This window comes from Juglans regia, chromosome 1 (assembly GCF_001411555.2).
Source record: "Juglans regia cultivar Chandler chromosome 1, Walnut 2.0, whole genome shotgun sequence".
Classification (NCBI taxonomy): Eukaryota; Viridiplantae; Streptophyta; class Magnoliopsida; order Fagales; family Juglandaceae; genus Juglans; species Juglans regia.
Window position 1 is genome coordinate 8,495,711 of NC_049901.1, and position 140,413 is coordinate 8,636,123.

General features: G+C 35.4%; 16 protein-coding genes, 1 long non-coding RNA gene and 1 pseudogene across 24 annotated transcripts in view; 14 read left to right on the forward strand and 4 right to left on the reverse strand.

The window, feature by feature from the left end:
• The first annotated feature begins 2,996 nt into the window (after positions 1-2,996).
• LOC108995937 (protein FAR1-RELATED SEQUENCE 5-like) lies at positions 2,997-6,500 on the forward strand. The gene is made up of 8 exons (XM_035689522.1): positions 2,997-3,061; positions 3,326-3,389; positions 3,730-4,036; positions 4,178-5,100; positions 5,251-6,048; positions 6,138-6,224; positions 6,306-6,386; positions 6,465-6,500. The coding sequence occupies exons 1-8, from the start codon at positions 2,997-2,999 to the stop codon at positions 6,498-6,500; spliced, it is 2,361 nt and encodes a 786-aa protein (XP_035545415.1).
• Positions 6,501-10,697: 4,197 nt separating this feature from the next.
• On the forward strand, positions 10,698-16,679 carry LOC108998603 (65-kDa microtubule-associated protein 3-like). Of its 4 annotated transcripts, none has more exons than XR_001997360.2 (15): positions 10,758-10,916; positions 11,056-11,124; positions 12,148-12,235; positions 12,369-12,575; positions 12,739-12,990; positions 13,101-13,310; positions 13,403-13,558; positions 13,677-13,836; positions 13,921-14,072; positions 14,166-14,253; positions 14,611-14,684; positions 14,828-14,902; positions 14,983-15,271; positions 15,584-15,726; positions 15,844-16,679. XR_001997360.2 is itself a non-coding variant. In XM_018975194.2 (15 exons), the coding sequence occupies exons 4-15, from the start codon at positions 12,164-12,166 to the stop codon at positions 16,314-16,316; spliced, it is 2,208 nt and encodes a 735-aa protein (XP_018830739.1). In that variant the 5' UTR covers positions 10,760-10,916; positions 11,056-11,124; positions 12,034-12,079; positions 12,148-12,163; the 3' UTR covers positions 16,317-16,679. The 4 variants fall into 4 exon arrangements, 3 of the variants coding, with proteins under 3 accessions (XP_018830737.1, XP_018830739.1, XP_018830738.1); XM_018975194.2 differs by lacking the exon at positions 15,584-15,726 and adding an exon at positions 12,034-12,079 and having other exon boundaries at positions 10,760-10,916; XM_018975192.2 differs by lacking the exon at positions 15,584-15,726 and having other exon boundaries at positions 10,698-10,916.
• A 997-nt stretch (positions 16,680-17,676) lies between these two features.
• LOC108998605 (AT-hook motif nuclear-localized protein 6-like) lies at positions 17,677-22,797 on the forward strand. The gene is made up of 5 exons (XM_018975198.2): positions 17,677-18,495; positions 20,128-20,195; positions 20,482-20,613; positions 21,675-21,836; positions 22,220-22,797. Exons 1-5 carry the CDS (start codon positions 18,144-18,146, stop codon positions 22,517-22,519), a joined length of 1,014 nt encoding a protein of 337 aa, XP_018830743.1. The 5' UTR covers positions 17,677-18,143; the 3' UTR covers positions 22,520-22,797.
• A 1,088-nt stretch (positions 22,798-23,885) lies between these two features.
• LOC108998640 lies at positions 23,886-25,493 on the forward strand. Its single transcript, XM_018975260.2, has 2 exons — positions 23,886-24,957; positions 25,191-25,493. The coding sequence occupies exons 1-2, from the start codon at positions 24,118-24,120 to the stop codon at positions 25,299-25,301; spliced, it is 951 nt and encodes a 316-aa protein (XP_018830805.1). The 5' UTR covers positions 23,886-24,117; the 3' UTR covers positions 25,302-25,493.
• Positions 25,484-28,615, reverse strand: LOC108998639 (probable aminotransferase ACS12). The gene is made up of 4 exons (XM_018975259.2): positions 28,061-28,615; positions 27,807-27,941; positions 26,528-26,688; positions 25,484-26,393 (listed from the first exon to the last, which is right to left on the reverse strand). The coding sequence occupies exons 1-4, from the start codon at positions 28,505-28,507 to the stop codon at positions 25,538-25,540; spliced, it is 1,599 nt and encodes a 532-aa protein (XP_018830804.1). The 5' UTR covers positions 28,508-28,615; the 3' UTR covers positions 25,484-25,537.
• A 4,878-nt stretch (positions 28,616-33,493) lies between these two features.
• On the forward strand, positions 33,494-35,878 carry LOC108998544. Of its 3 annotated transcripts, XR_001997343.2 has the most exons (5): positions 33,494-34,178; positions 34,426-34,521; positions 35,151-35,310; positions 35,397-35,526; positions 35,625-35,878. XR_001997343.2 is itself a non-coding variant. In XM_018975110.2 (4 exons), the coding sequence occupies exons 1-4, from the start codon at positions 34,007-34,009 to the stop codon at positions 35,440-35,442; spliced, it is 474 nt and encodes a 157-aa protein (XP_018830655.1). In that variant the 5' UTR covers positions 33,494-34,006; the 3' UTR covers positions 35,443-35,878. The 3 variants fall into 3 exon arrangements, 2 of the variants coding, with proteins under 2 accessions (XP_018830655.1, XP_018830656.1); XM_018975110.2 differs by having other exon boundaries at positions 35,397-35,878; XM_018975111.2 differs by having other exon boundaries at positions 35,400-35,878.
• Positions 35,879-37,822: 1,944 nt separating this feature from the next.
• Positions 37,823-45,456, reverse strand: LOC108998664 (LRR receptor-like serine/threonine-protein kinase ERL1). The gene is made up of 27 exons (XM_018975309.2): positions 45,124-45,456; positions 44,306-44,444; positions 44,098-44,169; positions 43,920-43,991; positions 43,745-43,816; positions 43,575-43,646; positions 43,333-43,404; positions 43,020-43,091; positions 42,847-42,918; positions 42,671-42,739; positions 42,435-42,506; positions 42,274-42,345; positions 42,126-42,197; positions 41,940-42,011; positions 41,793-41,864; positions 41,598-41,669; positions 41,424-41,495; positions 41,275-41,346; positions 41,090-41,161; positions 40,919-40,990; positions 40,751-40,822; positions 40,594-40,665; positions 40,451-40,524; positions 40,011-40,142; positions 39,588-39,926; positions 38,977-39,347; positions 37,823-38,594 (listed from the first exon to the last, which is right to left on the reverse strand). Exons 1-27 carry the CDS (start codon positions 45,230-45,232, stop codon positions 38,232-38,234), a joined length of 2,964 nt encoding a protein of 987 aa, XP_018830854.1. The 5' UTR covers positions 45,233-45,456; the 3' UTR covers positions 37,823-38,231.
• Positions 45,457-56,758: 11,302 nt separating this feature from the next.
• On the reverse strand, positions 56,759-60,936 carry LOC108998661 (cysteine and histidine-rich domain-containing protein RAR1). The gene is made up of 6 exons (XM_018975307.2): positions 60,753-60,936; positions 60,582-60,584; positions 60,361-60,443; positions 58,134-58,294; positions 57,168-57,403; positions 56,759-57,070 (listed from the first exon to the last, which is right to left on the reverse strand). Exons 1-6 carry the CDS (start codon positions 60,861-60,863, stop codon positions 56,975-56,977), a joined length of 690 nt encoding a protein of 229 aa, XP_018830852.1. The 5' UTR covers positions 60,864-60,936; the 3' UTR covers positions 56,759-56,974.
• A 1,006-nt stretch (positions 60,937-61,942) lies between these two features.
• Positions 61,943-73,735, reverse strand: LOC108998638 (K(+) efflux antiporter 5). Of its 2 annotated transcripts, none has more exons than XM_018975253.2 (20): positions 73,298-73,735; positions 72,020-72,063; positions 71,291-71,358; positions 71,053-71,110; positions 70,910-70,971; positions 70,357-70,432; positions 70,151-70,225; positions 69,357-69,428; positions 69,138-69,221; positions 68,970-69,038; positions 68,786-68,863; positions 68,567-68,655; positions 68,261-68,357; positions 68,126-68,179; positions 65,902-65,997; positions 65,539-65,727; positions 65,369-65,446; positions 63,486-63,530; positions 63,312-63,407; positions 61,943-62,412 (listed from the first exon to the last, which is right to left on the reverse strand). In XM_018975253.2, the coding sequence occupies exons 1-20, from the start codon at positions 73,527-73,529 to the stop codon at positions 62,371-62,373; spliced, it is 1,704 nt and encodes a 567-aa protein (XP_018830798.1). In that variant the 5' UTR covers positions 73,530-73,735; the 3' UTR covers positions 61,943-62,370. The 2 variants fall into 2 exon arrangements, with proteins under 2 accessions (XP_018830798.1, XP_018830801.1); XM_018975256.2 differs by having other exon boundaries at positions 71,053-71,144; positions 73,298-73,364.
• Positions 73,736-78,537: 4,802 nt separating this feature from the next.
• LOC108998583 (CDGSH iron-sulfur domain-containing protein NEET) lies at positions 78,538-82,760 on the forward strand. Its single transcript, XM_018975161.2, has 2 exons — positions 78,538-79,000; positions 82,409-82,760. The coding sequence occupies exons 1-2, from the start codon at positions 78,732-78,734 to the stop codon at positions 82,509-82,511; spliced, it is 372 nt and encodes a 123-aa protein (XP_018830706.1). The 5' UTR covers positions 78,538-78,731; the 3' UTR covers positions 82,512-82,760.
• Positions 82,761-96,787: 14,027 nt separating this feature from the next.
• Positions 96,788-99,126, forward strand: LOC108998582 (xyloglucan galactosyltransferase XLT2). Its single transcript, XM_018975159.2, has one exon. It carries the CDS (start codon positions 96,903-96,905, stop codon positions 98,607-98,609), a length of 1,707 nt encoding a protein of 568 aa, XP_018830704.1. The 5' UTR covers positions 96,788-96,902; the 3' UTR covers positions 98,610-99,126.
• A 6,795-nt stretch (positions 99,127-105,921) lies between these two features.
• LOC118348263 lies at positions 105,922-107,334 on the forward strand. The gene has a single exon (XM_035689529.1). The coding sequence runs from the start codon at positions 105,922-105,924 to the stop codon at positions 107,332-107,334; it is 1,413 nt and encodes a 470-aa protein (XP_035545422.1).
• Positions 107,335-110,997: 3,663 nt separating this feature from the next.
• On the forward strand, positions 110,998-112,546 carry LOC108998669 (embryo-specific protein ATS3B). The gene is made up of 3 exons (XM_018975319.2): positions 110,998-111,250; positions 111,392-111,499; positions 112,065-112,546. The coding sequence occupies exons 1-3, from the start codon at positions 111,131-111,133 to the stop codon at positions 112,386-112,388; spliced, it is 552 nt and encodes a 183-aa protein (XP_018830864.1). The 5' UTR covers positions 110,998-111,130; the 3' UTR covers positions 112,389-112,546.
• Positions 112,547-115,171: 2,625 nt separating this feature from the next.
• Positions 115,172-122,120, forward strand: LOC108998595 (DEAD-box ATP-dependent RNA helicase 7-like). Its single transcript, XM_018975179.2, has 14 exons — positions 115,172-115,798; positions 116,456-116,590; positions 116,673-116,813; positions 116,935-117,046; positions 117,296-117,366; positions 117,459-117,613; positions 117,725-117,836; positions 118,706-118,807; positions 118,909-118,969; positions 119,054-119,222; positions 119,306-119,402; positions 119,538-119,632; positions 120,552-120,685; positions 121,536-122,120. Exons 1-14 carry the CDS (start codon positions 115,310-115,312, stop codon positions 121,778-121,780), a joined length of 2,118 nt encoding a protein of 705 aa, XP_018830724.1. The 5' UTR covers positions 115,172-115,309; the 3' UTR covers positions 121,781-122,120.
• LOC118344334 lies at positions 120,986-121,104 on the forward strand (annotated as a pseudogene).
• A 7,172-nt stretch (positions 122,121-129,292) lies between the features above and the next one.
• Positions 129,293-130,580, forward strand: LOC108998538. Its single transcript, XR_004798065.1, has 3 exons — positions 129,293-129,307; positions 129,911-129,959; positions 130,564-130,580. It is a non-coding gene; the product is annotated as an uncharacterized LOC108998538 (long non-coding RNA).
• A 3,421-nt stretch (positions 130,581-134,001) lies between these two features.
• LOC108998648 lies at positions 134,002-137,914 on the forward strand. Its single transcript, XM_018975274.2, has 3 exons — positions 134,002-135,088; positions 135,210-135,358; positions 137,387-137,914. Exons 1-3 carry the CDS (start codon positions 134,144-134,146, stop codon positions 137,634-137,636), a joined length of 1,344 nt encoding a protein of 447 aa, XP_018830819.1. The 5' UTR covers positions 134,002-134,143; the 3' UTR covers positions 137,637-137,914.
• A 493-nt stretch (positions 137,915-138,407) lies between these two features.
• Positions 138,408-140,413, forward strand: part of LOC108998509 (pentatricopeptide repeat-containing protein At5g66520-like) — a 2,485-nt gene continuing 479 nt past the window's right edge. For both annotated transcript variants that reach the window (XM_035688344.1, XM_035688346.1), the window contains exon 1: positions 138,408-140,393. In XM_035688344.1, coding sequence (XP_035544237.1) covers positions 138,486-140,165 — 1,680 coding nt within the window. In that variant the 5' untranslated portion in view covers positions 138,408-138,485 and the 3' untranslated portion in view covers positions 140,166-140,393. The remainder of the gene's footprint in view (positions 140,394-140,413) is intronic.

Below are 140,413 nucleotides of genomic sequence, written 5' to 3' on the forward strand. Positions count from 1 at the left end.
CATTTTGCACGGCTTTTTTTTTTTTCTTCCCTTGAGCAAAGGCCATTTACTAATGTCCCCCGATTTCACATCAATGTTTTGAATACCGTTTCGATCGAGGCATTAAAACGAGATATTTCGATACCAATACTGTTTTGGAATAGTTTATATACGAATAAATTATATATATATATAAATTATAAACAGTCTGATTTGAATTGGAGGTCCAAAAATGAATCTACAGTTTGAAAAAATAAAAAATAAATAAAAACGAAAGAAAATAAAGGCCGAAATCTGTATATTGGCCTATACAGGCCAAAATTATGACCATTACGAAATAATATACTTCTCTATACCAGCTATTCAGCCGATACTACATATTTCGACCGTACCGACTAGTATGAAACTAAATTCAAAACATTGTTTCACATATCACAAAAGAAAATTAGTGCACTCATTTTCCTTTAAAACGGATGCAAACTTCTGGGCTGTGAACTGTAGCCCAGACCCATGATCACTGGACTTGGATGGAAAGGACTTGGGTCCGAGGACCCAGATCTCTGCTTTCCAAACGTTGTCTTTATTTTTAAAAACATGGCAGCTGTTGATCATAAAGCTCGAGACAAAATAAAGATCGGTTTAAATTTACTCAAATTTCTGGCAATAAATTCATCATTAGTTATAACTTTGGAAATGTCTCCAATAATTAATCAAATAGCACATTAGAAATATTTGTAGGGCTGCTTGGAGACTACAATTAAAATAATTTCTCAGCAGAAAAAGTAATTTATAAAATTTCTTTTTGGGTTTGGAATAAGTTAATTCAAAGTGACTCAAATTCTGACTCGAGAAAAAAAAAAAAAAAAAAAAAAAAAAGGTGATGCTACTTAATATTATGAATTTGTCATTTTCAATTCACCAGTTGATATAGTGTTAGAACTGTAATCGAGCACAGTAAGCCGGTCTTTGGCTTGCCGAGCTCGGCTCGACTCAAAATATTCAAGCTCGAGATTTTTTTTTATTGTTTGTTTGGATTCAATTCAATAAACTAAACTCTCAATTCGATCTTGTCTCACAAACGAATTCGAATCGAACTCGAATTGTTTATTTTTTCTTTTTTAAATAAGATTTAATAATTAATAAATTAAATAGATAGATAAATAAAAGATATAATATTGAATTTATACAACTGACAAATAGAACCCCTATTGAATTATAAAATCTTAAAATTTTTATAAATAATTAAAATATATAACTAGTTGATATTTATCCAAAATAACAATATATTATATGTCTACATATATTATTAATACATACACTTAATATGATAATATATATCTATTTCATATATGATTCTCACATTCTAATATATGAAATTATTAAGTTTTATCAATTAATTCTTATACAAATTATAAAATACACTTATAATAAGTATATTCACTATACAGGCATAAGTAATTAAATTACATATTATATATTTAATTATAAAAGTGATATGCTTATATTATTAGCTACAATCCTGCTACATACCACCGGGTGGTATCCCCGCCGCGGCTTCGCGAGTTGCCACGTCAGTTAATTTAAAAAAAAAAAAAAAAGAAAAAAAGAAGCACGAAACATACTCACGCGGGAGGAGGGAATTCATTTCCTTTTGGTTTGAAGAAAGCAGAGCCCCCCAAACCCAGATCTGAGCTGCGCGCGGTCTTCGACGGGATCCACGGTCTTCTCTTGCAGTGACCTCTTCTGGGTAAGACGTAAGAATTTGCTGCTCATTTGTTAGATTTTAGTTCCCATTTTCTGGGTTGGTGGGTTTTAGAGGTCTTCCATCTGCCGTTTATAAAATCAAACTAAAACTCCAAGCTTTATAAAATCAAGATCTCCGACCATAATGTCTGTCACATTGTTTAGCTGCTGCTTGGTTGGTATATATTAGGGTGAATGCATTTACTATTTGTCCCGAAAAATAGTTTGCATATTTCTATTTGTCCCGAAAAAGAAAAAGAAAATATTTGCATATTTCTATTTGTCCCGAAAAAGAAAAAGAAAATATTTGTTTTGAGTTAATGAGTACTACTAGAAATGTTTTTCTATCTTGGATTTTACCATCTTGTATGTAGTAGATGAATGTTTGTTTTGATTGTAATAAATTCAAGACACTCTGCAAAGGATCCTCTCTAGCTTAGTTAATAAATTTTGGTAGAAACTCAGGACAACATCCATTAAAATCAAGTTCATATCTGACCGATACAATTTGAATTAGCTAAATTCGTATGTCTTGTTTTTCTATCTTGTATTTAATCAAAATACACTCAACAACCGATATGATTAAAGTATCAGTTCTGCTACATACCATTTTGAGTTAGAGTTAATGGTAAAATTCTATTGGATTTAATCATATCGGTGGTATGTACTTCGTACTGATACTTTAGCTGCTGCTTGGTTGGTATATATTAGGGTGAATGCATTTACTGTGGCAGCTGTTTGATTGGGTCTTGTGGAGCCGATGCTGCACTGTCAAGTGATTAATGTTTGTTTTTTGGTGGAGTTGTCACCAAGTTATTTAATTAATGTGCTTGTTTTTTGCCATGTATTTTGTGGTTCCTCTTGTTTATCAGTATTGGTTGCAAATTAACATAGCTTGATCATGTAAATTATTAGATCTACTTCACGATTAAAAAGTTTTATAATCTGATGTTTATACAGACCAAGCATTTCTACTTCATACTTGCGAAATGAAAAGAACTGACCATCTTCTTACCTTTTTTATCTATTTTTTATTGAGAGAGATCACACAATCAAGCTGGCAGTGCTGAGTTTGATTTGGATTTTTCACCTTCTCTAGGTTTTACTCCAATGACACGGGATGTCCCACACTCGATCATAAAGTATAATTCGTTGGATTTTGTATTGGAAGATAATCAATGAGATCCGTCGTTACTTCACTACTCATTATGAGATGTGATTATATGTGCATTTTCGATCCCTTCCACGGTTTTATAAGATGGACTTATTGCTTAATGGTGGGTACTGGGTTATATGTGATGTACAACTTTGTTTTAGCTGTACCTACTGATGAACAAAAGTATTTGCATAGTTTTCACTGGGAAAATATCTTTGTTTTCCTCTTATGAGGGGAAGCAACATATGCACACCATATAGATACAATAAAAAAAAAAAAGTGTGGTGTTTGAGATGCTTGAAACATACAGATGGCAGTTGTTTAATTAGCATTGAAAGCATATTAATTGTTTGGCCGCCTTTGCATGATAGTTTATTTTTTCCCAGCTATAAAAACCCACCTGCTGAATGTCAATTGGCTGTCTTGATAGCTTATACTAATTTTCAGAATGGGAAACGAAAAAGAACAGCCAAGTATGCAAACATTATCTAGCTCAAATCCCCCATCCGAGGTATGTATGTTATACGATTTAATATATCAATGACATTGGTATTGTTGAGTCGATATTTATTTCAAAAATACATCAATAACTTTATCTAATAACATGTTAGGCCATACCAATAACTAGTCCAAATATCCCAAATTACATGCCGGGTTACTTTGGACCAGTGCCTACGTGGTCACCGACTTTTCTACCATATCCGGTTGGCAACCAATATCCAATCAACATACAGGTGGTGATAACTGATTAGGATTTATTCTTAATAAGTTGGTTTCTTTGCACCTATTAAAAAAAAATAAGTTGGCTTCTTTGTAGGAATTTAATTGCAAACTTTTTGTGTTTATTGCAGAATGCTGGTTATCCATTTGAACATATCATGGAACCGCCGGCTCCTATCAGCAATACAAGCTCCGCCACAAGCAGAATAATTGGTTCAGAGGATAATAGACCTGATGGTGGGGAAACTGAAGCGCCATGTGGATCCCCTAGAGCTGAAGAATGTACTGAGGATAGACCAAGTCCTACAGAACCTGAAGATGGCAGTGCTGAGAAATCTCAGAATGTCCAAGTGGATGATGATGATACAATTGAAGAGCCAAAATCGGGAATGGAGTTTAATTCATTTGAAGATTTATTAAGTTATTATAAGGAATATGGTAAGAAATGCGGGTTTGGGGTGATGACAAAACGGACCGAGAGGGGAGAAGATGAGTCTGTTAGATACGTCACCCTTGCTTGTGCTCGCGGTGGGAAGGCCCGGAATAGGACGTTAAATGTTGCCAACCCACGTCCGACAGGGAAAACTGAATGTAAGGCAAAGATTAATGCCTTAAGGCAAGATGGTGTGCTTCGGTTGACGACAGTACATAATATCCATAACCACGGCCTCAGTCCAAAGAAATCCCGTTTCTTTCGATGCAATAGAGAAGTTAGTGATGCCGTAAAAAGGGTCCTTGATACAAATGATTTGGCTGGCATCCGAACGAATAAGAGTTACGGCTCTCTTGTTGTTGGCACGGGTGGATTTGAGAACCTCCCATTTTTGGAAAAGGATTGTCGTAATTATATTGACAAGGCCAGACATTTACGACTTGGAGCAGGTGGTGCTGGAGCGCTCCGGGATTACTTTTTACGGATGCAGTACAAAAATCCTGGGTTCTTTTATATGATGGATATAGATGATGAGGGGAGGTTAAAAAATGTCTTCTGGGCAGACCCTCGTAGTAGAACAGCGTACCAAGATTTTGGTGACGTGGTCACATTCGACACCACGTACCTAACGAATCGATATGGGATGCCCTTTGCACCATTTGTTGGTGTAAACCACCATGGACAGTCAATTTTGTTGGGGGCAGGTCTGATTTCCAGTGAGGATACCGAGACCTTTGTGTGGTTATTCGAGACATGGTTGCAATGCATGGATGGTATCGCTCCGAAGGCTATTATCACTGATCAGGATAGAGCGATGAAAAATGCGATTGCAATTGTTTTCCCAAAAACCCGGCATAGATTTTGTCTTTGGCATATACTAAAGAAAGTCCCCGAGAAGCTTGGCTCATATAGTTCGTACAAAACTGGGATGAAAAATGCATTGATGAAATGTGTCTACGACACTCAACTTGTTGATGAGTTTGAGAAATGTTGGGATCAGTTGATTAACACTTACAACTTACATGAGAATGCGTGGTTGCAAAGCCTATATGTTGAGCGTGAACATTGGGTACCGGCATTTCTGAAGGAGTGTTTTTGGGCTGGAATGAGTACAACGCAGCGAAGCGAGAGCATGAATGCATTTTTTGATGGTTATGTTCATGCTAGAACAAACTTGAAGGAGTTTGTAGACCAATTTGATAATGCGTTGAAAAAAAAGATTGAGAATGAAAATCTTGCGGACTTCCAGTCATTTAATGCCACAATCCCCTGTATATCTAGATCTCCGATTGAAAAGAGGTTTCAAGAGTTGTACACGAATGCTAAATTTAAGGAAGTTCAGCAGCAAGTCAACGGCATCATTGACTTGAATCCAAAGTTACATAAAAGTGATGGTGCAGTAAAAATATACATGGTAGAGGATGAAGTTTGTTTTGAAGAGTTCACTAAGCCGGTTACCCATTTTGTGAACTTTAGTGGCGAAGATGCAGTTGCAAAGTGCTCTTGTGGATTATTTGAGATGAGGGGGATATTGTGTCGGCATATTTTGGCCGTATTCAGGTGTAACGATATTAAAGTTTTGCCAGAAATGTACATTTTAGATCGATGGAGGAAAGATATTAAAAGGCGATACACATTAATTCACAGCAGCTACGATGGAGGGGAACAACGGGCAGATTGTAATAGATATTCACGTCTTTTAAATATCTGTTATAAGATGATTACTCTCGCATCAGGTTCGAGAGAGCATACTGAGGATGCGAGTTCTAAGTTAACGGCAATGATTGATTTGTATCGTGCCAATCAAGAACCCCCGTCGATGACTCAAATTGGTTCCAATGTTGATAGTACGGCAAAGGATACTACGGTTGGTGGTTCGAGGGAAGTACGTAGTCCGCGTGTTGTGCGAGGTAAAGGCAGACCTCCATCTTTAAGGAGAGCATCCAGGATGGAGATAGACATGCGAAAAGCTAAAGCAAAGACCAAGAAAGCACCAACAAAGGGGAAGCGTAAAGAGGTGATGATATTTTAATATCTGCTTTTTATTTATATTTTGTTCACGAAGAATGCCTAGTTAATGTAATTTGTTTTTTAAATAATTATTAGCGGGATGGAGGAGATACCCAAGTCGTGGATAGAGGAGATACACCAACCGTAGAAGTATGCAGGAATCTATTTGGCCCTTCTGAGATGGTATATTAAAAAACTTATATACAAACTAATTACAAATTTCCATTGTTTCGCTATATACTCAACAATATTGATTTCTAGCAGGCTGTTCCAGAAAGAGAAAGCGTGGCTATAGATGTTACTGGAACCCAACCCCGAGAAATAGTGATGCAGAGTCAAGAAAGTGTAAGTGGTTGATAGCTTTTTTTTCAACTTTATAGAAGTTACCTGAAACAACTATTTTTTGTTGTTTATTCTTTACAGATTCAATTTGGATTAGATGGATCACAACCGTTGTAATGATGGGTTCCACACTCAACTTTTTGTGTATTGAATGTATTGCAAGGGTACTTTTTTATTTTGAATGTATTTGAGGGAGGGACTTTGTTGTAACCATGGTGTAACGATATATTTTGTGTATTTGATGGAACATGGTGGTGAGAATGGTTATATTTCACTTGGCATCCTATTAGAAAGATTAATACTCAGTTGCAAAATATTTTCATTGAAGTAAACTTGTTTCTTTATGATAATGATGTGGTTGATAATGTTCATGACCATGACATGGAGTGTTGGTAATTGGTGACTGGATGTTATTGTTGTATTAAAATTATTTGGGTCTTTAGGTGTTATTGGTGTACTGTTTATTTGGGTCTTTAGGTGTTATTGTTGAAGTTTTTAACAATCAGCCTTTCCAAAAACAAGTATAGCATATTAATTTTTATGTATGTATGTATAGCAAACCAAAGTCCAATATTTATCCTACTTTTTTTTATGGAAGTGTATGGAATGACCAATTAGATTTTAATGCAGATTTTAATGGTCTGGATTCCAGCGTGGCTATAATGTTGAACATTTTATTTATCCTTCACACAGTTCTGAAACTAATACTTTCCCATACCAAGTTGACAGTAACTGTAAACTTTCCAAACGAATCACCTTGATGTCCAATAATACTTAGAACATTGAATTGAATATTATCTCTTGTGAAAGAAAATCCTACAATCAATTAACCACCACCATCCATTCCCAAAATGGTTAAATGGTCAAGCAAGTTGAAACATAAAGAGATTATAGACTTCTAGTTTGGACTTTGAACCATCTGAATCTAAACAAACCCATATAAAGAATCTAGATCAATCAATCCTAGATCCAGTAAATTTTTATTGCACAGTTGGCATCCATAGTTAGGGACAAAATGGATAGACAATATTTTCTGCATCTGTTTCAAGTCCAATTCAAATGTAAGTTACTCATTCATTCCTGGTCTAGCATCTGTTTCACAAGCATTCATACATTCTCATAATCTCCACAGGTTACCATTTGAGAGACATGCTTTAAGTCCAATACAAACTTAAAACATGTATAAGTCCATTACAAACTTACAAGTTCAGTACAAGTCCAATACAAAGTTAAAACAATCCTACAAGTCCAATACCTAAACATAGAACTAACAACAATCCCAAATTAAAATTACTTATATAACACTAGGTAAAATACATGTACAAATGCAAAACAGCAATAAATCCTCAACAGCGTGCCTACACGGCAGATTTTAGCTTCTTGTGCATTAAGCACCAACTCCTTTTGCATAACTTTGTCGCTTTTATTGGATAGTACCAATTGCACCCTCTCGAGGCGATCCACTATCTTACGCAGCTCAATCTCCCTCTTTTCAAGAACCTCGAGTATCTTCCCGACCTCTTTCTCTTTCTTTAACAGTTCATTCATTCTTTCTTCAACTTGTAGCTCAATCACTTCATTAGCATCCAACCACTTGAAGAACTTACAGTATGGTAAGCCCTGCTCATTTCATGCATATATTGTATTGTATTAGAGATGAATGAACTGTACATCATATTAAATTAATATATATAAAAAAATATTTTAGGGAACAAAAAATGTAGTTACCTGGGTATTGTACTTTGAACACCCTAAGAAGGGTCGTCTAGGATTTTTTGCAGTAGTTGACCATTTCAATATGGCTTCGAGCTCGCAAAAGCACAATGATTTTCCCAAAGTACGTTTGGGAAAACATGAAGAAGATATTGATGAAGATGATGATGATGACATTCAAATTGCAAAATATATCCTTAAACAGAATCAGAATCAAATGAATACATAATAATTGACTTGAAGACATGTCCTCTTAATACTAATAACCATGGGCAGTCAATTAATTACTCTCCAATCAAGTCGGGATGTTTCCCTCAATCACTTCAATCCAAACATAGTTAACTGCCCCATTTAATTCTAATGTGAAGATAAATAAGAAAAAAATACTGCCCCTAATTCAAATGTAAGGTACAAAGTTAATGAAAAAGCAAAAAATTCAAATTGCAAACTATTTCCATAAACAGAATCAGAATCAAACATTAAAATCATCATTTACACCAAATGAATATATAATAATTGGCTTGAAGACATGTCCTCTTAATACTAATAACCATGGGCAGTCAATTAATTACTCTCCAATCAAGTCGGGATGTTTCCCTCAATCACTTCAATCCAAACATAGTTAACTGCCCCATTTAATTCTAATGTGAAGATAAATAAAAAAAAAATACTGCCCCTAATTCAAATGTAAGGTACAAAGTTAATGAAAAAGCAAAAAATTCAAATTGCAAACTATTTCCTTAAACAGAATCAGAATCAAACATTCAAATCATCATTTACACCAAATGAATATATAATAATTGGCTTGAAGATATGTCCTCTTAATACTAATAACCATGGGCAGTCAATTAATTACTCTCCAATCAAGTCGGGATGTTTCCCTCAATCACTTCAATCCAAACATAGTTAACTGCCCCATTTAATTCTAATGTGAAGATAAATAAATAAAAAATACTGCCCCTAATTCAAATGTAAGGTACAAAGTTAATGAAAAAGCAAAAAATTCAAATTGCAAACTATTTCCTTAAACAGAATCAAAATCAAACATTCAAATCAAGTAATGAATACTAAAATCACAAGCACAAATTTGATTCATAAAAGTAAAAGCAACATACAGCGAAAACATGGGGGGTTAATCAAGCAGAGGAGGACCGTGTCCCGTCGCCGCCTCAGGGGTGAAGCACGGGGATGGAGCTTTGCGGGGTCGTGGAGAAGAGAGGACGGTTGGCGGGTTCGTGTGGGTTCGCGGCTTGAAGGCTGAAGAGGACGGGTAGATTAGGGTTAGGGTTCGTGCGAAAGAGAGGGATGCGGGGTCGTGGAGAAGAACGATCTCTTGCGGGTTCGTGTGTGTTCGCGGCTTGAAGGCTGAAGAGGACGGGTAGATTAGGGTTAGGGTTCTTGCGAAAGAGAGGGATGCAGGGTCGTGGAGAATAACGATCTCTTGCGGGTTCGTGTGGGTTCGCGGCTTGAAGGCTGAAGAGGACGGTAGATTAGGGTTAGGGTTCGTGCGAAAGAGAGGGATGCGGGCTGAAGAGGACGGTAGATTAGGGTTAGGGTTCGTGCGCAAGAGAGGAATGCGGGGGATGTGGAGCTTTGCGGGTACGCGGGTTCGTGGGTTAGGGCTCGTGCGTGGGGGAAAGGAAGAGAGGGATGGAATGCCAGAGGAAGTCCCGAATGCGAACTGAATTCGGGGAAGGGAAGAGAGGGATGGGATTACGGGGAAGAGAAGAGAGGGAAGAGAGTGATGCCAGATGCCAGAGGAAGCTGAAGAATGCGAACCCGAATTGATTATTACACCCGAAACGACAAACGGCGTCGTTTAGCATTAATGCCACGTAGGCACCGAGGCCGCAACGGGGACCAGGCACGGTTGTATTCAGCATTTTCGTATTAGCTAATACATAAATATATGTATATATTCATAGATGTATGTATATATTTATCAATATATAAATGAGTTTTAATCGAGTCGGGTTAACGAAATGACTCGAGCATAAACGTGCGGGCCTTAATCGAGTCGAGTCGAGTTTTGTTGGGTATGTATCATTTACAAATTGAGCAGATATCTACTTTTACGAACGAATTTATTTTTTACGAATCAAGTTCAATTCAAGTTTAACCGACCGAATACCGAACGGACTATCAAACAAACTAGTTCATTTACCGTCCTATATAATGCACTTTTAGGCCTCTTTTGTTTTCACAACTTCTCTCAATTTATTTCATTTTATCTCATCTAATAATTACAACTTTTTTAAATTTATATATAAAATAAAATAAATAATTCTAACATTTTTAAAATCAAAATAAAAATAATATTAAAAAATATATTTAATAATATTATTTAAATTCTAATTTTAATCTCAACTCATCTTATCTCATTTCATTTGTAAAAATAAACGAGATTTTCTTGCGTTAATAATTATTATTTAACTAAAAGAGGCTAGCAGCACCATTCCTCTATTCGTTGACGACGTGTCTCGACTCTATTTGCCTAACTAAAGTCAGCAATTATGCATCCACGACAGGCGATCCAAATCCTCTCCTCTCGGACTCGGAGTCTTTAAGAATTTGAAATTCAAATCAATCTCCAAATCACCAACCCACGACCACATCATTAAAGACAAAAACATATAAAAAAAATCCCCGTGGACCGCTCGCTCCTCAACGGTCCCTTTACCTCAAACGGCTACTTCTCTCTCTAAAATAACAACTTTCTAATTTCAAACCCTTCCGATCTCAACACACTCCTAAAGGAAACCCATTCTCCTCTCAGGAAGACAACAGCCTTATCGTTGCCGACGCAATTCGCTCGCTAAGGTTTGTTCCCCCATCCTCTCTTCTGTGCCCTTTCTATTTTTGCGCTGCTCATGCTCCGTTTGGCTGCCGAGAAAACGTAGGAAAAATGGATGACAAGAGTTAAATGAAAAGTTTCTAAATTTATACGTTTCCTTTTTAGAACCCGAAATTCAAGAGGCGCACACCAAGCTGGACCTGATTATTTTTAGGGGAGGGCGGCGTAATTAAGGTGAGTTTTTACTATTAGGTTTTTGAAAGATTTCTTTCTTTCTTCTTTTCCTTCCCTTCAAGTTTTCTCATTTACACAAACTGAATGTTCTATGGTTAGTTTCTCTCTTTTGATTTTGGTTCATATTTGGGGTTTCAATTTTATCCAGCTGAGCTTTATTTTGAAGTTTCTGGATATCATCAATGCTAGAGAAATAAATGTCATTATTTAACGTGTAATTTCCGATGATTGAGAATATCCTCAAAACAATCGGCGAAGAATATGATGTTTGGAATCATTATATTGTTAGCACTGTGTTAGGCGCGAAATGAATGCCTGATTTAGAAATTCAGGGGAAATTATAAAACATACTTAGCTGAGAATTATACACCAGTAATTTTAAGGCAATCGTTTGTTCCTCAGCAATTTGATTTGTTTCAACATTCAAGTGTAATTATTATTATTAAGGCCAACCGAAATATTTATTCCCATGTTCTCATCGGAAAAATATAAATCTAAGCTTCGAATATGTGTTTTGGGACTTTTTGGCATGTTATTCCTAAGGGTTTGAGAAAAAGGAATAAATTGGCAATGAATTTTCATTGAATGGCTTGATTACTTGTACCCTATGTGCATGCAGAATGTGAGGGGGGGAAAAAAAAGGAAGCTTCAAATAAGTGTTTTCTGACTTTTTGTCATGTTCTTTTTAAGGGTTTGGGAAAAAAGGAATAAATTGGCTATGAGTTTTCATTGAATGGCTTGATTACTTATATCCTATGTTCATGCAGAGTGTGAAATAAATCCATTCATTGCTTAGAGACAAATGGTTTCTAGACAGCCACTTCATACAATTATTGAGTGGCTAATGTAGTAAAGAGCCTAGTGTTTGCTTTCAGTTTGTCATTTAGTTTTACGTTCCTTATTTTCCAGGATTTGTTGCAAATAGTTTTTGCCTTTCTGCTTCCAGATTGACCTTGTAAGTAATCTGGAAACTGTGCTTTCCAAATACTTTGGGCTATGTTTATGGACAACTTTTATTGTCAGGTACAGTTGCTATAATATGTCTAATCCTCAAACTGATACACTTCTGCAAGTGGAGACGACTTGTGGATCCCTTCTATATGAACTTCAGGTTTTTTGTGAATCTTTTTTAATATGTGATAATTCCTATTTTTTTGTCCTCATGTTTCCAAAACATTTTGAAATTGTCCTGGATGTATTGTTTGCCAAAAACTATTTCTCTTTCCTGTTTGTTTTACAATCAGATTATTTGGGATGAAGTTGGTGAGTCAGACACTGATAGGGATAAATTGCTGCTTGAGATTGAACAAGAATGTCTAGAAGTTTACAGGAGAAAGGTAGATCTTGCAAACCGGTCTAGAGCTCAGCTACGCCAGGCAATAGCTGATTCCGAAGCAGAATTAGCAGCCATCTGTTCTACTATGGGCGAGCGACCTGTACATATTAGGCAGGTCAGCAAATGACGATGACAGAAGATAACTTCTACACGATATATTTTTTTTTTCTAGTTTTGATACAAACCAATATTACCTAGGAAATTTCTTTCTCTATCTTTTGAAGTTGGGGTTATAGCTCATAAATTTCCTTCTGCCCTCTCCTGGCTTCCTTTTCCAGTCTGATAAAAATGCTGGAAGCTTGAAGGAAGAGCTCAGAAGAACTCTTCCACAATTGGAGGAGATGCGGAAAAGGAAATCTGACAGAAGAAATCAATTCCTAGAAGTTCAAGAGCAGATACAGGACATCTCAAGGGAGATCTATGGAACCACGGAGTATATTTCATCCAAGAAGGTAGCGGATGAAAGTGATTTGTCTTTGAGAAAACTTGAAGAATTACACAGAGAGTTGCATGAACTTCAGAAGGAGAAGGTTGATTTTTTTTTCATTGTTTCCTCGTTCCCATTTCATTTATTGTACTGCTATCTTTGCAATGGTGTATGCTCTTTAGTTACTGCTCATAGATATTTCCTTTTGTGTAGAGTGATCGCCTGAGGCAGGTTCAGGAACATGTATCTACTGTGAACTCGCTATGCTCAGTGCTTGGTGTGGATTCCAAGAAAATAGTAACTGAAGTTCATCCAAGTTTAGGTGATTCTGTGGGGTCCAAGAATATAAGTAATAATACAATCGACCAGTTGGCTGCTGCAATACGAAAGTTGCGAGAGGTTAAACTACAGAGAATGCAGAGGGTAAATAATGGTTCAAATTACTTGTCATTGTCTCGTATTTAAAATGTTTCTTTTTCCTTGATTGATTGTAGTAATCCTCTATGCATTGGCAGCTCCAAGATCTTGCAAGTACCATGTTGGAGCTCTGGAATTTGATGGATACACCAATCGAAGAACAACAGATGTTTCAGACTGTTACCTGTAATATAGCTGCTTCAGAACATGAAATAACTGAACCAAACACTCTCTCTGTGGACTTCATAAATTATGTGAGTTATATACATCTACATTGCCACATTGTGATTATATGATTTTCATTTTCCGATTTGTTTGTTTGAAAGAAGTGGATGGATTGTTTCAGAATTTATAAACAAGTAAATCATGTAGGTTGAGGCAGAAGTATCTCGGTTGGAAGAGTTAAAGTCAAGCAAAATGAAAGAGCTTGTTCTGAAGAAGAGGTCTGAACTAGAGGAGTTCTGTAGAAAGACACATATGGTTCCAGAAGTAGATAGCACAATGGATGATGCCATTGAAGCAATAGAGTCAGGTATCTGTCTTGATAACTGTTATGGTCATACTGATACTAATACTTCAAGAGTATTGAATGTTTACAACATCTTTCTTCATGCAGGAGTTGTAGACCCTGCTTGTGTCCTTGAGCAAATTGAGCTTCAGATTGCTAAGGTGAAAGAGGAAGCTTTTAGCAGGAAAGAAATACTTGAAAAGATTGAGAAATGGTTGGCTGCATGTGATGAGGAGAGTTGGCTTGAAGAGTACAATAGGGTGAAGTCTTTTTTTACCATCTCTTCAGATTATTTATTTATTTATTTCCGTCCCTAAATCCCTCTGATTAATGTTGCCTTTTTGTTGGTTCAGGATGAGAATCGATACAATGCTGGAAGAGGTGCTCATCTTACTCTTAAGCGTGCCGAGAAAGCTCGCTCTTTGGTTAATAAGCTTCCAGGTAAACACTGCATCATGTAGCCTGGCAAACATGACAAATTTGAACTGAATCCTGAGTCCACATGTACAAAGGTCCATTGAAAACTGGGATCAGTTAATTTGAATTGTTTTCTTAAAGTGATGATTTTTTAATAATTTTAGTTTCCAAAGAAGAAGAAAAAAAAAAATATATATATATATAGCTTATCTAACACTAATTATCTGTCTACTCTTATAATCTATTATCTGTTTTGATTGTTCTGTTCAGCTTCATTTTTGCGCCTACCTGCTGCCGATGTTTCCTTTACTTCTCTGTTTCGCATCCCCCCAACATACTTTGGTGGTATCTAAAATTTCCATCGGTCTTTGTTTGATACAGCAATGGTTGATGCATTGGCTTCGAAAACCATCGCATGGGAGAAGGAGAGAGGCTTTGAGTTTACATATGATGGTGTAAGTACACTTCCCTAAATTTCTGAAGTTGTGGAATGTTTAACTAGTTGGTCCTACTTGAAGTTTGTTCTGTGATTTCATGTGATTGGTTCTGTAACAATTTATTAAATTGAAAGGGTTCCCTGTTATCTGCTGCTGTCTAGATCCGTCTCTTATCTATGCTTGAAGAGTATACTTTACTACGGCAAGAGAAAGAGCAAGAACGCCGCAGGCAACGGGTATGGATCTGTTACATTGCCCTGTCATATGCCTCTCTGAATTCTTTTGTTTGAATGTTCAAATTATATTTCTATTTCAGGACCAGAAGAAACTCCAAGAACAGCTGATTGCAGAACAAGAGGTACTTTATGGGTCAAAACCCAGCCCTTTGAAGACTCAGAGTGTAAAAAAAGCTCCTAGAATGTCAACTGGAGGTGCAAGCAACAGAAGAGTTTCAGTTGGAGGAACAATGATCCACACTCCCAAACCTGATCTGCTTCAATCTGTGAAAGCAAGTCCTCACTCACGTCCCATCAGGAAGAGTGATCGGGTGCACCTAAATGATCAACTGAATCCTCAAGATGATGGCTCTTCCGTTTTATCAGCTGGTAGGTTTTTATACATCAATTTACGAGGAATAGATGGAATTTTTTACACCTTAAAGAACTTGGTACTTATGCTCTCTCTCTCTCTCTGTTTTTTTTAACCTTTGGATTAATGGTGTTAAATACCCACAGTTTTTAATTTTCTGAGGAAGGCATTGAATGTTGTTGATTGGAATTTTGCTTTTAGGGTCTTAATTTAAGGAGGCAAGTTTTCTTAGTTAAACAACAAGAAGCTACATTTCATTGTTCAACATGTCACCAAAAGAACCTAAAAATATCGTTGGATTCTCTATTTATGTTTTTCTTGTACAATAGGCTCGGACATCGCTGAGTTGTAGAAGAACTCTTGATGGCTATCGGGGGTAAGGGCGAAAATGAATTAAGTGGATGATTTAGGCTTATCCTTTGTTTGGTCTTGAGGGAAGAAGTCAGGGCCACATTAGTGGTAGATTGTTCTGGTAATTCTTGCTGGTGTTCCTAGCACTGCTCTTTAGTGTGTTTTGTGGTACATAGAAAATCATTTAGAATGTTTGTTGAATAAAGTTTGCCTTATTTATATTTTCCTGGCTATATAGGTAGGAGAGGCTTGGATATTGCTGGTCTCCCTGTAAAAAAACACTCATTTGGTAATGGAAACGTCCGTGAAGGAGAGTCACCCGTGATGCGAATACCATTCTCACCCATCTCTTCCACAGCATCATCAAAGGCCAACATGACAAACTTTTCGGATGAGCTGAATGCAAGACATAGTGAGACATTGAAGAATACGCTGCCAACTAACAACATGCAATTTACTAGTCCCTCCAAGACAGCTTCTATGGCAACCGAAGAGAATAAAACGCCAAAGGCACTGCCAATTTTTGTCCCTACAACACCTTCAACAGTGTCAGTTCCAATGCAGACAGCTACAACTCCAGCTCCTCAACCAGTCCCTTTTGGCATTCACGCAGTTGAAGAGATTCTTCAAGAGATTGAATATTCATTCGAGGAAATGAGAGCTGGTTTTGTGCTTTCCAAAACACATATAAAGCCCATGATACAAGTATGATAAGCTTTAGGTGGACCTGAATTGATTTGTTTTAGCTTGCTTTTAATCCGATCAACAGTGTCAGACCATGAATTTTTGTTTTATGGTGTTTGTGATGGCAAAGTCAATTGTAATTGGCTTTACTGACTTGTGTACATTGCCTACGAATACTGAATGTGAACTAGGATGTTGAGCTTGTCCTTCCTGGTGTGATCTCTCAATGTTAAATGTGCCTAAAGTTTCCATGTTTTTTTCTGGGGACCGGCTTGTCTGTTCAGGTGGAGTGTGATCTTGTGTGAGAACACTTTTGAAGGATTACATCATTTGGGGACTTGTTCCTGTTGTGGTTTGTCCAGAATTGACTTCCTGATTTTTTATTGTGTCTTTCAGAGGGAAGGATTTAAACATATTCTCTTCTTATCTGGAGAATGAGTAACTTGGAGAACTCATCTTTGCTCAAGTGGTATGAGAAGAAAACCTTTACATTCTCTTTCTTTTTCTTACACTTTGCAAATTATAGACATATGTAAATATATTAAGCAAATTCTGTTACTTCTTTTGAAATGGATTGTTCTACTATAATCATTTTCTACTCCTGAGTAAATCTATTCATCGTCATCTCATAATGTGGTATTAGATGATAGGTTTACAAGTGAAATATAATAAATAATTTTCAATCATTTAATACTACATCATGGGATGATGAGATGATGATGATAAAAATTGAGATAATAGATAACATTACTCGATCACAAGGTCCATAAATCCCTTCTATCAAGTAGTACCAGGAATTTTGGGACCCTAATATCTTATTTATTTATATATTTAAAATATGAGTGGTGGGTTAAGGTAGGTGATAATCCTCTTGCATAGACAATATACAGGCCATCAATCTGTGACTATAGAGAAAGGAACAGTATAAATTTAAAAATCTTAAGTTCAAAAAATAATAAAAGGAAGAGATGCAATTATTGTGGCTTTAGCAGTAGATTTGTTCAAAAGCGAGGGTATTTGGTTGAAGTTAAATTGGGTCAAACTTTAATTTAACGAAAAGACAAAGAGTTGTCAGTAGGTGGAGAAATGCAAATGGCTCCAACGTTAGCTTTACAGCTTTAAATATTTATTTTTTCAGCTTTAAATAAATAAATGTCAATTTAAAATTTTAAAAAAACATTTTCTTTTCCCAAATTAAATTATTTTTTTATTCGAATTTACTATCTGTATATATTTATTAAATAACCGGCTTTATTAAATTTCCAAGACGGACGTGAACCATTTTCTTAACCAAAATTAATACTTTGAATTTTGCAACTAAAATATTAATTATTAACTCAATTCTCAATATTAAATTACCTATATGATTTTTTTTATTTTATTTTTATTTTTTCATTTTCCACTTTATTTATTTCTCCTCCTTTTCCTTCAAACAAATTCTACTATCACTTTTCAATAATTTTTGTTCCTAAAATTTATGATTTTTTCCCTGTAATTCTTGCAATTTTTGGTGAAATTCGGTGTCACCATTGAATTCCTCTGCATTCTCTGCAATGGCGGAGAATTAAGCCACAGAGCTTTGTCTGTGACTCGGAGCAAACCCATTTGCAGGAATTGTAGTTTTGGGCTTTTGATATTAAGCACTCCAATTAGGGTTTTAGGTTTTTGGGGAGGTTTTCGGAAAAGATTAACAAAATTCAACGTTTTTGCAATCGTTTTCACATTTCCGGGTGTTTTATTTAGGGAAGCTTGTATTTGTAGCGGGTTGGCTTCAGTTTGTTTAGGGTTCTGAGGGCTGTGAAGTTTTGGAAAAGTTTTGGGTTTTTTGTTTCTGCCATTTACTTCTGTATATCTATGGAGGAGAAAGAGAGCTCTGGTTCTGGGGTTACCGTGAGAGTTGATGAGGCTCCAGAGAGCTACCGTGTAGATCCAAAGACTGAAATCCCGACCCAATTAGGCGGGGGTCCCACAATGGCGGCTACTGCTACGGGTACGGCTGTCTCGCCTGGTACAGGAATGAAGAAGAAGAGGGGCAGGCCTAGGAAGTATGGTGCTGATGGGACCGGTACTCTGGCACTGTCTCCGATGCCGATTTCGTCCTCGATACCACTTACCGGTGAGTTCTCAGCTTGGAAAAGAGGTACTTGTAGGGGGCGGCCCGCGGAATCAGTCAAGAAGTCACATAAGTACGAGTATGGAAGCTCAGGTAATTAATGGTCCATGTTTTCTCTCTATTTGAATTCTTTTGTTGTGTTAAAATTTTGAACTTTGGTAAATTTTGACTTCTTTATTTTTTTTTTTTACTGTTACATTTAAGATCATGATCTGTTCATAAGGTTGCTTCGTAGTTGGTCGGGATGAGGCATAGCTGTATGAAATTCTGTAACAAAGTTGTTAATAACAGTGTTGATCATGTGAAAATTCAGAGCCAGTCGCTAGTGGTTTGGTTTTGTGGGGTACGATTGACTACTTTGGATCGGATTGGAGTTCTGAAGTAGAATTTAAGAGGATCTGTTTGGGTTTGGAGTGTGGAGGGGACCCCTCGTCTTGGATTCCCCTTCAGATCTGGAATTTAATGGTAGTTGTAAGAAAAAGGGTTCCGTTGGGGATACCGTAAAACAAGGGAATGTTTCTCGTCTGGCTCGAATATTACAGTTCTTGCCTTTCTGAGGGAAGATAACATAGGTGAGAATGATTGAAGCTGCCAGGTTGTGCAATAGGTGAATTCCGGAAAATTTGCTGAATGGAAGAGACTGGGTCATTCAGATATTTTCAGACTCTTTCACTGCTATTTAAAAATAGTTTACTATTATTCATAAATTATTTCATTACTATTCAGTAATTATTTCACTACTATTTACATGTGTATCTTAGCATCCAAACCAAGCCCTATTCTTGGATAATTGTGATACATAAGGGCAACGTTTAACTTTTTATGAAGTTTACCACCATTCTTCAAAGATTGGGTTGTAATTCAAATTGTAAACGATTAGTATAAATTTCTGGTCTAGTACTTACCGAATTGAATGTCAGTGCATTCTGTAATTAATTTTCTAAAAAGATTTAATTTAAAATACTAACATAAATTTAAACGTAAATTGATTTGAAAGTCATAACCTATTGAAATAGAGACTGCTTTGTGTATAATGACCAGTTTACCCCAAAAAATCAATCAAACAATTTTATACTTCTTCTAAGATCAGGATATAACTAATGCACATTTTATCTAGATCAGACTCTTTATACAAGCTATCATAAAGGTCGCTCGTATGGGGTTAAAAAATCATTGACAAATGATGGTCAAAGTCAAAATCTTGTTCATTCATAACATATAGAAGTACCAACCATAGCCATCTGGATGATTAGGAAAGAAAGTACAAAGTATACTTCACATTGGATCTTGACCAATTCAAGTTGAGCACTCACACAAAAGTTCCTGGCCGGCTTTGTATTAAATCTGTTTTTTTACCCATTTTTTTCTTTTTCTTTTTTTTTTTTGTTCTAAGCTTATTTTTAGTTGGTCTTCTCATTTGTTACTGCAGCATTTTCTTCTTGCTTACCTTATATCTTCATACACTGTTCCATTCATTAGACCTCTTATATTGTGACCCTATCATTTTGCCGGCTTCATCGATAAAATAACTTAACGAGAAATACATTTGTTTGTTAATCAAGTTGGAAATGAACATTGAAAAGCAATTTTGTCGGCATGCTATTTTGTAATTTTTGTTTATGTTTGAATAACAACCCCGTTTTTAGGAGCTACTAACCATGTTCTATGAGTAAAGTGAGAGTTCCATTTTGGTTTTATCTATTTTTTCATAAATTTGTATTGTAGGTGAGAGAATTGCATACTCCATTGGTGCAAATTTTACTCCCCATGTGCTCACAGTTAATGCTGGCGAGGTATGTCCAGACAAATATGTGTGAAATGAAACCTGGTCAGCAAATTTCTAATATTCAATTATACATTTCAGTATCAGAGTTTCTTTGGACTGTGTTTCTAGTCATTGTTTTGGGCTTGGGAAGTTTTTTTTCTTTTTCAACACATGAACCCAAGCAGAAAGCTGATTGCAAATCACTTTTTTGAAATACTTTTTACACGGTGACTTCATCAGTTCCTTTCCAAATATTTAGTATTTAGTTTATCTTGTACTTCTTTTCACTATGGTATTCCTTCTGGTTGTTACAGGATGTTACAATGAAGGTTATGTCCTTCTCTCAACAAGGATCCCGTGCCATATGCATTCTTTCTGCAAATGGTACAATTTCAAATGTTACACTTCGTCAACCTGCTTCTTCAGGGGGTACTTTAACATATGAGGTGTGTCCTATGCATAAAAGGTTGTCTTTTTTTTTTTTATTAATGTACATGAGCATCAAATTATTGAACATATAAGCCGACTGGGTATGACTGTCATACTGTTTGACACTCGAATCCAAACTGGATGTATCATTTGTGCGCCATGTGTAATTTATGTGCCACCAGATGCGTGTTCTTTGTACTGAAAAATACAAGAATATGGTGGCTCGTTTTCAGAGATGTATTTTTAGCATGCACTTATTTTCTCCCTAGAATTCCTAGAAGTTGGATACAAATTACACATTGTTGGGGGGCAATGCTGCGTAGCAAGTTAATTAAAATTCTAGAGCTGACTGTTACAACCTTATCCCTTCCCTTATTTTCCAAAACCAAAAACATCTCTCTCTCAAACATTTTCTTGAGCTGCAGCTCAAAAAACTAATCTCCACCTTCACCATTCTTTAATATTGCTTTCTGCTGCTGCTCATCAATGTTGAGTTTGAATAATATCTTTCAGAAAATGAACTTGTTGAGTGCCTTGAAGCTTTTCTTTTCATCAGTTAGGATACAACTTTTTTTTAATGCATAATTTTCTATATAAGCATATGTTGACCTGACTAAACATGGAAGGTATTTATGTAATTATGTTCTATCTATATGATAATTGACAGCGATAACAAGGACAAGCATCACTTTGAGTAATTCTTTATTAGAAAGGCTTGTGTACTTCCCTTACGCCTATGCTGCTGCTATCTCAACTATGCAATCTGAGTTCTTTGTCAATCTAAAGGTTGATGTACTCCTCTATGGAGCAATTGTCGCTGATCCTTGTTTCCCCTTTACTGATCCTTGTTTTACTCTTCAATATGGCTAACTTATTAGTAGCCTTATGTCCTAGTGGTTACGCTATTTTTTCTTTTGAAGTTGGGGTTCAAATGTTCACATGTGATGGGGACAGGATTAGTGGGTTAAGAAGTTACAGAACAAAATGGTCAACAATAGCTGGCTTGGTGGTCGTAGTATCATTATCCTTTTCACACATCATCGCATTAACCATTAAGCTTTCTTGGTTGTTTTTACAGGGTCGTTTTGAGATACTTTCCTTGTCTGGATCATTTATGCCTACCGAGAATGGAGGAACAAAAAGCCGATCTGGTGGGATGAGTGTCTCTTTGGCTGGACCAGATGGTCGAGTGATGGGTGGAGGACTTGCTGGTCTCTTAGTGGCTGCTGGTCCTGTGCAGGTACAATCATTTGTTTTAGAAGAGAAATGAAGAAGAAAGGGACAGAAGTTAAAGGTCATTAAGCAATTGTTGAAATTTTAACCTTCAAATGCTAATCATCAGTACTCTGATATGTTTAAAATGAGAATGTATTATAAGTTTTTCAAATATGAAATAAGTCACGTAGATGGGTAATAACGAGCTACCACTGTAGATAACACTGCGATCTTGCATAGTAATGCTCAGCGGATATGCCAATATGACACTAAAACTACATAAATTCTTCATTCATGTGTGTGCATGCCTATACATACTAGTGGGCGTGTATAATATGTTTTCTTTTGTCATCCCCATTAACCATTTGAATAGTTGTATAATTATTCTTTACCAATTGAATGTATCAGGTTGTCGTGGGCAGTTTCCTACCAGGACACCAGCAAGAACAGAAGCCCAAGAAGCAGAGAATTGAACCTACATCAACTGTGATCTCTACCCCTCCCAATCCTCTCCGTGTTGAAGAAACAAAAGGAGTCTATGGGGGAGAAAAAGCCATTTTGAAATCTTTCACACCCTTGCATGGCGACAGTTCAGCTTGTCTTAACCCGATTCAGGGCTTTAGGAGCTTGGCTGCCGACATTAAGACCTCTATGCCTGAAGAAGAATCTAAAGGTGCCAGCCAAATGAAGTGTGAGGTTTCTTGTTGATCATGTTCACTCCTTGTGTGCGGGCTGTCTTGCCTGTTATCTGTAGACTCTACGAGTATTAGGCTCACCCAAATTTGTTTGACAGATATATAAACTTTATGGGCTATCTACAAAGGACAAACTAGGATTCAGTATGATGTTGGTTTTAACCCCCATAATTCTACCTTCTAATTAGACGTTAGGTAGGACTTCTAATATAATCAGGCTTGTATTGTGGAGCTCTTGTCATCATGTATTTTTCTAGTGTTTTGTTAATGATTGGTGCAGCATTTCAGATGTATCAAAACCTACCATGTCATTCTATTCTTCTGATTTAGTTCTCTGTATCTGAACGATTAAATTCAAGTAGATTATTTACCCTTCGGCGATAGAAGGTTCTCTTGCACATCCCTTAGAAGATAATTACATGCAAAACTAACTAATATATGAGATTTTTACTTTTCACTTTAGAAAGTACCTAAAAAAACAACAATCACATCAATGCCATCCCAATTCAGAGCAAAATATATGAATATATAGACCTCCACATACATTAATATGGAATGAAATTGGGTTGGAAAGGATTACCATGTATCTGTGGAATGACATTATGACAGCACCGCACGCCACATAAATTTAAAACTGCAGACAAACCCAACTCCCCAAAAGATAAATAAATAAACAAAAAGAAATTCTAACAAACGTGGAAAAACAAAAGAATAAAAAATGAGTTGTGCAACATATAGTCACTTTTGTATATTCTTTACATATTTCGTTGATGTGATTGGTCAAAATAATTATTTTATATTAAAAAAATAATGCAACCAATCACGTTAGTGAAGTGCACAAAAGAGTACGTAAAAATAACTGCACATACAGTTTCTAATAAAAAAATAATAATAATAAGTGGCTAGAATAAAAGAGATGTCACGTAATAGAAATCCGTAGTAGACGATGTTGTAAGTTGGTTTATTTCTTACCTTGTATAAATTTTATATGGTGTCCATTTGCTGTTGCTGAATTCGATTGTATTGTTTTTTTTATTTTTTTGTCTTTTGCCTGCTTGCAATGACATGGTTTGAAACTGTCCAAATCTCATCCAAATTAATATTAATGAAACACCTTAACAAATTTGCATGCATTTGGAAACATGAAGCTATTATTATAATAATGCCTTGGTTGTTTTAGGAGAGTGTTCACCGAACTAACCCACGAGAGGATATAACCAAATATGGGATCAGTGGAGGATACATAGGCGCTTTAATATCTAGAAAAATAAAAATAAATAAATAAATAAAACGTAACTATAATATCACTGGACAGAAAACAGCAAACTCCAATCCCAAAGATCAAGTTGATGATATCCAGGGGGTTTTATTGTATTGGACCAGGTCTCTCGCGTTGTAACTACTGACTCAGAGAGAAAAATGCAGGTGACCTAACCTCTTCAGGCACAAAGATAGAGCAGTAGTTAGCATGAACTAATTCTCTTCTAGCACTAAAATGGTGCAGTTAGCATTTGTAGTTAGTAGCTGACACTCCCATTATATATATATATAGAGTGAGAGAGAGAGAGAAAACAGGTGGAGAATATCTTCAGCTACAGAGTCCATTCCAAAATGGCAGAGAAACAATTCACTGTAAACTCAAACAGGAAGCAGGCTAGGCAACCACCTTCAGTCCCATTTCTTTGGGAAGAAAGGCCAGGAATACCTAAAAAGGACTGGAAGCCAGGTACTTCTTTGGTTATTCGGCCTGCTCCAAACCCTCCCGTCAAACTTGTTGTCTCGGTTCCCTTCTTGTGGGAGGAAAAGCCAGGAACGCCGCTGCCCTCCTTTTCACAGTCACCACCGCAAGAATCGGTGCCACCAGCAAGGCTCAGCAGCCCTCCATTGCTGTTAGCTTATGCTTGCCACTACAATGACAATGATAGCAATTATTACAATAAAAGTGGGAATTATGGAGGCAAGGGAGATGAAGAAGGTTTTTTTGAATCAGACATCGAAACATTCAGTTTTGAAACAGAAGGTTCGTGCAGCTCGGCTCCCTCTCTCCTAGCAAATTGCCTTGTACCATTAACAGCAATTTCTACTGCTATTCCAGTGGAGAAAATATCAGCAGAGGAAGATAAGAGTGACCAGCTGGAAACCCCTTCCTCGCCAGCTTCTGAAACAGACAGTAGTACAAGCAGCTATGTAATTGGCACTTCGAGCCTTGTAGGGGCTTCCTTCTTGGAACACCTGTTTCCACTCTTTCCACCCAGTTCTGGCTTTCTAGAGAAGGTAGGAGTAAAGGATTGCAAGACTTCAATGGAACCAAAAAGTAAACACTGCGATCTTGAAGGCAATAGCAGTGTCGTGGTAAGGAGCACCCCTACGCTTGGAGAGCTTATAATGATGAGCCAAAGGAGGAGTTACCAGAGAAAGGCTATTCAAATGAGAAAGCAGAATCTATCAAAGGTAAAACTCGATATCTTGCTTCAATTTTGCTTATCATTAATCTAGGCATTAGCCTACTATAGAACAACAATTGGTAAGTATGTTTAACCAAGAAAAAAATACAGCAAAATTTTACAAAAAAAGTAGTCAATTCCTTCCAACCCAAAAAGAGGAAAAGCAAATGTTATCTATCCCCTTTTTGAACAAGGAATGCGAAAACAACTTTTACTCTTGCCTGAATGGAACTATGACAGGAATTGACAAAGAAAGGTGCTTTCGGATGCTTCATTTTCAAATCTGGCAGCAAGATGATCGAAGCACTGTATCGGAAGAGGAAGCGCTTGCCGATATTGAAACTGATATAGAAAACTTCTACCTACTTGTGGCCCAACATTTCTGCATTCAGTTCCTTCCCTTCAGTTTCTCTTCAAAATCATTATAATTCTCATTTCTGGGAATTGACAGTGCAAAAAAATTTACTAAATCTGCGATGTATTGAATTTTCTCAACTCTATGAAATATAACTCAAAGACAGCTGAACTCATATTTCTGATAAACTTTTGTAAGGTGTCAATGTGAAAACTACTGAATTAGCTGTATTTCAACTTGAAGATTTGCAAGTTTCAGCAACTTTCCGGATCCGTTCTATAACTATAGGAATATCCTCTTCAGACAAAGAAGTAAAACAACATCGGAACCATCCCGGTTCTATGCAGTGACAAGCAGACCCCGGAGTTACATTGATCTTAGCAATATTCAACAGCTTTACCCATAAATCAAGTTCCCCTTTCTCACTATAAGAGGGAATTAATCCACTCATATCAACCCAACAATATAAACCAGCACTACTCAGTGCACACTCGATTCCTAATTTTTTCAAACCTGCCACAAACAAATCATGCATTTCCCGTATCCTCTTTTTGTTGGTCTCAATATATGCCCGAGTGAATCTGGTATCTGAGAGCATTGAAGTTAGCAGCCGCTGGGTTGGAGCAGAAATTGAAGAAAACCTTGTTAACCTTTTAGCAGCAACCAAAACACTATCATTAAAGGAATAGATCACCCCAACTCTAAATCCGGGAAGAGAGAGATCTTTCGATAGACCATATACTATATGAATTCTAGTTTTGTCAATATCTTTCGAATCAAGAACTTCAGCCATGCTTACAAATTCCCCGGTTCCATGCATAGACCCCGCAAATATTTCATCAGCTATAATATGGATGTTCTTCTCTTGCGAAAAGTCTAAAAGACTGTCAAGTGTTTCCCGAGGTAGCAAATTGCCAACAGGATTTGCAGGATTAGAGATGAGAATCCCACGAACTTTTACTCCACGTTTTCTTGCCTGATTAAATGCTTGATCAAGAGCGCTGATACTTATAATGAAGTTGTCAGTTCTTCGACAGTGAACTGGTATTAGTTCCACTCCAGTGCGCCATCTCATATCCCTGTCAAAACTGTAGATCATTTCTTAATTAGCTTCCACAGTAGATCTGAGTATAGAAAATTCAGGGGGTAGGTTGGTTTCTTAATTGATAAAAAAATGGTTTTATCCATAGATATCAACTTTTAATGAATATCATAGCATTACCCAGGATAATAAGGCGTGGGTACAAGAAATGCATTTCCTGGGTCTGCTAAGCAGAAGCATAGCATCTCAAGAGCAGGAGTTGCACCACAGGTCAACACCATCTGTGATGGGTCAAATGAGACTGCTCCTCCCATTACCTGAGACATGAAACCTGCCATTGCCTGAAAAGTACCAAAAGGATAATTCATATTAGAAGTAATAGATATAGAAATACCACGAACTAAATGTGATTTCTGATTACAAAATTGGCTGATCACTTTTGCACAGTATTTACCCTTACATTTTTTCGCTCTTCGGTTATAGAAAATAATGAACATAAGAAAAAGGAAGTGACCTCCATTATTCATTTTATTTTTTTGGCAATTTCTGTTAAATCTAATAATCACAATTTTTTTTGTTTTTCTGCATGTGAACGATGCATACGAGATGCAACATAATTATCTAAAAGAGAATCCATACAATTAATTTGAAGTATATTAACTGTTCCATGAGCTATCCTACAAAAGAAATTGGTTACTTCTCAATCGTTTTAAACAGATACTAATCTTAGATTTAAGCAAGACACTAGCAATGATAACCAGTGTAATAAAATCTGCAAGTAAAAAAGAATATATTCAGTAGCATAAATTCAAGATGAACAGATTCAAGCAAATCAGTGAAATCACTCTGAAGAAAAGAAAAATAAATAAATAACTAATAAAGGTGCAAACATTGTTTGACTAAATGTTGACTGTAAATTGTGAAGGGTTTACAGTCAGAGACATACAAACCTAATATCCTTTTTCTTTCAGTAAAAAATATTATTGACATTAATGAGCAAATGTGTAGCCTCAAGTACACAGAACGTGTACAAGGGAATGACACCCAGTCAAGTGCTAGAAATAGATACAGGGAACAAGTATAATAACAGATTTTTGCCTCATTGCTATAGGGGAAAAAAAATTCCAAAGATTATCGATGGTGGACACATAGACCTGCATCTGCTCATAACAGCTAAATGCTACCATCTTTAGACTAACCGTAACTGATTTGGCACCAGAATTAGACCTTCTACGAAACTAATTTACTACCAACTAATCAAAGATTTCCATAGAATATAGCCCATGAATTAAAAACCCAGCTATAATTAAATTCTCATACCAATCATCACTTAACAGAGAACACTTGAATAGCTCGCACTCATTTACAACTGCAGTCAATATAGCATCAGTTGCTACGAATCCAAACAAGAAAAATCTTCCCTTTTCTTGTTTGAAATGAATAAAGGAATAAATTTTACCCCTTTTAACTCCATTAATCCATCGAACGGTTGGTACGCTACAATTCCACTAATACTCAAATAACCGCCGTCACTTCCAATTACTGAATCCTTCAAGTTCTCCGAAAGCCATTTCTCAATCAAGTCAAAACACAGCTACAAATTACAATCACCCAAAAAAAAGAATAACAAAGTTAGTCCAAACCAAGCCACCAAAAGATAAAAGGAAAGAGAATTAAAAAATAAACAATTAAACGACCAAAACAAAAACTCACTCTGTTTTCCGACAACCCAAGTTGGATAATCCCATTGGGGTTATCGAACCTGTCATAAGCGTCCTCCGAAACCTTATCCAACCCGATATAATATGGCGAGTCGTTCGGTCTCGCAATCGAGCTCGCCCTAGACGAGACTCGGACGCGTCCTATTGACCCGCGGGACGATAAATTGGACCGCGAGGATGAGCGTGGGAGTTCAGTGAGGTTGGACGAAGACTGAGACGGCAATGTTGGGTTCGAGTCGGACCTGGGAGAACGGTGCCGCTTAACGTAGAGCTGGAAGAAGTAGAAGAGGGCGCAGGGGATGAGAGAGCCCAATATAAGACCTCCGCTACCTTGGACTACCCCCTGTAGAGGCACTACGAGGCGCATCGCGGTGGCTCCGGCGGGCTTTCGAGCCTGGGATTCGGGTTCATAGTCTTCTGGGCTACGGGGTCCGGTCATGAGTTTGGCGGGTGGGCCCGCCGAAATAGTCTCAGGCCTCGGATGGACTGTTGGAGTGGAAAGTTTGGTTGTGAGGAGATGAGGATGAGACAACGTTAAAAGTTTATAACTGTGTTTTTATTCGAGCTGGTTTTGGCATTTGAGGCGGCAGATGCCATTTTTTTGATTAATTTGGACCTTTTTGTGTTGCTATTCATTTGCTTAAAAGTGATAAAGTTGTAATTAATTTACAATTATTTTCAGAATTTTATAATATCTTTTAATCAAAGCTAAAAGCAAAAGTCAAAATAGTTTTAAAAGTTAATATTTTATTAAATAATTATATAAAAGTTGTATAATAGTAGTAATTTTATCATTTTCGAAATAACAATAATAATTGAAAGAAAATGATAGACATACAATATTTTTTATAACATTTTGTATAATTATATTTTAAATTAAGGATATTTTTATAAAGTAACTTATAAAAATGATATCATTTTATATAACTATCCTCATTTTAAAATATTATTACATAAAAGATTGTAAAAAAAATTATACATATATCATTACTCGTAATAATTTTACTAAGGCTTGCCTCGGATGTGTGGAAGGGAGACATCATGTTGCCTATTCTACATCTAGTTTCAAATCTCTATTCTGTGCATAGAAGTTAATTTTATTATTATTATTATTTGGGTTAAATTTTATTATTTTTAAAGAAGGGAGCAACAGGTATTTCAAGGTACTAAGCATTCATCTAGTTCTACAGATTATATGAGAGAAAAAAGATATTAATAATAATGAAATAGTTTATAAATAGTAATAAATTAATTGAGTTAAGATGTTTTATAAAGTTTAAAAAAAAAATCAAATAAAAATATTATATGATATTATTTTTATTTTGAGATTTAAAAAAGTTGAATTATCTTTTATATTTTATCTGAAAATTTGATAAAATTGTAATGATTAGACGTAAAAGTTGAAAATTTAAAATTTTAAAATTTAAAATTTAAAATTATTTGTGCTAATGGTGTTAGGATGTTAAGATAAAATAAGATGGATTGAGACTATATATGAAACTAAAAGTGCCTAACTGAAACATAACACAATTACGAAGGAGGTGTACAGATTGGTTTTTTAGGTTGTGTTTAGATGTTGAAGTGAGTTGAATTGAGTTGAGTTGAGATAATAAAATATTGTTATAATATTATTTTTTAATATTATTATTATTTTAGAATTTGAAAAAGTTGAATTGTTTATTATATTTTGTATTGAGATTTGAAAAAGTTGTAATGATGAGTTGAGATGAGTTTGGTAACCAAACTCACCGTCTTGTATATGCTGTATATATTGGAGATGTGCTACAATCACAAAATTAAATTTATAAATTGATGTGATTTGATATGACTTGTTAATTTACTTTATAATAAAAATAATTTTATGATAAAAATAATATCATTTTATATAAATATCTTTATTTTAAAATATAATTATATAAAAAATTATAAAAAAAATATATGTGGGGAAGGAGACATCATGTTGCCTATTCTACATCTAGATTCTAGTCTCTATTCTGTGCAGAGAAGTTAATTTTTATTTTTATTATTTTTAAAGAAGGGAGCAACAGGTATTTCAAGGTACTAAGCATTCGTCTGGTTCTATAAATGATATGGAATGAGCAAGTTATTAATAATAATCAGATAATTTCTAAATAGTAATAAATTATTTGAATTTAGATATTTTATGAAGTTTTACAAAAAATATAGAGAAAAAATTAAATAAAAAATTACAATTTTATAATTTTATTTTTTATTTTAAGATTTAAAAAAGTTGAATTGTCTTTTATATTTTGCTTAAAAAATTTTAAAAAATCGTAATAATTAAATATAAAAATTAAAACTTAAAGTTAAAAATTATTTTTGTTAATGGGATGTTGAAATAAAATAAGATGAATTGTGACTGTATATGAAACCAAAGGAGCCTAAAACATAACACAATTATGAAGGAGGTAAATGATTTTTTACTCTCCTGAAAAAGTAGAGTACTGGCACTTGAGATGCAGAGGATTTTTTTTTTTAGCATATTCTGTTTTGGGTTGTTTGTATACAGATTGGCTTTTTAGTCTTGTATACGTTGTATATATTGGAGATGCACTTCAATCACAAAAATATTTCATATAAGTAAATTTATAAATTGGTATGATTTGATGTGATATGTTAATCTATTTTATAATAAAAATAATTTTACGATCTTACTAACTATATCAAACTATGTCAATTTATAAATTTATTTTTGTGAGACATCTTTTCGTGGCCAAAGTTCTAAGTGAAAACTCAAATAACATACAAATCATACTCACTAAAGGTCAAAACCTCTCCCTCTCAAGCAACATAGGATCCCACACGCCACTTACACTCATTACTCATTAGTTATTACATATTGTGTTTGATGGTTGAATTTCTTTAGGGACGACAGTAATTTTGTTGCACAATGTTGTAATGACTTTGTGGTTGTAATAATTGTTTTTGGTTAGATTGTTAATCTTATAAGTTTGATTTTAGATTTTTTACTCAAAGCTTATTGTAATCATGGTATTTTCGGTCATAAACGATAGTGTATGAATATAATTAGTGTGGGAAGGATATAAAATCCCAGTTGGGCCCAATTGCGAGGAAAATTTGTGTCCCTCTCGGTAGGGTTGAGCACCGATAATGTCAGAGTTGGAGTACCCTACCTCCGACTCCGATTCGCATAGCCTCTGATTCGACTCCGACTTGTTAGAGCGGAGTGGGCTTTTTATTTGATTTTTTTTTTATTCCATTTGAAATTTCAATTTAACAATCTTGGACTCTTATTAATCGAATTTATGTTTCCAGATTTCAATTTTTTTTTAAATACCTTTTCAATTTCAATTTTATTAAAACTAAAATTGAAAAAAAAAATCATTGTACAAATTATTGTTATTATACATGTTATTACATGTTAATGTTTATACATTAGTATTACATGTTATTATACATTGATTATTACACATTATTAGTACATGTTATTATACTTTAGTTATTATATATTAATATTACATCTTATTATAAATTTATATATTTATGTTTATATACAAGACATTAGTATTAAATGTTATTATACATTAGTTGTTATTATGCATCAATGTTACATAATAGTAATAGTTAATAGTATGGTGTTTACATATACTAAACTATTATTAGAGAATTTAGTCTATTTATATTATAGTATAAACATATTATTTTATAATAATTTGATCATACTAGTATATTATTGAATTTAGTTAACTATATAAGTTATAGTTATATAAAATATATATGATTAATATATAAAAAAATACATATATTTTTATAAAATATGTACAATATCGGAGTCAAAGTTAGAGTCAGACAATCGGAGTCGGAGTCGGTACATCGCCACCTCCGATTCTGACTTTTTTGGTTAAAAAAACTCCAATTATCATAGTCGAAGCAAAATCGGTGCGGAGTCGGAGGCAGAGTCAAAGGCAGAGTCAGATTTTTGCTTAGGCCTACCTCTCGGGCTGGCCTGAGTCTATACTGAGGACTCTTCACACATCTATCCCTTATGCAAGACCCACGGGCTGCCCGAGCTAAGGTGGCCGAGTCCCCACATCTACCCCTTATGTACGACCCATGGGTTGCACAAAGGGTAAGGAGGCCCAGGGCCCCGGCGAGAAGAAGCCCAAAGCCTGGGTAATAAGGAAGCAAATATAGGATGATGGGACGCCGACATTTATGACATCGCCCTGCACACACGCGTAATGATAGGGTCACAGACTCACGACGTCAAAAGCCTAACACACACACATGAGCAGAGACCACAATAAGGCAACTTGTCCCCAATAATGTGCACGACACGACCCCTGTCATTGACAAGGGCCTGTAGGAAGTGGTTGTGCCCACATACCTGCTACGAGGATGTGACCAAAAAAGGCAATGCCCTGTCAAAGGCCACAGTACAACGTCCTGTACAAAAGACAGACACCTTTGGCATGAGATACAGAGAGACCACCTCAATTAGCAGTATAAAAGCCAAACACCAGGTTATTATTACTTTCTTATTTATTAAAATTCTCTCTAAGGAAGAAAAACATTGACTTAAACATCGAAAGTTACCAATAATCCCAAGCCTCCACCTTAAAAGGAATGTACAAATGGATCAAATGTTTGACAAAATGGGAAAAACATACATTTTGTCAAACATAAACACAGATGCTCAAAATGATATATGGTCCAATTAGCTTGTAAAAGGTTAGAGACAGAAAAGAAAACGAAGCTATATTTTGTGTCAGTGGTTTGTGTTTCATTTTACTCGAAGTACTGTATAAATTAGTATCACACAACGAATGATTCTGCATATCTGTAGGGGTTATTGTTGAGTCAAAAAAGGATACAGTTTATGTGAGGTGCAATTGCCAATTTCAGTTATTTGTGTTAATATTTTTTCTTAAATTAGTTTGTTCGTGTGCATTGGATGGTGATAATTTCGATTGTTTTACAGATTTTAATATTGAGTAATGCTATATATAGTTGTAGAATACGTAAGCATTGTATAATTCTTTTAGACTGTTTTAAAAAAGAGTATGGTCTAATATTAAAAAATATATATTTTTTTTATATAGATCTCATATTTATTTATTTTTAAAAAAAATTGCATGACATTACACACTTCACGACTGTATATATCAACACTCAAATTCTAAAATTTTAATATTCATTTGATAAATAATACAGCAAGAAAATTATAATAAAATTAGATTTATAAATTGATATATATTGTATGATATTTGAGTTCTACTTTCGTGAAATGGCTTCGTGGTCAATACATGTTAAGTTCAATGACAGGTAAAAAGTTCGGACCGCACCGGTTAAAAAATTCGGGGTTTCCTGAAATTTTGGCGCTATAAAATGCCCGCTCCGTCGTCCTCAGCAGCTCCTCCATTCACTTCCATCAGTTCATGGCTCCTTAACAGTTAACACCGTCCCAAATTCTCGCTGCCGGTTCCGACGCCAATTTCTCAACGAATAATTTAGGTTTTACCCAATTAGAACGTTCCTCATTTTAACTCTCTCTCTCTCTCTCTGTATATATAATTTTTCCCGGAATTAAAGGCTCAGGCAAAGAGATTTGTCGCAAAAGTTATTGGGATAGAAAAGTTTTGATGGAGGTTTGAAGGGAATGAGCGGTGCTTTCTCTCTCGTTCTCCGAGAAAGAGAGAGAAAGCGTGGGAAAATCTTTAAATCAATGTTGTTGGTTTGGTTCGTTATCGCGAAGCAGTAAAACCAGAGCTTTCTATCTCATTTTCCGTGGGGTTTCCGAGAAAAGGAGTAAGACATAAAAAGGGGAGAAAGAAAATCTGTAAAGAAAAATTTGAGAATTGAGAGAAACTATACGGTATCTATGGCGTTCCTTGCCTTGGCTTCTTTGCCTGATACGTGGTTGTGAGAGTGAAATTGAAGCGAATGCGATACAGAAATGAACGAAGATATGGAGGAGATTGTTATGGAATCGTTCGTGGCTGAAGAAATTGATCTCGATTACGAGTTCGATGCGGCTACGTTCTATGATTTCACCCGGGCGGAGACTGATCTCGAGGCTATAAAAGCCGAGCGCTGGTTCGAATCCGCACAGAGTTATCCGCCTTCGCGTAAGCAAGCACCCACAACATGTTGGCTGTATAAGAAAATTTTGGTTTATGGATGGTTATACTCCGTATACGTCATTCGGTGGAATTATTATATTTCGTGTAAATTGATAACGATTTTCTATTTGGAACATTGAATGCATATTTGTAGAACTAGTTAACATTTTACGACATGTCCTGTTATGGTATCTGAATATCTTATATGGTATACTTCGATTATTTTTTAAATGTTTTATCGTTTAATTTCTAGCTCTCATCGTCAAGTTGAAAAAGTGGGGGAAAGACCTTCCTGTAGAAAGTAGAAACACCGAAACGAGGAACTCCAGTGGCAATGGCTTTAACAAAGGTATAATTGATAGAATTCTTCAACTTTGTTTTTTCATGTACTTAATTATACCATTAGAAGTAAATCGATATGTTTTTTTTTTCTTTTTTTGGATAAATAAAGCAATGGTGGTACAAATATTATTCGATCATTCTCATGTTTAACATGGTTTTGAAATTCTGGGCAACAGTGACGAGCTGAACATACCTGCAGAAAGATGCAAAGAATCGTGATGTTTAAGTTTTTTTTGTCAAATGCTAGTAGCAGTACTAGGTTAAATTCAAAACAGAGTCTCACAAATTGGACTGTTTGGTATTGCATCCAATTCGGTGGTTATTTCCATCTACCAACTCCCTTTGAATTGCCTATAATCTGCAACTATGTCTTATAAATAACTTATATTGACCAAAAATACCAATGGAAGTGTTGTGATATCAACTGATAATAATAACTAATGGAGATTGTGTGATATTGAGCCTCTTTTTGATACGAAGTTTCATTTTTGAACAAGTAATAAAATAAGAGTTGACCAGATAAATATTCCATGTTCTACGTTCATTTCTGGTGTTAACTACCTTTTAATGTTTCTTACAATCGTTCTTTATGTTTCTTCTTGTTGTGTATCCAAATACTAATTCATGTATCTTTAGGATTTCATTTTTATAAGCAGATGGCTGAAGCAGGGCCAAAAGCCAAAACAAAGTCCCCAGTCAAGCCGACATTATCGAGGAGTTCTACCTTAATGAAACCAACAGCAAGTCACTTGGCCAAGCAGAAGAAACCTGGAGTTCATTCTACCCGATTTTTGAGGTGATAGAACGTTAGTTATTTCACAGGTACCCTTTTTATTGGTGACACTGGCCAGTCTATAACTAATCTCCACTTTTCTTTTTCAGTAGTTGGTGTTCCCCCAATTGGGTCTCACCAAAGATCGGTAAATGAGACCGTGTATATTCAATTGGAAAACTCTTTCTTTCAGGCGTTTTTGCACACCGAAGCTGACATGGAATGTGATTTAATGAAACGGTTTGTTTTCGTTTTACTTTCAGTTAATGAGTTTTGGGCGGGATGGGAATTTAAATGAAAGAGGACGGTACGTTAGCTTATGTTAACTAATCTAGCAGGCTTTCACTTCAGACAAACCATGATGGCTGGTTGAATCATTAACCTGCCAAAGAGTGCAGGGGAGGAGGAGCATTGCTTTGCAAGTTTAAAAATGGTGGCTTATGGAGTTCTCTAAATTTATTGAAAGTATCTCCATATAATATGGGAGCTGTACATGGAAGACAAAACTTAAAAAAATATTGTCTGTCTCACTTTTAATTCCTACTTAGAATTTTCAATATTTTATTCAATGTGTCTTGGAATTTTTATCAAACATCTTCAGTGCATTTAAGCTTTATATATGTATTTCCTTGGAAAAGGACACACATCACCTCCTCCTCAAATTATCATCAAGATTGACAAAAGTTCTTCGCAGAACTCACAAGTAGTCTCTTATAAATTCATTAGGTAGAATTTATTCTTGAAAATCAGTTTACAAGAGAAGGGTAACTAAGGACTTATAAACTACCAACCAATATTATACTTAGTAAATGTGAGACTGTAACAACCACCACGCTCCACATCCAACATCCATGACGATCCTGGCGCTCACATGGGCTGGCTATGCACTAGGTCTTTCCAAGCCCCGGATGAATACTGTCATGTCGGCCCGTGCCACACAATTGCAATTTTGTGAACATGGACTGCATACGTGTGGTGGCTATGATACCATTTATTATGAACTCACTCTTGAAAATCGGCTTATTAGGAAATGGTGTCTAAAGACTTATAAATTACTAACCAATCTCTTACTCAATCAATGTGAAATCGTAACATAGTCGACTATGCTGGGAACACCGAGTGATAGGGATAAAAGGAGTGGACACCAGTAGAGATGAGGGAAATAAACATAAGCCAAACCGCTTTGATCAAAGAAAGAAAACACGACACGTTATCCTTGCAGACTGTGGTCCTCAACAATTAGGAGGTGGGTCGCGCGCAGAGGAGACTGGCCAAGCTGCAGTGGAGGGAGGAACAAGAGAGCACCACCAGCGAATCTTGGGGTGCTAATATGGGATTTGGAGGAGGGGAGACAAATGAAGGGGATCTGGGTCTTCTTCTTCTATTCGTGTTTTCTTTCATTTTTTTCTCTTTTTTTTTTTAAATAGCTCTAACAGCAGCAGTTCCACGTGAGCTTCGTCCACCAACTCGTCTATACCTAGGCAAACTGTGGAAACTGGTTACTTGCGAAAGGTGCATTAAAGTTTGATAATAAACTGTTCTGATGCCTTTGATCCGTTTTTAATTGTTCTCTTCATGACTTCTGGAGCATTTGTGTTTTTAAACATCCTACAAACTGACGGTTCATTCTGATGTAGATGTCCTTTCTTTAGGCTAGACGATAGTTACAAACATTGATACTAGTTAAACACCTTATGCTACAGTTGTGATGCTGGAAAAAATTTATATCTCATCTCATCTATCTCATTCTCAAAACATCATTTAAATTCAAACATTTTCAAACTAATAATTACAATTTTATCAAAATTTTAAATAAAAAAAATTCAACATTTTCAAATCTCAAAATAAAAATTATATTTTAACAATATTTTAACTTTAAAATATTGTTTTATTCAACTTTTTTTCTATTTTTTCAAAACTCAAGAAATATTTAACTCAAACTATTTTATTACTATTTACAAATCATCTTATTAATATTTATAAAATTATCATCTCATCTTTCCTGGGATCCGAGACTTCAAATTTGACTTGAGTTTGAAAGATTTTTCCGTCATTCAAATAGAAGCAAGTCATTTTCAAAACCAAGAATTTATGATCTGTTGCAAGATATTGTACTGCTTAAAATACTTTTTTCCTGGTGCCGTACGATTGCCGTATCATTGTGCTACTTGGCGGTTGTTAGGGAATAGGGTTTCACCTCGTCTCAATATCAGAGTCTGGAGGTTTCTGGATTATTTGCACATTAGGAAAGTGATCTGGAGCGTCATTGCAGGTTGAACACATTTGACGTTATGCCTGTGCATACAAGACCTCTTAAGTCCTTACTCGTAGAGAACCTGATCAGGCAACAGCTTGTAGGGGCACAAAGACATGGTAGTAGGTAGTCATTTTACTGAGAATATGATGATCCACCTACTTTACATATATTGGCTAAATGACGACGACCCATATGGGATTTGTCATCTAGTTTGTATTTCAGTTATCAGAGGTTGCGGAATAATGAATTGGACAGGTTCATTGATAATAGAACAGTATTATATAATTCCTGCAAACCTGTCTTAGAAAAGAGGAAAATCTTTACAGTAGAAGCTAAATCTTGTGGAAGTCTGAATGTCTAGAAGGCATTAACAACTAATTGGTTGGACTAGAGGAAATAAGACAAAACTATACTGGAGCATAGACATGTTGTCAGCATGTATTAGAACAAAATACACATTACAAATTGAGGATTACTTGTACCGTAATGTTGGCAGATTCAACCGTCCAAAAATGCATCATCAGATGTTCACGAGCAAAATATAGTCAGTAATATATGTCCCAGAACCAAGTTACTAGAGCCAGATATTCATCATCTTTTAGGGAAGGAACAAAAACTGGGACTTTCCCTATCTTCCATCCTCTTGTTTTTTTGTCTTGTCGGATGCCAAGGACTGAAATTGGAAACTTCAAAGGGTATTCTTAGATATGACCTCACCAAACCGAACAAACCACTGAGCATCAGAAGAATTATTCTCCTGCTGAAACTGCGGCTGCTGCACTTTTGGTTGCTGTTGTCCTTTGTCGATCACAAATTGAGCATAGTCAACTGTCTTTGGTGGTTTAAAACCAGGTTTTCCAGGAGGTGCTGGAATCAGGGAGACCAAAACCCTTGAGACCTCATGCATGGTTGGCCTCTCAGAAGGGTTCCGCTTTGTGCACAGCAGAGCAAGTTGGAAGGTCTTCCTGACATGGGCTAAATCCATGCAAGTCACAGAAACCTCAGGATCAACAGCCTCCATGACTGTATTATCATCTGCCTTGGACAATATCTGGAGAAAATAACAATAATGAGAAAAGGGAGAAAAAAACAACTATAATCCGCTGCATTTTATATCTGGCTCCTATTGATTTTGTATGTATTGGGATCCCAACCACGCACGGAAGTGAAAAATATTGAATCCATCTTCATTTCAGTTTTAACCAGATGCCCCATACTTCCCAACACTTGGTCAGACAGTCCCAATATTCAAAGAAGAAATAATCCTATCAATTAGCCAAAGCAAAATGGCCGATCAAAACTAATCACGTCACACTGTGGTGTGCAAAATCAACCAAGTTTGACCTGGATCTTGAACTTCTTTTATTGCCAATTTAGGATGACAACACTTTTAACAATTTATACAGAAACAACTTTGTGATCAAGAAACATACCAGTTGATGCAAGTTTGACTCATTGTCCACTGCCTTCTTTCCAGTCAGTAGCTCCAGAAGAACAATGCCAAAACTATAAACATCCGATTTTTCATTGAGCCGGGATGTTCGAGCATACTCTGGGTCAATGTAGCCAATTGTTCCAAGAACATAAGTGGATGCATGAGTTTTTGAAGCTGAGATACATTTGGCAATCCCAAAATCAGAGAGATGAGCCTCAAAATTCTCATCCAGCAGGATATTTGACGACTTAACATCCCTGTGTATAATTCTGGGGTTGCAATCATGGTGAAGATAAGAAAGTCCCTGAGCAGCCCCAACTGCTATTCTTAGTCGTGTCTCCCAATCAAGTTTTACCTTCTTTGAAGGTCCTGTAATATATGCCACGTCAAAACAGTAGTCAATATCCAAGAAAAATCTACACTTGATTCATAGTCCTAAAAAACAGTACATCTCTCTTCCAGAGTTGAAAAGTTTTCCTGTATTCCAGAAGTTAAAGAAAGATGACAGCATAGCTTTTTATTCATAACTTCTCATACTGGAAATGAATCATAAAACTCATCAAATTCACGAAAATCAACAAGTAATAAAAACAGTATAGGCAAGCTAACCATGAAGAAGATCCCACAGAGAACCATTGTCCATGTAATCATAGAAGAGAAGGTTTCCGTAGAGAGATAGAGCGTATCCATGCAAGCTGACTACGTTCCTATGTCGAATGCTACCGATTGTTTCCAGTTCGGTCTCAAATTCTTGCAAGTTGTTTGGATATTGGTTGTAAAGTCGCTTAATTGCAATCGGCCGGGAATTCTTCAAGACGCATTTGTATACTGTGCTAGAAGCACCATACCCTATAATATACTTCTCATCCAGATTCTCAGTGACTCTCATTATATCATCAAAGGTGTGAATAGCCATATCCATATGAAGAATTACAAGCGTGGCAGAACCTAGAAATAAAAGAAATGCACCTCAGGATCTGAGGTTAAAAAGATAGGAATATTTTGCAAGTACATTGGCCAAAGTTTGGATACCTTGTCCATTCCCTTTAGATCTCTTTGTCAATTGCTTTGGTTGGTTCGATTTGTAGATAGCAACTATTACCACAGACAAGAGGGTGATGAAGCCAAACGACATACAAATAACTGCAGCTTTAGAGAAAAGCGCTGGAAAAGAGAGAATGAGATTATATTATGATGAAATTATAGAATAATTTTATTTGAAAGCCTTTACACCGCATACTATCCACTTGACATAATTATATTTGAAAAGATAATTCTAAAATTTGAATCTTACAAATCAAATTATGCAATATGGATAGTGCGTAGTGTAAAAACCTTCCAATAGCACTACTCCTCAGATATAGAGGTAGTTCCAAGCCCTCAAAAAACATGAACTCAAGCCTGTTGGCATAACAAATATTTTATTAATGGGAACTGAAATGCACCCCGGCAGTACATAATTGTATTAGTACCTCTGGATTTTGCCATATAAGGTCCACATATTGATCCCAACCAGTTGCCACACAACAACGGATTCCCTATGAAGCTGCTTTCAATGTACACGGAATCATTAAAGGAGTCTTCATAAAAAATAAAAATAATCTTTTTGCCATACCTGTCTGGTAAAAAGCGTGAGAAGTTCCTCATAAGGGGTACAGCTCCCGATAAGTTATTGTAAGATACATTGCTGAAATATTGAGGAATCAAATATTAAGGGATGCTTTAAACACTATATGAATGGAAGTGGAAGAGGAACGTGGAATTCAACTTACAGAGTGGCAAGACTGAAACAATTCGTTAGTTCATCAGGAATTTTTCCATGCAATTTGTTGTTGTTAAGAATCCTAACGAAACATTTACAAAGGAAATGGCTTTAGCCAAAAATGTGCCAGCTACAAAACCATCATCAAATTATGAAAGCGGTAGCAGATGTTACTTACAGAGAGAAGATATTCTGCAACTGACCAAACTCTGGAGGGATGCTACCAGAGAGATTATTCATTGACATGTCACTACAATTAAAGATAAGTTTCACACAATTAAAGATAAATATCGAAAGGTGATGTCTCCTATGATTACACCAACAATTACTACATAAGCCTAAAACTCACATGATCAGTATACTTCTGAGGTTGCCAAATCCGGCTGGCAGAGACCCATCAAGATGATTGCCACTTAAATTTCTAAATGCAAATATTGATCATGAACATTACCACCAAATATCAAAGAAATTAAAAATATTGGATGCAGAAACACTGAAGTAAAATTGAGGGGGAAACTTTGATTGCAGACTCACAGGGTGAGAAGGTGTTCCAAGTCACCAATTGAAGCTGGAACAGGTCCAGAGAAATTATTGCGAGAGAGGTCACTGAAAGAGTAACACAGTCAGCCGCCTCTTGTGAGACGGATACTAACCCGAAAAACAAAATTTGAAATGAAACTTACAGTGTATCAAGATTAATGATGTGTCCAAGCTCTAGAGGAATTCTGCCTTTGAAACTGTTAGCTGAAAGATTTCTGTAAGGTCCAGAAAGTTTTCTTTTATCAATAACGTACAGGAAAAACATGCAATAAAAATCATAAATGAAATACTTTCAAACCCAGTGAGTCAACGCTTACAGATAAGTCAAACTGTCCAGATTGCGCAAACCCAAAGGGATTGATCCATTTAAGCGATTACCATGCACATTGCTTCGGGGACGCGGGCAAAAGTCACAAATGACCAGTCAATTGCAGACAAATTTAAAATTGAAACTAATGTCACAAGTCAAAAACATATAAAGAACCAAAGGAAAAAAAAAAACACCATCTTACAATTGATTCAATGCCACACAGAAGCTGATGTTGGGTGGAATTGGTCCTTCAAGCTCATTATTGGCAAGATTCCTGATGCATAGAATGAAACAGTTATTAACATATACCGTTTTGAAAAAAAGACAACATCTAGAAACAAAATCTCACAATTCAAACAGCTGCTCCAGCTTCCCAAGTTCAGAAGGAATCTGCCCGACCAGTTTGTTGTCGTTCAACTGCCTGCAGACTTCTAGCTCAGTAAAATATATAAACTAAAACCTTTTTTTTTTATCAGAAAAAAATATAATGTAAAACATAACACCCAAACTATTTATTCCATGCAAGATATCTCACAGGTAGCTAAGCTTTGACATGTTGCCAAGCTCTGGAGGTACAGGCCCAGTGAGCTTGTTGCCATGGAGATACCTGGAACAGCCAGAGTCAAACACAAATGATCCTACATAGTGTATGCAAACTCTCTTTTCAGGCAACATTAACTCACAGTTTGCCCGTGTATGATAAGTTGCCAAGTATTGGTGGGATTGGCCCAACAAGTTCATTCTCACTCAAATCCCTGCAAGTGTAGGACAGAACAAGTAACTCGTAACAGTCATACCATAAGCACTAGAATATGGAAATGACAGCAGTAATGTGCATACGTACAGGACAGCAAGGGCCTGCATCAAACCAATCACCTCTGGGATCTGCCCCGTTAGCCTATTTCCTTGCAGGGACCTAAAAGAAGAGGTGTGTAAAAGCTGTAACGCAGTCTCAATGGCAACATAGGCAAATATAACAAAATTTTCATAAATAGTAAACTCCTCAAATCTTCCTAACAACTTAAAGGGTTCCTAATGTGTTTAAACTGAGAAAAATGTTGATTTTGGGAGGAAACTAACAGAGTTGCCACTTGTAGGAATCCAATATTGTATGGAATCTCCCCGGTGATTTGATTGTAGGATATATCCCTGAAATCATTGATACAATCATGAAAGTTACAACTATGAATACATATAAATACATGTGTAGATGATTAGAGAAGCATATCAAAAGTCACCAAAGGCTGTAAACATACAAGATTTCAAAACTTGTACAGTTCCCAATGCTCTCAGGTATTGTACCCGTCAGATTATTCCCTCTGACGTCACTGGAAATAATATATGAGGATTTCAATCACATAAGAAACAAATGTAAACTTACGGAACAATTCAATGGGAATTCATAATTGCATGTATGATCTGTACTCACAAATACCACAGGCCTGTTAATTGACACACATCGGGTGAAAGTGTTCCAGTCAATGAATTTCCTCGTAACCCTCTGTAGAAACAATTTCAACCAAACGAATGAAAAGTTGGAAGTATGTATCTACAAAAGACTATTAGACAATTGTTAACCATGAGGAACATTCAGCCTCATGAACGATTAGCTCAAAGCATCAAAATCCAGAAACAGTGCCCGTTTGACTGAGTAATAAACAGGTAGCACATATTTTTTCTACAAGTAAATAAAGGTAGCAGCATCTTTAGATGAATCCTGTGGAAATTACACCGGTACTTACAGGTATTGAAGCACCTCATTCCAATAAAGAAGTCTCGGTATCTCCCCTGTAATCTGGTTCCGTGCAAGATCACTAAAAAATAAAATCACCAAGTAAGCTCACATCACTAATGATAAAAACCATGAGATACAATTAAGACACCAGCACCATAGAAATGACAAGTTTTAAAGCCCACAATGCATATATATTTGCACATGTTAAAACCACGCGTACAGGGGAATCCAGGAGAAAAGAAAGCGTACAGAGTCTTGAGGTTCGGAATCTGGGTTAGTGTTGAAGGTATGGGGCCAGTCAACTGATTGTTCTTCAAATTCCTGTAGCCGGCAAATTGGAGAATTCTGAGTTAAAATGACCAAAAACAGGATAACATAAAACATGACATGCTAAAAGAAAACGCAAATTCAAGACTTACAAAAGCTCAAGCTGCTTGAGCTTAGATATCGAAAAGGGAATGTCCCCAAACAGCAAATTATCAGACAAATCCCTACATTTAGAACAAAGTCGTTACATTAAAAAGAATACAACGCTCAAGACGTCTTCACCCAAGAAGGGACAAAACAAGAAATCAAAGAATATGGAAATTGTACAGATGCACAAGGGAAGCACAGTTGCCAATTTCATCCGGGATTTGACCAGTTAGCTTATTCCCCTGTAAGTCTCTGCCGTTTCAACAAAAAACAAAAGCAAATAAATGAACAAGCGAAATAATATTTTGTTCTGATAAATGAAGCAAAGCAAGTAAAAACAGAACAAACAATTGCGTACATGTATTGCAAGTTTCTTAAATCTCCAATTGCCGGTGAAATCTCTCCACCTAGGTTCAAGTTCGACAGATTCCTGGAACAATGTACCATAAACCCTTAGAACCTAGCCAAAACCCATATAAATCCAGACGAAAAAAAGAAGAAGAAATTGCTTTAAAAAGAAAATGAAAAAGAAAACACAATAAAGGTGTTAGAGAGAGAAGCAATACAGAGTAAGCACAGAGAGGCTGGCATTGTAGCAGAAGACACCACGCCAGGAACAGAAATCTTGGTTGTGCACATCGTCCCAGTCAAGCAAAACGTTCACCACGTTGCTAAACGAGGCCTTGATCGACATTAACGCTTTCCCTACAAATATCGCCCACCATTTTTATATTAGAGGAAGCTATTCGCCTAAAAACAGAGGAAGCTAGCTTTTAGCTTAAAAAAAATCTCTATGCAAGTTCCAGAATATAATAGTTGGAAAAACATAAGATGCAAGCGCATCTACCGATTATAATCATCAGTGTATACAGATTCACAAGTACTCCATAATAATATTATTTTATTCCGAAGCCTGCGAGCTGCTAGGAATAAAATTGCTATCCAGAAACAACTTTTAGAAACGGAAGAAAAGAAAAGAAAAGAAGGAGACTTTTCGCGTTGACAAAAGGACCTTTTAAAATTTGAAATTTCCGGGCCATGTTTTGCTGCTGATGGAATGTGTATAAGCAAGACGAAAGAACAAGAAAAGGTAGTTATAGACTTGAGTCATATTATTATTTTTATTATTTGTCGGAGAATATTGATTCGTGTTTTCTTCCTTCCATTTCTTCGTCCGTTTACGAAGCAACTAAACGGAACTTCACACATTATTGGTTTCATGGCCATTAATTTCTTCCGGCAATAACAGCTTGCACATATAGTCCACGGAGTCCGGGGCTTATTGTAGATCCTTTGGACAACAAAATGAGCCTCAGCGATTGAAAAATATACAAAAAGAAAGAAAGACTAGACATAAAGCAGAGCTCAAACACGGGGAGAGCACCTTCGTCGTTGAGTGGAGAGGCAATGGGACAGAGAAGAGCCAGAACGGTGATTATTAAACACAGAGAGAGCTCCTTGCTCCTCCACTGCAGGAATACCTCCACTTCCATGGTGGAATAATACAAGAACCCACACACAATGAACGCAAGGAGAGACGGCGAATGTCGTGAGAAACGAAATGTGGAGAAAGAGAGTGATAAGTTCAGACACAAGATGTGAGCTCTGGTTTTCCTTTTGAGAGAGAGATAGGGAGAAAGAGCAGGCTTTTGGCGTGAACTGAAAGGAACAGAGAGAGAATGTTAATGTTAGAGAGAGATGGGGGATAGGACTGGAGCTAGAGAGAGAAAAAGCGAACTTGTGGTTTTAGAGAGAGAGAGAGAGCTATAAACGGCGGTGAAGAGACGTTAGTGACTGACTGAGAAAGAGAGTGAGAGAGGGAGACACTCAGCAGCGGCCGTCATTCGTACTCTCTCCGTTTCCCGAAGTTCTTCGACAGCTATTTGTTCAGTGATAATCCAACGCGCAGTGTCGCGGAGAGTGATACGTGGTCCCATCGGATGGCAATAGGTCTCTTGCTGTAACGCTGTTTTGTTTGTTGCCCCCGATTTAACAAGTCTATGAATACGCGCGGTTTGGGTAGCGCGTAAGGTTGTGGTACTTGAAGTATGCAGAGAGAACATAAGCGCGTGGTGTTGTACTGTAACAGGGACAGTGGAAGAGGAGCTGGATGGGTTCTTGTTTGTGGAACAGTTAAGAAGAAAAAAATGCTGTTTCCACTCTTTCAATTTTCGGATGCACCCACCGATTTGGTTGATGTGGGAAAAGAAAAATGCGAATTTACCCCAATCTTCATTAAAAAAAAAAAAAATGATCACATTGGATTTGGGGTTCTCTTTATGTTCGTTAGCCAATCCCTTCCATGCCCTTTTTTAAGTCAACGTATGCAATCTAATATTAATAGAAGAAAATTTATATTTTCACGTTTGTGTTTTTATATTTAATAAAATGTTTCTATAACATAATTTAATTTAAAATATATATTTTAAAATTTAAATCTTATAAATTATATTATATTATATAGATATTTTACTATATCTGCTCAAAGATAAAATAACTAATAGAAATCAGAATATAAGATAAATGAATTTCAACAAATATTTTAATATAATCATGACAGTTTAAGAAAATAAAATTAATAATAAATGGCAATGAGAGCATCATCTTTCTTGCTTTTGAGTAAGAGAGGTAGAAATAAGATATCACCGAATTAAAGCCTTGTTTGTTTTTCAAAAATATCTCATTTCATCTCATCTCATCATTATAATTTTTTTAAATTCTCACATAAAATAAAATAAATAATTCAACTTTTTCAAATCTCAAAACAACAATAATATTAAAAAATATATTCTAACAATATTTTATTCAACTTTTTAACTTTAATCTCAACTCATATCATCTCATCCCATCTCATCTCTGAAAACAAACGAGCCAAGATATCACGTAAGAAAATTAAAAATCCAATTTATAAAAATTAAAGAAAAAAATAAGTGAATCTCCAAACTGTTATTAGGTTTTTTTTTTTTTTTTTTGGGTTTTTCGAAGATCTAGAATTTTCTTAATTCTAAGACCTGGTTTGATTATACAGTTTAAACTATCTCATCTCATATAATCATTATAATTTTTTAAAATTTTACATAAAATATAATAAATAACTCAACTTTTTAAATCTCAAAATAAAAATATATAAAATATAATAAATAATTTAATTTTTTTTAAATAATATTTTATTTAATTTTAAATTTTTATTTCATCAAATATAATCTCATTTATATGTAATCAAACCAGAGCTAAAAACTGTTAGAAGAGGATAAATGCAAGCGGCATTTTAGGTGGGGGGGGAGTGAAGGTAGGACCTAGGAGGAGAAAAAAATAAAGGAGCTCAGCTGCATATGCCATCTATAATGAGGAACCTATAATAGAAACAACGATGCATAATTATGCAGAAGCTGGACCATTTCTTTGTCAGCTCACCTCCATCCATCATAACCAAACCTTTTACCTATCCAGATTCCACTCTATTCCCCTACCTACCTACCTATTGCTCCCAAAATTTACATGTACCAAATGGTGTCTCGGATAAGTAAAAAAATTCATAATCTTTACACCACCTATTATTTTTTATCTTTAAAATTATGTGATATAAAAAGATAAATAAAATAATTCAATTAATTTAATAAAAATAAATAAAACAAGCATATATATATATATAATATATAGAATGATAAGTAACAAAATTTAAAAAAATAAATCATTCGGTGCATTTCATCTGTCACCATTTTGATTTATTTAGTATTTTTCAATAATGAAAAATTAAGAGCTTAATTCGTTTAAAACTATATCTCTTAAAATAAGTTCATAAATCCATAAATTTTAAGTGTTTTTTTAAATTATATTTATTTTTATAAAATTTTTATATGAATTAAACAATCATTTAAAACAAAATCTCAACTTGTGAGTGCTGCAATAAGGCATCTAAATACTTATCTTAAAACTAATTCAAGAAGGATTGGTTGAAAGTGCGGAAACAGTGTCTGCATGGAAGCGGCAGCAGCAGCAAAGCTATCGCCACTTTTGGCAACTGGACAGATTTTGGCTTCGTTTAAAGCTGCCTCCTCCTGCTTTTGCTTAACTTCCTTCCCTTCTTCTTCTTCTTGTTTCTTCCCCCCCCTATTCAATGACTACTGCATCATAGCTTCTCTGATTTTCCTTCATTTTTCTTTTCTTTTATTAATATATATATATATATTGTCCAGGATGGCATTGCTTTGTCTGGAATTGTGGCTAAGATAGATGGCATAAGATATTTTGTTAAAAATTATATAAAATATTATTATAATATAATTTTATAATATAATTTTTATTTTATAATTTAAAAAAATTAAATTATTTATTATATTTTATATTAAAATTTATAAAAATTATATGAAATAAAATAAAATAATTTAATTTTATGTAATCAAATCAATCCTTAAAATACATATCTATCTTTTGTATTGAGATCGAGAATGTTTCCTTGGCAGTTGGATAGTGTTCTGTTGGGGTTTTCAAAAATATAAATATTTTTTAATAAATTTATGCAGATAATTATAACTAAATAAAACTCAATTATATATTATGAAATATCTAGGCATTGTTTTTCTACTTTTAGATACCGAAATTATGCTAACTTTATCTGTTGCTTCTAAACACGGTTTGATAATGTGTTTATATTTTTTGGCACGATAACAAGCAAAACAAAATAAAACAAAACAAAATAATCATTCGAGGTTTGAAAGATAAATGTTGGATGAAGACATGGAGAATGGGAAATGCATTCAATAATATTATTAATTAATGTCTATTTGGCGACATTCCGTATGATGAAGTTGACATTTTTATACATCTTTATAGCTTTCCATAATTTAAATTATATGAGAGCTCTATAGATATCTTTAATGGCAATGGACTATTTTCAAGCCATTGTTAGAGAATCATTTTGGATTATTATGAGATTACCTCGATCGAGAGAGTGTCTTCTAAGACTAAAATTATTGTGTCTAATTATGGGTCTAGATGAGTTGAGCGTGTAGTCAGTGATTGAGTTTCGTTCATTTAATTTTTATGCAAATTACGATCTAAGCTTGAGTTTTCATCTAGCTGTATTTTGCATTCATGAATAGTTTATTTAATATTCGAGTTTACTCATCAGTTATTTCACTTGGATACAATAGATTATTTATCTTTTGTTAACTTTATCTACAAATTTTAACAAACAAACCCTGACTTGTTAATATCTTTATAAAATTTATGTATACATATATAAGGAGCGGGCTTCAATATTCAAGTAATATAGACAATAACATGATTTCTTATAATCTCTTTAAATATTAATGGTGGCTTGAAGCCATGCCCTAGTGCACGAAACCTACACTGGACTCCTCAACTAGCTCACGGTGGAGGTCTCCTCGCCCATTAGAGGACCGCCACTCATCCTGCCAGTGGTCTCCTCGTCGACCATACACCACGGGCAAGACTTCTCGGCCATAACACTCCATGGTCACGAACTCGTCGGCTACACCAACCACGGGCAAGACTCCTCAGCCAAGGACCCTCCCATCCATTAGATCGTCGTCCACCATACTCGTCGACCAGCCAACAAGCTTTTCAGCCGCTGGCGGGCAACCAAATCCTCAGCAATCTGCTCCTCAACCACGTACTCCTCAAATAGACACTTTCCCCAGCCATGCATGCACCTTGGTAAAGATGCTCATCAACCACTGGGACTTATCTGCTCATACTCATTTGCACGGTAGAAAAAGAGAGAGATATATATATATATATATATTTATATGAGAAATGAAAATAAGGAGCAAGGAAGATAAGAAATGACAAACGACAACGGGCAATTTCGGTCAAGCAGTTGGCAAAAACCAGTCATAGCGGACTCCGGTTTGTCTCGTTCAAAACTTATGTGGATTTTGTTTTCACTGATATAATTGATCTCAGTAGTACGAAATATCCATCACCTACTTACCTCATCGCGAGACACCAAAGGGATGAGTGTAATGCTTAAGGCTACTCTATCCCTCTCGCTAATGAGTGCAGGTCAGCCTTTGGCTATCCGAAGATGAAATCTCCATCAACAAGATCTACATCAATTACTTACATCCCCGCGAGGCAAAGAGATGAGTATAATGTCTAAGGCTGCTTTATCCCTCTCACGGAGGAATGCGGGTTAGCCTTTGGTTACCCGAAGATACAACGGAATCTCCATCAATGCCATTAGTAACTTACCTTCCCAAGAGGCAAAAGGATTAGTGTAATGTCTAAAGTTGCTCTATCCCTCACGTAGAGGAGTGCGGGTCAGTCTTCGGCTACTCAAAAATAGAATTTCCATCAACAAAATCTCTATCAGCAACTTACATCCCCGCAAGGCGTAGGGATGAGTGTAATGTATAAAGCTGCTATATCCCTCTCAAGGAGAAGTGCGGGTCAGCCTTCGGCTCCCCAAAGATGAAATCTTCATCAACGAAACCTCCAGCAATGGAATCTCCATCAATGAAATCTCCATCAACTACTTACCTCCCCGCAAGGCAAATTGATGAATGTAATGCCTAAGACTACTCTATCCCTCTCGCGGAGGAGTGCGGGTCATCCTTCGGCTACCCGAAAACGAATCTCCATTAACAAAATTTTCAACAACAAAATCTCCATAACTACTTACTTCCTTGCGAGGCAAATGGATGAGTGTAATGCCTAAAGCTGCTATATCCCTCTCGCAGATAAGTGCATGTCAACTTTCGGCTACTCGAATACAGAATCTCCATCAATGGAATCTCTACCAACAAAATCTCCATCAACGAAATCTCCATCAGCAACTTACCTCCCCACGAGGTAAATGGATGAGTGTAATACCTAAGGCTGCTTTATCCCTTTCGCAGATGAGTGCGGGTCAGCCTTTGGCTACCTGAAGTCGGAATCTCTATCAACAAAATATCCAGCAACAAAATCTCCATCATGTTCTTACATCTCCGTGAGACAAATGGATGAGTGTAATGCCTAAGATTGCTCTATCCCTCTCGCAGAGGAATACGGGTCAACCTTTAGCTACCTGAAGATGAAATCTTCCTCAACGAAATATTCATCAGCTACTTACCTCCCTGCTAGGCAAATGGATGAGTGTAATGCCTAAGGCTGCTCTATCCCTCTCGCGGATAAGTGCAGGTCAGCTTTCAGCTAGCCGAATATGGAATCTCTACCAACGAGATCCCCACCCACGAAATCTCCTGCGACGGAACGCCATCTTCTGCAACGGAACGTCATCTCCTGCAATAAAACGTCATCTCTAACAACAGAACGTTAAATGGATAACGCCTCAAACCTTTACCGCACCCCAGTAAAACAGTTCAAGTTCTCAAATTTTGCACTTTGGAAAATATTTGTACTAACAGGTTTGACTTTTGCAGCATCTTCTACTTACCTTCTCGTGAAGGTTAACAGATGAGTTCACTCGTAAGGCAGCCTAGCCTGCCCCACGGTGAAATGTGGGTTTAGTCTTTCGACTGTCCGACTTTACTTTTGAGACAACATCTCCACCAGCGAACGCCGAATGTTCGCACTTGTGTCATAACCGCTGTAAGCGGGTTACCTTTAATAACGAGCATTCAGAGTTCACGTGCATCGGAGCTCCAAAACCACCTGAAGTGGACCCAGAGGTTCAACGAGTTCTTTGACCACTTCGTGCTGGTTACAACAAACATACTCTAACATTAACTGCAATTAACATCAAAAAAATAAAGTTCACTAACATCATCAAAAACAAAAATGTCGAAAGAACATATGCCTTTCAACAAATTGAGAGCGAGTCCAGTCTTACAATCCGCTCAATCATTCTCACAATTTTTACATTCTCACAATTTTTATAAAAAGTCAGGTACCACCCGACCTCCCAGGTGTCTGAATAGGTAGTAGGCAAGTCACTTGACTACATGACTAACTTTTGTACACACTCTACGCAGTCAAGCCAATCTCCCACCATAGCCGAGCTACGTACTTGCACTCCATGTAGTTGAGCTTACTTTCCCGCTTATCTTGCCAAGACGTGCTCGGCCCTACATATCTTATGCGGTCAAGCTTATTTCTCGCCACAGCTGGTCAAGCTTATTTCTCGCCACTGCTGGTCAAGCCTATTTCCCGCTTGGGGAGACGTGCTTGCGCCCTACGTATCTTATGCGGTCGAGCCCACCTCCCGCCACATCCAGGATTCACGCTCGCACTTCATGCGATCGAACTTTCCTCCCGCTTATCTCGCCAATATGTACTTGCGCCCTGCATATCTCTATGCGGTCGAGCCCATCTCCCGCCTAGTCCTACACTTGTAAATATTTACTATTTAACATGAGAGGAACGGATGACCAGGGCTAGCTCCCTGAATTTATTTCTCTACGGACGGAGGCGGATCAAGTTAATCACATGTTTTACCTTTGAAGATTCTCAAGGTTTTCTTTATAACAAATTGCCTTTAAGAATCATGCGCAATTGTGATGATGTAAAATATATCAGGCCTAAAATGGTTCTCAAGGCCCAACTCATCAAATAGTCATCACTATAAGACAAATGAAGAGATAAGGAAATTGGACAAATGAGTGAGGGTGTCAGGAGGAAGGGGGTGTCAGGAGAAAGTAGAAAAATGAGATACGATCAGAGACGCAAAACAGACATCCCTTACTACTACTGAGGCGCACGCGTGAAGAGATATTAGATAAAAAAGGACGTCCAAACGGCTAGAAGGGGGTTCTTTTTCAACTTTTTCTTCAACCTCTAAACAGAGAGCTCTATGGAGAATATATTCTCCGGCAAATAGATCTTTAATTCTCATTGTACAATGAGAAGTGAGAGGATATGAGAGACTGTAAACAAGTATATCATAGTATAATCTCTTCTTCCTAAAATCCCGTTGGATGTAGACTTAATGTCAAATCACGTAAATCTGTGTATCTATCTCTCTTTATTTTTTTGTATTTAAATACTGTTCACCATCATATACATACATATGGATACTGTACAATCCCACTGGATCTCTGCTGGGGTCTTCACATCTCACCGATTGAGATCTAACCTATTTCAGTGCATCTGAAAATAAATCTTTATTTCCTTTCGAATAGCGCTGATTCACTATTTGTATTAGCAGAGAAATTAGATTAATATTTGACAATTATTAATAGTTTTTCTTCTCCTTCGCTTTATTTTTTATTTTTATTTTTTAAGAAAAGAAAATGAATGTGGAAGACATGCAGTAACAGCCAACCACGCAAGACAGGATTCAGGACATGCAACCATCTTCATTAATTAAATGCCAATTATGAAAGTATTTTGCACGTGGCATAATCTGAGAACGCTTTGCCTAGCAGTAGACATGTAGCATCACAAAATGGTGACTGTCAAGCAGGGTTACTGGTCCGGGACTTATATACGTATATGGGTTCAGACAGAAGGCACAGCCAGCGACTACACCGTCGGTAACTTCCGTCGGCAACTGTACGGCCGGCGTGACTACTGAAAGATGGGTCCCACGCTTTAAAACTCAGCTTTGAAAGGGGCCCACGATAGGGGCATTTTAATATTGGAGTATTGGAAAAGCTTGGATTGATGTTGAGGGATGATAGTTGCGTCCTTTTCAGCGGGGGATTTTGGGAATTTTCAACTTTTTCGCATGGAAAGTGGTAATTACAAAATCATTTTTGAATTATTTAACTTATTTTTATTTTTATCATTACTCATTTTTCTTTTTCTTTTTTATAAGAAAAGGGTGGTACCTATAATGATTGATGGAGATTCTGGTTACCATACTCACCAATTAACGCTTGCCACGTGGAATCAAACGTTTCAAGTTCCAATGCAATTGGTTTTCGAAAAATATTTGTACATATTGAAATGAATGAGCTGCATATCCTCCCTACCTGCATGCTTGCATGCAGTGCAGATTAACGAAAGTATAAAATATACAAATTCACATAAAATATGTTAAAATATTATCAATATAAACTTTACAACAATAGATTAAATATAAATATCTTTAATTTATTTATTGAACCTATGTGGCTAAATTAGCCCAAAGTAGCGGATCCAGTATACGTAGACTGTAGTCAAAGGAAGACCGTCTTTAAATGGTTGGGCAGGGGAGGGGCCCAGAAGAAATGCGATGGGAAAGGAGACGTGGGCCCGTAGATATGGTTGAGAAATTTAAGGAGGGGATTGATTATACCCCTCATAGGACCCGTGACGGCTATTCTACTATAATGTTTACTGTTGTCACCTTTTTCCTTTTCTTTTTCTTTTTATATAAATTTTAATAAAAAAATGATAGTTAATTATATACGTATCGAATAATAATTCTAAACAAATTAATAAATATTAAATTCACATAAAAAATAATAATTTTTTTAATAATAATTTTTTTTTTTTTTAAAACAACTTATTATATTTAGAAAAACTCTACTTGCACCCGGGGATGGGAACCCCCCGCGTACACGTCCATCCACGTGTGAAAATAAAACGAGGCGTTTCGTTGAATTCGGCTAGTTTGAAACAGAAACCTACAGATTGATTTCATCTTCTTCTTCTCATCTTCTTCTTCCCCGCATACCCCACCAAGCTATTCATTGCAAAACCGATTCCGTGAAAAAATGTTCATAATAAAAACAAAAAAGCCCTACTTTCTACTACAATGCGTAGGCATTTAATCTCTCTTTCTCTTTTCTTTTCTTTTCCTATGCACAAATACAGCATATCTCCAAGTTCTAGATCTGTTTTATTTCATCCATTTTTTTTCCAACCACATGCACACGGAAACACCCACATGAAGCTGACGAACAGAGATGCACGTTCATCCATCGAATCTCATATTTGTAGGATATTCTATGTGATTTTTCTCTGTTTTCTCGGCAACCAAACAGATTGTTATGGACTATTGCATGATTTTTCTCTATTTTCTTGGCAACCAATCACACTGTTACGGACTATTGCGTGATTTTCTTCTGTTTTCTCGTCAACCAAACACACTGTTACGGACTATTGCGTGATTTCCCTCTATTTTCTCGGCAACCAAACAGACTATTACGGAATGTTGCGTGATTTTCTTTTATTTTCTCGGCAACCAAACACTGTTGCAGGAACTTGTTCTTATCCGGATGAAGAAGCAGCGCGAGCCTACAGGACAATTTCTTGTCCATGGCTTTTGGTGGTTTCAAATACTAGGTGAAGATAATAAAAAAAAGGGAAAAAAACAATAAAACTTACAAAAGAAAAGTGATGGAAGATTTGCTTATGAGATTCCATTTTTCTGGGATGGATGACTTGCAGAACCCATTTTGGTGCTGTGTAAAGTTGAAATTGTTTTGTTTTGTTTTTTTTGTTTTTTGTTTTTGTTTTTTTTTTTTTAATAATATCAGCTGCCACGTCAGCCGATTCCCCAACAGGTACCCAACGCCGGGCACCTGTAGCAGAACTGTTATATTTATATATTATATAATTATACCTAATATTACTCAATTTTATAAATTTTTCAACTCAAAAGGACCTGAAGTTTTTTTGTTTTGTTGAGATTCAATAATACAATAATTATATAATTGTGTACACAATTTCTAATAAAATATATTTATTAAAGAGTGGTGTGAAAATTGTAAAATAGTTTATATTGAGGTTTCATATAATTCAAGTTAGAGAGAAACACTTGATGCTGAATATAATAAGTGTTCAATTTATTTAACCAAATTAAATATTAAGTAAATTTAAACATGTAACGGAAGAGACGTACAAAAATAGATATGAACGTAAAACGTTGCACTTGCATTAAAGGGAAGCAAAGACACTAAAAGGGGCTGCTGCATGTAAGCAGGATGGGGTTTGAAAAACAATTCGATTTTAATGACTCCAAGTCTTTAGTCAATACAAACACATCTCACAATACATCACAAATAAACATCAAAGATACTGGGTGGGACATTCGCACATATAGAACAATGCTATATGTCAGCCTTAGCTGCAGCACACCTCACATAATATTTTTTTTTTTTACACTCAATATATTGAGTATGCTGCGGCTACAAGCTGATGCAAATATTTTTCTATAATTATGTCTAACATTTTTTTTGTTTTTATCATTGTTAAAGGGTCGTTTAGATACCAAAGTATTATCAGTTTGGACTTACACACCTATAGTTATAATTATTACTTAATTATTAGAATTTTTTGAACTCATAAAATAAATAATACAAGTTTTTTAATTTTTAAAATAGAAATAATATTAAAATATACTAATAATCACTTCTTTAATCATTAAAAAAAATACGGTTAAATCCGGGGACAAAAATATGGGACAAACTAACTTTTTCAAAAAAGAAATTTCAAAGGCATTTCCATAAAATTCGGAAGAAAAAAATCGAAAAAATAGTTCAAAAGATGGAGTGGAATATTAAAAAGACTGAGGTCTAATTTGTTTTTATAAATAATTTCATTTCAAATTCTCAAACAATATATAAAAAATAATTCAATTTTTTTAAATTTTAAAATAAAAATTATATTCTAACAATATTTTATTTAACTTTTAACTTTGATATGATCTCATCTCATGCCTAGTAACAGGCTGAAGGTTCTTATGAAAGAAGGTTCTTATGAAATACAAGATAAAAGGGTGGCTTCCGAATGAAAGAGAGATGTTCTGCCCAAGCTTGGGTTAAGAGAACGGAATAAAGGTGTTCCATTTTTCACTTCCTTCCCTAGCAGCCTCTAACAAGTGTTTCATTCTAGATGCAAGCATTTTCTCATTACCCTACTAAGTGGCTCTCCCCCTACATGAGAAAAAACGAGGGTAACTTTCTTCTGTAGTAGAGACGTAAGAATTGGAAGCAAAAAAGTTCCAATGCTCCAGGGTCAAATTCCAACATTTGTGCATTACATTATGAATGCTAGAGGAATAGGAGCCGGGGACAAGGTCCAATTATCAGCAGGAAAGTTAATAAAAAGGCTGAAAAGAAAAGGATTGAGTTATAAATCTCATGCACGGGTGTTGTCAGCAAATGGTGTCATGCGCTTGAGACTGTTACTGCAGACGACAATCAAAATGAAAAGTTCACATTCACAACCGAAATGTACGCGTCTCTTATATATTGTTGTGTCAATAACAATGAAAATGCTAAAAGTAGACCGTAAAGAAGTTCATCTGAACTTAGAGAACCATATCAATGGCAAAAAACAACTTTGAGGGAGGAAAGGAGTCGCGATGGAAACACATCATCCTTACAGACCTTTGATTGCTAGGATGATGGATCAGCGTTATGCCATCCCTTGGTGCATGGTGGAATGCCCATGAACTCATCAAATTCCTTTACATGAATGTCACAGCACTTCCACTGCAATAGGATATTTACCATAAGAGCATTTTTCAAAACTTAATGATCGAGAAGTTAGATAGATTGACAAGACGACCTCTTAAGAATAACGTCTTACCCCTCTCATACGGTCATGGAATACAGCAGGCCCAGGATGGTAACTGCATGCAGTCTCGCTATTATCCTTCTCCTTGAAAGTCATGCCACATCCCTGATTTTTGCATGTCTGGGGATCATTTATATCAACTAGCTTCTTAGCTGGAACAGGAGAGCTCTGAGTATTTGTATTGCTCTTGCTAGGTGCGCCTGTGTCCAGATTTAAAGGTTTTGAATTCATCCGTCCAGCCATCGAACCTAGAGAAGACAAGACTTGCTTCAGCTTACAACGAAAATAAATTAATCAAAAGAGAAGTGGGGAACCTAAGCAACAAAATCAACGGATATCTTTTCTTTGTCCATGAAAAACAAGAATCCAGGATTCCAGAGCCTTTTAAAAAAGTATCCTACAGACTTGTATGGGATTGAACTTGTGACTGCACCATCCACCCCTTATTTACTGGGGGAGGGGGGAATATTCCATTGCCACAATACGGAACTTCATATAATAGCAATTTTAAAGCATTGTAATGCAGTTGACATTCATTAACATTGGACTCATTCTACAATGGACTTGGGTTCCGTAAATGAGTCTTCATTGTTTTCCATCGCAGTAATGCCCTTAAGTAGGTTTTGGACTGGATTCTACATTGGTATTGGGAACTGATATCATTGCCATTTTTCATCTGAAATATATCGAGTACTCCAACTTTATTGCATTGACAACATCAATGCTTCAAACTCCTACTGGCCAATGGTTTTATACCAAAATGTCTTTTCCTGCCCCAAAATACAAGGTCACAGCTTGATGCTGGATGAGTTAGTGACTAGTATTTACTTCTACAAAGTGTCTATACAACTACTTAATGGACAGATGGTTAACTCCATACAGAATGCAGAACCGCCGATTTGAAGAATTTCATTTCCAAAAGAAACCCAAATAACTACCTACTAACTCATTAAACTAAAAGGATACAAATGAGATTACCATGATCGGAGCAAAAGAAACCCTGCCGGCACCTAGAGCAAGTCTCTTTAGAAGATGCACCTGTTGTTGAACTTGAAGAGGGAGCAGAAACTGGCTTCTTTGGGCTAGGAGCTGCCTTTGTCAACACAGGCTTCTCAGTTGTGTGCTTTCCTGTCTTACACCTTCATTAATAAAGAAAACTTTAACAAATACTGACAAATATATAGAAAGTTAAACTTTCCTAGACTTTTCAAGATAAAAGTACTTGCACTAATGGAATATAATGACAGCTTTGGTACTAGTATCCTGATACTTAGCAGAGGCATAAATCAATCAAGGCAATTTTTTCATGGGTGATAAAAATAAGCCAAGCCTCAGCATGTCCAACAGACGGCATGAAATTTAGATTAATTGATAAAAATTTACAACTTCTGTCCAATCTGACACCATCTTGAACTTAGCAAAAAAAAAATATAATGATAATAAAATAAAAGAGAGAAGAGAAAACAGATAACATCATGAAAGTTTGATGTGCAAATATATCCTAACCACAGCGCTGGTACGTGCCAGGTCATTACAGCTTGCCTCATGTCAAAGCTTTCTCCATCCTTATCATTCCATCAATGGATATTTGATTAGACGAACAATCCCCGTGTGAAAGTTCAAAGGGAACTGGCATTCAGCTCCTCTCACTCTATAACTGCATGCTTAATTTGGACTCGGGCAATGCTTTAGATGACACATCATCATCTTAACGTCTCACTCAAAAGTTAATTCAATAAGCCAACAGATTTCACTACATTAAATTAAATCAGCAAAGAATAAATCCTTCTACTATAAGAATGATTAGATATCCCCTTTTCAAAGTGGTCAACTGTGAAAAAAATACACAATTGCACTCCTCTGGCAATTGCTGCACTAACCTAATTACCTTATGGATTGTGTGACAAACAAATAGGGTTACCATTCAACTATCTGAGTGCCTGAAAGATGGGAGTAGGATATGTATTTTAAACTTTTAACACGCAGATTACAGAAAGTTCATATATGTTCAGCAGTAAACTGATTGGACCTGAATCCAGCACCCGCATATGCTGTGACAAATCCACTAAAAAACTTAACAAGAATCTCGTGTGATAAGTTTGACACTAAAATCACAAGCCAGAAGTCCTGGTACATAATTTTGCGTAGAATAGTGTCAAGAAGAAGAAGAAGAAGAAGAAGAAGAGTATAACAGTGTAAGACATGCTATAAATCAATGCTCTTTAAGTATTTTCGATAAAATAAAATAAAATAAAAAGATGCTTGATTAACCTTGTTAGTTTATTTCTTAGGCATACTAACTCAAATCAAATTGAATGTCCCTTCATCGAGCAAGCAACTTCGTAAAGCGCAAGCTTTAGGACCTGTTTGGGGTTGTGTTAAGAGTTTTAAGAAGTACTTAAATAGCCTTAAAAGCTCTTTAATGGAAAAATTAGGTTGTTTGGGTGTGTTATGATCCCACATCGACTAAGTATGGGATTGGTTGATGGTTTATAAGCCCCTAGGCACTCTTCCCTTGTAAGCTAGTTTTCAAGGGTAAGTTCTACCTAGTGGATTCATAACAAATGGTATCAGAGCCACCCCATATCTAAGATCATGTTGCGACGGTTGCAATCGTGCGACACGGGAGGTGATGCCGGCATGGCAGTGTTCGCCCGTAGTTAGGAAAAAGACCTAGCGCATAGCTAGCCCGTGTGAGCGCCGAGACCGCCGTGGATGTCGGCTGCAGAGCGTGATGGTTGTTACGATCCCACATCGACTAAGTATGGAATTGGTTGATGGTTTATAAGCCCCTAGGCACCCTTCTCTTGTAAGCTAGTTTTCAAGAATGAGTTCTACCTAGTGACTTTATAACAGGGTGTTATATATTAAAATACTTTTTAATCTCAAACGTGTTTTTCTGGATAACCCGAAATATATATTCAAATTTTAAAAAGACTGTCAATGAACGAAAATAACGATACAACTTTAGATAATTACAACTTTCAAACTTTTAAAAATATGGTCATAATTTTAAATAAATCAGATGATCATCATTTCTATCTCAAAAATGACTTTTTAATTTGTTTTCAAACAATGTATTATGTTTGAAAGTGCATAATAGAACTTATTATTTAAGCTATAAATTATAAGCCCTAAAATTACAAACTATATTTTTCACCGCAATCCAAACATGCACTTAATCTCCGAGCTGAAATGTACTTACCCTGGAATCTCCAAAAATAAGCTGAAATCATGACTTTTTTTCTTGCAACAACTCCACTCCTTCATCCCGTCATGAAATATAGGCTGGATTCGACAATATCAAAAAAATAAAATAAAAATGAAGCTTTAAATAAGAACAATAAATATACAGATACAGAGATGGATGGATAAAAAGAGGGAGCAATATTTTCAAGAGGAGAAAATGAAAAGAGAAATACTTACACCCTGATCATAAGAGGATGACGCCAACACGGTAGACGCAAGATCAATGGAATAAAACATAAAAAATATCAGCTCCGCAATTCATACCACAGAGGCAAAAGTAATGTCCTTAAAATAGAGAAACGAAGAAGAACCTTCCGGGTTGACAAGAAAAAAAAAAAGGGGCAGTACCGAATCATGGTATTGACAAGAACCTTCCGGGTTGTCGTCCTCGGAGAAGGTAGCGTTGCAGCCAATTCGTTGGCATCGAACCTTACCAACAGGCTCCTCTTTCTTCTCCATTCTCTCTCTGAGCCTTTCTCCTTTCTCTTCGAGTCGAATAAAGAAGAAAGACTTCGAAGACTGAAGTTCTGAACTATAGTTTTTGATTCCACGGGTAGCTTCTAGAAAAAGCACATTGTTTGGGGGTGTTTTTTTCCCCCAAAAAAAATAAAGAAAAATTAAATCGAAGTTCCATTAAACATGCAATCGTTAATAAAGAATTTATTATGCAATAATCATTATTAATTTTTATATTATATATTTATAATTTTTTTTTAAAGAGTATTTTTTATAAAATATGAGATATAGAGTGATAAATAATAATTAATGAAAAGAATTTTTTTATTAATAAATTCTTTTTAAATGTTTTTTTTAAATCATTGTTTGTTAAAATGGTTGAATGGTAAAAGCTATCTTTGAGAAGATAAATTTCTTCTAATTGCTGTTTGTAAAAATGGTCAGTTTCACTCGAAACATATTTGAAAGAAAATCTTTGTGAAACGTTTTGTTTATTGAAATTGGGTGTTGGCTTTTGTCTTTTGTTTTCTAAAAGATAATTTCTTTGAAATAAAACTTAATTTACTATAGAGAGATTTTTAAAAAAAAAAAGGAAAATGATAGGTATCAATTTTTTTCCAAAGATTTGTATAAAACTTCCACGCTATGAATTTATATTTAACATTATTCTATCAATTTATTCTATCATTCAAACATATAATACATGCAAAAAAAAAAAAAATCAAAATCAAAATCTGCAAAATGTTTGACATATAAACAAAGTCAGGACTTTTCCAATCTAATGAGATGCATTTTTTCTATTTGTGAGAGTGGGAGGGTATACTTAATTTTTTTTAGCAAAAGTGGTTTTAATTTCCAGGAATTTGTAAAAGTAGCGGATCCACTAATAAATGTTTCTTTCTTCTGGGAAGAGGAAAATTTAACTTGGGGTTGAAAGATTGTTTGCGATGAAAATTGAAATTCTTTAACATGTTACTATAACAACATGTATCCGTCTACTGGGCAGATTTTCGATCAAAGGCTAGTCACGACTCAGATCGTACAGCTCTAGCTTTTATAAGTTACAAGCAACATGCTCAATATAGTTCAAATCATAATTTCATTAAGCAGCACACAAAAATGATATTGAATATCTGTTTCATTTTTCTGTATTGTACACTATCTTATACAATTGAATTCAAAATTTCGGCTGTAACCATTCATCAGAGTATATCTGGTCTAAATTTGTAGCACCATTAGTATGGATATCGATTGGGTCATAGACTTTCACGAACATGTGTGGGCCCTAAAAGATTTCTTATCTATAGTACTCTTTTAAGTATACAAAAAATTTATACCTATGTACACGAAAACTCAGTGCTGAGTTTCAATGGAATGAATATGCTGACATGTCAGCTGAAACCTCTAAAAAATAAAATTGGCAGTAGAAGCAGATCCTGACGTGCTCAAATGATTGATATTTACGTTGTAATCCTGATATGACCAGCGAATTCAATCATATCATGGAAGATCACAATGATCTGTTATACGCTTCAATCATGGAAGCTTTCTCCTGTCAAAATAGAAATCGTATGTTATGTTTCACATGTACAGACACAGTCCACAGAAGATTAAAAGAAACAAAAATGAAAATGGAAAGTGAAAGATCCACAGAATTCCTAGATAATGTACTGGATTGAATGGCATGTTGTTTCCTCTGATTTTATTTTTTAGGCACCAAGGGTCCGGAAACAAAGTCCCGACCAATCCCAGGGATGCACGAGCCCTTGGTAAGAAGTTTCTTACAAGTGCACCTCGGATAATTAAAGGAAGCATATCGCTAAGACCAAGGTTCTTACCACTCGAGCCAACTCCTAGGAGTTTGTTGTTTGATCTGAATGTTTGCAAGGTTCTCCATCTAGGAATATTTTAGGTATGATCTATTTGATGGGTTGTACATCTTTACAACTAAACTGAGATCTAACAAGTTTTTGCCTCCCAAAATCCCCTAGGAAAAAGGAAAGAAGAAAAAGAAACAACCCTATAGTCTTGAATAGTAATTGTAGGAGTATTTCTGTGTCTTGTATGGATAAGATGGCACCAAAGAATGGCTGGCTGCATAGCCTTTTAAACTACGAAAATTTCTATGCTAATAGAAAAGACTTCCAACATGCACCAAACAATGTTCTCTTGATATGCACAGTCAAAAGGTGGTGTAAAAAATTCCAGCACAGAAAAAGAGGTAATGGGTCATTTGATATTAGGTTTTAAATTTACAGATATGTTTTTATCTTCCAACTTCCAAGTAAAAGTTTCTTTTATAGGGGAATACATACTGCACAGGAAGAAGTAAATAATGCGATAGTACTTGATGTTTGCAGAGGTCCATGTTCCTGTATTATGCCGCTATCTGTGTTGTGTGTGTGTGTGTGTGTGTTAGAGAGAGAGAGAGAGAAGGGGGGGGGGGGGGACCTCATTCTGTGTGTTGCTCTCTGAGGGGAACCAGTGCATGAGAACGCCCAAGTTCATCACAGCAGGTATCAGTTTAAACAGCAGAGGCGTTGTTACCTGTACATAATCACTTTCCAGGATAAATATTCCCAAAGAAAACACAAAGATCAGAGTTTCAGTTAAAAAGAAACTTACGAGACTAAGAGCTGTTGTTCCAAGAAGAAGTAGATACATCTTCCCCTATAGTACAATGTTTTAATCAACAGCAACAGAAATGAAAAACGAACAAGTCAGTGATATATGGTGTCATGGTGACGTTGCAGATTGACAGCAAAAACTTGAAAGCCACAGGACAGAGGAATCTTATAGCATGAGGACAAAAAACAACTTACTAGTCTGCTTCAATGCAACGGGCATCCAACAGAGAAAATAATGCTGGTTTTTCAAAATATTGTAGGACAAACAATATTTTGGAGGACAAAAGAATGCTGGTTCTTCTTCTTCTTCTTTTTTAAAAGACTAACAAACATAATCTTCTCGTACTACAAAAACAATTGCAATAAAACACTCCAAGTGGCTTCATGTTACTCAATCAAATGAGCATGGATTTAGACTGGGCGCTTGTGATGCATTACGGTATATATGACATTATTTACAGTGTGTGTCCCTTTTCAAGTGGAATGCCATTGCAAAGCAGTGGTAAACCAATTCCAATTCATTTGAGTGGAGCAATGACAAATCAAACAAACTATCCAATGACCAGAGATTTTAAATTCTTACAGGACTCGAAGGTGAGAAAATATGAGTTTCAAAAGGCTAATTTCACATATACTGAAACCTCAATGTTCCTTAACCAATTCATTAAGGTGAGAAAAGATGAGTTTCAAAAGGCTAATTTCACATAAATTGTCGCACTTTCTAAGGTCACCAAATATGCATTAATTTTCTATAACATTTATTTCCGAAATTGTTTCCTTTCCAAAATTGCTTAAAACTTGAAGTAAAGCATTACAAGGCTAATTAAACACCCTCTGTACGGTTCACTTAAAGGTCAAGAATATGAGAAAAATCAAAAGAGAACTTGTATTATCTAACGGGCAGATAAATGTTCTTCCTGCACACCTATAAAAAGAAATGTTCTTCCTGCACAACCCACAACTGACAAACAATACCAAGGCATTTGTTTTTTCTGATAAATAGCATCAAATCTCTACTTTTCTCTTTGGTGGGGAGTTATTGGAGGGGGAGGGGGGGGAGCAAAAATTGATTTCTACCTCTTTTTTAGATCATGGACCTGATAGTCTACATGTTGCTAACAAAATAATAGCACTGAGGACATAAAACCATGAACCCTACATGAAGTGACCTGTCCCTTCTCTCTCTCTCTCTCTCTCTCTCTCTCTCCCCCTCTCTCAGTGCTTGACTTGTCCTATATGATACAAAGCCATAGAATTCCACAGGGTCTCACTAATAGCTGTAGCGCCTACAAGTTGTGGAGTGGAACCAGCACGTTTAAAGAGCAAATCCTCCAGAATGCTCAGAAAGAAAGGGACTGAAACTGATGTAGCTATTCCACATCAGTGACATTCACAAGTTATAAACTTGTCCATCATGCCATGCCATCAATGAATGCAGCTTGTAGGGGTTCAATTTTATCATCAAAATCCTGTATTTGATTCCTCTTGATATCTCTATCCGTCTAATTTGACCTTTCAGAACAGCAAGTCAATAATCAAATTCAAAATCCCAAGTTTTAAAACTGAACTCTGCTCATGCTCTGAAAACCAGACACCATGAGAGTGCATAGTAGGTCTAAACCTGAACGCATTTTCTTACAAGACGAAATTGTAGGCATCGAGATGAACTTCACTATTGGAATAACTGATTCCTTCAATTCAGGGAGAGGAGACAGGTGGATCATTATCACCAGGCCCCTCTAGTTACAATTTGAACAAAATATTCCATTAGAGGGAAACCATAAGAGACCAGCCACTATCAAAGCAGGATCAATTTCTAAGCAAGAAAAATATTCAAGCCAAACAAACCTAAGCAGAGAGAGAGAGAGAGAGAGAGATCACCCCAATAAGATGAAGATTTGAGGCACGACTAAGGAGTACAAAAGCAAATTCTCCAATTTGAGCAAGCAGGACTCCAACCTATAATTGAATAACCAAAATTTGAAAATAAGCAATTGATGTGTTTCACTTAGATCAGAAATCAACTCAACAAGCTGAGGAAGACAACTTACATGGAATGATGTCTTAATGTTATATCCGAAGGCCTTGGAAACAACTGTAACAACAGCTGTCTTAACGATTATAACCAGAATGACAGATGCTAGCAATATATCCACATGGTTCCACAGGAAATGTATGTGTATAAGCATTCCGATACTTGAAAGGAAAAGAGCTGCAAATAAGTTACGAATTGGTTCCACCTACAGCATAGAAAAGCATCAAATCAGCAATGTTCCCATTATTCTTGTGATAAAGATTAAAAAAAAGAAATGTAAACTGATTCTCATGTGACATCCAGAATGAAGCAGCATCTTCAATCTAAATCCATGTACATGCAGCAATTGAACTTTCATAACTATGAGAGAAAGGAGTACCTGGTCCAAAGTATGTTGAGCAAAGTCAGTAGTAGATATCATAACACCAGCCACAAATGAACCCAACTCAAGGCTAAGGCCCAGCTTATCACTGCACTGAAAATGCCACAAAAGATTCAATAATATTAAAAAGGAATTGACAGCAGTATATGTGGCAATTTCCAGCACTCCTGTCACATACAGCAACTCATCATCTTTATTTGAATTTATGAAAATCATCTATTACTTAATTACCATTAGATATGAATTGGTCTTATTTTCCCCTCAACATTGTAATCTATATACAGATTCAAGCAAATAATTTGTCTTTGCAACAAGTAATCCCTCTTGCACAAAAGTTTTTTGTGCCAAGTTCCACCATCTAAATGCAACAGAATCAAACAGGGAAGGAGAGGCTATGATATTAAATTCTTTACAACTAAGTTTGCATAGATACCAAAAAGCACAGATGCCAAAGAAAATCTTGGTCATGGTACTGCACACTTATACACCTTTTAATGTCTCACCCTGATTTTACATCTTTGCGGTCCACTTGCTAGAAAAAATGTGCTCAAGCGTATCAGCCACTGCTTTATATAGGAGTACTGCTATTTTAAGGCCTCTACACCACATATTTCTTACGTGGTATAATTTGATTTGGAAGATAAATTTTAAAATTTGAATCTTACAAATCAAATCTTACCATCTACGTGATGCAGATTGTGTGATCTACACACCGGCTTGAGAGAATAATGCTTTATATAGTGATTGCCAGTTTCCATAATACACAGGAAAAAAGTTTTGAATACCAGAAAGTTTCTATTCCCAACTTTGACAAAATGCTTCTATCTATCAGTTTTCTTTTTTTTTTGATAAGTTTCTATCTATCAGTTTTCTATTAGAACAATAAGTGACGATACCTATAGCCTTGAAGGAGGAGGTTGAAACATATTCCTTGCAAAAAACAAAAAGTGCCCTAGGGAAAGACTAAGCACCAGATTCAAGACTGAAATAGAAAGAAAGAAAAAGAAAGAAAGGAACAAAATATTCTACATGAAGACAATGACAAAACAAAATATTCATGAATGTACATGAATACCAAGAAACTCACAGAGATTGATGTCATTAGCTAGGATCTATAATTTTTGAGACCTCAAAGAGGATGCTTAATAAATGGGGCATTGAGGGGATGTTTGGATATTGAGACAGTTTCTAAACTCAAAGATCGTTTTATAGTCAAAGATCATTTCATTCCCAAACATACAATATTTACAGTGTTAAAAACTTCTCAAAATCTTTCAGGCTGCGTTGAGCTGAAAAGTTCTTTATGAATAGTAGTGAGTTGAGATGGTAGAGTGAGTTTTGTGGAGTCTACCTAAGATGAGTTTAAATGTGTTTGGATGTTAAGATGAGTTTAGATGTATTTATGGGAAGTTAAAAAAGGTTGTGGGTCTCAAGTATAAAGGAGTGTTGAATTGAAAAGGGTTGTGGGTCCCACGTATAAAAAGGTTTTGAGTTGAGATGAGTTTAGTAATTTGAGAGTTGGGTGTTTGAATGTTAGACTTAGTTTAAAATTAGACTGAACTGAGTTGAACTCAGATGAGTTTAACAACCAAACGGGGCCTCAATCACCCAAAACTAAAAAAAAAAACATCTTCAAAATTTTTAATGAAAAATTAAAAAAAGCCCAGTCACTGTGGCTGCTGGCACCACGAAAGTGGCCAACCTGGCCACAACCGGTTGCCCAATCTAGGCACAGATCGGGCCGCCATGGGACCAGAATATGCCACTCTAGCCGCCACAAGGTGGCCGATCTGGGCTGCACTGGTGGTGGGTGGCTGAGCAAATTCTCATCTCTTTTTTTATTTAAATAAATTGTTTAATATTATTTATTATATTATCCATCAGAATTTCTTTAGAAACTAATTCATCCAAACTTACTTTCATAAGGTTCCCAACATTTTTTTAAAACTCTATAAAACCATCGTCTTAAAAGTTTTTACAAGTTTCACAAACACTTGCAGCACTACTCATGAAACCATCTTACAACAAAACATCTCCTAAAGCTTACTCGGCATCTAGCACAAGCAAATAGACAACTTCAACTATCCACCAAGAGAGTTCGTACAAAAGGGATCACCAGAAACAAAATCCGTCATAGAAATAATATGTTAAGAGTAAGAAGGATGCGTTATCAAAATGCAGCATGACCTTAATATGAAAGATACCTATATCTGGAACTCACCCAGGCAGATAATAGGCAAAAAGCCACAGCAGCAAGCTGATAAAGTTCATTTGTCTGAATCACAAGAGAGGGAAACCACTTATAGAGGAACTACTAGTCAATCCAAAAAATGAAGCTAACATGTTTACAACTCACTTGGGTTGATAGCTGTATCATCAGCTTTAGAAAGCGAGGAACAAATGACCAAGACAGTACAGATGCAGCAGTGAGATACATCGACAACACCAGCAGCCTGATGTCAATAAGGAGTGGGCCAACAGCCAATGAAATAATTTACATGATGCCGTTGGCACTACTATCGTTTTGGTGATAAAAAATAAAAATAAAAAAAACACAACTATACTAAAGGCTTGATCAACGAAAGCAAATTTAAAATCACAACTTTGATAAATGACATAGGAAAAAAGACGTGCAAAGAAAAAGGCTCATAAACAGACTTACAGCTTTCCCATAGAAACCATCCCCTGCAAAAGGCCACTGTTACCACCCAAAACTGGGAGCAAGGCAAATAATAGGCCAACAGCACAGTCCTGAAATTATCCAGGTACAGGGATGAATCAATATAAACAATAGAAAACAATCAACATATAAGTTAAACAATCAACCACATAAGGTGAAGATTAATAGACGTATCACTGACTAAAATAATTTATGAGATACCTGAAGAATAAGTGTCCCAATTGTAACTTGACCATGAAGAGCACTACTACTATTCCGTTCTACCAGAAACTTTACCACCTGGTAAACATGTAATAGAAAAAGGCATGAAAAGAACTACGAAATTTGGCAACCAGCAACCAAGGAGAAAGGATAAAATGAGGTAAAAAGCAGTCTACAACAATACCACTGCTGTTGATGACATTGATAAGAACAAACCAACAAATACACCCTCAGACAACTTTGCTCCACATAACTGCAATATTAGCAGATGTTCAACCTTAGCATCACTTTAGACAGGAGTTGTAACTTGTCACAGGGAATAAAACTAGATTAGACACTCCCAGAACTATACCAGGGATGTTACGCCACACAAGAACGTAAATATGATTATCTGAAGTATCCCTCCAAGAACAGCAACAGGCCCCACAACTTTTAACTGCACCAAACACAATTTAAACTAGCCACTCTATACTAAATTATGATAATGCAAACAAACTATGACAGAGCCTAATAAATAAGCTACTGTATGATACATGGTAGACAGAGATTTCCCAAGCTAAGAACAGCGTACCTTTGTCAAAGAAAACTCCAACCCTAAAGCAAAGAGAAGAAAGACAACACCAAACTGGGCAAAAGTTTCAACCTGTAATCAATAGAATTCTTGTAAGTATAGACCAATTGCTGCAAATAAGATAATAGACTAGATCAATGCATATCAAATTCACAAAATATAACTTCATTCAACTCAGTTGATACTATCTCAGTCACTCCAGGCTAGTGCACATGAAGTAGCATATTGCACTCGGTTTCTTTCCAGTCTGTTGAATGTGAAGATAGGGGTGTTATATTGAAGCATGTGCTGTGCATGCTTTTCATCTTGGTCACTCCCCTCATCCCAAGTTCTCAGTTAACTATTATTATCCAGGCAATCACCCTGGTTATGGGACAGAACATCATAACAAATACCGCCAAATAAGACAGCAATTTTAATCTGTGTATGTTCAGCAAGGTTAGAAGATGTAAGGAAAATTTCATTCTGGGTTAATACTTTTTAGATTCTATCAAGTTTTTTGTCCTAACTTGGTAGTGTAATAGATTTGTATATAAGGGCATAAATGGATGAAGGGTAACCCATTAAAGTGCATTTTTGAAAAACAATATAGGTGAATAAACATTTTTGTAGACAAAGTTAACAGAATAGAAGAGAGCTGAAAAAAGAGGCATTATCTCGCTTTAACCCTTTGAGCAAAATGCAGTCAAAGGAAAAGCCATGGATCGACCCCATAGGAATTATGAGTAAATGTTAATAGAACAAAGCATTCTGACTTCAAGAAACTACGTTTTGAGCAATCAATAACAACATACCTGTACCATTTCGCTAATAAACTTCAAGGCCCCTGGTCCAATAATTGACCCGGCAAGAAGATAGCCAACAATAACCTATGATATTTGTCCAAAACAAAATAAAGAAAATCTCAAATATTGTATCATACAAATCACTTAAATAGTTGGACTTAAAATGCCGTGCAATTTACTGAAAAATGAATACAACTACAACTACAAATACAAACCGGTTGCCCCAAACAGGAAAAAACAATTCCACCTATAGCAGCAGAAACTATGACAACCACCAAGTCTGAGATCAATCTGCCACAAATTTAAAGCAGTGCTGATAAGTCATAAATCTCAGGCAGTATGTAACATTAAAACTAAACCGCTTCAGTCGCATTTTTCAAAAACTATACACCAAAGTGACCAACCACATATGATTTCCGCCTTTATATACAGTTTTGAGGAGAAATCATGTTGGAGAAATTCTATTATCTAGATAGGTGAATTTGGGCATGGACAAATTAAAAGACTAAGGTCCATCTGCAGTCCTTTATTTCAAATGGCATTTTCTTGTCCTTAAAATGTAGAAAGGGAAGGTGGATGGTGGGGCATTTTTTAAAGACTTGTTTTATATTCTTGAAAATGGCAATGTTTTCTTACGAGATGAAACAACATATTCCTCATGCTTTCCAAAACACAGCCAATTGACACGCAAACAAATCTAAAATAGCAAGTTTTTGCCAAAGAAAACAATATCAAAATATCATGACAAAAGGAAGAAAAGATATTGACCTCAAATCTACTTGAAGTACTGGATACTTGGATTTCTTGTTTGACATCACAAACACGTTGTCCTACCATCGAGTAAGAAAAGCAAGTTAGTGGGAAGGATATTCAGAGTGTGAATAACCATGACTCCCTAAGTTTTGTCGCACCTTTTTGTCAATCAAGGTGGTCATGTCATCAGAATCTTCACTCTCCACTGTTGTGGCACTGACCAAACGATTTAAGTCAAAGAAGCATGTTGCTTCAGCAGCAACAACAACAAATAATAATAATTGTAGTAATTATTATTGTTATTAAATGGTGTTGAAAATAAAAAATATACACATTCAACGAATGTTCACAATGTAATCACATTTACCCAACAAACATATTTTATCAGTCCCTTACTTTGCCTCCTTTGTATCATTTCTCTTGGTCTTCTCAGGTGTGAGTTTAGCCACAGTCTCCAGTTCAGCCTGTGAACATTGTCAAGATTCATCTTTTAACATAGATAGCATTCATTTTTTAACACAGATAGCATAATAAAAAATAAATAAATAAAAAATAGTGTGGGCCAGACGGTTCAACTCGGAAAGAAGTTTACAACAATAAATGTCACTCAACTGTGCTCTATCATGTATGATGTAAAAACCTTGAATAAGCATGTAAAGAAGCCCATCTATTTCTGATTTAGATGAAACGATGACCAGTTACATTGCACACAAGCTATTTAGGAAGCATGACCTGAGGTGTACACAAAAGCCAGAGCCCAAGGAAAACTTATTTTACTCATTCATTTTCAGCCTTATATGCCAGCTCAAGCCAAAACTAAGCAAAAAAACAAATATTTTCCAAAAACAGTTCATTATCGGAGTTTGTTGAAATATATTGTTCCTAAGTACATAATTTCATTAAGAAAGCGCAAAGGGAAGAAACCCTAGCATATAGGATGTACAAAGAAGAACAAAAATTCATAAAAACGGAACATTAACAAAATGAGAAATATCCATATCGTAGAAAAGATTTCACTACCCCTATCACATGAGTGGAAAACCATGCCCATTATTATTTTTTTTATAAGTATCTTCCCATTATTACACTGCATCCAATCAATTTTGAAGGAAAAATCAAACCTACTTGTTGATCAGCTAAACTGCTGTTGAAGCTGCTTCCGTCAGATCCTAGTAAAGTGGAAAGCAGAGTGAAATCAACAAAACATCATTAAACGAAACATCAAACACTAAGGAATGCACAATGTGAAAGAGTATCCTGGAACTCTTATTTGAAGCAGTTTTTTTTTTTTTTTTCTCTTTTCTTAGCTTGATAGCCTGTTGATTTTTGGATCTATCATATCAACCATTAAAGACTGAAAGAATAGGATACAATGGAATCTCATTGTTGAGAGAGAGATGGAGACCTGTGCTTGGCAAAAAAAAGGCCGCCAAAGTAGCTCATATTTGGCATAACATGACACCTAATTCCCTGGAAAGCACAACTGCTAATAACTCCACTCTAAACACAGACAAAACTTCCCAGGCTAAAATGCTTGTCTACCCCCTCTTCTCTGTATGCTGTGCGCGTGTAGGTAAAAGTTCATTGAGGGGGACGAGGAAAAAGCAGGGGCCCAGTACAGGAATGTATAAATTACTATTCACCAAAGAGGGAAGCCAAATATTTAGAAGAAGAACGTCAATGAAATACGAAAAAATAAAAATTCAGTTGAACCGCCAACCAAAGACATGAAAATAGGACATGATATTCTCTAGCTACCATGAAAATAAGACGCAAAATATTAACCACAGCAGTGCACCAGGCACCTCTGCCAACTTTATAAGGTGTACTCGATGACCATGTTCAAAATAGTCTCAGTTTGTAATGAACCTCCACAGCCGGTAGGCTCACAATGCTGCTTAGCAAAAGACTTTGAAATGTCCATCTGCTTCTTTTAATGGATATTCAGCTATATATCTATATGATCAACTTCTTTGGAGCTATACTGCTGTTTTTGAATTATTCATTTTAGAATTTATGCTGGTCTTTTTGGTGCCTCTTTTGACATCATCCTGTAAATAGCTACCAAAGCTATGAACTCAAATTTATTTCAATAGAATATGAGGTTTTGGGGGTAAGCAATGCTGCCGCAGTTAACCGTTTGAAGAACATTATGCTACCTTGTGTCGCGTTTGGTTCCCCGGGAAAAAAGGAGAAAAGGAAAAAGAAGAAAACTCTTCTTTCGCATCCGGTCAAACAACAGCCTCGTGCCTAATGCCAACCATTTGACATGTACTTAAACATACAAATTAGTCCAGATATCACACTTTTTTTCGTCGATTATTCTCCTCACCCGAACATAGCATGAGAAGGCAGATCCTAAGAAATAACAAGAAACCAAGGTTGAGAGCCGGAAAGCCTAACCTTCGGGCTGATCATTCTCGGCGAACTCCTTCTCGAGTACGCGATCGAACATTTTGGCAATGCTGCCATCGTCGGCAGCCGGTGCGGAAGAGTTCAGCAGGTTCCCGTAGAACCTCTCCCTCGTTTCCTTGTCAGATCTCGCGGAATAGCAATTCATGGAGTAAATCATAATCACCAAAAGGCAGCACCAGAATCCAAGAATTCCTCGCTTCTTTGCATTGAAAATCGCCATAACCAATGAAGAAAAACACAAATAACTTATTGAGGAAGAGGAGAAGAGAGCTGGAATTCAAATCAATTCAAGGCAAGCCAGGATTTGGAGAGGAGCTGAAAGAGTAATGTTGAAGGCTTATTGAGGAAGAGGGGAAGAGAGCTCCGGGAAGGAATTCAATCCAATGCAAGGGAAGCAATAATTTGGAAAGAAGCTGAGAGAGTAATATTGAAGGATTGGCTTTGCTTATTTTTCAAGTTTGTTTGAAATTGGGGATTGGATCTTACGTGTCAAAATAGTTCGTTGGTCTTTTTCGTGCGATAAGTAAAGTGAGAGTGATAAAATATGTTAATTACAGGTCCCCATCCTCACCAAAATAAAATGATTTCTTATACTTTTTTATGGTGGTTTTTTTTTTTTTATATTTGAAATTCGTACAAATCGTTATTCATAAGATATATATTAATTGAATTAATGTGATAATTTGTTCATTATTTAATATTTTTTAAATATTTTTAAAAATAATGATAAATTTTATTTCATATATCCCTCTTATTTATATAAGTATGATTATTTGAATACATTTACACCACATATCATCTATATAACATAATTTAATTTATAATACTCAAATTTTAAAATTTATATTTTAAATCAAACTATTTCATGTGTGCGTAAATAATTATAAATTCTACACATGCTTTTTAAGATATTTGGTCGTTTCATTGCGTTCTATAATTTTGAGATGAAAAATTTGTAAATAATAGTGAGATAAATTGTGAAAAGTAATGAAATAGTTTGAATTAAAATTTTTATCGAGTTTTAAGAAATGAAAGAGAAAAAGTTAAATAAACAATTAAAAAATGTTAAATAAACAATTATAAAGTTAAAAGATGGTAGAATATCAATTTTTAATATGCTTTAGAATTTGAAAAAGTTGAATTGTTTTTATGTTTTATTTAAAATTTTAGAAAAGTTATTATAATTAAGTAATGATTATATAAAAAATTTAAAAATTTGAAATTAAAAAATGTTTGTATTTGAATTGTGTTTAAATGTTGAGATGTGATAAAATGAGAATGGATGGTTTGAAAGGTTTGTGAAACCAAACTAGCCTTAAGGCCCTGTTTGGATTTATAGATCATCTCATCTCATCTCAACATTTAAACATCATTCAAACACATACACTTTTTAATTTTAAACTTTCAACTTTTTTATCTAATCATTATAACTTTCTCGAACTTTCAAACAAAATACAAAAAATAACTCAAATTTTTTAAATCCCAAGACAAAATTTATATTTTAATATAACTTTAATTTTATAATACTTTTATTCAATTTTTATTCTTTCATTTCTCAAACCCACATAAAACATCTTAACTCAAACAATTTAATTCTTATTAACAAATTATCTCACTATTATTGTATGCCCCCTTGTTTTGTCTGCTCATGTATTTAATTTTTTTAAAATTTTTTACTTTGCTTAATGGTTAAAGAAGTAACTATTAATGTATTGGTATTTTTAAAATTTTTTTAAAATATTTAAAAAATGTGAAAAATTAAATGGAAAAAAATTAAAAAGTACGATTTAACCTAGGACTACACCCAATGGTCACTACTAGACAATACTCTAACAGTACTCTTTACATATTTATCGTATAACCAAATCAAACCTAAAATTCAAACCATTTCCTAAATGGGGCTTCCTTCATCCCATTTCCAATTTTATGCCGATAAATGTTAGGAATTAGGATTACAACTTTATTACATAATAGTTAACAAATATAGGCAACATGATAACACCACGAGAAATAATATTTATAATCGTAGAATGTAAAGCATTGCATAATTTTTTTGAAAAAAATTAATAAATATAGGACTCACATGATAAAAAATTAATTTTTTAATAGTGAACCTTACTATTTTACAAAATGATTATACAACACATACGTACTCCACGATTGTATCTAACATTACTCAAATTAATATGAGGTTTGGATAGTGAGTTAAATTGAGATGAAATGAAATTAGATGAAAATTGAATAAAATATTATTAAAATATTATTTTGTAATATTATTTTTATTATGAGATTTGAAAAAATTGAATTGTTTATTGTATTTTATTTTAAAATTTAAAAAAATTATAATAATTAAATGAGATAAGATGAGTTGAGATCCTTTCTAAATACAGACAAGCTCTAAATCCATCTCCTCAATCACCAGTACAGTTCACCATATCGAATGAGTCATGCTACATCCATAAAGGATTCGAGAATCCTTAGTACTTACCAATTAGCCAAATTTTTTTCAAACATTTTTTTAAACTCTTTAAATATTTTTAAGAAATAAAAAAATTACAAACTTATTAAAAATGCTTCTATAATTACTAAGTAAATAATAATAAAAAAATCGGTACAAAATTTTTGTAAGCATTATCTGTGGAAGTAGTTTTAGAATATTCTTTTGTTTTGTTCTTTAAAATTTTTAAAAATAGTTGTGCTACACCCAACGAGGGTGCAGCTGAGGATGGGTATTGATAAGGTTATTCGATTTGAATTTTTATTTTTTTTATACTCTTTAATATTTTAAAAAAATTATAACATTATTTAAAAAATATTTCTTTAATTACTAAATAAAATTAAAAAAAAGTAATTGACGTGGCATCTGGGTCTCTAGCATATAGGATGTTCACGTCAGTACTGAAATTAACATGTTAATATATAGCTCAGTTTGTCAGTTTATCCCCTTGCACCGTTAGGCGTTAGCTTATTAAGAAAAAATAAAAAATATTTTTAAATAAAATTACTTTGGTGAATATAAAAAGATAAAATTTTAAATTTTAAATTTCATCTATCATTTTTATGTTTGTATTTTTAATTTTTTTAATAAATTACGTAGTACAATATACTACGTAGTAATGCTACGTCAATAAAAATAAAGTGAGTGATAACACAGAAGCAACATAGTAACATTTTTCTTTCTATTTCATACTTAATTTAATCATTGTTCATACTCTAAATTTCTCAATAAGTTTTCATGTTAATATCAATGACTGTAAAACAAAGTCCATCAACTGTAGGCTGTAATATTTATTTGACACAATAGAATAAAAATAAAATTATAATTTTGGAAATGAGAGAGATTAATCGAAACTTCTAGCAGCATTATTTGTTTAATAACTAACTGAATGATGTATTTATGAAAGTTTATTAAGGAATTTGACAGTTGTTCGTGGTCAATAAATTATTCTACATATGTCATGATAACAAATTAATATTAGTGATAATAAAATAAATAAATAAATTGTATATTATGTTTTTTTTTAAACAATTATAATCTAAACAATAAACTCAAACGGCAAATGGCAACGTTCTTCTATAATATGACTTCAATGGTTATGATTTGAAAATATACGATTTTATATGAAAGTTGATTTGAATAAAATATTATTTTTTAATAATAATATTTGAGAAAATCTTGTATGCCGTCCATATTTGACTGCTACAGTGTTTCGTTTTGATAAATTTTATTTTATTTTATTTTTTACTTAATAATTAAGAAATTGATTTTAAGTGTATTTGTGTATTTTTTTTTAATTTTTTACAAATATTTAAATATATTAAAAAATGTGAAAAAAAATAAATAAAAAAAAAACACAAAAAGTAACTAGCAGTATAAACGAGCAGTACTACTTAGGTGCTCATAATGTTTTGAAATTTAAAAAAGTTAAATTATTTATTATATATTTTGTGTAAAAATTTTAAAAAAATTGTAATGATTAGATAAGATAAGATGAAACCATTTGTATATCCAAATGAGACCTTAATCTAGGGTCGGCTACCATGCTGCCCATTGGCGATCGTTGGACTATACCGTTAGTGATTTTGTCTTGAACATTTTTTAAACAGTTAAGAAAAATAAAAATAATTTACACATAATATTTTACACAGTTATATTTTAAGTGAGAGATATTTTTTTAAATTATCTTATAAAAAAACATTCACCTCACAACATGCTAGTAAAACATATTGTGCGAGTATTATTACTTAAAAAACACACAAAGTCAGTAATTGTAACTATTTTTAATTATTTAAAAATTAAAAAATAAAGTAAAATACACTACCAATCAAACTCAAGACGCAAATCCAAGGGCACATTTTCCTTGATATAAAATAAAGTACCAAGTCTTTATAAACTAGATACTTTTTTAACTTTTTATATAAAAGTTAAATTCATTTAAATTTATTTCATACATTTTAAACTAAAAATTTAAACTCATAACAATCTAAAAATGTTAAATTTATCTAAATAAGACTCATAAAATATTACTATTTACACTCAACTAAGGTTTTATTTGGATGTTAAGTTGGATTGAGATGAGTTAAGTTATTTATGAATAATAGTGAGTTGGGATGATAGAGTGAATTTTATGAGATTACCTAAAATGAGTTTAGATATATTTATGAAAAGTTAAAAAAGGTTGTACATTCTACATGTAAAGAGATGTTGAGTTAAAAAAATATTATAGATCCTAAGTGTAAAGAGATTTTGAGTTTAAATGAATTTAGTAATTTTAAAATTGAGTATTTAAATGTTAAATTTAACTTAAAATTAAATTAAATTAAATTTATCTCAATTTAGTATAAAAACAAGAGCCCAGCGTACAAACGTAGCCCTCTAACAACCGATGGGTCAGTTTGGATCTCAAACTCATATCAATTAATCATTATAATTTTTTTAAATTTTAATACAAAATATAATAAATAATTCAATTTTTTTAAATTTTAAAATAATAATTATATTAAAAAAAATATTTTAACAATATTTTATTTAACTTTTAACTTTCAATTCAACTCAACTCAATTCAATTCAATTCAACTCTCAAATGTAACCTGTCATTATATTATATATATAATTTGTTTTTTTTTTTTCAATTGAACAAACATATAATTGATTTTGAAAGGCCGTCCTGATTCCCAAGTCATTGGTCATTTGAAAGGCGCCAAGATAAGATTTTCGTGGTGACTAAAAAAATAATAAGATTTTCGTGCACGTGTCCTACGCAGCCTCGCTCCAGATCCCCCACGTCCCTCTCGAAGGGCGTGGCCTCCACAAGTTCGTCACCCACCCATCTTTCAATTCCAAAATATAATTCACCTACCCAAACAGAGAGTCAGCGATTCATTGATTCAGACCCCAAGGAAGTTCCAGAGATCCATTTCAATGGCGTCAATTCTAAGCTTGGTAGGTGCTGGGTTTACTTACAGCAAGTCCCCCCATGAGGGCGTCAAGCGAAGCAGAGGAGGAACCACCGTTGGAGCCCACTCCGAGTCTTTATCTTTCGGTCATGTGGGTAGAGCCAGGACGAATCGTGTGTTGGTGGTGAGAGCGGAGGGTCAGGGTGTTAACCCGGAGATAAGGAAGAGCGAAGAGAAAGTGGTGGATAGTGTCGTTGTCACTGAGCTCTCCAAGCCTGTCACTGCTTATTGCAGGTAATAAAACCCCTCATTTCATACGGTTCTTCATTTCCTTTCCCATCAACTGATTGTTGCGTAAGATCGGTTTGCTAGGTTTACGGAAAGGGAAAATTGCTAAGGGGATAATAGTTTAGAAGTGTTCTGCTACATATTGATTTATTGGGCTATATATTTACGTGCTTATTATTTGAAGTTAGATTTTAAATGTCAAGAGCCCTATACTTTTGGCGACCTTTGGTGAGGCACTGGGGTTGATAGGCGTCTTCCAATTTTCATATTATCAGGAATAACATTTTTCCCGCACAAATTTCTTAGTCCACAAACACACGTGAACACAAACAAGTTCATTACACATGGCCAACTTATTGTTTCCGCTGCTCTTGTAATTGTCGTTGAAGATATATTTTCTTAGCTATGAAAATACTTGTATGTGTTTAAATATACTTTACTTATTATTGTGTTTAGCTAAGGATAATTTCTTAGCTAATTTTCTTAGTAGATATATTTGTCAGAATAAATATTTTCTTAGCTAATTCTGAAGCAGAGTGACCAAACTATAATTTAATGCTATAAGTGGCTGATTTTTCTTTCAGAACATGATAACATACAAGAGTAAAGATATACCCACGCCACATTTCACAACCATGTTATAAGATGAGGGTATTTTTGTAAAATGATGTTATTTTTATAAGATGTTTTACAAAAATACCCCTCATTTAAAACATAGTTATGTAAAGTGTTATGAAAAATGTTGTGTGTAAATCATTTTCCAACATACAATGTCTAGAAATGTCAGGAGAATTTGTTAGTTTATAGATAACTTTGAAAACTTCAAGGAACTCAAAAGTTTATGATGCGTAATAGTTTGTTTAATTTTTTCACTTATCAGAAGTTTGAGAAGTCTCTTAATGCCACATTCATTGCTCTTATTCCCAAAATAGTCAGGGCATCTGAGTTGAAGGATTTTCTCGCTATTAGTTTGGTGGGTGGTGCTTATAAAATAATCTCGAAAGTACTTGCCAATTGGTTGAGTACGGTGATGGAAAAAATTATTTCCAAATACCTAAATGTTTTTGTTCGGGGAAGGCAAATTCTTGATTATGTGTTGACTGCAAATGAATGTCTAGACTTTCACTTGATGGAAAGGGTGCCGGGTGTCATTTGTAAGTTAGATATAGAGAAGGCGTATAATCATGTGAATTGGGATTTTCTTTTTTACATGCTTGGGAGATGTGGATTTGGGGTGAGGGGGTGTGGATGGATTAGACAGTGCGTCTCTACTGCACAGTTTTTAGCATTAGTTAATGGGAGTCCTTGTGGTTTTCTTCATAGTTTTCGCGGTTTGAGACAGGGGGATCTGTTATCTCCCTTCCTTTTTGTTATTATCATGGAAGCTTTGAGCCGAATGGTGGAGGCTGCTGTAGGGGGGTGGGAAATGTCTAGAATAGTTTCATTACTATTTCTCACGTTTTCTTTGCATATGACACTATTATTTTTTGTGATGCTGATAGTGGACAGATTAAAGCCTTAAAGGCGATTTTATTATGTTTTAAAGCTGTATCTAGGGCTGTACACAAACCGACCGGACCGACCGCCGGATTCAGGAACCGGCCGAAACCGGCAAAGAACCGGTCGGCCGGCGGTAGGAAATTAAGGAAACCGACGTCGGCCGGTTCGGTTTGCGGTTCAATCCCGGTCTAAACCGACAAACCAGCCAACGTCTTATATATATTTTTTTACAATATATTTCTTATATAAAACGACGTCGTTTCACTTATTTAAGTGAAACGGTGTCGTTTTTCTCTTGGAACTTAAAAAAATATATTATGGAACGGCGCCGTTTGGCTTTTTTAAGCCAAACGGCGTCGTTTCAAAATGGATTTAATTGCCCCTTGCCCTTCTTCTTCTTCTTCTTCCCCGCGTCTTCTTCCGTTCGCTCTGTTTCACCTACAAATTGCAACTCTCTTCTACTCTCTCATGGTAGACGGCGGCATATCCCTCCTCCGTGACAGAGACGCCGACGGCAGACCGAGGAACCGAACCACACCGCGCCGAGACCGATAATATCGGTTTTCTCTCCCCTAGTCGATCGGTTTCGGCCGGTTTTTTCATCTCATGGCAGACATCGGTTCGGCGTCGGTTTGGCACCGAAACCGCGCCGAACCCATCGGTTTTCAGCCCTAGCTGTATCAGGTCTGAAGGTAATTTTGAGTAAGTCGGAGATGGTTCCTGTGGGGGAGGTGCGGAGTATTAACTGCTTGGCGGAGTTGTTGGGTTGTAAAGTTGCTGCTTTACCATTGAAGTACCTTTGTCTTCCATTGGGGAGGCGTCTTACAAGGCGAAGTCTATTTGGGATGGGGTTGTGGAAAGATTGAGAAAAGGTTGGCGGGTTGGAAACAACTTTATTTAACAAAAGGGGGTAGAACAAGCGACATGGAAGATGGTTCCTTAGTGCCTCATGTGGTGTATTTTGTGGGAAAAAAACGAGCGATGCTTCAATGTAAGGAGTGCATCTTGGAGGAAATCTGGAAATTCTTTGTATTTACTTTATTACAATGTTTTTCTGTTATAGGTCATGATGGAGCATCTGCTCATGATTTTCTGTTTTCGTCTTTTTCTTCTGCTTTATAGAGTGTAATTAGGTGTTTCTTTTGTTTACTTCCTGTGTACATGGGCTTTGCCTTATACATTCGTTCAATAAAATTTCATTTTACTTATCAAAAATAAAAAATTTAAACTACACATCCAATAAGAGCTTGCAACCGTTCAAATGAGTAATCTTTTAGTCTTATATCGATGCCCTAGTTTTTTTGTTACCCAAATCAGTGTAGCATTCATAATCAACCACTTCCATGGGAATCAAACCACATTTTCCAGCACCACAATAACTCAGCCGTAGTCTACGAAGACACCAAATTAACTCCAAAAGTGAGAAGAATACTGAGAATCAGAAATCCATCTGAGATGAGCAATGGGGGGGTTGATATTTTAAACTCAAGGTTCTAATTTTGAAACTTTTCTTACACTCCTCAAAAGCTTAGGTTTTTCCTCTCTTTCTTCTTCTTTTAAATAATTTTTAGCTTATAAAAAAGTATTGCCATTATGTTTTCCTCTCTCAAGACACAGATTCCTTTCTCAGAAATCCATCAGCCGTTTGGATCAATTTCTTCACTCCTTTGACTGCCTAACCCAGTTACGGACATGGCCATTTGACTCTGTAACATCTTTCATAGGAAATTCAAGTCTTAAATATGGTACACCACAGACCACAAACAGCTGAAATAGACAGCTAGATAAAAGGTTCCATGAAGTGAATAACATGTAGCTGTATTCTTTTTAGAATTTGTCTGATATCATGCTCTTCCAGTTGTCAAAGCATCCAAACTCTGAGCTTTTGTTTTTGTTTTTGTTTTTCCCTTGCAGATGTTGGAGATCCGGTACTTTCCCTTTGTGTGACGGAAGCCATGTTAAGCACAACAAAGCTACCGGGGACAACGTTGGACCATTGCTCTTGAAGAAAAAGTAACAGTAATTCTAGTACTATTATCTAGGTACTTTATCTCATTCGTTGCGCTAGAGCTGAAGATGTTCATTTGACGAATAGCATTTTCTGTACAATGGATTTTATTGAGTTCTTCAGTTTCCTGCCTAAACAATGGTGTCATATTTTAAAATTATGTCCAGAAAGAAAATATCAATAAATGTGTGTCTTGACTAATTAGCCGAATAACATTGGATTATGTCTGAACACAAGTATATAGAATTTGAATACCAAGATTACAGCCACTCTCATCTTTGCCATTAAGCATGTGAAATCTGTACTATTAGTCCAAAACCATGTCTAGCTATTGGTGTGCTTATCAATCAAAGAAGGTGAGAGACGAGAGACTGAACCAGAAAGTTTAATCGCTACCCTGAAGTTGGACTTCTTTATAGAGAACATAAGCTTAACAGTAAACCCTGTTTTAGAGGAGCAGTTAGAGATGCTGTAGCTTGACCTTTTTTTTTTTTCTCATTTATGTAGTAAGCGGATGCTTATTTTAGGGGAGGGGGCTTTCGCATTACCAAGTTCTAAACTCTTTTTGTCCCCACCATGTAGGTGGGATCCATTGATTTCTTGTGCATATGCAAAATGTAATTTATGGATTCCCCTGTTCATAAAGTAGTTAAAGTGAGTCGTATGTAAAGATGGGTCATGCTTTGGGAGTACAGAGTGAAGGAGATTCGCAAATCACGTCTCAGGACCAGCATGTTGAGATGCACAATTCCTTAAAGGAGATGGAAACTCAACTTGTCGAGTTGAAGGCAGCGATAGCTTTCCTGTCTTCGAAAATAGACCGGCTTTTAGTTGGAGGCAACAGGGTTGTAAGAAACAAGATAGGCTCGAAGCATTTAAACCCAGTTAAAGGAAAACGGAAGATCGGATTCGGCTCTATCCCTATATCTAGATCTAGGAGAGTATGGCAGGTCAAAAAGAAATCTGGGTTGTTTGAAGTAGGGTCTACATCGGGTATCAGCGTAGAGACATCAGTAATAGAATGTCATTCGCCTCATGTAGCACATGATAGACCGATAGTCGATACTACACCCTTGGTCCTTGATCCCTCGTCAGAGTTGAAGGAAAATGGTGTACTGCCAAGGTCTAAGGAGAGGTAGGAACCCCAGAGGTAAAGGGACTTGTTGTCACCCCAGAATCTCCAATGAAGACCATGATACCATTGGAGTGAATCAATGGAGTTGCTAGAGAACCAAAGGGTTTGGAGTTGGTGTCTCGTGTAGATGAATGCCTAAAGTCAGGAGTGCATTTGGATACTGTGTCTGAGGATAATGTTGCTCCCTTGGTGTCTCTTTCACCAATAGTGGACTGGAGTTTGCCTAAAGTTAATGAGATTCGATAGTTTGTGGGAATTTCACATGGAGGATGTGAAGACCAATTCAATGAACTAATCACTACGATTGAGGCAAGACACGCACTTGAAACCAAAAGTTTCAAGAAAAGCAGGGAGTTACAACGTCTTTCTTGGGCAATTAACTACGATGCTAAGGGTGGTAGCTCAACTAGAGGGAAATCTAAAAGGACATTGTGAAGACGGGAATCAAGGGTTTGGGGTTGGGTGTTCGGGTAGAGTTTTAGGTCTACTAGAAACAAGGGTTGGGGACCAGTCTGGTGTATTTTGGGTATTTATTTCACGGGTTTTTTGGGTCATTAGGGGCTTTTTGGGTCATTTTGGACAATGTGTTTTCTTGTATACATTTTGTGTACTTGGTTTCTTCTTTGATATATAATATTTTTTAACTTATCAAAAAAAAAAAGTGAGCCGTATGAAGGGCCTTTGTGTTATAATTGCAACATTGCTTTTAAGCTACATTAGCTTAAATAATCATCCATGTAATTCATTTGAATGGTTTGAACTACTTGATGAATGCTATTTCATATTTGCCTTTGTATTTTGTGATGTTCTTAAGAGTGTACAGATGATAATGATATATCACAACACATCTGAGTAAAAGTTTCTAGAGTGCATCTGGAGCGATCTTATAGGATTCTTGTTAATACTTGCATGTAGCCCCCTGCTATATGTCTATAATACGATCAGGGATGACATTATGCTTATCTGAGTTGAGTTGGCTGTTGGCATGGAATCACCATGTCCAGTATGGGTGATATAACCCCTTGAAAGGTTGGTTTTGATTGTTCTGTGATTGGATTTGAGGTTAATTTATATGTTTGTGCATCAAGTGCGTGATTTGCAAACGTACCGAATATGTAGGATATGTTTTTCCTTCACACGTAGGTTTTGCTAATTGAGCTTAATTATCCTGTGATTGTCAATGGACAGCAACGCTGCCCATTATTGTTCATTATTCTTTCCTTATACAACTCTTACCTTATTTCTCAAGTTAATATTTGACAGATTGTAACTTCCATGTATAGAATTGCTTTGTAAAGATTATATAAGATACAGAACCCTCAAGGCCAAGGATTGGAGGCCATTCACACAAATTACACAATAGTTGACTTATCTTGACAGTGATCACATGGAGACCCATTTATTCAGTCTCATAAAGAATAAGAAAACTGCTATTCTAAAGCTTTTACACCGCACACCGCTTATATGGATCAATCAGTGTGGTTTAATTTTTTTTTTTCCTCATAGCAAATAGAGGAATAGCATATATAGTTGAAGAAGATATAGTCACAGAGTCAGAAGATTATGGTAGTTGTAACCACCTGGAACGCCATGGAAGTGGCAGAGGAAGCCCGAGAAAACCTGAAACTTAAGCTTGGACATCCAGTCTCCCTCCCTCCCTCCCCCAACATGAAGCCTCGCTTCGCCTCATGTTCGTCGAGGTTCTCCCACTTCATCTCATATACATTTCTATGGATTTGATTCAAATTAGAAATATTAGCTTCTCTCTGTGTTGGTGTTTTTATCATTTTTTCTTTTCTTTGCTCTTTATTTTCGTTCTCCAGCTGTAGCTAAGAAACCGTTGAAAAACGAGAGAAATTTTATAGCTTTTGATTCTTATTCTGAGCTACCGCAACAAGTTGTTTTCGCTTTTGTATGTATTTTATGACAGCAAAGCACACGACTGACCGGAACCCTTTCTTGATGACCGGTGATGCTTAATTGACTGGGTTCGCCACACAAGGGTTTGCGGTGTGAGATTAACATAGAGTGGTATTTCATCCTCATGCCATCGGTTATCTTTTTTCATTTTGCAACATGAATTACAAAAGGTTTACGGTTCGTTTGTTCAGCCCCGTTGAGTTCAATTTAGATTTAGATCTCTTCTAATATTCAAATACTCAGGGTTCGTTTATTTTCAGAGATGAGATTAGATTAGATGAGATGAGTTGAGATTAAAGTTAAAAAGTTGAATAAAATATTGTTAGAATATATTTTTTAATATTATTGTTGTTTTGGGATTTGAAAAAGTTGAATTGTTTATTTTATTTTGTGTGGAAATTTGAAAAAGTTGTAATGATGAGGTGAGATGAGATGTTTTTGAAAAACAAACAATTCTTAAATCACGAGTTTTGCTATTTATAAGTTCAACACACCACAATTTCTTTTATTTTTTTAAACTGTTTTTGGTTTTATTCTTCTTAAAATAATTGAATTCTTTTACTCGTCATCTATATACCACATATTTGGTAAGAGAAAAAAATTAAAAAAATAACAAAAAAGGTGGTATGGTATGTGAGACTTATGAATATAATTTTTTTACATCTAAACTCATTTTAACATCCAAACACATCTAAACTCATCTTAAATAGATATCACAAAATTTACTCTACTATCTCAACTCGCTATTATTCATAGAGAACTTAATTCAACTGAACTCAAGATTCAAATGCACCCTTAAGTCTATTTTAGTGTGTGTACCCTTGAGATCAACAAAATGAAAATAAAAATTTGTTCCAATCCATATTTTCCTTTTCCGCCTCTCTTCTTATCTCTCGCTTTCTATTATCCTCGCTTTTAGGATACTTAGATCTAAATGATCATAATGTGTTCTAGCTTGATGGGTATAATTTTATTTTTTGTTTTTTTGTTAAAAAAAAAAAACTGTACTATTCCATCACTCAATCCTCTGCTAAAGAATCAAAAGTGCTTATTAAAATAAGAAGCTTTAATATTCATTGGATGCCAAAGAGGAAAAAGAACACCCTAATGATTAAACCAAATGACTTAGCTCGCAAATAAAAGGGTTAAAGCTGATGTCTAATGTTCCATTAAAAAAAGTTGGGAAAGTAAAGGTAATGAAATGAAACGAGTAAAGGGGGAAACATGTCTTATCATCCCTGGCTAGCAGTAATCGACAATTTGCTTAGTCCCCACCAGTGCCACCAACCACAATTCCAAAACCAGATAGCTGGACTTACGTAACATAAACATGTAATTTTTTCTTGGTTTGAATACTGTATTCAAGATTCAAGTAGGACGAATTCCAATGCCAAAAAAGCCTTGAGTTTATTTTGAGGAGAAACCCTCTATGCTTCTAATTAAATATAATTTTATTTATTTATATTCTATACGAATGTGTATATAAAATGACTAACATTATAGGACGATATAAGATCCCGAGCTTATGTGGCGTGCATAACCTTATTATTTTTATTTTTTATTTTTTTGTTTTAATTCAACCAAGTATGTCGGTTAAAATATATTAGTATCATAATAATAATAGACACAAGAGTTGTCACATTCCAGATCATACTACATTAATTCGTGACAGACAATAAGCAAAACAAGGCACATGTTAGAAGCATACATGTAAGAAGGTTGTGGTGCCGCGCACAAACCACAATCAATTGAGATTTTATGAGGCTAGGCTACCAACCATAATATATAATAATAATAGAAATTTAATTTTATAATCTAACGAAACACATTAATTCACGTCAATTTATGTGATTATTTTTATGTAATTCTTTTATAGTTATAATATGTTTTATAATAATAACAATAATAATAATAATAAGGTAAATGATTTTTTTATGACAATATTTAACAGTTTACGTGTTGACAGTCAGATGCATAACCACAGTCGCACCTCGTACACATGGATGCATGAGGGATGCATCCAAGAAAGCCAGTCCGGAAATTTTGTGTACATATGTTTGATTTATGGAGGGTGGGAAGCTATTCTCTACAATTTTATAATCTAAGTATTTTTTAAAAAATTTAAGAAAATATTGATAAATATGCATGATGAGGCCATAATAAAATAATATTCACAAACAAATATTTAATATTGTCGGATCAATTTGAATTAAAAGAAAAAACTCAATTCCCATGTCAACTCTTATGTCTTGACATTAAACGAGGGTGATTTATTTTCAGTGATAGACCTAAATCAAGTAACTTGACTACATTGTTAATGCAAATGAACTCATATTGTAGGTTTGAACTCAAGGAATTAATATGATGAGAAATAGTTTAACCATCAAAAGTTACATAAAAATAAATTTATAAACTAAACAGGATGTGGTATATTAAATTATAAAATTATTTTGATTATAAAGTAAATTTAACGTATTACATCACGTAGTTTGTAAATTTAATTTTATAAAATTTCTTTATAATTGTAATACTTCTCTAATATAAAATTATTTGGATGATTGTGAAGTTTAAATAATTAGTGTAATTTTAGTTGAATTGAACCCTCCTAAATTTGGGCCGACTGAACTAGGCAAATGTGAAAGAAGGGTTTAAACCAGTGTTTTAAATTTCGTACCGTACTGGTCGATATGATCGAAATTTTTCGTTTCAGCCGTCTGCCTGGTATAGGTACTATATATGTTCCGTACCGGCTAAAATACCGACCGTACTGCCATACCGAACTAAATTTCGGCCTGTGTGTTTTTTTTTTCGTTTTTTCAAACTACAACCTTATTTTTTAACCCCTAATTCAGATTAGACTATTTATAATTTATATATATATGTATTTATATATAAATTATTATTTTGGAATATAATTATATATATATATATTTAAATGTTATCCTGAAACGCTATCCCGAAACGATACCGGTATCGAAATATTTTGTTCCAATGCCTTGACCGGTACGACGTCCGGTACGGTATTCAAAACATTGGTCTAAACCACTGCTTTAAATTTCATACCGTACCGGCCGGTACGGTCAAAATTTTTCGTACCGGCCACTAGGCCGATACAGGTACCCCATACGTTTTGCACTGGCCCAAATACCGGCCTCAATTTCAACCTGTACTGGCCTATATTTCGGCCGATACCAGCCGGTACCGGCTGATATTTCGGCCTTTCAAATTTTTTTTTTCATTTTTTCAAACTACAAGCTTATTTTTTTACTCCAATTCAGACTAGGTTATTTATAATTTATATATATATGTATTTATGTATAATTTATTCATCTATAGACTATTATTTTAAAATATAATTTATTCATATATCGACTATTCCGAAATAGTACATGAAACGGTATCGGTACCAAAATATTTCGTTCCAGTGCTTTGACTGGTACGACTTCTAGTACAGTATTCAAAACATTGGTCCAAACATTAAGGGCGTTGCTACGTCTACCTACAAGACAAAATTTATCGAGCTTTCGTATTGACGGTGTTATTTATTTATTGTGTATTTTTTGAAAAAGATATTAAAAAATAAACAAACACAATACTAAAAAAATAAACAAACACAAATGTTAAAAATACAAAAAAAAAAAGAAAAATAAAAAAGATTCATATAATGGATGGCCTATCATGATGAGATAAATATTACGATAAGGTCTAGATAATGAGTTGAGATAAAAGTTATAAATTAAATAAAATATTATTTTTAATATTAATATTTTTTTGAGATTTGAAAAAATTAAATTATTTATTATATTTTATGTGATAATTTTAAAAAAATTATAACGATTAGATGAAATAATGTGATTTGATATCAACTTTATATCCAAACAGACCATCTAAAAATTTTTTTATAAAAAATAATTATTTTCATCAGGCATTAATTATTACTTCATATTTTATGGAAAAAAAAAGTGTAAAGTGTTAAAATAAATAATAATTTATATATAACAAAACATTTTTTTATAAAAGATAAGTAATGACCTTGATTGAATGAACGTATATACATTATCTACATTACATTCAAGAAAATAAAAAGAGTATTTCAAAAAAAAAAAAAATAAAAAATAAAAAGAGAGAGGGTCCCACGGTTCACGTCAAGAACATGGTATCATAATCACGTGTCACACGTATAGACCAATGAGTAAGAATAAACTTACAATCCTACTACCACATTTTTATTTATTTAATAATTAAGAAAATGAATATTAGTAAATTTATATATTTTTTTAATTTTATTTTAATAATTAAGAATGTTAAAAAATATTTAAAAATAATAATAAAAAATAAAAGTTTTAAATATATTAAAATAATAAAGAATAGTAAGTATGTCATCATCCACCAATTGACAGAAGAATTGAAGCATAGAGAGAGACAGAGAGGCCAAGTCTCATGCAAGATGTTGAACCACATCTCGCACAAAACTACAAAAAAGCAATTTGTCGGCAATTACCCTCCAAAAATATTAACAGTTCCGTTAGGACACCAAACCCCCAAGAAAGTTGACGGTGGTTGGTAGGCTTTATAATTCATTAATTAATTCAAACGCAGCGGTGCTTAATTTAACAATATTTTATCAACTTCAATGACGTCTATAATTAATTCAGACAGACCGGCGCTTAATGTAACAATATATTATCAACTTCAGGGACGTCCGGCACACCCCAACGACGTCGTCTCCATGCTGCTTCGTTTCCACCCATCGCCACGACTAATGGCAATGTGCCGATTTCTATCAGGAGTTCTCAGACTGTTGGTCAGCGGTTTTTTCGTCTTGGCTCTACATTTTACGCCACGTGTTGTAGTTCGCGCCGTGGACACATTTTGATCAGTTTGTTTAATGAGATCCAACCAATCTTCAAGTACCAGCAAACACCCCTGTCGTGCTCAGGGGGGTTTATTTAAAAAGAGATTTGCTAGATACAAACGAGTTCGTGTACCATATTACGTATCAATAATTTTTTTTTTTATTTAAATAAAATAAAAAAAAATTTTAAGAGAAGAAAAAAATCTCTTATATCATAAAAATTATTTTCATTTTTAATTCACATCATTTCATTAAACATATATATTACATATCAATATTGGTGCAAGAATTGATGCACAAACTTACTTGCAATAAGATTTTTCCATTTAAAAAAGAGTCGGGTAGCCCGCTCTACTTGACATCACCTTACATTTGAGTCCTTTTTTTTTTAATTTTTTTTTAAAATATACTTAAATATTTTTAAAAAATAAAAATATATTAATACATTTAAAATCAATTCTTTAATTATTAAAAAAAAAATTCCCGAGCAATACACTTGAGTAGTACCATTGAAGCGGTAGAATAACTTTTCTCTTATTAAAACAGTTATTATATGTACATGCAATTTTGGATACCAATTGCGTAACGATAGCCAATGTGGCTCTTATTATATTAAAAAAAAAAACAAAATATGAAACCGGAAGAGAAGGCATACACGACAAGACCTAGAGCTACTCGCAGAAGAAATCTGAATTAAAATATCAAAATCGTTATCTCTTTTTTTCAATCCCCAACATGGAAGCCAAGGATTACAACAACAATTCTAAGAGTTTCTAACCGATTTTCATCTTCCCTATTCTCAAGCCAAACTCATGATTTTTACAATATGACTAGACAACCGAATCAACCTTGAAAATTTCTTTTTCTAATATTTGATTCACTATGCAAAAACAGCAACCAAGTGAATAAAAAAAATAAAAGTGATCTCCAAATCAAATGCTGGGTAACCTATGTGCATATACTTGAAGCATCACTTGGAGTTTTGTCGTCATTGTCTTCATATTCGTTTTCATCAGAATTAGCTAGATGGTAAAAAAAAGTATCAAGATAATAGGGACAACTGTGGTTCCAAGCGCCCTTGTTACCATGGGCTCGCCATTTTTGGTCAGCTGTCATCTCAGAATCTAGTCTCCATTCTCTCATTTCCTCCTCTGTGTGATGGATTGCTAGGTTGTATTCTCTACCACTTCCTAACTCTAACACTCGGAATTCATAGTTTTTCGGATTATTTAAGAGCTCAAATTGTTCAACCATCCACTTGAATCACTTCATGAGGAAGACGCGTGAGGTTAGCCCGTGTGATATAATTACGAGACTCAAGTCATGGGATTGGTCATGGTGAAGCATGTTCATTTCTATGTTCTTTCACATAGATTCAAGAAAATCTGCAAGATTCATGTTATCTCTTCATTATTTTTATTTCAATCACATAAAATTTTGAAAACAAATTCTATTTTTTGTTAAACCAGAGAGGAGAGAGGGCACAGAGAGGAGAGGGGGCACAAAGATCCCGTTTTGTCAAAACTGTGCGTTTTGTTTTCTATTTTCATTTCACTTCAGATCCTGCCCAAAACCTTCAGCTCATTCAATTATAATAAAAAATAGTTCATTTCATTAAATTAATCAATGTCAGCACCTAGGTGCACTTTGGTATGCAATCTCGCTTGATTTAAGAGTTTTTCTTATTAAAAGGGGATGAAAAAATTTAAAAATTTAATAAAATACTATTTTTATTTTAAAATTTTGAAATTATTGAATTATTTATTATATTTTATTTAAAATTTTTTAAAAATTATAATAATTAAATGAGATGAGATTATTTAAATTGAAATACTTTCTAAATTCAAAATCGAAAGAAGGCATAATTTATTTCTGTTCGATTATTGTAGAAAGTTTGGAAACTATTCTTACCTTTGGTTGATACTAAATTAAAAACTTTAAAAGACCAAAAAAATGTGATTTATTGCTACCTAAAATATTTAGGTTAGAACTCGGGAGAGTTCCGTTGATTCATTTGGTATATCTATTTTTGGGGTGCCAAAAAAAAAATTGATCAAAATTCAGAATAATCCCTAAATTTTAATCATAATTTCATGTATATAGAAATTGGCACCCTAAAAAAATTAATAATTTTCTTATTCCCATATGCTTTCTAAACTTTTGAAAAATTTCAATATATATAGAAATGTCTCTCTCTAATTTTTTTCCTTTAACCCCTATATTTTGTATAATTTCTATCTATTATCTATTTTTTAAGGATGTGGCCACACTAAAATTAAATTAAAACTAAGATTAGGAGAAATAATAAACTATTAACATTGATTCCAAAGTTTTTTATTATACAATATTAAGTTTCTTAATATAGAAAATTCAAAGTGAAAATATCAGAAAAATTATTTAAAATTGATGATTTATATGAAAAATAGTGGTGATGATTTATCATCTAAACTTAATTGAGCAAGGAAAATTTTATTTAAGGTCTCAATTGTAGTATTCTATGCTTAATGTGACACCAAAATGGATAGATTTTATATGAAATTTGATAAACTAACTTAGATACTAGAATGAAAGATTGCATTATAAAAGATTATTTGATAGTTTTTACGAAGAAAATAATTTTTAAATATTTTATATTTATAAAATAATAATGGATGAATATTATTCTATGAAATATTATCGTCAAAAATTTGAAACATTCATTAAGTTGTGTTTTTAAAATTTTATTTCTTAAATTTCATAAATTATCGATATTTAATTATATATATTATGATTTTGTAATACATTTTCATTTTATATAAACATCTCGTGAGATATAAAAGTTGGTCTTTCCAAAAAAGTTTGTTGGTTCTGTCAGTGCACTTTAGCTCAAATTAAGAAAATTTCAGATTTCTAATTTTATCTCACTCAAGATTAACGCGCTCAAAACGATAGAAGATGATGAATAAATGCCAATGCTATTTTTATATTGATTTATCATTCAAAGTCATACATATTGGTATGATGCGTTTTAATTATTTCTAAAATTAACTATATAAATAAATCAACTTATTTGATTCAAAATGATAAAACACATTATAACATTTCTAGATTTTCATATTTGGATAGATGAATTTATAGAAACAACATTAAAATTCCAATGGAATATCCTCTTTTAATTCACGGTTAAGTATTCAAGAATTGTAATATCGTGGATTCTTCTCTTTATGTCATAAATTATAACTTATAAAGCTAGGAATTAGGATGGATCAAAGTGGCCATATGTTTGAGGACAAGATGAGTAGAGCAAATGTAACACCCGGGTCCAACATGAAACTAGCTTTCAAAAATTTTTATTTGGATTAATATGTATCAAAAAACCCACTTGAGCTTTAACGAGTAATTTTAGAGTATGTTATGAGTCCAAAATTTATTTCGACGAAGTATAGAATTGATTGGTCTTAATAATTAGGTTAAAATCTTTTAATAGGACAAGTTCAATTATTTTAGAAGTTGAGTCGAGGCCCATTAGTATTGGTTAAATACTCGACCCATGAAAACTACCGTTAAATCAAAGAGATTATTTGGACTATGCTAACTGGTCCAATACATTTATTGATTCCAAACACTATCCAAGGCGTTGGCCCAAATACCTTGAAATGTGCCCCAAAAACCCAATCTCATGAACCAGGTCCATAATCCATACACGTCCCCACACCATGCAAGTCTCTTTATCACTAGGGTTCACAACAATACGTTATTTAAACACATTCATGCACACTTTCCTTTCCTCCTAAACACAAGATCTCAGGGCAAGCTTCCTCTCATTCCTCAAGTTCCTTAGGATCACCGCACTGTAGCCACCACCACCACCTTTTATTAGAAGCCAAAACCACAAAACCACCCCTCATGGCCATCATGTCCCCACATGAAGGTTTGCCCAACCCCACGTCGTAACCAAAGCCACTGCACGTGAGTTCCTTCAAGCGGCAGCTCCATTACATCTCACAGCATAATAGCCCTGAACGGAAACCCAACATACCGAGATCTCCCCCACATGACAAAAGCTGCCATACCTAGCTGCCGCGAGACCAACCTCCACACTGTGAGCCCTCCTTCCACTCAAAACCATCATGTGATAGCCGCACTGCCCAGCCCACGTAAAACCGGCAACCACCTACATAGAGAACCGAAGTGATATCTATTTTTGCATCCCAAAATAGAGCAAGAAATTCCCTCCCCATGCCCTTCCATTGATCGCCATCGTTTCTTGCCAGAAACAGTCACACGTCATGGCCATAGCTCGGTCATGCTACCCCCCATGCCACCATCATCTCGATCAGCACACTCCACCGTACGTAAGTCCTTTTGTCTCACCGTGTTCTCTCTCTCTCTCTCTCTCTCTCTCTCTCTCTCTCTCTCTCTCTCTCTCTCTCCCTTACACAATGCCCCGTCGTCGCTTCCAACCGCACCATCGTCGATATCTACCCAGGCCGACACCATGCGTGTTGCTCTCTTGGTGAGTCTAAGACCTCGCACGGTGCTCTCCACTCATTCTCAGCACACAAGCTTGCCTTTTGAGTTATTATCGTAATATAAGTCTGTACCCAAGTTTAGTGTTATTATAAAAATGCCACTTGTTTAAATTACATAAAAACCCCTACCAATTAGTGTTGATCGGATTTATATTTTATATATGATTGATAAAATTTGGAGAATTTAGGTGCTTGAAGGTGGAAAATAATTTAGATTTTTTTTTTTATGTATTAGTCAGAGATATTTAGTAGATGTTGATTTATTTGAGGTTTACGAGAATTTTAGAATTTTAGGAAAATAAGTTATTTTAGCATTTCAGGCTTAAATATTAAAATATGAGTTTAATTAGAGATTTAAGTAAGTTACGTGTCTGTTTTATATGTGATGATTGATTTCGTTCGGTAGTGCTGTGAAAAAGTTCAAGTAAGCGGAGTTCCTATGTTAAATTTTGCATAAAAAAATGACCAGTTTGATGAAAAGTGTGCATGATATGTTTTGGAAATAAATAAGAAAACAACCCTAGTCATATGTTTTGCATTACTTATACAACTTTGTATAAGAAAAAAGTATTTTTTGTCATGACTGGTGTAGACATGAACTTATTTTTGGCATTATATTTCTGAACTGTGCAAAAAGAGCGAATATGAAATCTGAAGATTTTTGCATATGATGTGAAGATGTTCTGAATCTATTTTTGGAATATGTGAAATGATCTGAATCTATTTAGTATTAAGTTTTGATATAATGTGATATCTGACAAACTTTTGACATGACTTTCTGATTCTGTTTCTGTTATGTTCCATTAAGGCCTTACCACGGGTGATGATAGTGGTATACGATCCTGTCATGGGTTATAGTAGTGGTATACGGCCCCACCACTAGTGATAATAGAGGTATACAGTCTTGCCAAGGTTGATAATAGTAGTATACAGCTCTGACACAAGTGATAATAATGGTATACGACCTTGCCACGAGTTATAGTCGTGGTCTCCGTTTGAGTGCACACCATTTGGTGACAGAGTGATTTATGTTGTGCTTGTCTATCCGCATATACACAACCCTACCATGAGGGTTAAATATAGTCTCTATTTTGATATGATCCTCTGATAAGATGATGATGATGCTCAGTTATGCTATGCTAAAATACTGTTGAATAAGAATATTTATAAACTTTCGCTCTGATATTTTTAATAACATGCTATGATATTGCATTATGAAATTAAAAATGTTTTATTATGCATTATGAACTCTGTAAATGCTCATGTTTACATATTAGTATATATTCTCTGCTTACTGAGTTGTTGATAACTCATCTCCTATATCCATAATATTTTTTAGATAATTTTGATGGTTTAACTGAAAATCAATAATAGAAAGCTTTAAAAAGATTAGATAATCGTATAGGAATAAATGTCAAAAGGTACCAGTAATTATTGGAGAGTCATATTAAGTAAGTTTTATTATTTTATTTAATTTGAGTATTTTGAGACGTAGATATTTTTGAGTCTTTATAGAGATTTTTAATTTGTTACGTTGAGGTATTTTTTCGGTGTCATTGGAGAGGAATATAAATGTTTGGTTAAAACAAATATATTTATATTTTATGAAGTATTTATAGTATATATAATTGAGTTATAGAGATAATTTTAGATGATATGAATTAACTTTCTAAACCTCTAGAATCGGGGCATTACAGCAAATCAAGAAAAGGGACCAGCTAAAAAAGTTAATAATATGTAAAAAAAGATATAAATTTATTTATTGCAAAAAATGCGAACACGAAACTTTATCACGTTATTTAATATAAAAACTATCTAAGTACAATATTTATACAAGAAAAATATTATTTCCCATCGCCAATTAATTGGCCTAATGAAAAGATTATAATCAAAAGTATGACGAGCTTTACGCGCCTACGTAAATTAGCGCAAGAGCACACATACGAAACCCCCCACGTGTCGGTTGACAAATCTAGCGTATGTTCTCTGTCGGTTGCCCTTGCCAGCCCTTAATCCCACCGCGAAAGCACACGTGCCCTTTCCCCTCTCTCCAACTTCTTCTTCAGGCCTCTAAAATCCTCCACTGGTCCAATATCCCCCAAACACCCAAACCCTTCGGCTTCCACCATCTCTCACCTCAAAGAAACCCTCACTATTCACAGAAACCCATCGTTGCCGGAAAAGAGTCAAAGACCCTCCATACTCCTTCTCTGATGCTTCCCATTTCTGATCACGCTTCCTTCGAAACTATCAAGAAACCCCAAACCCCCGAGTTATTAGACCGCAAGAACTCACCGAACAAGTTCAACTCGGTTTTTCTACCTATCCACTATGCCCATTCTCGCATTTGGCTCATCCTCACCATCCTCTCCATCCAGGTACTCCTTCTCTTCACCCTCCGCTCTCTTCCTATCTCCCTTTCCCTCTCCCACCCTCGCCCCAGCGAATACGTCCAGAATTCCTTATCCGCTGACCCGAATCGAGATCAATGTGGATCGGGTCGAATATTCGTGTACGATCTCCCCGTAACATTCAATTCTGAGATTCTGGCCAATTGCGATGACTTGAACCCGTGGAACTCGCGCTGCGAAGCGTTGGCCAATGATGGCTTCGGCCGGAGTGCCACCGGGCTTGTCGGGATCGTGCCAAAGCAATTGGCTTCGGCGTGGTACTGGACGGACCAGTTCGTGTCCGAGATCATTTTCCACAATCGTGTCTTGAAGCACAAGTGTCGGGTCCTAGAGCCGGAAAATGCTACAGCGTTCTACATACCGTTCTACGCTGGACTGGCGGTGGGTAAGTATCTTTGGTCGAATTCGAGCGCCAAGGAACGCGATCTCCACTGCGAGATGATGTTAAAGTGGGTTCAGGAGAAACCCTACTACAAGAGATCCAACGGATGGGATCACTTCCTCACCATGGGGCGCATCTCGTGGGACTTCCGGCGGTCAAAAGACGAGGACTGGGGTTCTAGCTGTATCTACATGCGCGGGATGAGGAATATAACGCGCCTCCTGATCGAGCGGAACCCGTGGGACTACTTTGACGTCGGTGTGCCTTACCCCACCGGATTCCACCCCAGGTCAGACTCCGATGTAACGGCATGGCAGCGCTTCGTCCGCGACCGTAACCGCACAAGCCTATTCTCTTTCGCCGGGGCGACACGTGGCGCCGTCAGGAACGACTTTAGGGGGATATTGCTCAGGCAGTGCAACGGAACGGACGCGTGTACGATCGTAGACTGCGCGGGGTCTCGCTGCTCCAACGGTACATCGGCGATCCTGGAAACGTTCTTGAGCTCCGAGTTCTGTCTACAGCCCAGGGGTGACAGCTTCACCCGCAGATCGTTATTCGACTGCATGGTTGCCGGGTCGATCCCTGTTTTCTTCTGGAAGCGAACCGCCTATTATCAGTACGAGTGGTTTTTACCGGGCGAAGCGGATAGTTACTCGGTCTTTATAGACCGAAACGCCGTAAAAAACGGGACGTCTGTGAAGGAAGTGCTGGAGAGGTATAGCAGGGAGGAGGTGAGGAAAATGAGAGAGAAAGTGATTGATTATATACCGAAAATAGTGTATGCAAGACCTCAGGAGGGGTTGGAGACGGTGAAGGATGCATTTGATGTGGCCATTGAGGGGGTGCTAAGGAGGTTCAAGGAGCAAGAGGAGTGGGGATTTAAGTGGTAATAATAGACAAGGACGAGGGTAAATCTGTGCATTGGAAGATATATGCGATGGTTTCAGCTATAATGTCACCAAGAATAGAGATTGTGTCAAATTTTTTTATGGGTTAGGTAGATAGTAGTTATTACAGTTATTTTTTTAAAATATATATATTTTTTCTAATGAGCTGAGGAAGGGGGATTTGGTACATGTTGTTCTTTTACTAGTGCGGTACATGATGTATGCAATTACGGCTATTGTTAGTGATATTAAGTCTGATCCTTTTATCGAGGAATCAGTCTCAGAATTCTGGGTTCCATCAGCAAGTGGACCAACCGAGCAGAACCACACGCAGTGGTGGTCCAAAGTGGTGGATGGATAGGGGAGACGGATGGTTGGATGATTGTTAGGGCAGTGCACCCTTTTTTTTTCTCTTGGGAACCGTGCATGTGGCATTGTAGGTATCCAAGAATATCACGTATAATTGAGAAAATAAGTGATGTGCGTTATCATATTTGCACTTTATGAATGTGTTTTTTTAGAGCATTTTCATCTTTCAACAAAAAAAAGAATTGGTCCATTTTTGCAACAGGATTTCAAGTTCGAGAAGCTTTAAACGGTGGTACAAGTTTCATTTCATGAAATACGAGATTAAAATAATAAAATTTTATATTTTTAAGTGGTATACAAGAGTACGAAGTTTATCTCTATAGATATTGGTGTGATAGAGTTAAAAGGCAGCCGAGTGTATATAGATGATGCAAACTGTACTATAATAAGTTTGTATCTTGTTGACATAAAGGTTTGTCGACTATGATGTAGGGTCTTCTTCGTAAAAGCTTTTTGCATTATTTTTTTACTATCCTGCTTTTTATTTATTTTTAAATAATATGAATTTTGTTACATTAGTAGTACAAAAACTTGTACCAAACATATGCCCAGATATAAATATATCTGGAGGAAACTTTTTTCAATTCATTTCTAAAAATAATAATTGTTCATCAAGCATAAGACAAACACATACTTTGTTAAGATTCAAAGTTAAAAAAATTATCATGGATCCCAGCTTCCTTGAAAAAAGGTTAATTAAAAATAATTGTTTTGAAAAAGTTAGGATTAAAATTTAAGAATTTAATAGAAAATGAATATATGAGTTTCTGAAAATATAATTAATATATATTTTTTGGGAGTTGAGACTTGAAGTGTTCGGGAATTAAAAATAAGTATATGATTTCTTTAGAGTCGAGAGCGAATGGGGTTTATTTGGAGAACGGTGGCTCCCGTCCACCTACCGGCTTCGTTTGGTTAGTTAAATACTCTCAACTCATCATTACAACTTTTTTAAATTTCAACACAAAATATAATAAATAATTTAACTTTTTCAAATTCTAAAATAATAATAATATTAAAAAATAATATTCTAACAATATTTTATCATCTCAATTCAACTCAACTCATTTCAACATCCAAACACAACCTAAATCTGTCTGGTACTGTAACAGCAATTTTAAACTTAGTTATATAAGTCCAGTCCAAAGAAAAAGACAGAAACTTGAAACATAAGTTTAGACCAGCATACAATGTTAAATTTGTCTGACTTTTACTTTTTAATTTTTATTTTGACATCATTCTAAGCTTTAACTTTTTTTTTTTTTTTTTTTTTTTTTTTTTAAAGATTGCACATTCTGGTCGGGCAAAATCTATTCCTCCCGCTGATAGCTCCTGCCGGGGCTACGTTGTTTTTTTTAATAATTATTTTTTAATAATATTATGATTTAAAAAATTATATATATTTAAAAATATTAAAAAAAATTCATATAAAAATAAAAATAAAAATCAACTAGCAGGAGCCCAGCGGAAGCTGTGAGAGTAGAGCCACCCTTCTGGCCGTGAAGAAATCTATGCTTTACCTTGAACTCCATATTAAGAAGCTTAGGCCTCGTTTGTTTTGAGAAAATTTTCCATCTCATCTCATCTCATCTCATCTAATCATTACAACTTTCTCAACTTCCAATACAAAATAAAATAAACAATTCAACTTTTTCAAATCCTAAAATAAAAATAATATTAAAAAATATACTCTAACAATATTTTATTCAACTTTTTAACTTTAATCTCATCTCATCTCATCTCATCTCAGAAAACAAACGAGGCCTTAATATTGTATAACAAAAAACTTTGTGATCTATATTAATAAGTTTATAATTTTATAAAATTTTGCAGAGGATATGGAGATTATAAATTTTTCTTGGGGTCATTTTCTATATTTATAAAATTATGATTGGTATATTTTTTATTTTTTAAAAATTTTTTGTATATAAGGATGTACGGTAGAGTGAATGAATATAAATATAGGTGAGTTCAATAAAGGGTAATGATACCTTTGCAACCGGTTCACTACTATTTTATTATTTATATTATATTTGAAATTTTTTATAATTTTATTTTAAGTATTTTTTTTAACATCCTTAATTATTAAAAAAAATTAAAAAAATATATAATTTTATTAATAGTCACTTCCTTAACCATTAAGAAAATTAAAAAATTAAAAAAAATTAAAAATAAAAAGAATAATAAATAGATAATAGAAGAATAGTAATCCTATCATTTTTCTTCAATAAAATACTTCTGGAAGACTGGAACAAAAAGAGAGAAGAATGAAATGTATTTTTTTTTTTTATGTATATTTGGCCTTAATATATATCCATGCCAAAAAAAGAATGGAAAAAAGATTAAGACAGACATGGATGGTTATTAGAATTGGACTTAGCCCGACTTCAGCCAATATATTTCATTCAAGCGAGTGTAGTTAAAAGTTACAACAGAAACTCTACACAAATTGTTCAACATTTTCATTCCAACAAAAAAAAACCAAAGAACAAAAGAAAAAGGAGTCCGTCAAATGACCGATCGGACCTTTCTTGTAGGAGAGGTTGATTAAACTTGGACAACCATTACAGCTACGTCCAAGAACCAGAAAGCAAAGACTGTGTAAGAGAAAGAACAGAGGAAAGGGAAAGTGAAATTGAGAGAACTTATTTTTCTTGTTCTGTATTAATAATATGAACTTATTAAAATAGTACATGATCTGCCTTTTATACAAGTGACTAACACGTGAAAAGTAAATACACATATTGAAAATGTATCTCAAAATCGTTATAGAATGACTTCTTCTAGTATCTTCTGCAATTGCTAACACTCTCCCCTAAGATGAAGTGTAAATGTCAATAACACTCATTTTGGACAAAAAGTGATTAAATTGAGCAGCACCGAGAGGCTTGGCGAGGAGATCACTGTGTTGATGAGCACTATTAACATATAAGGTCTTTGTCATGCCCGCTTGAATCTTATCACGAACCAAATGACAGTTTATTTTTATGTGCTTAGTCCTCTCATGGAATTTAGTGTTGGTAATATGTAAAGCTGCTTGATTGTCACAAAATAGAAGGGCAGCCTTAGGATGATCAACACTTAAAGCTGATAGCACAGCTAGCAACCAAACAATCTCACATGTTGTTGAAGTCATTGCACGATACTTAGCTTCAACTGATGATCTAGAAACAATATGTTGCTTTTTAGACTTCCAAGATATAAGAGCCTTGTCAAGAAATACAGAATAACCTACAATAGACCTTCTAGTGTTTGGACATCTTGTCCAATCTGAGTCTGTAAAGGCCTTGAGATGAAGATTGGTTTGAGCTAGAAAAAACATAGCTTGACTAGGAGCAGATTTAAGATATCTAAGTACCCTTTGTACTGCTTCCAAATGTGGCTGTTTGGGCTTGTCCATGAATTGGCTAAGCAACTGAATTGAATAAGCTAAATCTGGTATTGTGATTGTCAAATAAATCAATCAACCTATAAGCCTTCTATATGAAGAAGGATTTGACAATAGGATGCCATCATCTTTGCTAGGCCGAAGGTTTTGCTGCGTAGGAAAGCTAAGGGGTTTTAGATGCGACCTTTCTCACTGGCTGTTGTGTTCTTCCACTGCCCTTTGAATTGGAATTACCAGCGCTGGTTTTGGAGTTCAAAGCAGTAGAAGTACTCATTTGTTGTGTGCTGTCATTGGAGAGGCCTCTTTATTTTTCTTCTTGTAAAATCAGCGAGAAAGCCTTATTAATGGAGGAAAATGATCCATTAACAAGATTTGACCCCTTATGTGCGAGTAAGAGTCATTTAGTCCCATAAAAAATTGCATTACATACCATTCCTCATGATCTTCCATCAATGTCTTCATAGATGTACATCCACATGACGAGATTTGCTTAAAACTCATCAATTCATTCCAAAGACTCTTCAACTCGGTAAAATAATCAATAACATAATTATTTTTTGATTGTGCACAAAAAGAGCTTTTCGAAGTTGAACAACCCTAAGTCGATTACTTTGAGAAAAAATTTCATGCAAATCTTTCCATATATCAGCTGGTGTTGTCATATACAAAATAGTGGAAGCTATCTTTTTAGAAAGTGAGTTTGTAAGCCAAGAAAATACAGTATCATTGCACCTAATCCAAGCCTTCATCATCGTTCTGCTTTTTCAGAGTATTAGTGTTGGACTCATAAAATTTATTTTTAAATTTTAATAAAAAGTACATATTTTTTATATATTTAAAACTTTTTTATCCATAACTCTATATTAGATTAATTATTTAATTCATCAAAATAATAATATATTTTTTAATAATAATATTTTTTTTCATATTTTATAATTACACTAATCATATGTTAATTAATAATTTAATTTGATTCTTATATTATTATTACAAGACGGTTGGAGATTAAATATGAATAAAAAAGACTGTTGAAAATTAAAAATAAATAAAAAATAAATTTGATAGGTGAATAGTAACTCTTCAAATTTGAAAAAATACATCTATTTACTATAGTTTAAAACTTTCCACTTATCTATTTGACTAATTCAATACAGTTCTATTTTGATGAAATTTATCATTTTTATATTTAGTTAGACTTTTGATGAAACCAATACCAATAATCTGACACTCCTATTATGAATGCAGTTTTGTTCTTGCGCCAAGAGCTATGGACATCGAGCGTATTCATGAATAAAATTTGATAAAACTTGGACAACCATTATAGCTACATCCAAGAACCAGAAAACAAAGATTGTGTAAGAGAAGAAACGGAGGAAAGGGAAAGTGAAATTGAGGAGTGGTTTGGATTCATATGGATTGAGATGATTTGTGAATAATAAAATAAAAATTAAATTATTTATTATATTTTATATAGAAATTTGAGAAAGTTATTTTAAAATTTGAAAAAGTTGAATTGTTTATTATATTTTTTGTGTAAATTTAAAAAAATTATAATAATGAGATAAGATGAATTGATGTAAATTTTAAATACAAACAAGATCTGAGAGTACTTTTTTTTTTAAATTAATAATCTGAACTTACTAAAATAGTACATGCTCACTGCTGTACCTTTTATAGGTAAGTGAAGCAATAGCAATGGAAAACAGAATATATCATCCTGGTCCCAGCAACGGAAAAAGCTGCTCAGATTTCCAACCATGCTCTTATAGGTAAGCTGGTTTCCACAAAAGCACTGAACAAGCACATTTTTTACACCACAATCCGAGCAGTATGGAGCTTTGCACCTGGTTTAAATATTGAAGATTTGGGAATCAACACTTTTCTGTTCACCTTCTCTTCAAGCATGGAGAAAAACAGAATATTTCAACAGCGCCCATGGAATTTTAAGGGTTACCATTTGGTCCTAAAAGAATGGCCTCCAGGACTTAGTATTCAAGAAATAGACCTAACTCATTCAGCCTTTTGGATTCATATTTGTGGTCTTCCTCTAGAAATGATGACAATCGAGAATGCAATCCAAATAGGAAAAGTCTTGGGTAATCTGATTGAGATTGATTATGCTTATCTTCCGGAAAATACTGTGAAACCCTTTATGCGTATTAGAGTGGAGATAAACACTGAGAAGCCACTTTATGAAGGTTTCAATTTACCTAGAATTAATAAGAAACCAGCGAAAATTTGTTTCAAATATGAAAGGCTTTCGGAATTTTGCTATGGATGCGGTCGACTGGGTCATCTTCATCAATCATGTCCTATTTATACTAGTTCTTCTGATGATCCATGTTATGGCTCTTGGATGCGGGCGGATACAGTTGAGAATCGTCGTACCCCAGTCAGTTTTGTAAAACCAGATCTTTTGCTTGAGCAACCAGCGTCTGATTCAGTTTTTTCTAAAGAGATTCAAGATAGCCTAGCCTCCAAAAAAAATACTCCCCCTGTTAATCATTTGGGGAAAGGCAAAGCTGTTATTATCAGTACCGATAGTGGAGAAAAAAAAGAATTCTGTATTAAGAAACTCTTCTCCAAAAGCTCCTCAGAACTTTCGACCAACAAAGAAGATGACACTGTGCAAGCTCCTGTTCATCAAATTTATTACTCAGCCAGAAAGGAACCAGCGGTAGATATCCCAGAACCATGTGGCGCCCTACAAAGTCTTCAGCCGTCATTCCTGTCAGGACCATTTATGGCAAACTATCATTCGGTTCCCACTTTTCCCTCTCAATACACAGGTGACATCAGCTTTCCTTTATCCCATTCATGCATCCTAGCCGACGTTTCTAGTCCGCAGCCCCCACTCTCGTCCAAAATAAATCTGATTCCATCTTCATTTTATATGGACCAGCCAAGCCCATTCCAGCCCAAACCCGTGTCCAACCCATCCATTCTAAACCAAGTCTTAGCTCAACTTAAAGCTACCCAAAGCCCAATCATTTCTGAGACTCCGAAGCTTCTTGTAAGTCCTTCAGGCCGTGGTATAGCTTTTAACACTTTCCATTTTAATCCAGGCCCTTCCTCGCTTCTTACCCAGATTTCTTCATCCCAACCCGAACATCCTCAAACCCTAGGGAAAAACATGATGAACCCAGTTTTCACCGCACCCCTTTCATCCCCACCTTCTTCCAGTGAAGCAACAAAAAAGAGGAAATTCATCAATCCAGTGAAGCAAAACTCACAATACCCCAACAAAAAAATTCTCTTATCTTCTACTATCACAATTGCTGAACGTGAGCCGGTCATCAATGACCATGAAGAAATTCAAGGCATAGCTCTATCTCCGGAGTTCAAAACAGCACCTCAGAATCGTACTCCAAGCAAAAAGTCAAAAGCTGACCGCAAGCAGCGCAGGAACAAAAAAGCTTCTTCATCAACAAATTATGCACCATCTCAGCGGCAAGCTTTGACAGTCTCGGGTAACTCAGTTCAGACTCAAACCATGAACCTCTTTCCTATTAATCCAACGACTGGTGTGGCAGGGTCTTCACTGCCACCGAAAACTCCATGAGACTACTTGCTTGGAATTGCAGGGGTATTGCCCGATCCACTGCAATCAGATCTCTTAGGGCAAAAATCAGGATCTATAATCCTGATGTTATTTTCCTTTCTGAAACTTTATTATCCTCTTGTGAAAATGCTAGTATTGTTAATAGGCTTGGTTTCACGTTTTTTGTTCACTCCCCACCGACTAAGAAATGGGGAGGTCTTTTGCTTCTGTATCGTCCTGGTTTCGATATAGAACTTGTGAATATTTCTGCTAATATGATATCTGCTTTAGTCTACTCGGATCCTGTTCATGTACCTTGGCTTTTAAATCTTGTATATTGTCCTGCCGCTGTTAATCAAAAGCAATGGTTCTGGGATATGCTTAGTCAAACCACAGATTCCTTCTCCGGGCCCTCTCTTGCAATTGGCGATTTCAATTCCATTCTGTCTCAATCTGAAAAATTTGGTGGTAAAAGTTTCGCTCAATCATCCACTTTAAAAGGTCTTCCTCTTTTCATGAATAGGTTCGGATTTGTGGATATTGGTTTTAATGGTCCAAAATATACTTGGTCAAACAAGAGGGCTGGCTTTAATCTCATTAAAGAACGTCTTGATAGAGGGATAGCCAATTTAGAGTGGATTGAGTTGTTTCCTAATGCTTACATCACCACACTCACTCGTGATTCCTCGGATCATGCTCCAATCCTGTTGGACACTTCAAAAAATCATCAATCCAACAAATCCTTTAAATTTGAAGAATTTTGGCTTAGAGATCCCTCTATCTTCATTACTATTAAAAAAGCCTGGTCTCAAGGTTTCATTGGCACTCCTTCTTTTATCCTGTCAAAGAAACTAAAAAATACCAAAAAAGCCCTTCGGGATTGGAATTTAAAAAATTTTGGTCACATTCAAGCCCAAATCAAACACCTTTCTGATATTCTTTCCTCTATTCAAGATCAAGACCTTCCTCCTTCCTCCTTGTCTTTGGAAATGGACCTCCAAACAAATCTTCAAGAACTCCTCATTAGGGAAGAAACTCTTTGGCGTCAAAAATCTAGAGTGACTTGGCTTACTACGACGGATTTAAATACCAAATTTTTCCATGCCTCTACTGTGATCAGACGTAGAAGGAATATGATTGACTGTTTGAAGACGGGCAGAAATCAATGGTCTACTGACCCGTCCATTATTGCAACAACCATCCAAGATCATTTTCAAAAAATTTTCACCTCCTCCAATCCTTCTCCGTCTGTCAACATGGATCATCTTTTTCCAAGGAAAATTACTGATGTTGAAAATGATTATCTCTGTCACATCCCTACTGATGAAGAAATTTTCCTTGTAGTTAAAGCCCTTCCCTCCTCCAAAGCCCCTGGTCGGACGGGTTCACAGGACTCTTTTATAAAAAATTCTGGGAAATTATTAAACTAGATGTCCTGGCCACTGTTAAAAATTTTTTCATTCAAGGTAAACTCTTAAAGGAACTCAATCACACAAATTTGGTTCTGATACCCAAGGTGGATAATCCAAATGACATCAATCAATTTAGACCTATCAGCTTATCTAATGTTTGCTATAAAATTATAGCAAAAATTCTTGCCAATAGGTTTAAATCTGTATTGCCAGGTATTATCTCTCCTTTTCAATCTGCTTTTCTGCCAAATCGTTTCATCCAAGAAAATACGATTTTGGCTCATGAAATCTTTCATCTTATGAAAAAAAGGAGAACCAGAACTCGTTCCGTGGCAATAAAAATTGATATGGCAAAAGCTTTTGACTCAATGGAATGGTCTTTCCTTCTGGAGATTCTTCATCATACAGGCTTTAATCAAAAGTGGATCAATTGGATCAAAGAATGCATCTCTACTGTTTCATACTCCATCATCATAAATGGAAATCCTCAAGGTTTTTTTCACCCTTCTAGAGGCCTTAGACAGGGAGACCCTCTTTCTCCCTTCCTATTCATTCTTGGCACTGAAGTCCTCTCGAGACTTATTATCCTTAAAGAAAATAGTGGCTGTATTAAAGGTATAAAAATGTCTAGAGGGGGTCCCTTCATATCTCATCTGCTTTTCGCTGATGACCTTTTCCTCTTTGGAACATCAGACTCTCAAACTGTTCAAGCCTTTGCAGATTGTATTTCCACTTACAATTCTTGGTCAGGACAAAGCATCAATCATAGAAAATCCTCTCTTCATTTCAGTGCAAATAGTGGCCCTGACTTCATCAATGAGGTAAAAAGCCATTTTGATTTCAGAATTTCAACTCCAAACACCAAATATTTGGGTTTACCTCTTGCAAATGGTGCTGATAAAAAGAAATTCCTCTCTGATCTTATCGGAAAAATCAATACCAAACTACAAGGTTGGAAGACAAAAATTCTTTCTCAGGCATCTAAAACTGTTCTCATTAGATCAGTGGCAAGTTCACTCCCTTCATATGTTATGTCCACTTGTCTCTTATCTAAGAATATGGCCAGTAAAATTGACTCTCAATTGAGGAGGTTTTGGTGGGGTTATGATGAAAACCAAACAAAGAAATACATCACAAAATCCTGGAAATCCATTTGTCTACCCAAATCCATGGGAGGGTTGGGTCTAAAACAATCTTTCATGTTCAATTCTGCACTTATTTCTAAGCTTGCTTGGTCATTTATTAATGGAACCACCAGTCTTTGGAAAGAAGTCCTTTCTAAGAAATATCTAAGATCAAAATCTTTTTTCGAGGTAACCCCCAAATCAACAGACTCTAGATTTTGGAGAAGTCTTCTTCTCCAAAGAGACTTCCTAAAATCTAGTTCTTGCTACCAGATCAACAACGGTGCCTCTATCAAAGTGTGGGATGATCCCTGGATCCCCTCCCTTCCAAGCAAGAGTCCTCAAATTCATCCTAACAACACTCTTGAAAACCATTCTCTGACTGTATCGGAACTCATTTTAGAAGAGCCAAGGCGTTGGAACATCCTTCTCTTAAACACTCTCTTCTCTGAAAACACAACCAGAGAAATCCAAAAAATTCCCTTAGCTAATCACAATTTTCAGCACACTCCTGACAAGATAATCTGGATCCATCATGCCTCAGGAAAATTCTCAGTCAAATCTGCTTATGCAGCCTTGGTTAACCAGACTGATCTCCCTTCAAATAACTCTCAGCACATCAATTGGAAATCTCTCTGGAAAATGAAGATTCAAGACAGATTAAAACTCTTCCTTTGGAAAATCAGTCATGACATCCTTCCAACAAAAGTCAAGATTAACAAAATCATCCCTCTTGATGAAGATCAAATTTGTTGTCCTCTCTGTAAAACTGAGCCTGAGAACATCCCCCATCTCTTTTTTAACTGCATTTTCTCCAGAGTAATGTGGAGACATTCTAAATGGCCAATTGATTCATCCCTGTTTGCTAGTCAACCGATTTCTAACTGGATTAGTACAATTATTAATCCTGTGTCTAGCCTAAAAATTCCTGCTGAAGAGGAACATGAATTCCAGATTTTTGCCTCTGTTGCTATGGATCAAATTTGGTTCACAAGGAACAAGTTAGAACATGAAAAGGTCTCCTCCTCTGTCCCTGAATATATGGATGCTGTCCTTAAAACCTTCCAACATCATCTAAGAGCATGGTCAGAACGAGAACATCAGATTGAGGAAAATGAAGTAAGACAACCAGCAGGTTATCAACTCATCAATTTTGACGTCGCCACAAGAAATGAAGGTTCCATCCTTGCTGCACTTTGTTGGGCAGAAAATGGTGAGCTGATCTTTGCAAAAACTGATCTAATAAGCAAGGTTAGTTCAAATGTTGGTGAAGCATCAGCAGCTTTAATGGCTGTAAAGGAAGCAGAAAAATTGCAGTTAGGAAAAATAATCTTGGAAGGTGATTCTAAAGTCACTATCCAAGCAATCTCCAATGCATCAGAAATTCAAGATTGGACCATCAGCCCTCTTATCAACGACATCAGGTACAAGCTTGAGTCATTCAAAGACTGGAAGGCTAGGAAGATTCATCGATCCCAAAATCGATGTGCGCATAATCTAGCGCAATGGGCAGCAGAAGTGCAAGCCTTTGGCAATATCCCACTAATCCAAATTCCTCCGTCAATGCTCCAATTTCACAGTGGAAAGGATCCTCCTAATTAGTTTGTATTTGTATTTTATAATTTTCAACTTCTTAAGACTATTATGTATGCACTTTTATCGTTTAATGAAAACTTGCTTTAAAAAAAAAAAAAAAAAAAAGTGAAGCAATAGCAATGATTTTTCTATATATATTTTTAAAATCATATATTTTGAAGAGTGATTTTGTATATTAAGAAATTTTTTTATATTAAATTATGTATTTTTAAACCAAATGATAATATTTTTTATTTTTTATTTGTTTCCTAAAATTATTTTTTATATATATTTTACAATTTGCTTCCACTTTGTATTATCAATTTAATATACATTTCATGTATCAAAATTATCTTAATATAAATTTTATAAAGTTTATTTGAATGGTAAGAAAAGAGGAAAAAATAAAAAAATAATGTTTGAATAATGAATAATACTTTTTCAAATTTAAAAAAATATTATTTATAGCTATGCAAAAATTTAGAGATGCATAAGTCAATGTAGATGAATATAAATATATATTATTCAAATTTGAAGATGAAGATGAATAAGCCATTGCAATGCTTTTAAGGTACGTTTGGATCTTCAATTCCTTTCAATTCATCATTATAATTTTTTCAAATTTTAACACAAAATATAGTAAACAATTTAACTTTTTTAAATCTTAAAAGAATAATAATATTAAAAATTAATATTATAATAATATTTTATCATCTTAACTTAACTCAATTTAATATCTAAACACAGTCTAATCATTATAATTTTTTTAAATTGACTTCTCCTAAATTGCAAACAGAGGTCATCGCTAAGACAAAATTAAAAATAAGTCATTATGTTGAGTTGTCGTATATTCATTACGAAAATCTACTAACATGGCAAGAAATTCAATATTTATATATATTTTACTATTATTTATTGGGTAAGTCGTGGGTGGAAAATTAGAAAACTACGCTTCTTCAATACTATTGGTCAGAACTTAGAAGACAAAAACATCGTATTCAGTATTCACATTCTCCCTATACGCCATCGACATAGGTGCCTGCCCTTCTTGTTGATTCTTTCCATCCCAATTCTCCCGAGTGCCATTTGGAAGGAAAGAAAGAGAAAAAAATAAAATGAACAAAGCTCAACGTTTTCTGCTCCAGTTTGCCTTCATCTTTATCCTCTCAGAAGCCAAATCTTCCTGGCTACAGCCCCAAGCTGCGGCAGAATCCTTCAATATCAGCTATATCCAGGTTGATTGTTCATCCTAAACATCTTTTTTCTTTTTCTTTTTTCGTTCGACTGTTCGTTTTTTTTTTTTGGGGGGTTTCTACATCTCGTCGAATTAAAAGTTTCTCCTTTTTGTCTTTCTGTTCTTCTTTTGATTCCAAAAGAGTGCGGCGAGCTGTTCTTACACGGCTGTTATAACAACAAGCTGTTCCTCAACAAGTTACACCCGAGATCAGATCAGTATCTCTTTTGGCGACGCTTATGGCAATCAGGTTCGTTCTCTTTTCTTCTCTTCTTTGCAATTTCCTTTTTCACGTCTACGAATTTCCCAAATTATGTTTCAATCTAATTTCCTCAAATTTAGATGAACACCATCGTTTGAAATTGAAAACTTGATATTGGGTAAGTAGGATTTATCTGGATGATCAGGTTTTTATTGAGGTATTGACATAGAATTTCTCCATTAGATAAACTGTGGATTATATTTTTGTTAAATATCCAAAAATCATAGAACTCCAGTTTTAGGAGGCAATGAAATTATGGAAGAGAAAGGAGATTAGATTGTAAATAATGGGACTGAATTTGATGTTAATTTTCTTGAATTCTACTCCATAACACCAATTGGCCGTAGTTCATAAATATCCGGTGACGTGTCCATAGTTCAACCGTAGATCTCCCACAAAAAAAAAAGTTGGTGTCATTCTTTAGTTCCTTCCACAGAATAATTGAAGATGGGTTCAAATAAGAAAGCCGAAGAAATTTTAATGTGTCACTGAAGCTGAAGAACAAGAAATGGGTGTTTTTTTTACTGAAGTCCTATAAAACTTTGATCATCAGATTTATGCACCGAGGCTGGACGATCCATCGTCGGGGGCATTTGAACGGTGTTCATCGGATACATATCAGATAAACGGACCTTGTGCCTACCAGATCTGTTATGTGTATCTGTATCGTACAGGACCAGATGGCTGGAAACCTAAGAGTGTGAAAATCTATGGCTATAACAGCAGAGCTGTTACATTTTACTATGATGTCTTTATCCCAAGTGATATCTGGTATGGATTTAATCTGTGTCAGAGTGCTTCTTCCTCGGGTCACCATTCTGGTTGGAAATGGTTCGTGTATGTTGTACTAGGGCTTACTGTTGGTGCTCTGATGTGAGTGTTTATCTACTATTTGCTTTTACATCTCTTATTGCGTCTTCTTGGTAAAAGTGTGTAACCTGTTATTCTTCTTTATTGACATCGATAGCAATGATTGAATTCCAGAAGACAGCATGTGAATTTTAACTGATATAAACTAGCATTTTCCTTGTTGGATGGATTAGCATACAGCCAAATATCGCTGGTTCCTTTCTCTTCTCCAATAGTTGTACTTTTGGTTTTCCCCCTTTCTTTTTCTTTTTTTCTGTTGAAAACTTCGAAAACAGTATATGAAATTATGAATCTGATATAATATTTGCAGTCTTAAACTGTGCAAAAACTCTACCATTATGCTCATCTTGAAAAAAGTGGTTAAATTTAGAATACGAATGAAAAATTAGATTTTAATAGTAGATCTCATTTTTTTTAAAGGTAGTATGCAAGACTTGCACATTCTAAAATTGTATATAACATTACTTATCCAAAATAGAGGGTGGATGATTGGAGAAGACTCTTGAATTGTAGGGGTGATCTTGGTTTGGATAGTGAGATAACTGAAAAAGTTGACTTGTTTATTATATTTTATATGTGAATTTGAAAAAGTTATAATAATGAAATGAGATGTGATGTGATGAGATGAGATGAAATACTTTTACTATCCAAACAAAGCCTAAATGTTTGCTGAGGATGACATTCTAATTTTACTGATAAACCTCCGCTTTTAGTGAAGGCATGCTTTTTACAAAGAAAAATCTCTATATCTTTGTAAAATAATAACACTTATTCAAATTCTTAAAATGAGGCAGTATAGATTTTGGACAATGCTATGGTGTGCATCCCAAATATGCACACTAGTGAAATGAGTTTTTTTGTTTTTTTTTTGTTTTATTTTTAAGTATTTTTTAAACATCCTTAATCATTAAAAAAAAATAAAAATAAAAATAAAAATATATAAGTGGGCATATTTATGAGTCATATTATTATTTTCGATAGATTTGATCAAAACATATATAATTATGTAAAATGCTTTGAGAGATGAGTAATTTAAGAAAAAAAGCATCACGCCCAACAACACCTAAATTTGTCGGAGCATCGGCCAAATTATTTCCTTCTTAATAGCTATATGAATTATCTCGAAAGGAAAATCAAAAGCAAGTATATCAGCCATCATGCACAATTTGAAATACATCTAAGGAGGCTATTTTTTGTTCTAAAACCACAAACAGTGAATCGGCCTCAATAGTTAAGACTCAATTTCCACAAACACATTTGTACAGTAACTCAAAATACCGTAACACAAAAAACAAGCAAATCTATAAATCAAAGACCATCATGCAATTGAAGAACTCCACCCTGGCTAGCAATCCCAAGATTCGTTTTTTAAGCAACATCAATATTTAGCTTGGTTTGCTCAGTTTTTTATTTTTATTGGCATCGGTGTCTAGAAACAGCATCCCGACTAATCTCAATGGTGCATAGGCTCTCGACAAGGAGTTTCTCGCAGTGCACTTTAAGTAATTCAAAAAGAACATCTTTCAGTCTGATGGCCCTTAAAGATTATTTGCACCCAATGAGATTTAAATCTTAGACCTAAGGGAGCATATCCCAAGCCCAAGATTTTTACTACTTGAGCCAACCCTTAAGAGTTAGTTTGCTCAGTTGATAGGTCATGTCATTGAACTAAAAATGACCTATCAACCTAAAATTATAATGATAACACAACTTCTTGATATCGATCAGAATAGTTTGATAAGAGAGTTCAATTTTTGTAACCAAAGAGTGACATGGATAGACTGCAAATCTAACAATTTCATCATTCCTCACAACATTATAACCACAGCTCGAAAGTAATTGAAAGATAAACTAGAGAAGCAAATAAGGTGAACCTCTTACATAATAATTTACAAAGAGAAATAATATCTTGGCTTAGTTATAATTCAAAAAAATGTGAAGCTGTTCATTTTATTATTCAAGAACATAATCTAAAAGGAAAACTCTTTAATCTCTTTAAAATGAAATTAATAGTCACCAAACTGTCTACCGTGTTTACTGTTTAGAATAAGAAGAAAGTACAATCCATGTTCTTTGGGAGTGCTATATCCTCATTCAGAAAAAAAAAAAAAATCAAAAAAGTTATTTAACAGCAGCTTGTTTTAAGGATTTATTTGTTGCTTTGTATAATATTGCTGATGAAGAACAGATGGAAGAAATAATGATTTTTTCTATTCATTGCTGGCTGATGCTTTTGGTGCTCTACACAAGTTACAATTTATTTGTAGTGAATTGCGCTTAAAGAGGTTTATCTTGAAAGGTGACTCTCTCTAGGTTATTAATAGCATAAAGTAATATGATTCTTATCATAATAAATTAATAATGTAGTTCTGATGATTACAATTTGATCAATGGTTTGTTAGGCATGTTAGAAGAGAAGCCAAGGATGATTCTATTGAGATAGAGGATTGTCCATCTTGTGTTCTTTATCTCATTCGATGGAGTTTTATTAATAAATATATTGACGTTGACCTTGTTTCTGAAAAAAAAAAAAAAAAAAAAAAAACGAATAATCTCTTAAAATTAGAGTTCGAATTAAGAATGTTGGATTATCATGATTCCTAATTCCCAAACCCTTTTTTAACCGAACGCTACCATGCCTTGATCCGCACGAGATATTTTAGGAGGGAAAAGGCCTATTCTTCTCCTTCGCATTAAAAATTCTAATCTAACGGCCACAATCCAAACCATGTGGCTTCTATCATCCAACGTTTTTATATCGCTCCACCACTACAGCATAAAGCCGTAAACCCTAACCGCCCCTCTTCCTCTCCTGCTTCTGCGACTCACTGCTACATCTCTCTGCAGCAGGAGAAGCGCCCCCCCCTCCCTCCCTCCCTCCTTACACACCTGCGTACCTTTACTTACTTCATAGAAAACTAGATAACTATGCCTTCACTATCTCTGTCTGATCCTCTTCTCTCCGAAGCCTCCAAGGACAAGAAGGAGAAGAAGAACAAGAAGATGAAGAGTATGGAAACCGTAAATGGAACCCTAGAAGCTGACGCTACTATCAGCGAGAAGAAGAAGATGAAGGAGAGCAAGAAGCGAAAGGCTTTGGAGATCGAGGATGCGGAGGAGAGGAGCGAGACGAGCTCGGAGCTGTTTGAGCCGGTTAACTGGAAGGATGAGGAGTCAGAGAAGAATAAAAAGAAGAAGAAGAGCAAGAAGGCGAAGGTTGAGGAGGACGCGGAGGAGGAAGATGACGAAGACAAGACTGAGGGAGATCCGAATGCGGTGTCCATATTTCGGATTTCGGAGCAGTTGAGGGCCAAATTGAAGGAGAAGGGGATCGAGTCGTTGTTTCCAATTCAGGCAATGACCTTTGATACCATTCTTGACGGCTCCGATTTGGTCGGTCGCGCGCGTACCGGACAGGTATATGTTCTTCGCGACTTATATATATCCTTATGTACCTATGTATGTATTGATGTGTGTATATGTTTGTATCCGTGTTTCATTATCTGTACGTATGTATTGCCATCAATTATATTGTTCTCAGGTCAAATTTCATGGGGGATTACTATTAATATTTTTGTTAATTTCATTAATTGGCGAAGCAAATTATTTGATCCAGTTAGTAAGGTGCCATTTTCAAGTGGTACCTATGACTTAATCTAACCTTTCAGAGTGAAATTCTGAACAGAGTTATGGTGAACTACAAAAAATTCAACTCTGTTATGAAATGAATTGTATAAAAAGATATTATTTTAAAAAGTAGGTTACCATAGCATTTTGGGAATGATAGATAGTTGGGTTCAGTTTGTTTGAATTAGATGGAGGGGCACTTATGAAAAAGAATTGGATGGAAGGGTAGCAATGATGCTTGGCGAATTTGCATAGAAATCTTGTAGTGCTTTTATTGGAAATTTGATTTTGTCTCAAGTTGAGTGGTTGTTTAAGTCAACAGTTACCATGCTATTTATTGGGATCGAGGTGCCTATGATTTTTAACAGTTTGTCTGCTGACTACGTAGAACTAAATCTTTTATTGTTTGCATGTTGAATACTGAGCTTGGCTATGTTTACGATGTAGGGTAAAACACTTGCCTTTGTATTGCCCATCTTGGAGTCACTCACAAATGGACCAGCAAAAGCTTCACGGAAAACTGGTTATGGGAGGGCACCAAGTGTTTTGGTGCTTTTACCCACTAGAGAACTAGCCAACCAGGTAATATATTAGGGTATCAAAGGAATTTATTCTCCTGTGACAGTAATATGTTTTTTCTAATACTTGTTTGGGTCACTTCCAGGTTTATGCAGACTTTGAAGTTTATGGTGGAGCGTTGGGGTTGGTGTCATGTTGTTTGTATGGCGGAGCTCCATACCAAAGTCAAGAGATTAGACTCAAGAGAGGGGTTGACATAGTCATTGGAACACCTGGCCGAGTTAAGGTACCGGTATTATCAATTCCCTTTTAGACGAGGTTTTGAAAAGCATGAGGGTATTGGTACTTGGAAATTTGGGTCTACATATTTTCTAACGCTTGTAGATTTCCACCGAAATTTATTGTAGGATCACATAGAGAGGGGGAATATTGACTTTAGCTCTTTGAAGTTCCGGGTTCTTGATGAGGCTGATGAAATGCTGAGGATGGGTTTTGTTGAAGATGTTGAACTAATTCTAGGTATGTAATTGCATAAATTGTTTGGGTCTTTTCGTGTATGACTGGCTTCTTCTCGAGTCTGTTAAAGGCACATTTGACTATTTATGCCATTATTTTATAACTGAACTATAGTACAATCTTTAGTCTAATTTATTGCAAGGAACGAGTCTTTGATTCTAAAAGTTGTTACAGTTTGTACTACAATGTGTCCTTTGCTGTCTATTTTCAGTGGTGGTTACATGTATTTAACTATTTCCTTCGGATTTCCAGGAAAGGTAAAGGATACAAGTAAAGTTCAGACACTGCTCTTCAGTGCGACATTGCCTAGCTGGGTTAAGCAGGTTAGTATGTTACTACGATTGCCAGTTATAATCTCTTCCTCAATTCAGCTTTCAGGTTACCTCTTGACTGAACCTCTGTTTTCTTTTGCTAGATTGCTGCTAGGTTTCTTAAACCAGACAAGAAAACTGCCGACCTTGTAGGTAATGAGAAAATGAAGGCTAGTACCAGTGTTAGGCATATTGTCCTTCCCTGTTCTAGCTCTGCAAGATCCCAGCTTATTCCAGATGTTATTCGCTGTTATGGCAGGTTCGTTTTTTTTAATGTTGTCCAACATCATTTTTTAGACTATGCTTAAATGTCCTTAATAGTTGAATCGCATTCCTCATTTATTTCCTGGTGGGATTGTCTCTGTTTTAGTGGAGGCCGGACAATTATTTTTACTGAAACAAAGGATTCTGCTTCTACACTTGCTGGGTTGTTGCCTGGAGCACGGGCATTGCATGGAGATATACAGCAGGCTCAACGCGAGGTATGTTGGTTATATACTTGCGCATTCCCCCACCCCCTCCCCACACACACACACAGAAAAAATAAATAAATAGATGGGATGGGGCTACGATAAACAAGTTTGTTTCCTTGAGAAATGTGGAGGCTTAGTTTCAAAAATTCCAGTCAATCTTGTGATATTTATAGAGGCTCCTTCAAACCTATTACATGTAAAGAATTGATTCCTTGAAGTTATCAACCCTCTGTCCAACCAAACCAACCCCTTTGTCCCCCCTCCAAAAAAAAAAAAAAAGATATAATTTTTTTCAATTGGATGGAAATTGGCCCAGCTTACCGCTGGTTCTGCTTCATTGCTCCACTCCTGTTCATCTGTTCAACTGTCCAATGTTTGTAGCAGATACAATGGGTGTTTCGGGTTCTCAGAGGGTCTGGCCACAAGCTAGCCACAAAAAAAAATTATTTTTAATGTTGCATACTGTCCATTCTTTTGTTGGACACTCTTAGTGATCCTGGGTAGATTTGTCTATGTTGCAGGTATTGATCACTAACAGAATAATGGTAACAGCGGGTTTCTATATTTAGCAAATTGTTTTGCCATCATATGAATTTTCGAAGCAGGACTTTCCCTATTTTCCTTGAATAATTTTTTTTAATAAGTGACATGAAAATTACTTATAGAAAAAACCATAGCAAGAACAAGGGTTTTATGATTTATTTATTTATTTTTATAAGTAAAATGAAAATTTTATTGATACAATGAAGTAGGCGAAGCCCTTATGATTTAATTCACTGATAAAAAAAGGGTTTATGATTTTATTTTCATTTCCCTATTGAGAGATACTTCTCTTTCCTTTTCTTATCTAAGTTGTGATCTGGTACTGGTCTTTGCAGGTCACACTTGCTGGCTTCAGGTCTGGAAAGTTCATGACATTAGTCGCCACAAATGTGGCGGCACGGGGATTGGACATCAATGACGTGCAATTAATCATTCAGGTTTGTGTCTGTATCTGTAGGTGGGTAGAGTAGGTGTATATACAGAGACTCTGTAATGCATGTTAATTTAAGTGGAATTGGTGTTTGTGCTTTGTGCTTAGTGTGAACCTCCGCGTGATGTTGAAGCCTATATCCATCGATCTGGACGCACAGGAAGGGCAGGTAATTTTTGAGACTTGAAGCTTTTGTTTTGAATGACTTGGGAGTTCTGGTGTACTGAGGTCTTTCTGTCAATTTCCTTTGAAGGTAATACTGGAGTGGCGGTAATGCTTTATGATCCAAGAAAGTCCAATATATCTAAGATAGAAAGAGAATCCGGTGTAAAGTTTGAGCACATATCTGCTCCTCAGCAAGCTGATATTGCCAAAGCTGCTGGTGGAGAAGCTGCAGAGATGATAATCCAAGTCTCTGATAAGTATGCATGCTTCTTTGTAGTATTAGCTGGTAGATAATTTTGTGCACGTTGGCTGTAGGCACTAACATGCTTTGAAATCTCAGTGTAATTCCCGCCTTCAAGTCTGCTGCCGAGGAGTTGTTGAACAACTCTGGTCTATCAGCAGTTGAATTACTTGCAAAAGCTCTTGCCAAGGCTGCTGTGAGTCTCCCTTTCTCCCCCTTCCCCATCTCAAATGATTTATTTTATATTTTTATTTATATTGGTCTGTATCATCTTTCAATTTTGTTATCCTGCCTGTAGTTTTAAATATATAAGCTATCGTGTGTCGTGCAGGGTTATACTGAAATAAAGAAGAGATCACTTCTCACTTCAATGGAGAATTACGTCACAGTACTTCTCGAGGCTGGGAGTCCAATCTATACACCATCGTGAGCACTTGAACTCTTACATCTTTTTCTTTTCAATAGTTTTGTCCGGCACAATGTTACATCTTGGAATCTACTCGTAGGAAGGACCTGCATCCTTTTTGGCACAAGTAGAACGAGTAAATAAAATGGATGGTGACATGTGTGTCACCAGCTCAGTTGTTCTAGCAAAATGAGCTGTAGAAGTTGTCTGGAATAGTTTTGGTCCAGCTTGCATTCTCACTTGGGTATCATCTAATTTGAGTTCAAATCCAAGAATATAATGTGATGAGTAAGGAACTGGGGTTTACTCTGCAGAGGTGGGTCCGAAGGGCCCTGCCTTGGAGAGGTTCTCTGACATAAAATAATAATAATAATGTGACGAGTAAAAACAATGGTCCTTCTACATTATTGGATGGGCTAGAACTTTTTGGAATGCTGGAAGTGCTGAAATTAGAGACTCAAATACCACAATTAATTGTTTTTGGCAATGGTAGATTGTGAGTTGAATGTTTGCTGTAAAAGCAAGTTACTTATAAAATAAAATTATGTTTGCGGCAAAAGCAAGTTGGTTTTATTTTGAAGGTTATTCTTAACACTGGCATGGCCATAAGTATGAAAGATATACTGCTCTGGGATTTTGTTTGTATGTGGTTATGTTTTTATATATTTCTCTTTTGTTGTTTAATACTATGATTAGGGATCCCTAAATATTATAACCTTCATAATGTTGAGGATTCCTGACTTGTGGTTTCCATCAATTGTTGCTGCTGTTATTATTATTGGCATGCACATGCATTGATGGAAAATGATGTATAATCGTACACCTCATGCGATTATAAAGTATCAGCATTAGGATTCACTATACTTTTTTTGTTCGGCGTCCATCTCCCTCTTATAGGTTGACTTCTGCCTGACTTCAAGTTTCCATGAATTGTTGCAGTTTTGCTTATAGTGTCCTGAGGAGATTCTTGCCGGAGGAGAAGGTTGAGGCGGTTAAGGGTCTCGCTCTTACCGCCGATGGGAAGGGTGCAGTGTTTGACGTTCCTGCTGAAGACTTGGATACATTTCTTGCTGGTATGTTCAATGTCATAGATTGTTAGTTTGTAACTATTATTAGTGTCAGTGGTGTCATTAGCCCCGACTTCACATTTTCTAGGTCACATTCCTCTACCAAGTTGTCAAAGCTGCCCTCTCTTTCTCTTTCTCTGACACTTAGCTTCCCAGCCTTTAATAGATTTGTGATTGTTTGATTTTATTTAGCTTCCCAGCCTTTAATAGATTTGTGATTGTTTGATTTTATTTTGGTGGAGGCTACATATACCAAGGGAAGGGTGATTACTTCGATCGGTACCCTTGGTCTTGAATTTGCCAAAGCGGTTGTAGCCAAATCAAACGACTCATTCACTCAGAGAAGTAACTGGCCGGTTTTTGTGAGACCTCTTTTTCCAATCAATCTCCGTCAACTAATCTGCTTACTGAACTTTCTCACATTCTTTTATCTTTTCTTCTCTTTCTTCCTCTTTTTTTTCCCCGTCTAAGGGTTTGTCGAAGGGTTGGGTGGGTGAAGAGAAGGGGAGAGAGAAGAGGGAAAGGGCATAGGACTTTAGCCTTTTTTAAGTGATCCATTTCAAACATCAATTGCTTAAAAGGGTCACCTTCCAGGCAAACCTGCTTGGGTGTCCCAGCAGTTTTCGTCCAACACTGCTTACAATTATCACCGTTGGTGGTGAATACGGCTTGGTCTAACATCATTATCTATATGAGGGTGTGCATTCGATGATTGTTTATGCTTCTGAACTTTACTGAATAGCTTTCAGAGCTGTACTTACTATTTGGCATTTGATTAACCCTTCTTTTGATAAAACACGAATCTTTGGTCTCTAATGGGATGTTTTATCATATCCTTTTTGTTTTTGGGTTGCAGGTCAAGAAAATGCGGCCAATGTGAGCTTAGAGGTGTTGAATACATTGCCGCCCTTTCAGGAAAGAGAGCTATCAAGAGGGGGAAGATTTGGTGGTGGTGGTCGGGGTGGCTATGGTGATAGAAGTTGGGGAAGGTTTTCTGGTGGACGGGGTGGCAGGGGTGGTGGCTTTTCTAGCAGAAGAAATGATAGGTTCACCAACGGCTCTGGTGGGAGGGGTTATGGTAGCAACAACAAAAAATGGTGAAGAGCTTCTAAGCTGTCGGTATCGAGTAGCTAGTGGTCTGCATTGATTTGCAGTGGAGGAAGAGATCTGTGTGATAATGAAGAAAATATTCGATATAGGGCCTTGTCGGAGGAAACTTAAAATCTCTAGGCATGCTCGGTATAGAATTCTTCTTTTTTGCTTTTATTTTTATTTTTTTTAAATTTAAATCAAGCTTATTTATAGGCTTTGGGGATTTTTACTTGTCTCCCCATTTGCTTCTCATTTTTGGCTGCAAATGTAAGATCTTTCTCAAATCTCTGTTATTGATTGACCGACTCACGAGAAAAAAAAATAGGTATATTAGATTCTGTCGACGTTTTGGCGATTCTTTTTCTTTGTCGTGCATTATAAATTCCGGCATCGACCAGAAGCTCCATAGAAACGAAAGATCGGAACAAAAGGCAAACAGTACAGAAAAAAATATAAGAAACCAAATACTAGTGAAGGCTTCTTGCCATGTGGAGAAGTAGATTGGTTTTTATTAGAGATGTTAACCTTCTCTGTTGCAACTTTGGTCCTGAACATTGCATGGTACGTGATGTGGGACTCGATCGGTTGCTCGGCTGGAAGGTTTTCAGGCGGATGCTTCTCTTTTGGTAGCAATTATGGGATGAAGCCTGCTTGCACTCTGAATTGCTCAGGTTTCCACCGTAGCTACTTGGAATAATTGTTCAATCTACTTTTGAGTGGGTATCTCATCTAGGGCTGAATTTGGTCCGGTTGGTCCCTAGGGGATTTTGCAAACCGGATGGAATGGGTTCGGTCTAGGACTTTTCCATCCTAGACCAGACTGACTTGGCATCTGGACCAGACTGGACCGTTGCCAATCAGTTTGGCCATTAATCCAATGGGCCACTTTTTCAATTTTGGCCCAAATACTTTACTATTCAAATTTTGGCCCATGTCCTAATTTTGAGATTATTTTTAACCTAAATTATTATTAACATACAAAAAAATAGAAAAAACAAGTAGAAGAAGATGCAAAATTTCAATAACATCCAAAATATAAATAAAAGAAAAATATAGAAAAAATGAAAAAATACTAATACAACTAAAAATCCCTAATCATCAAAACTCCAAATGAAAGAAAAAAAAAGTTACAAAATAAAAAAAGTAAAGAAAATACACAATAAAATTTAAAAATTTCAATCCATGCATCTAAGTTGAAATTACAAATTATAAATGACTAATAGTAATACAAAAAAACTCCAACTCAAAGTCTTTAGTCTCCCAAGTCCAAAATTTAAAATCTTCACAACTTTATTGCAAAAATTAGCACTGTTCATCCGGGTTCCGACCTGAGAACCCGGACTTTAAACCCGGGCCGAAACCTGGACCAGGTTAGATCTAGGTCGGAACTTAGATGAACCTGGGTTTTTAAAAACTCAGATTTCGAATTCCGGATTAAACCTAGATTTGTTTTTGTTTTTTTTTTAATTAGAAAAAGAGACAAACTAAAGTACAATTACTATATCTAAGAGAAAACAACATGTAGAAATGTAAAGTTGGCCCTTGGAACTTGAAAGAGTCTCGGGAGTTGGGATAAAGCAATTAAAATACACAAAAGCCCCATCTCTATCATCTGCTGCTGCATTGAAAAATGACTGCAAGCAAAACCCAAAGCCACGTTCTCTGCTACACTGAAAAGGGCTTGGAAAGGGAGACATAAGCACTTGTCTCATGTCTGCATTTCCATCATTGTTATCTTTTGTCAAATTCTTTCTCGGCATCCACTTCTTCGTCGCTATCAATGTAGAAGCTGTGATCCAAGATCGAGTTCTTCATCTTTTTGTCTTAGATCTTTGACTCTGCAAAACTCGTACACATTAAAAAATCTTTCAATGACTATGCAAAACTCTGCATGTATTGGGATGTACACATTGTGCTTTTCATTTAGTAAGGATAGCTCTCGCCATCCTTGTCCGTCTCTGTTCTGCAAAGGGTGTGGAAGAGAGACTAAAGCATGGGATTCGATTGATGGGTCTGCGGCAAAGAGCCGTTGGTCTCTGCCATTGTTAATGAACTTGAGGTTCCAATAAGAGGGGAGACGAAATGCTTTTATTGGCATTTTAATGGAGGAAACGAACGACCTAAGTCGAGAGAAGGAAGACAAAAACATGTACGTGGTTTCTGTGTTTGTTTGAAATTTTGAACTAATGCGGAAGGTTTGGAATTGCTTTTTGTTTACGGATTGAACACACAAGGAAAAAAAACCTGGCCTGGATGTACCCGGGTATTGTTATGCGGGTATCGGCCCTGATTTAATCTGGGCTGGAACATGGTTATCTGGGTTCCAGATAGGGCTAGAAAATAACCCGACCCGGATGAACAGCCTTAGCAAAAATATAGCAAACAAATATTAAATGTCTTAGTTTAATAACAAAAATAACTAGTATAGTAGTATAAAAGTATATTATTCTCACCTCATTCATCAGCATTAGGTGTAGGTATTGTATTCGACGCCTTCATAGAGTTTTCTACCTCCCTAACAAGTTCTATACATAAAAGATAAAAACAAAAAAAATTATATAAATTTACATAACATATAATTGTTACATACACATATCCTGCTGCTTCTCAAAATTCTCCACCTTATCTATTAAAGTCTTAAGGCTGATTGAAGTAGAAGAAGAACGAAGCCAATTCTGTGCACAAGTGAGACCCTCAACCATCATCGGAGATAAACTACTTCGGAAAGGATCAAGTACACGACTCGTCGTGCTTAATGCAAATTCAGAGGCCACTATAGATACCGGTATTGCAAGTACATTATGTACAACTTTTGAAAGTACGCGGTATCTAACCGAATTAACCTTCCATCAATTTAGAATGTCAAAACTCGCATCTTGTTCCTCGTAACTTTCAACTAGGTATCTATCAACCTCTAACTTGCTTTCCAAAGAGTTTTTCAATTGTAACTGTTGTTTAAATAGAGCCAATCTCTATACCTTCCTATCCTCAAATCTACTAACTGTAGGATTTACATCTTTACATGGGAAACTTGTGCGTTGTTGTTGTTGATCATAACTGTTTCATTCTTCATTTTCAATGTATGCCTCATACATGGGGCTCAAAGCCTTTTTCACCTTCCAACTCAAATAATCGCTTTTGTTATATCATGGACATACATTGATTCCAATGCAAAGTCAAGATATTGCATCTTGTATCGAGGATCAAGAATAATCCCAACATACAACAACATATTCATATTATCCATGTTGCCCCAATATTTGTCAAATTTTTTTCCTTAAATTTATGGCCATTAATCCCACCATGGGGTTTCTTTCTTCACACTATATCAATCGCATCTTGAATTGTCACTAACTTCGAAAAAAAAGAGTTGCAAGTTACATATTGATCTCCCGAGAAACGTAAAGTTGTATTATGAAATAGTTGAAGAAACCTTACAAACAATCAACCTTACATTCTCCCAACTGATATTATTGGGAGGCTCTAATGTTTTTGACATTCTCCTATTCACCACACCATCTTCATCATCGTCATTGTCGTCACTAAGGAACCCTGAATCTTCTTCCTCCAACCTCCGACCATTCAAAAATTTTTCAAAAATTTTTAGTCCTCTCCAACATAAGATAGGTGGAATTCCACCTAGTCGGTACATCTAGGCAAACATGACTTTTGCAAGTAATCTCTTTCAACTGTACACATTTCTTAAATGTACTCCACTTTTGAGGGGAGGACTTAACATATTTCACAACACCTTTCACATTTGCAATAGACTCATCAAATTCTTTCAACCTCTCACAAAAGATTAAGTTTAAGATGTGGGCACAACATCATACATGTAAGAATTCATGTTCCAAAACAGTGTCCCTCCTATACTTTAATTTTTCTTTTCAAATAAGAAACTACTCCATTATTAGAACTTGCATTATCAAGAGTGATTGCAAGTACTTTTGGTCACCCCTAGTCATGCAAGCACATCTCTATGACCCTACCAAGTGTATAATCATTGTGATTTTAAACCAAAGAAAAAGAAAGAATCTTTGTGTAAATTTCAATCATCATCAATAAAATGTACAGTGAGACACATATAATTGAGGTTTTGCAAGGATGTCAATGTATCCGCGGTGATAGAAATCCGTTGCCCTTGAAGAGCACTTCTCAACTTATTTTTTTCTCATTTTCACACTAAAACAATTATTCGCAACCGTAACATGAGATGAAATCTCTACCCACTTAGGGCAAACAATAAGTATAAATTGGTTGAAACCCTACCCTTCACTGAACCTAAAGGGAAACTCATAAAAAATAATCATCACTGCTAAGGCTTGTCTGCAAGCCTCAACACTAAATGCTATGGGTACAAATTTCTCACTACCACTTCCTCCATCCGCCTTCCAACCTAGATTAGTTTGGGACTTATCCGTTTTATTAAACAGACATTTTTTATATTGTTTTTCAATGTGATACTTTATGGATTTTATACATTTAGTCTTCGTATCACATGCATACGAAGCACCATAGTAATTACATATATCCCTAGGTTTAGTTGGATCATCTTTTGGTATTCTTGTAAAGTGATCACAAACCATTGACCTAGCTCTACTACTAAGTGGTTCGCTAACACTCAATTTTGCACTTACATTTGGTGGGAGTGGAGGAATGCCTTGTGTTGACTTGTTCACATTATCTGTAATAGAATCTTTCGAAATCGTTTCTTTTGTAAGGTGAGGGTCCATCTAAAAAAACAAACAAACAAAAATTAGGTTAAATATAAAGTCAAGATTCGAGAAGAAAATGAGAAAGTTTAGCCTAAGATGTGTGCTGGTGTGCATTTTGTGTGTGTTGGTGTTGTTGTGCCCAGAAATGGCCCAGAAATCAGAACATCCGCTAGAGTGAGGTGTTGAGCGCCTGTCGAGTCAACATTTAGGTCAGGCACTCGCTCGAGCAAACTGTTGAGCGAGTGTTGAGCCAACTCATAGCTTGGCCTCCCGCTCGAGCCACAGTCATGGTTTGGCTTCTCGCTCGAGCAGGGTTGAGCAAATGGAAATTAGAATAATTTTCTCTTTTCACTTTTCACAAACATAAACTTATGTAAATACTAAATATGTAAACATATTCTATACAAATTTATCAATGACTAACTACTACACTGTAAATTACTAAATATGAAAACCTATTCAAAGAGAAATCTCACTATATTGGGAGAAATCTGAGAAAAGAAAATGGAAGAATCAAGAGTCAAGACTATACCTTAGGTAGGGGCTGTGACGGTTTCGAAAAGGGGAGGGGAGGGGATGCGAGTTGCAATGGAGGGGCTAGGGTTTGCTTTGCCATTTGCTAGGGTTCTAAGTGAGAATTGAGAGGGAGTGTGAGAGAATGAGAGGGAATCGGTAATAGATTTTTTTTTTTTTTTTTTGGGGAATTTCCTATTATAAATTATGTTGTAACGATGCCGTTTGGATTGAAAATAACCCAAAACCGCGTTGTTTCAATAGATGTGTTATTTTAAAAAAAATTGAGTTGCGTGAAATGAAGCCGTGGATTAATAAACGATGCCGTGGATTATTTTGAATTAGTAAAATTCAAATTAAGTAAACTATTTATGTGGATTATTTTATTAACTCATTAAAAAAATAATTATACTTATATTTATGCTGTTAATTGCTAATTTGTTACAAACGTAAAGTCACATCACATTGTCAATGTATTATGAATCTAAGATAGTTAATGCAAAATGAGCTATATTAAACTTTTTATATTTTGTATATGATTAATAAATAATTTTCATTGACCATAGGTCCATACATGCTTTATATTTATTTATAAATTTAATTAGATCATACATGTAGATGTTAGTAATTAGTTAATGGTGAATTGGTGATAAGTTAGTTAATTGATATCATACATTAGTTAATTACAATAATATTTCTAATTGCTTTATACTCAATTGCAAGTTAGGTATTTTACAAAAACATTATCTAATAATTTTAATTAGATTTAGATCATAGATGTAGATGTTAATAATTAGTTAATTGTGAATTGGTGATAGGTTAATTGATATCATACATTAGTTAATTGATAGAATATTAATTTATAATTACATATTTAAAATTTTATATTGTCAATTTGTTAATGATGATAGGTTAGATAAAAATTAAATAATTATTTATACAATCATTATATAAAGAATATATATACAATATATTTAAATTTTCCTACTCTATAGATCAAGATTGATAGGTCTTAATCTTGATCAAGACCGGACAGGTTTGGTCGGTTTCTCCGGTCTGGACCGACCGCCTTACAGCCCTAATCTCATCGATAGCAATTATTGTGACCTACTCTAGAAGCAGAAAGAAACATAAATTGACAAAATAATAATAAAGTGGCTCTAAAGCTACCGCTGGGAGCTCCCATTGGTAGGGTTGTAAAAAAAATTGGTGAATCGGTAAACCGGACCGGACCAGACTGAACCAATGGGTTTGGTCTAGTACCGAGTTTGGTTCGGTCTGGTTCTGATTTTTCTTTTTCTAAAATCGGATCGGACTAAACCAGACTGGTTCATATATATTATAATTTATATATATAATATATTTTTGTATTATATGATAAATTATTAATTAATATAATATTAAATTTTAAAATTTTATATCACTATAGTCTATTGTATTAATAGTTATATTAATACTATATCACTATATATTATATATTTTAATATATCATTATAGTCTATAATATAATATATTACTATAGTCTATAATACAATTATAATATATATTATAATATACTACAATATATTACACTATAGTATTAGATGCTATAATATACTATTATATATATATTATATAATATATAATATAGTATATTAAAACTGAAAAATCGGACCGGAATCGGTAAAACTAAAAATACTGGTTTAGGGGGTAACCGGGGCAGAATCGGTTATTGAAAATGTAAAATCGGTGCATACCGATTCGGTTCTAAATTTTGTCCAAAACCGAACCAAATAAGATCGTTTAGACCCCTACCAGTTGGGGCTCCCGCTAGTTGATTTTACTTTTTTTGTTTTTTGTTTTTTCTTTATATGTATTTTTTTAACACTTTTAAAATAAAATTCACAACATTATTAAAAAATATTTACTTAATCATTAGCTAAAAAAAAACTGTAGACCTAGTGGGAGCTACTAGCTGTAAGAGTAGGGTTTTCATAATAATAATAGAAAAAAAAGGTAGAAAGAAAAGTCCACCGCCACAGATACGTCAACATACTTCGCCAAAAGGAAAAATCTTTACATCAGCCTACCGTTGGCTGCAGCCGCAACACACATGACGTGTGGACCGGATTCACTAAACGCACTAGATTGGATTCACTACTCCCTTGCCCTAACACCTCAAACGAGCCTCACTCCTGCACCCCTCCTGCTTGCCTTATGCCTAACCTCACCCCCTCCATCTCAGGAACCACACCCATCCCTCTTCGTCTCTGCCCTAATCCCTCTCCCTCCAGTGTTGCCATTCTGTTTCTTGGAGCAAGGTTCTCTAGTATGAAACTTACTTTTTCTCCATTTCTTTCTGTTTTCTCCCCCTAAATCGCCATTATCACTCTGTTTGAGAGAAGAATTTTTTTTTCTTTGTTTCCTGGTGCGATTCTATCCCTTTCTCCCGCTTTCTCTCCATTTTCTTCTTTCCTCGAATGTTATCTCTCCATTTCATTCCAGAGATTTTTTTTGATCTGTTTCCTAATTATCTATCTTCCCTTTCTGCGATTTTCTCTCTTCCTGAAGTTGGTTTTTCAATCGCTCAATAATTAATCTCGTGTGGCAGCTAGGTAAAAATTCATTTTCTTGTTAATCTTGTAGTTGGTTTTTACTTCATTGTGTTTTGGTTTTTAATCCTTCTTGGTGTTATTTTGTATGTATTTTAGATAAATTTAGGGTTTTTTCGAGTTATTATCATTAGATTAATTTTTTACTAGTTTCATTAGATTATTTTTGTATACTAGTTTGATTAGATTAAGTCATTATCATTAGATTAATGTATGGTTCCTATTTGAACAGTTAATAAGCATTTTGTAACTTCTCTATCCATTCGTCACTTGTGCAGATTTATTGATTTAATTTTCCGTTCTTGGTCTGTGAATGGCAGGTATAGCTTGAGCTACATCCCTTTCGTGAGGTCCATGGTTTCAAATAATGTATAATTTGTGTTTCTGCATCTAAATCAAATCATGGATCAAGATGATGAAATATTGGTGCAACTATATCTTGTCTCAGATAAAATCATCCTGCCTATTAATTGGGTTCTTGCCCAATATTTTGAATACCGTACCGGAGGCGTACCGATCAAGACACTAGAATGAAATATTTCGGTACCGGTACCGTTTCGGGATAGTCGATGTATGAATAAATTAATATATAAATATATAAAAATTATATTCCAAAATAATAGTCTATATATGAATAAATTATATATAAATACATATATATAAATTATAAATAGTCTAATCTGAATTGGGGGTCAAAAAAATAAGCTTGTAGTTTGAAAAAAAAAAATTAAAGGCCGAAATATCGGCCGGTACAGGCCGAAATACAGGCCGGTATTTGGGCCAATATGAAACACATAGGATACTTGTACTGTACTGGCCGGTATGGTACGAAATTAAAAACACTGCACTTGCCTGTTCTTATAATCAATAAAATTGTATTTACTGAAAAAAAAAAAAAAATTTGTCCTGCCTATTGTACTTCCTTTCAATTTGTTGGTTAGTTAATTTTGTTTTTGGTGAATATTCAATGTAGTGCAAGGTGTGCATGCAGAATTTTATGTGCACCACTACGAAGGTGAAGTGCAGGGAGCATGCGGAAGGAAAGTACCCCAAATCTTATGTTTATACTTGCTTCCCGCATCCCAAAAAATGAATGAATGGGGAGATGGATTGAGAGTATCATCATATGTAAATCTTTCTATTATGATGTGCTTACATTGTGGTTGCTTTATGCATGTTGTGGTATTGTCTGTTTGAGAGAGGGAGAGTGATGTATACTTGCTCTTTGTTCAAGTGGAACTCAGTGTTCAATTATAATGAATATTGATGCCATTGGTGATGCAAGCTTATTTAATTGTGATGAGAAATGCATTGATCATGAAAAGCTGGCGGAGTCATTTTAATTATTTTCAATAACTAAGCAACCGATCTAGACATTTCCTGTATGAGAAATATTGTTAATGTAAATTTGTCATTCCCAAAGACAATTGCCATGTGGCATGTTTTACGGCTTATTTTAAGTCATCAATTCATGAAAGTTGCTTAAAATGTATCACAACAACAAGTGCAACGAAGGATGATAAGATATAGGATGAGAAAAATATTGCCCTTTCAATAGTGAAACAAGGTTGCCAAATTGTTGCTTATGATTAATCACTCAGATGGGTCATACATGATGAAGTTTTAATTTCATGCATGCGAGCTCTATTCTCCGCATCTTGGCTTCTAGTTTAGCCTTCTGCTGACTTTCCCATGCTTGGATTTTGATTTCCTCACGCTTATATTTGAGAAAATTTAACATACTCTTGTCATATTAGCACTCATCGTACAAAAAAAAAAAAAAAATACATGGCCTTGAACTTCAAAAGAACTGCAATTTGGTATTAAAAAAACCAAGAAATATGTGGGTTGTGGAAGACTCTTTACTAGGGAACCCTTTATTCAGTTCCATTTTATCACTACTCTGTTTAGTCATTAACTATATAATCAAGCAACATAAAAATTCCATCAAACTCTTCCCCTACTACGTGGAAGAAGTGAGGGAGTGCATGTCTGCACACTATCAATGCTTACACGTTTAATATCATTCTCCCCTTATATCCAACACTATCTATCTGTAAATTGGCAGATCTACTATTATATCTAAATTTAAAATCACCAAATAGGTCTAGCAATGAACCACCAAATCAATGGGGGCAGATCAGACCTACATGATTAGTCTTTATTCCAATAACTGACTGAATTATGTGAAAACATCCTAATTATTGAGCTTCTCACCAACCTAGGTCATTGATAACTTTCTCCATATAAAAATTGGTGAGCTGTTTAAATGCTACATAAAGTATCATCAACCCAATTGCTATGCTAGAAGGACGAATATGCAGTGTATGCGACAAGATTTTAGTGCAGGAATGTGGATCTACCCTACATATATAGAGAGAACCATTCATAAAAGTGAGTCTGTGTGGCATTTGTCAGAAGCAAGAAAAATCTAAAAGAAAATTAGCATGTTGATCAGTTTCTTATTTCTGAGCCCATCATTCAGTATAAGCACAATGAAGGGCTTTCTGTACCTGTCATATCTTCTATTGAGCTATTTGTGCAGGTTAAATCCCTATGACCAACTTCCTTCAAGTCCTCACTTATAGGGTATGGATCTGTTAACGCGACCCATGTCACCATTTTCCTTTTGCAATGACTCTTTCTGCTGGCAAGAAGTCTGGTTTAAGGCTGCCTCACTTGACAACTTCAATGATGGAACTTCTAAGCTGGAAAATGTTATTGGAGGGCATATATCAAAATTAATATAAAAGTAAAGATATAGGTGTTTGTTTGTTGCAAAAAAATCTATCTATAAGTAATAATCAATGAAAATGAAATCAAGTTAAGAGAAATTGGTGTTAGTGCTCTGAATAACGGTTATGAACCTTCATCAAAGTCTCCACTATCGGAGGCTAACAAGTTGTTCTTCACAAACTCAGAATCCTCAAACTTGGAAGGAGAAGTTCTCGCAGAGTTACCATTTGATCCATTCTCTTTTTTATGATTGTAAGGTCCAATGAGCTCCATCCTCAGCTTACTAGGAGAAATAATACCAGTCTGCAATTGAAGAAACCAGACCACATCAACCTATTAATCTAAAACTAATTTAGGAAGCTCCAAAGCTTATCAAATTTCAACAAATTCATATCTTCCTCATAAAACACCAAGTGTCTCGGTATTCTTGTGGCTTTCCTCCTCTGTGAAAAGCAGAGTAATGGTTTGCAAACAAATGTAAAGAAAAAACTAGGAGAGACAAAACTCAAGGTTCTTGCTTATTTTTATATAAACCGTGTATGTATGTATATCATATATATATATATATATATATATATATATTCATTTGTACATAAACAGAGTAAAAATCATGAAAACCATTCCATCATTATAACCAGGAAAAAGTAATAAACAAAAAGAAAATCCATATTTATGGATAATTGAATTCAACCAACCTCCTCAACTTCCCCAATGGAAAAATTCAATCACCCGCCCAAGTAAATATTCTGAGTTGAAGAAAACCTACAACTCATACAAAATCATATTTCCCAAAACCATTTCAAGACCAAACCAAGTGCAACAAATGCCATGTTTTGAGCCCAAATCCAAACATTTCACGTTCAACCCTTTTTTATACAATGAAAGAGGAAAAAAAGAACAACTCATCCCAAAACCCACATTAGTGGAGAGACAACGCTCGAGGAAAGAGGGAAAATGGAGAGAAAGGGAGGGAAAGTGGGAGAAAGGGAAATAATCGCTCTAAGAAATGAAGAAAAAGAATTTATTCTCTCAAACAGAGCAAAAATGGCGATTTAAGGGGGGAAAATGGAAAGAAATGGAGAGGAAATAAGTTTCATACCAGAGAACCTTGCTCCAGGAAACAAAGTGGCAGCGCTGGCCAGAAGGAAGAGCGTCGCTTGGTGTCGTTGGATAGAGAAACGGTGTCATCGGGTGGCGCTGGGCATAGGAAGGTGATGCGGGCGAGGGAGGAGGAATTTTGCCGTGGCAAATTTAAATGGGAAAAAAGCAACCGAACCAATCTGTAACCCCCCTTTTGTTAAATAGAAAAAAAAAAAAAAAAAAGGGACACTTATGTTGTGCTACAAAATAGCCATGAACAGTGGTTGATTCTCAAAATCTTTCCTACTCTGTCTCTCTGTCCTTTCATATCCCAAAAGGTCATGCTACAGCTCCCGCTGGAGGCTCTCACTAGGGGTGTAATATTATTTTAAATGTGTTTTATATAGATTTTTTAATACTTTTCAATATTTTAAAAAAATAAAATAAATTTAAAACATATTTTTTATAATTTTTTATTTTACTTCGTGATTAAGAAAATATTTTTTAATAATATTATAATTTTTGTTTATTTTTTAAAATATTTAAAAATTTTAAAAATTTTATATAAAAAAAAACTTTAAAAAATACACACAAGAAAATGCTAGATCCTTCCTATCCCAAATAAGAAGCGGCCACGAGCATCCTATTTTTTTACTTGAATCGAAACGAGCTCAGTGCCCTATTCGAATCTGAAACCGAAAATCGAAAATTTCTGCTTATAGTTCTTATTCATCGTCATGGGATACTTTAGAAGAACAAAGTTCTCCCTCGATGCTTTTCGGAATTTCACTTCCAGGATCACATCCAATGGTTCAATCCAAGAACCCAGTTCGAGAATTTCCCAAACTGGGTCGATATTTTCAGCCAATACAGCCAAGTCTTCCCAGTTTTCTTCATACTCCATTTTTTCTCAGAAAATGGGTTTACAAGTTGCGCCAAATAGATTTCATAATATTCAGTTCAATCAGAGCAATCCCTTTTTTGGTGGCGCTAAGAGATATTACTATGTCGATAGGTACCGGGTTCGGCATTTTAAGCCTCGTGGACCCCGGCGGTGGTTTCAGAACCCGAGAAACGTGCTGATTGTGGTTCTGGTGGGTTCTGGGGTTGTGATCACTGTGTATTTCGGGAATTTGGAGACTGTCTCATATACCAATCGAAAACATTTCGTGCTTCTATCGAGAAGCATGGAGAGGAAGCTCGGGGAGACGCAATTCGAGAACATGAAGGCGGCCTTTAAGGGCAAAATATTGCCGGCGATACACCCGGAAAGCGTGAGGGTGAGACTGATAGCCAGGGACATCATTGAAGCGTTGCAGAGAGGGCTGAGGAATGAGAAGGTATGGAGTGATTTGGAGTATGCGTCCGAGAGTGTAGGCGGGGTGCACGAGGCGAAGGCCCATGAGACCTTGATGGCGTTGAAAGACAGTGAGGAAGGGAAGTGGTTTAAAGAGGACGAAATTCTTGATGATGAGTGGGTTCACCAGAGCAGGAAGAAGGGACTGGAGAGAGGGTCTCAACCAGAAACATCGCATTTGGAAGGATTGAATTGGGAAGTTTTGGTGGTTGATGAGCCTGTTGTTAATGCGTTCTGCTTACCGGGTGGGAAGATTGTCGTGTTTACAGGTTTGCTCGAGCATTTTAGAAGTGATGTTGAGATAGCAACAATACTTGGGCATGAGGTAGAGATACGTTTTGTTTAGCCCTACTCATTATAATATGCGCCATGCGGGGGATACAGATTTCTGATTGTTTTGTGTTCTTTTAAACTGCTATGTGAGAAAGCTTGTTTTGATTAATTAGGTTGGGCATGCTGTGGCTCGACATGCCGCGGAGTCGATTACAAAGAACCTGTGGTTTGCTATTATACAACTGATACTTTATCAGTTTGTTATGCCTGACGTTGTCAACACAATGTCTGTTCTTTTCCTAAGGCTTCCTTTCTCTCGGAGGTACACCATATTGCTTTACGAATGAAATTCTGAATTCTGAATTCCGTATTCTATTTTTCGCTTTTTTTGTTGTTGTTTATGATCTTCAGCGAGATGCATATATTGGAAGGTTGAGAATGTTGGCGTTCAAGGTTACCTTGTTTTAACTATTGTTTCAGAACCGCTTTTCACTTCATGCTCCAAATATTTGGTTCTAGTTTTACTAGGACTTCATTATGATTAGAACTAAAAAAGAGAATGATTTACGCCCATGTAGATCGGTCTTTCTCATAGAGTTTTGGGACTTCTTGGAGGTTTAACTTACAAGAATTGTTGGCTATAACCAAATTCTCTTCAGAAAAGCCTCAATGTTAGAAGGATCCATAACAAGTTTAGTTTAGTGCCAGTATTATGCAAGTGAAAGGATTTAAGTCGTTGACATCAGCATGAAGTGGTCAACAAGGCAGCATGATAACAGCGTACTTTGGGGCTAGTGTCAGTATTGATGTGGTGTTGCGGGCTGTGTACATGCTAAATAGGATCTAGTGATCAACCATAGGAACAAACACAGCAAATGAATTTTTAGCATGATAAAGATGGCGGAAACATGGGGCCTTTTCATGGCATTCACACGGAAACAAGGCAAAAAAGCTGGCACTATCCATTACTGTTAATCTTGAAAAGGCCCCGTGTGAAAGACATCTTTGTAAAGAGAAATGATTTAGCTACAAAGAGATTTCACAAAAGTAAACTTACAAACTAATGTGATTTGATATGGTACGTCAGATTGTACAGTTACTTTTATTGTAAAGTAGATCTAACGTATCACATGAAATCACGTTAGTTTGTAAGTTTACTTTTGTGAAATCTACTTATCAAAAAAAGTTTACTTTTGTGAAATCTCTTTGTGGATGTATCAAGTAAATAGGTAGGCACTGTAAGTGTGGAAAAGATATTTCCACAAATGACCATCCATATAGTCCTAGTAATGGATCTTAATATCTTAGAGTTTCTAATGAGCACAAGTTCTTTCAAAATGGTGTAGCTTTCTTCAAATATTTGCTGGATATTGAATAAGTTCCAGTTCATAAAGTTCATTTTTTTCTCTTATTTGTTTCCTATAACATCAGACCACAAAATTTATGAATTGTATTAGGTTGAACCAATCATGACATTATTTTTATATTTGGCCAAATTTGATTTCTTTTGCGGGGACTAAGAATGTAAAAAAACTTACATTCTAGTGTGGAAAGATATCTGAGATCTATTTGGTGCTCACAAAATTTTTGGAGTTGCCCCCCTAGTCGGATGTAATTATTTGGAATGAGACAGTAAGTGTGAATGTTGTAAACTTCCATAAGGTTCCTGGATAGATAATTTGCTTTCCTTTCTGTTTTGAATTAGGGTGATGCTAAGTTGCCCCCCAAAAGAGCCCCCTAGTGCATTTTGTTTTTTTTTTTTAATTGTTAAAAAACACACAAAAATTCACTAGTGGTAACGTTTTTAAATATATATATATATAAAATACACTAGGTGGCACTTTTGGGGGCACGTTTGGAGGGCAACCAAACATTTTCCTTTGAATTATTAGTAATATGTTGTGTGGGTGTGTTCCCCTCCCGCCTGCCTTTGGGAGCACCAAGTCTCCTAGAGTTCCTGCCTAGGGTCAAGAGTGAGAAAAAGATAGACATATAAAGTGTGTTCCACGGGTAGCAATAAATGTTATGGAATTCACTTTGTGCATATAATTCCCTTTCATTTTAGGCTCTAGATTTGGGGAAGAAACTATAGGAGATCCAAATTCTTGGAGGAGAGTGGGTGGTGGTAGAGTTTGGTGGTGCATTCCATTAATTATTATGTATATTCTCGTTTGTTAAGCCACATGGTTTGCCACCGGAATCCTTTTAATTGCTTATTTCATATTTATGAATTGTTATAAACTTTATTCCCCTACTAGTATTTTAGTAAGGATTATAGTGCAACACACTGGTGAAAATGAACTTATTTTCCACCGGGTGCTCACCCTTGTATAAATGATTTTCTGTGCAGGATGGAAATTGAAGCAGATTACATAGGGCTACTATTGATGGCTTCAGCTAGATATGATCCTCGTGTGGCCCCTAAAGTGTATGAAAAGTTGGGAAAGTTGACAGGCGATTCGAAACTAAAGGATTATCTTTCCACGCATCCGTCCGGAAAAAAGAGAGCTCAGATGCTGGCTCAAGCCCAAGTCATGGAAGAAGCTCTTACTATATACGGGCAAGTAAGAGCTGGTCGTGGGATCGAAGGTTTTCTGTAGGACAACACAAGCTCCTAAGTGCAACTTCCTTAGGTCGGTCAGGCTTGAATCGAAGGCTTCCTGTCTACTTAAAGATTTTTGTTCATTTTATTTGTTGATATTTTTTGGTCTCAGTAACAGTATATTTATGTGTAATGGGATTCTTCTCAACCCAGTCCTTTTTTTCCTCGGCTGCAATAACCATTTCTGGACCCGAGGAGAATTCTCTGTTATAGAACTAGTTTTTATTTTTTTCATTTATTTATGTTGCATAAATAAAAACAATATGGTTTTTTCAACCAGTATATAGTTTAATTGTAGCCATGCTTATGACGTCCCTGACCTGCTGAATGTTTAATACTTGTTGGTTTAGTGGCAGTTTGGTGAGTGTTTGGATTCTTCTCATGTCGAGGAAATGGCACCTCGGGGCTCTGGGTTGACCGGTACGAAGTTATCATCTTCACTGAAGATGTTAGAAATGAAGAGAAAAAAATATATATATATTTACAAGTTTTGTTTATGAGCAATGTTGCATATCAAACTTCGCACAATCGTTTTAAAAAAGAATAGAATTTATTATTATTTTTTTTTTTGTCATTTAGATGCCATATTTACTCATTTTTATAAAAACAACTTACAGCACTAACTCCACGATTACAAATATCATTTTTCTTTATTTATCAATACGCTTGAAAGTTGAAACATCGAAAGGCAGCCAATGTAGTTTAACCGTCCGGTCCATCTCCATCTCCATGTCCGACTCCGGCTCGCTTTTGCCTTCTTGTTTTCACTTTCAAATAATACTAAAAACCGCCGCTTTTTCAAGTTCCAAATTTGAGGCACCCATAATATGGTCGATGAGGCGTCAAAATGAGAGAAACCCAACGGCTAACTCTCAAGAACACAATCTCACGCTTAATCAAAGAATTCAAGACCATGAGAGAGCTTAAGCAAATCAATACCCATATCCTAACGTCTCCCAATCTACTCCCGAACGAGCGTCATTTTCTTCTGACTCGGCTCCTTTTCTTTTGTGCCATTTCGGATTCAGGCTCTCTCAGCCATGCTGCCGATGTTTTCCGACTCATAAAGAACCCAAATACCTCTGTCTATAACGTTATGATTAGAGCTTATGCCAGTAAAACCAACGGTGGTGATGATACAAATTCGTGCCCGTCCTTGATTCTATATAAGCAAATGCTTCATGGTGGCATTGCACCAGATTACCTCACTTTTCCGTTCCTCGTAAAGGAATGCACCAGGAGGCTTGATGGTGACACCGGTCAAAGCATTCATGCCCAAGCCATCAAGTTTGGACTCGATGATGACGTATTTGTTCAGAATTCTATGATAGGCTTGTATATGGCGTGTGGATATTTGAGCTTTGCCTGGAAGTTGTTTGACAATATGTTAGATCGGGATGTTGTTTCTTGGAACTCGATGATTATTGGCTATTTGAGAAGTGGGGAACTCGACATGGCATTGGATTTGTTCAGGAGGATGAAGAAGAGGAATATTATTACCTGGAATTCGATGATAACAGGGTTTGTTCAAGGTGGCCGGCCGAAGGAGGCCTTGGAATTTTTGCATGAAATGCAGATTATATGTGATGTTATGGTCCAACCGGACAAGATTACAATTGCTGGTGTTCTTTCAGCCTGTGCTTATCTGGGCGCGATTGATCAGGGAAAATGGGTGCATAGTTACTTGAGAAGAAGTGGCCTACAGTGTGATGTGGTAATTGGTACAGCGCTGGTTGACATGTATGGCAAATGTGGATGCGTGGAAAAAGCATATGAGGTCTTTAAGGATATGCCTAAAAAGGATACCTTGGCATGGACAGCGATGATATCAGTCTTTGCTCTTCATGGGTTTGCTAAAGAGGCTTTTAATCTTTTTGGAGAGATGGAAAACCTTGGGGCGAAGCCCAACCATGTGACTTTTGTTGGGCTACTGTCAGCTTGTGCGCACTCTGGTCTAGTAGAGAAAGGTCGTTGGTGTTTTGACAGGATGAGACGTGTTTACTCAATTGAGCCACAGGTTTATCATTATGCTTGCATGGTTGATTTGCTTGGCCGTGCAGGGCTCTTTGAAGAGGCAGAATGCCTTATCAGAGGCATGCCACTGGAGCCAGATGTGTTTGTCTGGGGTGCATTACTTGGAGGTTGTCAAATGCATGGGAATGTGGAATTGGGACAAAGGGTGGCGCAGTATTTAATTGATATGGAACCTCTGAATTATTCTTTTTATGTGAACTTGTGTGATGTATATGCCAAAGCTAATAGATTTGATGACATAAAGAGAATCAGAACCTTAATGAAAGAAAAAGGGATAATAAAGGAAGTCCCAGGCTGCAGCATGATTGAAGTTGAAGGGGTTGTTCATGAATTTTCAGTGAGAGGATCACCTGAAGTTGCACTGGAGGAACTAGTCTGGACCCTGGTTGGGTTTAATAAGGTGATGAAGATAGAAGGTTATATGCTTGATCATGATGAGATATCATTGAATGATGGTGATGAGATATCATTGAAGGCAACAGTGTTGCTATGATATGCTAATATTTTATTCTAAATCAAACGTGTTCACACTTGGGAAACCAGCATTCTGCTGTTTGAGGAGTACGTCAAAGTTATTCAGCAACCTCCAAGCACCATTACAAAAAGAAATTTCTTGTTCCAGGAAAATTATTGAGATATACTAAATATGTGCAGGCCCTTGACTCCATTCAAGGGCGGGAGATGCATGGAAACAAAGTGGTGAGATATGCATCACCCAGAGGTAATACCATTAATTTCTAC

Coding starts and splice junctions, on each gene's coding strand:
- LOC108998603 (XM_018975192.2), top strand. CDS start 12,164: ATGTCTAATCCTCAAACTGATACACTTCTGCAAGTGGAGACGACTTGT. Junction 12,991..13,100: donor ATGAACTTCAGAAGGAGAAG/GTTGATTTTTTT, acceptor CCTTTTGTGTAG/AGTGATCGCCTGAGGCAGGT. Junction 14,254..14,610: donor TTTGGTTAATAAGCTTCCAG/GTAAACACTGCA, acceptor TGTTTGATACAG/CAATGGTTGATGCATTGGCT.
- LOC108995937 (XM_035689522.1), top strand. CDS start 2,997: ATGGTGGGTACTGGGTTATATGTGATGTACAACTTTGTTTTAGCTGTA. Junction 5,101..5,250: donor ATGTTGAGCGTGAACATTGG/GTACCGGCATTT, acceptor TTGAAAAAAAAG/ATTGAGAATGAAAATCTTGC. Junction 6,387..6,464: donor TGATGCAGAGTCAAGAAAGT/GTAAGTGGTTGA, acceptor TATTCTTTACAG/ATTCAATTTGGATTAGATGG.
- LOC108998648 (XM_018975274.2), top strand. CDS start 134,144: ATGGGATACTTTAGAAGAACAAAGTTCTCCCTCGATGCTTTTCGGAAT. Junction 135,089..135,209: donor CAACAATACTTGGGCATGAG/GTAGAGATACGT, acceptor TTGATTAATTAG/GTTGGGCATGCTGTGGCTCG. Junction 135,359..137,386: donor AGGCTTCCTTTCTCTCGGAG/GTACACCATATT, acceptor TTTTCTGTGCAG/GATGGAAATTGAAGCAGATT.
- LOC118348263 (XM_035689529.1), top strand. CDS start 105,922: ATGAGACTACTTGCTTGGAATTGCAGGGGTATTGCCCGATCCACTGCA.
- LOC108998640 (XM_018975260.2), top strand. CDS start 24,118: ATGGCAGAGAAACAATTCACTGTAAACTCAAACAGGAAGCAGGCTAGG. Junction 24,958..25,190: donor GAAAGCAGAATCTATCAAAG/GTAAAACTCGAT, acceptor GAACTATGACAG/GAATTGACAAAGAAAGGTGC.
- LOC108998669 (XM_018975319.2), top strand. CDS start 111,131: ATGAACAAAGCTCAACGTTTTCTGCTCCAGTTTGCCTTCATCTTTATC. Junction 111,251..111,391: donor TCAATATCAGCTATATCCAG/GTTGATTGTTCA, acceptor TGATTCCAAAAG/AGTGCGGCGAGCTGTTCTTA. Junction 111,500..112,064: donor GCGACGCTTATGGCAATCAG/GTTCGTTCTCTT, acceptor TTTGATCATCAG/ATTTATGCACCGAGGCTGGA.
- LOC108998595 (XM_018975179.2), top strand. CDS start 115,310: ATGCCTTCACTATCTCTGTCTGATCCTCTTCTCTCCGAAGCCTCCAAG. Junction 117,367..117,458: donor TGCCTAGCTGGGTTAAGCAG/GTTAGTATGTTA, acceptor TTCTTTTGCTAG/ATTGCTGCTAGGTTTCTTAA. Junction 119,403..119,537: donor AAGCTCTTGCCAAGGCTGCT/GTGAGTCTCCCT, acceptor TGTGTCGTGCAG/GGTTATACTGAAATAAAGAA.
- LOC108998661 (XM_018975307.2), bottom strand. CDS start 60,863: ATGGAGAAGAAAGAGGAGCCTGTTGGTAAGGTTCGATGCCAACGAATT. Junction 58,295..60,360: donor TTATTTTTGGAGATTCCAGG/GTAAGTACATTT, acceptor TTATTAATGAAG/GTGTAAGACAGGAAAGCACA. Junction 57,071..57,167: donor TCCATGACCGTATGAGAGGG/GTAAGACGTTAT, acceptor ATCCTATTGCAG/TGGAAGTGCTGTGACATTCA.
- LOC108998544 (XM_018975110.2), top strand. CDS start 34,007: ATGAACGAAGATATGGAGGAGATTGTTATGGAATCGTTCGTGGCTGAA. Junction 34,179..34,425: donor ACAGAGTTATCCGCCTTCGC/GTAAGCAAGCAC, acceptor TTTAATTTCTAG/CTCTCATCGTCAAGTTGAAA. Junction 34,522..35,150: donor TGGCAATGGCTTTAACAAAG/GTATAATTGATA, acceptor ATGTATCTTTAG/GATTTCATTTTTATAAGCAG.
- LOC108998639 (XM_018975259.2), bottom strand. CDS start 28,507: ATGACCGGACCCCGTAGCCCAGAAGACTATGAACCCGAATCCCAGGCT. Junction 27,942..28,060: donor TTGGGTTGTCGGAAAACAGA/GTGAGTTTTTGT, acceptor TGTAATTTGTAG/CTGTGTTTTGACTTGATTGA. Junction 26,394..26,527: donor CCCACGCCTTATTATCCTGG/GTAATGCTATGA, acceptor AATGATCTACAG/TTTTGACAGGGATATGAGAT.
- LOC108998664 (XM_018975309.2), bottom strand. CDS start 45,232: ATGGAAGTGGAGGTATTCCTGCAGTGGAGGAGCAAGGAGCTCTCTCTG. Junction 42,740..42,846: donor TGTACAAGTTTTGAAATCTT/GTATGTTTACAG, acceptor CAATGATTTCAG/GGATATATCCTACAATCAAA. Junction 39,348..39,587: donor TCTGTGGGATCTTCTTCATG/GTTAGCTTGCCT, acceptor CATATATTACAG/GACCTTCAAAGAAGGTAAAA.
- LOC108998638 (XM_018975253.2), bottom strand. CDS start 73,529: ATGGCGATTTTCAATGCAAAGAAGCGAGGAATTCTTGGATTCTGGTGC. Junction 72,064..73,297: donor CGAGAATGATCAGCCCGAAG/GTTAGGCTTTCC, acceptor CCACTTTACTAG/GATCTGACGGAAGCAGCTTC. Junction 68,358..68,566: donor ATGGTTTCTATGGGAAAGCT/GTAAGTCTGTTT, acceptor TATTGACATCAG/GCTGCTGGTGTTGTCGATGT.
- LOC108998583 (XM_018975161.2), top strand. CDS start 78,732: ATGGCGTCAATTCTAAGCTTGGTAGGTGCTGGGTTTACTTACAGCAAG. Junction 79,001..82,408: donor CCTGTCACTGCTTATTGCAG/GTAATAAAACCC, acceptor TTTCCCTTGCAG/ATGTTGGAGATCCGGTACTT.
- LOC108998605 (XM_018975198.2), top strand. CDS start 18,144: ATGGAGGAGAAAGAGAGCTCTGGTTCTGGGGTTACCGTGAGAGTTGAT. Junction 20,196..20,481: donor TCACAGTTAATGCTGGCGAG/GTATGTCCAGAC, acceptor TGGTTGTTACAG/GATGTTACAATGAAGGTTAT. Junction 21,837..22,219: donor TGGCTGCTGGTCCTGTGCAG/GTACAATCATTT, acceptor TGAATGTATCAG/GTTGTCGTGGGCAGTTTCCT.
- LOC108998582 (XM_018975159.2), top strand. CDS start 96,903: ATGTTCTCTGTCGGTTGCCCTTGCCAGCCCTTAATCCCACCGCGAAAG.